The sequence below is a fragment of the Sinohyriopsis cumingii genome, chromosome 14, assembly GCF_028554795.1.
Source record: "Sinohyriopsis cumingii isolate HCF-2022 chromosome 14, ASM2855479v2, whole genome shotgun sequence".
Lineage (NCBI taxonomy): Eukaryota > Metazoa > Mollusca > Bivalvia > Unionida > Unionidae > Sinohyriopsis > Sinohyriopsis cumingii.
Genome location: NC_142974.1, coordinates 33,982,916 through 34,127,094, shown reverse-complemented (window position 1 = coordinate 34,127,094; position 144,179 = coordinate 33,982,916). Strand labels below are relative to the sequence as shown.

The 144,179-nt window shown below is 35.5% G+C and overlaps 2 protein-coding genes across 2 annotated transcripts; one reads left to right on the top strand and one right to left on the bottom strand.

Moving 5' to 3' along the window:
• Positions 1–27,168: 27,168 nt before the first annotated feature.
• Positions 27,169–130,579, bottom strand: LOC149783548 (uncharacterized). Its single transcript, XM_089931817.1, has 14 exons — positions 128,622–130,579; positions 106,631–107,096; positions 103,304–103,488; positions 91,304–91,385; positions 89,573–89,839; positions 81,067–81,585; positions 72,454–72,596; positions 71,465–71,713; positions 68,408–68,529; positions 53,024–53,187; positions 50,093–50,220; positions 34,148–34,711; positions 30,572–31,265; positions 27,169–29,219 (listed from the first exon to the last, which is right to left on the bottom strand). Exons 2-14 carry the CDS (start codon positions 106,917–106,919, stop codon positions 29,128–29,130), a joined length of 3,498 nt encoding a protein of 1,165 aa, XP_089787943.1. The 5' UTR covers positions 106,920–107,096; positions 128,622–130,579; the 3' UTR covers positions 27,169–29,127.
• On the top strand, positions 109,367–109,885 carry LOC149783549 (protein CFDP2-like). Its single transcript, XM_089932862.1, has one exon. The coding sequence runs from the start codon at positions 109,367–109,369 to the stop codon at positions 109,883–109,885; it is 519 nt and encodes a 172-aa protein (XP_089788988.1).
• Positions 130,580–144,179: the final 13,600 nt, after the last annotated feature.

Below are 144,179 nucleotides of genomic sequence, written 5' to 3'. Positions count from 1 at the left end.
TAAATCGAGAAAGTGTTTATTTATCCGACGGAACAAAATTGGGTACGATCGTTAGTTAGTTACATAAATGACGTCTCCCCACAGTATACTCATCTAAGATCTTCCATGCTGGCTTATGTTTCTATAAATTTATTATCGATGATTAATAGATTTCCTGAGACCGCAGTCAGAGTCGCAACAGATTCGTTTTATATTTCGAGTAAATATTTAGAATCTGTTATGAAATTTACAAGTAATGATGAACGATGGGGTTCGTGGAGGATAAAAAAATAAATATTACACAATTGCACAGAATCAGCAGATGTTCCAATGAGAGATTTTTATCGTAAGGGTAATAAAATATCAGAAATGTCGAAAGCACCATCGTTGAGTGATCCAATAACTAGATATAAGACAGTATATCTCAATGGACCTGGTGGATGCGGCAAAACGACTCGAGCAATTAATGTTTTTAGAAATTTAGATATGATCGTGCTGACACCCACACATAGACTTGCACGCGAGATGAAACAACGGCAAGTACAATCGTGCACGTATCATAGTTTCTTTCGATGGAGCGGGGATACATGGACTCCTGAACGAATGGGAGAAAAATACATACCTAAAATAATTATTTGGGACGAGATATGCACGGTGTCATTGGATACATTAAAAATGTTTCTTGATTGGTTGCTGACGAAAAATACCGCTATAATAATGTGTGGCGATCATGGTCAACCGCCGCCTTTTGTTGGACCATCTCCACATGATTTGGTTAAAAAATTTCGTCGATTATTACGAAGAAATAGATGATGATCATAGAGCTCTCGATGAAAATTTAAAGGAATTTAAAAAATTAATCAGATTACAATCAAACAAAATTCAGTGTGAAATAATACGCGGAGTAATCTCAGAGACCTCAATGAACGATTTTTTAAATTTATGGAGACCCAACGATTTGATAGTAGCAAGCAGAAAAATAATCAGAGACGCTTTACAACAGCAGTTATTTCAACTACATAAAGAAAAATATTCAGAATAATTCCTGAAATCGTTGATAAATTTAACATCATCGATGATGATATAATAAGAAAAAAATTAACCGGATACAAACAATCTGATAAAAAAAATAAACGTGACTTTGATCTTGATGTTGAATTTATTATTGAGTTAAAACAGCAGCAGAATAATCATTGCACAAGTTGCAATTGTATAATGATGTGGCTGTATTCGAATAATGATTCAAGACAATTTACCGTAGATAGAAAAGATAATAGTCGCGGTCATACACGAGAAAATACCATGTTGACCTGTCTTCAGTGTAATCGACGTAGAGGCGCCAGCGCCTTGGGTGCTAGTTAAGTGATCGCGGTGGTAGTTGTGTATCCTCGGGAATTATTTGTAGTTGTTCACGTGTAAATCCACGTTGAGGAGCAGCCGAATCTAATCTGTAGATTGCAAGTCTACCTGAGGATCTTGTCACGGTGGATATTTTGAGTGTCGTAACACTCCAAATAGGATCAGTCGCTCTTTTTTACCACCTTCAAGTTCACCCGGTTCATATAAATATCTGAATGCGTTTCGGTGGTGGTAGATAAATTTGCCATATTGCTTGTTTGGATAACCACGTTTTAGCAGTAGAATGTTTAACCGCTGCTGCATCAGCAAGTTTACCAATTTCTGCTTTGCGTCTCCAGTATCCTCTTGGTGAATAATAAATTAATTCCATTATATATTACCAGACCCTAATACGAGTTTACTTTTCATCGCGGATCATACCAACCAATTAGCTAATTTTTCTTTGATATTTTTATTTTTTATAGAATCTAGCGCATGAATTAATTTTACATCTGCAATATGTCTATCTTGTAGATTTTTACTTTTATAAGCTACATCATGAGCGTGACAAGCTCGATCAATAGCGTTTATTGGTTCCTCGCCTGGTTTTGGTTGATCTTGATTATCGAGCCTGATATCGAGTCTGGTACCAGGACCGCAATAATTATATCCTGGTAGATGTTTTTCTCCGCTGTATTGAGCCCATGGAGTACCTATAAACTTTGACATCAAATTAGCAATATCACCACCGCGCCTATTAGGTAAAAACGAAAATTTCTTCCTACCGCATACAGAACATTTTCCACCATACGCTATTTTTTATTTTTGTTGTAACCGTAGCTAAATCAGTAGTTGGAGTTTTAGATCTACAGCGTAAGCAATATAAATTCATGTTATAACATATATGGATATAATTGATTTCTCAGCGACAAGAAAATGAGAACCTGTTAAGCATCATCCTGCGCTACCGAATTCCATCAGAGTGATTATCATAGGACCATCTGGATCGGGTAAGACGCAGTTATTACTTAATCTGATAATGAGATAGTTAAAATGGGATAAACTATATTTAGTTGCACCATCCGCTGATGATCAACGATGTTATGATGTACTTAAAGATTTTAATGAAAATGCAAAATTACTGGACGAGGGTAACGATGTTATAGTTTATAACCGATATTGATGAAGCACCGTCCGTAGATGTTTTAGACGGATTTATTAATAATTTAGTTGTATACGACGATGTGATGCTAGATAAACAAACAAATCCAGCCAGAATATTTTCTCGCGGCAGACATAAAAATACAGATGTGATCTATGTTACTCAACGATATACACAAATACCGAAGGTGATTAGAGACAACTGCAATATTTTAGTTGTGTTTAATGGTGTAGACACACACACGCTGCGAAATATTCATCAAACTTGGTGCAGCGGTGACATGGATATAATTAAATTCAGAAATTTCTTCTCACGAGAGCAAGTTACTCCGCATGGATTTGTAACAATAAATTTACATGATCCTAGAACAAGATATCGTGTGGGTCTTGATAAAATCTTTTAACGTTTCTGATTTTTAAAATTAATTGCAGCAGAGAGGGCGCCTACCAGTGTTAGTCGTCCGTGGAAATTAAACAAAAAAATAAATAAACACGTAGAGTACTTTATTTTTCAGCTACCTTTTCGAACTAGGGTTTTATTGATGGGGTTGGTTTCAACAGAAATAAAAAACATCTCAAGGAAACGTTTTTTTGTAAAAATCTGGACCTTTCTACGAGATGATTTTATTTTGTTTGTTTTATTTGTTTGTCGGAATTTTATGGTCTGTTCGCCCTCTCTGCTGCTCCTGGCGAGGCAACAAATCCAGTTTTTATGCATATGAGACACATTGTTATTGTTGTTTATATTTTCAAAAGATTTTCTTCTCCAATATATTGAATACTCTTCACGAACATCGATGATTTTGTTGCACTATTGATGAGTAGTAAGCTCTATGGTGAACCTCAAGTGAAGTTAATACAAAGAAGCATCTGTCAGGTTTATATTTTTGATTGTGATTATACTATAATACTAGGTAAATATTCTTTTCTGTACAGCGAAATAGTACTGCGGGAATTGGATTATTGATCGCTAATATGCTATGTTTAAATTATTCTATTGATAATAGTTTCTCTTTGTGGCTATATTTTATTTTCTCCATGAAGCTATTTTCAATAATGACTGTGGTAGACATTGTGTGAAAACATTAAACTAACACCGTGGTATAATAGACGCTTTACACTTTGATGCGTGTAGTATTTGGAGAGAATGTATTTGTATATCCAATTCCGGAATCCATTCCCAAGAGCAAAGAAGTATTTCTAACCTTGCAAAAAAAGATTAAGTGCAACATACATATTCGTCACAGAGGCTCAAAAAATGTTGTATGATTAATCAAATATATATCGGGATCCTCTTAACTGATTAATAAAATTAGGACTTATTTTGAAACAGCAAAGATTTAGACTTGGCGAAGCTGGTGACAAAACGCATGAAAAGTCATTGTATGATATTGTGCTAGAGAAATTTCCGTAAAGAATTCCTTTAATGTAAATTACATAACCATAACTTCAATATTCATGGATGACAAGTAAATCCTAGAGAATTCAATTTTAAAGAAAAGTACACCAACACGTTTGAAATTCCGGGATGTGAAATTACAATGCATGATCTCTTAAGAGCAGATGTAATACACTATCGTGACTGTAAATGTGCAGTGACTGTATCAAATGTTGTATACCATCCAGTGCAATAAAGTACTGATCCGGGTCTATAAACTGAAAGGATAGATAAACAATATTTGACAATAAAGAATATAATCAGCTCGTGTAAAAAATATGGTATCAGCACGTCATAAATGCAAAGGGTTATACCTTCAAAAATGTGAAATATGCGACGTAACGTGCTATTACGAACATTGTAAATCACATTTATTTGCAGTAAGTGTCGGCACTCGGTCCCGACCATGTCTTGAATGTGGTAGTGGGGGTATAGTCGTGTGATCAGAATTGCAGGCCATTTGGATCCGTACACGACTATTATCGTGCAAGCAGGCGACGAATAGCTGACATTGTTTGGCCTAATATTTTAGAAACACACGACAATATGACTGTAGAAACAACTGCATGATTTGTAGAAACACCTGACAACACTAACGCTGTCGATCAAAAAAATATAGAAATCAATAAATTGATATACAGTATTGAAGCAGTAATACGAAATGTCTCAAACACCACGTGTTAAGGATATTTAATTCATGTTGTGTGCTTGGCATTTATGCATAATCGCGGGTAGAGTTCTGTTCTGTCGGATATATTTGTCATTATGTTTCAATGATGCTTAAAACGATCTGAGATAAAGGCCTACCTTTTTCATGAACTTAGAATGTTCAAGAAGAGAATTGTTTTAAACTTTTATTTTCCATCTGAACAATGACCAATATCCAGTGTATATTATGGCTTATGTCAAAATCTATTAGCATATATAGAATGACGTAAATACGGTTATTTATTCCTATTTTTGTTCAGTCTGTGGAATTATTTACTGTTTTGTTTAACATAATTTTAGAGCAATTATTTATTTAAACGATTAATTCGATTGCAAAGTGCTAACTGACCCTTTGGACGAAATCACCACTTTGTTAATATTGTGAATTCATTCAAAGCCATTCTGAATCATATCATTATGATACATCAAGAATATTGGTACATCAGCACGTTCAATATCTGAATTTATTCGTAACATTCCATACTTTTGGACTTGCGATAGAAAATTTTGGAGTATCTGCGATTGAATGCACAATACTGCAAGGTCCTTTTTAAGTACCACTATGTAACTTATTGGAATACACTATTTGTTAATTTTTATTAACTTATAAACTTGCTTGCTTGGCTTCTCTCTCTTACTTAGTTTAAGACCTAACATTTGTAATACAAGTCGTATGCCAAAAGCTGGCATACTTGATTTATCAAGCTTCAAAGATAATTAAGTACAAGCTTTTTCCAGGATATCCATAACACTACAACAACTAAACCCATCTGTACCCGAGCGTAACATAAAGATAGCAAGAGACTCAAGAATTGATGACATAATCTCGTTATTAGGACTCGTTGTCAAACCGCCTCAAACTGTGAGACAACATTTGTGAATCTGCAGTACAATTAGATATCAAAATTCCTACTCATGCCAAAGGAGCGGAATTTCTTCGTGTAGTTCATGACGAACAAAACCACCGACGTATCGCAACTGCTGTCGCCATTGACGTAGTCGAGTGCGTTAGCTAAAGAACATAAGTGTCTGAGTTTCAGTTACGAAAATAAATTCATCGCAGTGTTGAATCTTACAATGAGATTATTTCAAAATCGTATACACCGTGCAGAAACGCTAAACAACTTTTATCAAAGGTGCGTTTAGGAAACATGCCTGCGTTGCAACGCTGTAGAACCTCGTGAGATAAAACAAATATTGTTCTTAGTGCTAATTTGACTATGCCGATTAATCTTAAGTGATCAGACAAGGATGGCTTTTAAATTGCAAACCCGCGGATTTATAGCGGTGCTGATACAATGCTGAACGGCAGTGTAACCGACCTCAATAAAGGTATTGAAAATAGATTTTAAACATTGGAAAAATACAACAGATGCATTGAAAGTCAAATGTATCTCTTCACTCCAGCCGTTTCGCAGATCAAATTCCATCGCTTTGTTCCACCTCGGTCAGTGGAAAACGAGCTAAACAATGACATTGACCACTTAAAATGGAAGTGCTCGACAGTCCAAATCAGCCGCGATAATACGAGCAATACTTGGGTGAACTCAATTTTAGTGACTAGGAATTTCCGATACAAGTTACTAAGTCCGCAGTCATACAATTGAAGAACTTTTTATGCTCTTGGACTATCCTTATATGTACAAGACAAACATTCGCAATGGCGGACCGAGACTGATCTGCTGTTACTATGTTATACGACTGGTTCAGAGCCGCGGTATCGTTGCATATGGATACGAAATCTTTCGCTGATGCTTAATGGACGCAGTAAATAATATGGTATAAAAGTCATGCATACAATGCCTGCATTTATTTACCATGAACCATCTGCTTGTCGAGCGTAAATTTTACTGCAATGGAATCATTTGAAAACCTCTGCGCATAATCATGCGACTGCGTAAAATATTCATCGTGGCCAGGATTAAGATACAGTGTTTATTTAATCACCCAAGGTTACCACAAATTGGCTCTAACACGAGCTCTCCTCACCCCTCAGACATCATTTTTACTAACGTGTTACTTACATGTGTGCCCAGCCTCGATCAGGGGCAGAACTTTTCATTATTTGGCACATCCCGGGATGCGCTGCTATCAATGAACTCGAACTGCTCTCTGATATTGACCAGCATCTGTTTGCTGAGAGTGTAATCCGTTGTGGTAAACTAATGTAAGCCATCGATGTGCTCGTGCAAAAATACCAAACGTGGATGGATATGGCCCAGCTACCCCGTAAGTTACATAATGTATCCTGATACCAAAATTATTGATAGACGGACATTGATGCAGAACATGAATGTTGGTGGGTTTTAATGGTTTTGTTCTGAGAGAGTAAACGCAAAATATCATTGCACAAGTACGAAAGTAACAGAAATATTGGGTAATTAATGAAGTTGATTTGTAGTACCAAGACTAGTATTGGATAACACCTGACGTACTGTCGGTACAGAAAAAGTGATTGGCCCCATCTCAGTGCGAGATTATAGATAAAACTGGACACTGGACTTAGATATACTGAATATACAAAGATAGTAACAAACCTGAGAACTAAAACCAAATAAATAGTGCATATACAAAACCTGATGCTAGTCCACCGGGTGCTTCAGGTTCTTCATTGTGAATGAATAGCCCCGTATATACAAATTAAAACGGACCTGCGCACAACGACCATCAACGAGTTTGTGAAAACTTTCTTCAAAATCATTTTCTTTTCCCTTGACCGACAAATATCGCTGTTGTACACGTTCATCATCAAAAACCATTTCAGCAACATCTGGATTTTATTTTTTCATTTTCTTTATGAAAGTAAGGGTGTTGTGATCACTGAATACAATAATTGGAGAAAGAGCAGAATTAATATACACTTCAAAATGTCGAAAGTCAAAAGTAGACATAAACACTCCTTCTCGATAGTAGAATACTTTTTATAGTGCTTACTTAACTTTCTTGAGAAATAGCACACTGGATGATCTACATCATTTTTATCTTCCTGAATTAATAAACCACCATGCCCTACATCACTCGCATCAACATATACTTTAAATGGTTGATTGAAATCTGCAGCTGAAAGAACTGGTGCACTCTTTTGCATGGCCTTTAATTTATTTAACGCCTCCTGACAATTGCCAGACGAATCAACCTTGGTCTTCTTACTTAATAAATTAGTCAGCTCAGCAATTACGGAAAAAATTAAGCAACATTTACGATAACATTCAGCCATACCAAAACATCGCATCAGTTGCTTTTTTGCTGACTGGCACAAGGAATTCAGAGTTAGATTTTACTTAGATTCTACAGGCTTAACTGTTCCATGTCCCACGATATGTCCTAGAAAGTTTGACACAGGCTTGGCAAAATTCACTTGTACTTCGATTAACTATCAGATCAGCGTCACTCAAGTGAACGAAGAATATCCGGATAGTTTCCAGGGGATCCTTCCAAACATCGCTGTAAATAGTGACGTCATCAATGTATGTATCACAGCCATCTATACCAAGCGTTATCATGTTCATTAAACGCTGGAATGTAGATGGAAAATTCTTCACGACATCACTTTGTATCGATTGAGTCCATCTGGAGTTGCAAACGCGGAAATTTATTTTGCTGTATCCGTAAGTGGAATCATCCGGAATTATCTTAAGAGGTCACACTAGGTAACATATATTGCATTTCAAATGATGTCAGTACAGTCATCAATTCTTGGTATTGAAAATGAGTCTGATCTGGTGAAACTATTCACTTTTACGTAGTATGTGCACATACGGAAAGACTTATCTGCTTTCGGTACAAGAATACGCGCAAACTCCAGTTGCTATTGCTTAGTCCAATAAAGTCATTCTCCAACAAATTGTTATTTTCCTTCCTCAAACATTCCTTCGTAAGAGGATTTATCCTGTAAGGGTGTTGTTTTACAGGTTTTAAATCTACCATCTGCGCCAGTATTTCGCTTCTCTCTGGGTTCGATCATTCCACACCAAGTTAATTGATGTCCAGCTCAACACAACGATGCGCATAATCCCTGGAACACTACGTCCTACTTCTTTACCATTCCTGGAGGTACACAGCAACATTCCACCTCTACATCTGCGCCACCAGGAAGCAACCAAAAAAGGATTGGGTAAGGTCTATGCCAGTGAGAAACTTCAACATTACATGGACGTCACCTCACATCCATCAGTCCGCTTGCCGTCGAGACACACAATCTGGTTAGGATAGTTGCCGGAGGATATGACAGCTATTTCGCCATGGAGTGTCGAATGGCCTTCAACATATGTTGTAACCTACTTATCCGTAGCTGAGTCATCTATCGGCCCTCCTGACTTCAACCTTTCACGTCGTATGTGGATCACGCTGAACCGCTTTCGGACATGACAACGTCGTTGTGCAGTCAACCTTGTTTTATGAGGCCAGGCCGCTGACTCTTATTGTTGCTGTGTAGCTCTACAGACCATGAACAGCTGTCCACTGGTAGTGCTCCCCGGTGGAATACAGGCTCTTCATCTTGCTGATGACGCTGTTAAATGGCTGAGCACGCACTTCACACGATAATAATAATAATAATAATAATAATAATAATCTACAATTTCGACATCGTGGTAGACTTTGTTTGTTTGAGTCAGAACATCTGGGAACAAGTGCTCATATTATATATTAGATGCTTTAACTCATTCTTCTCTGGCTGTAGATGAGAAAGTTTATTGTCCAGGTTTTTTCAATATTTCTGAATTTCGAAGACAGGTTTAACCTGAGGCATTATATTCCAATTGTACGTCATCATTTAAGTTAAAAATTTGTATGGGACAGGAAGAACTAAATTTATTGAATGATTTACAAAGCTATCTCGATCAACATGCTCCTGAAAAGAAAAAAAAAACTATAGAACTGGTGGTTGAGTTATTTTTGTTTCTGCCTCACAGGAGTGTTTGGTATGATTTAAATTGCCTTCTTGTTAACGTTATAAGGACCATAATATCAAACTTCAAGTCGAGAGAGACATAACTTTATCCTCAGGTTCAAAAGTTCTTATCAGTATAGTATTGATATGCCTGAGTGTCAGTTCTGAGTAATGAACAGAATATTGTTTGATGCCTTTTCACAATCAAACACATAAACTAAGAGATTAATGTCGGAATCCTCTGGTAAAAGAAGGTTTTCTTTTAACAACTCCAATGGTCCATAGACAACATGCTCAAAAGATATTTTAAAAGAACTTAAGCTGGTCAATTTACAAAAAAAAAATGATCTACAATATTTGGAAACGTCACTTTTAATATCCGCTAAATAAACATGATGTAAGAGTTTGTGGTAAGTCTGACATATTCCGAATGACAAAGCAAATGGGTTTCATGGGCTATACTTTGAACTTTCTGTTTACATGACTTTGAAACCACTACTGAGCCAACGTCAATAATTGCCCCCTTCCCCGAAACAAACAGGAGATATCAGGACCATTTTCCTTGCAAATGGCTTGCTCGTTCGACGACAAATGTTTGTAATTTTCCACCCTGATTAAAAGAGAATGAGTAGTTACAAGAGGATCACAACAATCAATACTTGTTGATAGCTCAATAACAGAAGCAAAAGTGACCTCATCAAAAGTCTGACCAATACATGTGTCAGCCAAAGGAATAATAACTTCATTCTGAAGACCCATAGCTCGAGTAACTGCACAAGCGGCGTATAAATCTGGGATTTCGTCTTGAATAGGTTCAACCTATTGATCCAAACAAGGCTTTTCAGTTACAAGTGGGTTAACCGCAACCTTATATCCAGCTATAAGTCATTGCCTAGCAATAAATGAACAAACTTGATAGGTAAAGAATTAATAGCGCCAACAGTCACTGGTCCTGAAACTAGGTCTGTTGTTAAATTAAATTTAAGGATAGGAATTTGAATAAAACTGCACTCTACTCACTGAACAAGAATACTTTCAGAAGAAGAAGACTTTTCAGACAAAGGCAAAGTACCTGACAATAAAAGAGCATGAAAGCTATTTTAATAGGGATATAATATTTCGAATCACCGATAACTGATATAGAACCCTTTGACGTGAGTGGTTCATAATTCTCCATAGTAGAATCAGACTGAGATTGGGGTTTGTTTGACCCAACAAATTTATTGTTTCCAATACATGACCACGACCTTGAATTATGAAAAACAAGTGTTGTACGACAGCTCTGTCTTTATTCTGCTGTCTCTTTTTTCACTTAAAACAATCAGAAATAACGTGCCTCATTTTCGTGCAATAAGTACATGTAGGAAGATATAAGGATTTCTGATCAGTCTTACCAAACGTTAGATTCCGGTTAGTTGTACCAGATTGAAATTTGTAAGTACTCTATTGAGACTGACAGTCTTCTGTCAAAACCCTTCAATAGATTTTATCGTCTGATTTAATTACGAAATGTTTGATTGGCAGATTGAGGTCATGTTACCCACACATGAGATCGCACTGCGACCCGAGATTGCTTTATAGTGGTTGCAATTCGGGTCTGATAGACAGCACCGCAAGACCTCCTCAATGATTAATGCGAGTATCGATGTCCTATATTCGTTCTACAAGTGTACTATTAAATCGTTCCACAATGGCTTGATCGTAGTTTATATTAAATATGTAGAAATCAAGCCCACACCGAACCAGTGTCTTATGTTTCGTTACAAACGATGCGACAGCTCCGCGAAATTATTTGTCATGGGTCAACTTGCAACAATTGTGGCAATTTTAGTGGTCCGCGTGCATAAACGAGTCTAAGCTCATCTGAGATTCCTGCTGAATCCTTACTCGTCAAGACTAAAAAGATCTATTTGCGTCTGTTAGCATCATCTTCGATGGTTAACTTGTACTCGTATATATGTTCACGGACGCGATCATGTGCTAAAACCAATAAATCAGTCTGATTAACTTTCTTGGGTGCTTTTCCATCAAACGCTCTACGCAATATATTTATTGGCGAAGCTAAATAAATTTACCACAACGCTTGCTTAACAAATCACGTTCGAGCAAATTCATCGAATACATTTGCCGTTCTTACTAACTTTCAATGGCAGCTTCACCCTTCCAATAACCACGAAGACTATTAAATTTTGATAATGGCCGCTTGGAAGCGTTGCTCTTTTGTATTCATGGTTGTTTCATTTATTATTATATTGTACCTCCAATGAGTGAAACTGAGTGAATTTATAAACAGGTGACAGGAACTCGTAATGCAATCTTGTCTTTCATACCTTCTCTGAGTAGATATGAAAGACTAGATTTTTTCTCCGAGTGTATGACCGATTGCATTCGGGTCATGGATGAGAGCTACACAGCACGTTGCCTTTCACGGATATCATTTGATGATTGGTAGGAAAGACCATGTCCGTAACATGCAGCATCGACTCAGTTTACAGGTTCGTCTCCATGTTTTGTTGGAATGTTAGAATCAAGTCGTATATAGAATTGTGTCCTATTATAGCCAGATTGCCACAAAGATAATTGCTTTTTCTAGATATGTGTTTGCGTGCACCGGCGGGTATGGAAGGTTCCGCAAACGTGAACGTCTTTGCTGCTCATCGATCTATAGTTGCCTTTATTGCAGCTCGACCATTATGTCCTGGAACCCGCGTTGGATTTGCAGTAAGTGTTTTTAAGCGGCATTGCACACAATATGATGGCTTGCTTGATTTAAGCAAACAGTGATATTCCACAGGACAGCACGAAACGGGAATGTCAACGATGATTTCGCCATTATTGAATTATCTGCGCAGGCTTGAAGTAATCAGATACAACTTTAATATCCTGATGATATATGTGACATTGACACTGATGGTCTCGTAAGCAATCATTGGACTCGATGTGCCGTCAGCTCCTGTATGTCAAACTTCCCAGTTGATACACATACATTTTATCCTTGCGGACGAGGATGGGAACATGATAAGTCTCAGCGAGAAACATTTGAGAAAGACACGATATTTAATACAGTGACAGCTATACGTGGATACTTGCTACCAGTATTTGTTATTATTGTGAGAAAACCTGTTTATGCGGCTTGCCTTCGTGGTGTTGTCACGGGATTAGTGAACAAGGTGCAAAGCGAGTCGTTTGCAACATAAAAAGCGTTGCCTAGGATCAGTTGAAACATCTTGGACAGTGAGTGGTTCAATCAATTCCAGATAGGCTACGACAAATGATGACTCGATCTCCAAGAACCAACCAACCAAACGCGATTACATTACTATCGACATAATCAATGCCGGTCAGTAAAATTATCAAAATTGGAAGAAGCACATGACTCGGCGTTTAACATGGACGAGCCTTTGATGATAGATCGAAACATCTTAGGCTTTTCAAATTTATTCGTAATCCGCTAAGGAGCCTGATAAAAAGAAAAACCAAATTGAATTACAAGGGCATGACACGTTTCGGTACATCTTTCCGTGTGAGACCTTCGTAGAAAGCGATGAAACACATACAAGGCCCGACATTGCCGATGTTAGGTTTTTCATCAATGCCATCATTGCGTTGCTCAGAAAAGCGCGTTCATACACAAACGAAAATGAAATTGAATCATGTTTGTGTAATACTGACAATGCCATGACACTTCTCGAACTCACTAGAAAGAGCATTATGATTATGAAAGTTACGCTATCCCGTCAACAATACTTTACAAAGATGGATATTCGCATGCAGATCATTTCCAATATACCCTTGGAAACGTAATGAACGAAAGAGGAACTGCACCAAAGGCCGCTGTAACAGCTAAATATCCCACTTATACCATTGGATTTGCGCATCGTCATACAGGATTATTATTGTTATTGTGTGCGATTCCTCTCAGGAGCACCAATACTAGTGATTCAACATGTTTAAAGAGAATGCTTGGGTGCATGGCGGACAGCTATTTAATCAAAAATGATCTATAACCGTTTATGAGTTTCTGATATTTCACTGCTGCTAAACTGCCATCAGAAATCGTTCGAACAAATTGTGTTTGACCTCGAAAATAGCTATGTTGGACGTGAATACCATAAGCTGTTGTCGTTTATGGGTCGGGATCAAAACCTTGATACCGGTCTGAACCGGATTTATTATATTTTCGTTGAAACAAATGGACCTGTACATACAGCCTGTGGTCAATATCAATATGTATGCATGCGAACTTGTGTTCCAGTGAGCGATCCTACCACCGTTCCCAAGTTCATGGTGGATACTGTCATTATCTATGATTAGCTTTTGTTGTTGGAGAGCGAATGTGACCGGTTGAGAGTTATTGACCCACCAGTGGAAAACTAGGAATGTTTTCTCAGACTAGTAATTTAACCGGTAACCTTGTCAAATAATAACATCCTATCACTAAGATAAGAATAGCTATTTGAAAAATAGCTTTCAAAAATAGGAAGCGCAATAACATTTTATTGTGGATGAAACCGTTGCTTTCTAAGGCATAGCTACCTGAAAATGACTCCTGACCTAATTATAACACATTAATACAACAAACAGAATAACACGTTGGTGACATTAAAATTATCCAAGTCTGAGGTGATACAAGTAACAAAACCAGGTGGAATGTTTCCATTTATTTAGGCCATACCAGCGGATGGGTTTGGAAAAAGCTATTGGTTGAAACATCTAAGATTTTTTTGTGAGACCTTGTAACGTATCATTTTACTCATAAAAAGTGGAAAAAAGGCCTCTGTTACCCGAACCAACTCGCAAAATATCATCAAGTGGTCTTCGACTACCACGAATAAGTTGCAAAAGGCCATGCATCCAATAACAATCTTGATTTACTCGCTATCGGAAAGTCAGTCAAGCATTTCAAATCTGTCTAAATGCATAATGAATTGCATCGATGATTCGGTGATAGTGGAAAACTGACATCATTAACCTGGATTCATCAACCGTACATGAAACTCAGTGAGTCGCATGCGTAATAACACTTCGATATCTTTTGCGTTTAGACTTGCACCACCGTGAGAAGAAGTTAGTTATTGAGCCTGAGGTGGACAAAGTCGCCTACCATTGTGTTATTTAGTTCTGCTGTGCCAACTCAGCTGGTTGGCCTCATATGCCGACATTGTGTTGGTAAAGCGTTGTATGAACATGGGGGAAGCAGCCAAACCTTTAAGTGCTTGTTGAATTTACTTCATCACGCAGAACGTATACTTGATAATATATGAAATGCCTGTTATTAACATTTATGGACTTTACACAGCCCTACGAGGCGTGGTGTGGATCTGAGCTGGTTTTCCATCAAAGCGGACTTGGTTGAGATGCTGGTGTATTAGGTGCCTCTCTCAAAGAAAACGTTGATGTAAATGCAAAACTAAACGGGAAAAAGGATGGCGATTAGTTGACCCGAGAACATATCATGAAGGAAATCGAATTCAGCTGGTTCAATAGCCGATCGATGATGATGATGCTATATAATACGTGGATATAATGATCAGTGATAGCCTGTTCATCGCTGGAAACGCTAAATTATTAAATTAGTTTGATTCTAACTTCACGCGGCATCACAAAGTAGTCCCTGTACAATTAATGCATTCTACTCGATGACAACTGAGCATGAAATAGAAATAGCATGGCTGAGTTCGAAATTGTGCTGGAGAAAATGTACACCCGCTGACGTCTCCGTACACAGGTATGTGATCTAAACAAAAAAGAAAGTGGAGTTAAATCCAGTGATAATCGAGTAATCATCGACGTTTGTAAACCTAATCTAGCATGTTTGTGAAGATCATACCCTTTATAAATATAAGCGACCACATCAATGTACAAGGAATACACAGTAGCGGGATTGGCTGCCTCGCTATTGGCAGCGTTTTGACGGTGTCACCGTTTTTGTACTTACGATGTCCATAACAATGGCGTATTTAACTGGGAAGAAACATGATAAATATGGGTCATATTTAAAGGCACTTTTGCACAGAAGAACTTTATTACTAGGAACCGCATACATTTTAGGAAAGTACACTGATATATTAACTAAGTAGGACAATTATCATCTTGTTCATATCTAACCGAGTCACACATTTTCACGCGAAAGCTGAAAAGAACATGAATACGGTATTCGTCTTCTTGAAGCAAGAGGCGAAGAAGGTCTGGAATATCATTTGTGCAAAGGAAAAAGCAGTAGATGAAACATTGTCAATGCTGTACAACTCTCATTTTACTGTATCTATTATAAGGGTACGAGAAGATTTCAAAAATATAAAAATACCCCAACATACAACAAAAATTCACTTCGCCGTCAACGCTTAGAGTATTCACTATATCATTCACTGTGTTGTGTATGACTGTATTCTTTGTGATGAGAGGTCAGATCTGGAAAAATGATATATGTACGTATCACCATTTTATAAATGAATAAGAAACACTTAAGCCTCTTATTTGGAATAATTAGATTGCTTATATTTGGGGGCTTTGTTTTACGAATGAGATAAAATAACACTAAACATATTATAGTATAATACAAAATCCCTCTTGGAGCGTTTTGATTATAAATAAAACAAATCTCATCTTCGTTAGCCAAGTAGCCAATATGTTAACCTTATCTACATCTTGGCGTATCAAGCAGATATTTCTGTGTTTCCGGTCTGTAAATTTCATTAGATGCGGTGTCATCTCTCGTACGTAGTCATACTTTTTAATGTTAAACTTACAAAATATCCTATTGAAGTAAATTTTCCTCCACCATTTACGACCGATGTAGAATGCACCGGCGTTACACGCTATTTGTTAGTTGGCATTACATAATATAGTAGGCAAGTCATAAAATCCAACAAATGTCGCTAGAACAAAGCACTAAATTATCTGTTCGATCCGCCAATGTGTAGATAGGGTTAAAATATTGGAAACCTGACTAGCGAAGATGAAAAAACAAGGACTGGCCAACTTTAGAAGTGTTTTGAAATCATATAAATGTACTGACTAGTCTGAAAAGAGAATATTATTTCAATGTAAAATTTATCAGACGTTCCAAACCCTATCATTGATCTCAAATTAAGACATTGCTAAAGAAATTGAACAGTTTGGCAAATTGGTACTTTAAAAAGGAATTTAGCTAATTTACACATATTTAAATGAATTTACAAGATCGATCGCATATATAAACGTGTAGCCTTTTCACTCTGGTGAACAAAATTACACCAGTTTCACTTGGCTTCATATCAGAATCCTGCACAATTACAGATGAAAAAGAGTTACGTTTTTACCACGGTAAATTTCAGAAGGAAACGGGATATATCCGTTTCTTTTGGGCAAGACATTAAAGGCTGTACATATTTTACATTTAATTCCCGTTTTCAAACAAAGGTAGGTAGTAAGATGTTAAACAACGTATCCAAAGTGATCTTTAGACAGTATACCTATATTAAAAAGTATTGTTGTTTGCGGCAACAATCCGAATGAAACTAAAAACTTTTTAGAGATATCTTTAAATGACATTTACATTGTTGTTTTGTCATCGACACTGAAAATACGCACAATCAAGTACATTTGAGGCATGCAAATGTTTCTTATAAGTGGAGGCATGCAAATGTTTCTTATAAGTGGTACTGGATTTGCCGTTTGACTTTGACGTGCAATAGGTGCTTCGATATCGTCTGAGTGGTGTTTTGATTTCACTTGTTCAATTCGTTCTAGAAATTACATTAGTTTGTAAAGAGCAACAGAAAACTAATATAAACAATGTGCAAAACAAAAAATTATCATCGTTTTAATATCTTTAACATTACTCACTTAGCTTTCTCTGTTTGTTGTTATTTAATTTAATGCCATCTTCAATTTTGCTTTCTATATACTAATCATTAGCTCTAACCCCTTTTGCGCAGTCTGCCGTAAATGAAAAATCTGTTAAAATGGAGTCTATCTTCTACAGACTGCCTCTGTTGTTTTGTTTCTACCTTATCTTTCCAAGCGAACCTCCAGAATGTTATTAAAGCGATTATATAAGCTATAGACATCTTTTCTTCTGAGCACTTTCCTACCTTCACTCTGTTAAATTCGTCTATACCTCTAGGATATTTGCGTTTAAATTCTTGTTTTAAATATTCATTTACACATGATTTAGCTTGTTTCTTTTTTGTGTACTAAATATTGCTTTACTGATCACTTTGGAAAAAAGAGTTTCTTATAAACATTTTATTTGTCCAGTTCGATGCGGGATTTAAACTATGGGCGTTGATTACCCAAGACAACACTACGGAGTGCAACTGTTTTTTTCTCGTCTTTTTTTCTAACTTCAAACCAAATTGTATGCAGAGCTTTACATTTGAACAGAGAATGGCACCTGAGTCTTTGTGCTTCAATATACATAGCAGTTGTTATACAGTTATTTGCCCATTTAATTATCATTTTTTCTATAAGGGAAATGAACCTGATTTGTCTGAATTTATATATTATTGAGCTAATGAAAAATGTTTGAAAGATTGACGATATCTTCAAATCTACTTAAAAAGCGCAACCACTGTCATATTCGTCATAAATCTTGCATAATATAAATTTACATTCGTCAAACGTGTCACTTCATTTCATCCGCATGTATTGGATAATGATACACTGGTAGAGGTTAATAGAATCTAGGTACAAAAAGTGCGGCCTTGGCACTGGTCTTTCGAGCTCATGATTATTCTTATCTTGTTGTTTATTACTAATTAAAATGTCTAGGTTTGCCTTGGCTGATCATATGGCATCAGCACAGAGTGTTTCATGTTAAAACTCTCCACATATTGATGATCTTCTGTTGATATTGTGATGCATATTTAAATTGTACTGTTTGGCGGTCAATTGTCCATAATTAAGGGTAGCATTTTTGGCATACCTGCGGAATGTGTTTTGTGTTTCTATTTTTCTTTTGTAAATATACATATTACTTAACTAATTCTTGTCTGTGTTTTTAGATTATATTTTAAAATCATCATTGCTTGAAGGTGAACATATATACAGATCAAGGTCTACTTTTCTAGAAATTAAGAATGTTCTATGAGAAAGTTATTTACAAATTAGATGGGAAAAATACCCTTCATCCGTGTTCTCTTATTGTGTCTTAGCCTTTTATGAAAGTTTTTATTACCTCAGAATTATACAATACTAATCTTAACATAAGTCCAGATGAATTTGGAACTATGAATTCATTCAAGGACGTTTATAATTATATAATTATGATACATCAAGACAGTTGCCACAGTAATACAATTAAGGTTGTTATCACATCAGCACATGCAAATGTTTAATTCATTCAGAATACTCCATACGCTTGGGCCTGTGATAGAACGTTTAGGACTATCTGGGATTTAATTCACAATACTGTAAGTCAAGTTAAAGTTTTCACTTAACTATTCTATATAAATACATTAGATGTTGAACTTTACACAAAACTTGTTAATTTGTGCTCTATACGGGTACTTAGTTTAAGCAGGGCCGGCGCTACCATATAGGCAAACTAGGCAGCCGCCTAGGGCGCTAATTTCACGGGGGGTGGGCGCATTTTTTAATTTTTTGTATTGTTTATAAATTTTGAAATTTATATTTTCGGGGGGGGGGCGCCAGAATCTAACCTTGCAGGGTGTGGCGCCGGCCCTGAGTTTAAGACCTAAGAGACCTAACAGAAAATTGAGGGCTCGACCGAGATACGAATCTCTGAAAAATATCTAAGATAAATTACTACTGCTTTTGAAATTTATATTCATGTTGTTACAGAATATTCTTTGTCCCTTGCATGTTGATTTCGCACATTTTAGAAATATTTAGTGAAACCAAATATGAAAGGGAGAGAGAGAGAGTGCGTGAGTGTGATCTTGATTTTTAACGTAGCTTTAACAATATTCCAGTCATATCGCTACGATGTCTGGAGTGTGGCAGTTTAAGGTGATGTCTAGCTCTGGGGCATCATGCCGCAGACATGTGGCATTATGTCTCACCCAGTCACATTATCCTGACACCAGGACGACCAGCCCTAACACTAACCTCTTAATGCTGAGGGCCAAGCGATGCAGCTGTTATTACCATTTTTAGAAGTTTTTGTTATGACTCGGCCGGGGTTCGAACCCACGACCTTTTGCATCCGGGGCAGACGCTCTAACCACTAGGCAACCGGTGCAATCAAGGTAAAGAGAGAGAGAGAGATAATTAGAGAGACATATAGAAAGAAAGAAAAGAGATACAAATGTAGTTGCAGGGAATTGAACGGGTTAAACAGAAAGAGTGGAGAGGCAAATGCAAATAAAAATGAAAAATTCAGATATTGTTAAGGTTCAGTTTGATGTTGCAGGAATACATCATTGATATTATACACATCGGGGAAAAGGATAATCTGATTCTCGTGCATAGAAGCACTATCTTCCTATATATTTTTCATTATACTATCATATGTGCATAATTCAGGGTAGGAGTTTGGGCATACATGAATATTTTTGTTGCTGTAAACAACATATTACATAGCTAATTCTTCTTGTTATATTGTCCGTTTGTTTCAAGGAAAAGATTTCAATTTTTATATGATGGATTTACCTAAAATTTGCAGAAAATGAATTATAGAAATGCAGATGAACAGTTCATGTACCGAATGCTACAGGTGACATTTTTTCTTTTATTTTAAATAGCAACAGAACATTGAATATTGTCCATTATACATGTACTGAGAAATACGAACTGTTTTAAGTTTGCATTCGATCTCAGTGATTTCCTTTCTCCAAATTAAAATCTGTAAAGTAAATTCAACAATTTATTGTTATTTTGTTCTTTGCTATTAACAAAATTTATTGCGTGCCATTTTGATATGCATTACACCCCAGTTTCAAAAGGGGCAATATATTCCATACAATTCAAAACGGTTTGTACTGCTTTGTCATGCGATGATAGATGACATTCATGTTACAGTATAATTTCTTTTAAAAGGTAATCAAAAGTAATTTGGGTATACAAAATGTTTGACAGATGGTGCAATTATCTCTGCCGGAGACTGCTGATCTGCAGAAAAGTCAGTCTTATCATATATTTTATACCTTATTCACATGGTAGGTGATAATCGTCATACTATCTACATTAAATTGGTTTTCTAACCAAGCCAAAAATAGATACACAAATCAAAACGTTTTCATTTACCAAACCTCAGTGTCAAGAAATGAAGCTTTCACCATCAAGGTTCTTATTCAGACTATATTAGCACAAAACAAAACAAATGAACAGTCAACACAGTCTATTATATTGCTGCCGGACGTATGTGTTTACTCACGCAACATTTAATGTTCATGTTCAAAATGGCAAAATATGATGTTTGCAAATAACTAGAATGATGTATATAACAGAAGTGTGATAATCAAAGCAAATTGAAATGATAACAATATCAATAATGTGAAATAGCAGGTGACAATTGTTCGATTAACAGTGATTCACACAACATCTAGCTGAAATTATCCTAATTCCAAAACTAGTCTTGCACAGAAAAATTAGTTAATGGTTACCAATAATTGTTCATGTAACGTATCGAAGTGGCAGAGACTTTTCGAGTAAATCAATGTTAGGGCCCTGGTCTGTTTACATGGAATCCGCTATGTTCGTCCCGAGTTTAGGAAGACTCCATTTTCATACTGCAAAGGAAGCAAGGCGGTGGGGAAGCAACGGTATCATGCCAAATAAAGTTGAATATGAAGGCTCAAGAATTCTTAATAAACAAACCAGCTTCTCCACAAGTCATGGTCTTATAAAACAATTTGATGTATTAAGACCACCCTGTTTTAGCGTTCTTTAAATTCGAAGTGTTAAGCTCTATTTCAATTTGAACCGTGTTGAAATACTTCGTGCACAAATTGATTTACTTACTTTAAGCTACATTTAATGACGCTAACCTGAATATTAACTGAACTACAGACACGTATATCATTCGCAGTGTTTTCTGAAACGAACTGTATATAGTACTGTCAAACTTTAGTACTAATAATAGTATCTCTACTTCTGGACGGGGCACTAAAACGTGCCTGGATGTTATCAAAGGATATACACAAAGTGCTTTTTCAGCATATTGTCATAAAATGATGTTCCACACATATACCGAAATAAGTTAAACATGACTCTTATTTAATATCATAATTGTCGAATTTCATTGTATAAATGCATGTAAAATACTGCTAACCATCTTCATACGATATTTTATTTTTGGATCTTCAGCCATATTAGTTAATATAATTACTTCTGTTTTCAGTAAGTTTATTCGTGTTATTAAGGACATTGCATCCTTACTTGGAAGACGTAAACAGCTCGTAGTAAACGGTATTCATCGAATAACGTATCACTCAATATCCAAATATGCTATAGCAAATCTAATTAGAAAAACGAGTTACCGCGAGCATCTCGCATTATTTGTCAAAACGGACAAGGTGCGGTTTGTGTAAGTGACGCTTTACACAGTTTAATATTTTGCATAGGGTTAGATTTTTATAGAAAAATAAATTCCCAGGTTTTCTTCACTGGTCATACTGGCTATTTAAAAAAGACATTGTATTGTTAAAATAACTTTGAATTCCCTATCATTTGTTGTATGATGAATGTATGCAGTTTGGGATATAGAGTATACAGCTTGGCCTTACTTCAGATGAGTACCGTTCAAAAACCGGCTAACTTCGCTTGTTCATGTTCACTTTTTAGATTTCAGAGGTAAATTGTAAAAAAGGAGTCCATACATCTTTTAATTTTCATTCATGTTATCAAATCATTCCTTTCACTTTCAGAAGCTGGTATTGTCTAGTCTGGCAAGATCCGTATATTTTAATAACTGCGAAAGATAGTGTACTTTAAATTAATTCAGGCTCAGTTTTCGAGCACATGGAGTAGCCATTTTGCTTAGCTGTGTGCTTAGATCACGTACAATTTCCACAGGTACCACAAGCAAATAAATGTCATCCACAGTACAGGAAAGTAACATAGAGGTATGCTAGAATCTTCTTGAGTGTGCATGGTACAAATGTAAACCATTTCAACTTACACTCCCTCAGACGTACATAATATATGTAGAGTGGCCCCATAACCCTTCAATTATATTTTATCTTATATTGACTTAATAGCTTCATCATAAGTCCAGCTTCTTTCAAAATATAGCCATAATTAGGGAGAATATTTTTACCCAATTACTCTTTTATAACTTTAAGGATACTTTTATTTGCTCAATTATATAATATAGGATCCCTTCGTAGCGAGATTAGAATTACGAATTGCTATTTGAATCTAGACCTAGTACACTTTTAATAAGTCTATCTTGCTGTTATAATCGAATAAATGTAGCAGTCGAGATCGGATAGAGAGACTTTTATTTCTTTGTTTGGTCTTTAGACATTCACTGGAACCCAGCTGAACTACAACTACCAGAACGACGGATCTCGCCCGGATTGATAGGTATTAGGAACACACGCTGGAAAAATAACGATTCAGTTTTTACGAATAGTACCAAATATCGAAGAATTCGGAACAAAATATATACATGAACACTCTCTAGATAGAAGCCGAAACACCAGTAAACACTGTAGTAAAAGTGGCGCCCGATTTCAAATGGTATACATTTCACAATGAATGGCAAGCATAATAATAACTGAACATGAACGATATCATTACAAGGATGAAGAAAAATTATGAAAGTACACGAGTATTACCTTAACCCTGGAGACAAATGTATACAAATTGATTATTTATATACGCAAAGAGGAAGGTAAGACAGTTTACAATAATATCAAGAACAAAAATGGACATAAAAACATCCTTAGATGAAGAATATTTGAACAAATCATTCGTATATGGTGTACTCAAGCTAAAATCAAGAATTCTGGTAAGAGTTAATATCATTAGCACTTGAAACAAGGGTATAAGAATTCCAAAATATTAACTTAAAATGAGATTATTATCTCCAGTCATACTTATATATGCTAATGCAATTGAGAAAAAAAGCTGACAGTGCGTGAAGTTTGTTGCAATTCATCAACGTAACGTAGGCATTCCAGGCGTGTTGCTTATATAAGAGTTCAATACTTTCCTGATTATTTACCAATCATTTTCACATGAAGGTTCTCTGTTGCCTCACATGTGTTTACTTGGATTGAATCTGAAAGCTACTCCTCGTGTGTTGCCTGCAGTAAAACATGATACGTTCAATTCTGAATGTTGGTTATTGTTTGGTGAGACCGGGTAAAGGAACAATCTGCAGTCATAACTATCAGAGATGTGTTCATTGTGCGGAAGCATTATACAAAACCTCCACGCAAATAGATACACGGCAACAAATAATCTTAATTAAGTTTATATGTGTATCTGTACTGTATCGTATCATAGATTGTGTATTGCAATTTGTAAAGATGCTCGGCACGGGTGTTTCCTTTTGCCCCTATCCAAGAGCTGTTTATACATTTATTTAAATATTTATTTTCTAATTAGGATAAGACAAGAATTAAATATGCCTATTCCTCTTTTTAAGGCAGTCAGTGCCAATTACTTTTCACATTTTAAGCCAAATTCGAACTGTTTCTTTCTTATACAAAGCGAAAGGCATCCACAAAGTTTAACCCAGGGTCTGTGATGCAGACCGAATGCTTTTGTGCAAAGTTTTGCTCTTTCAGTCGGTAATCTAGACCTTTGTCCTCTTGACATTAGTGCAATAGACCTCTGTGTTATCCATTCCGGTATTAGTCTTAGGAAAGCTAGGAGAAAACTTTGCCTTCTTTGGTAACTTCTGAATTTATATAACATGAAAGTCTATTATTGATTGTAAGTTTCCACCTGGTCCTTACAAACTTAATCAGAAATTCATTCACCATACTAATATAACGGGGAGACAAACTATGAAGGTCATCACTCTTTTAATGCTTGGCACAAACATTGATGATGTGATACAACACCCATGTGACATTGTTTTCGTTTCATATGCAACGTAATAAATATAGATGTTCACACGCTATGTGACAAAGTCGTTTACAATTTTCAAGAACATATATTTACGAAGATAATACTTAATTTCACATATGTTAAATCGATACATACATATATATATATATATATATATATATATATATATATATATATATATATATATATATATATATATATATATATATAATTCCGTTCGGTACCATAAAAGATGTATATAAAGGAGTCACATGGCATCACTTTGTACCCTTATGACTATGAGTGTTACGTAAAATGCGAGAGTCTAACATTCCATGATATGACATATTCTTCCTGTAACAAAAGTTTCGGAACAAGATATATTTTTTCATTACACAAATCTAATCTAACATAATATGGGTGTCACCATCACCTAGCAATCCCAGTCCTGCAACGTTACATTTTAGCCACAAAAGCTTAAGTTGTCTGCCTTCATAGGTACGATTTATAAAGGGTGATCTTTCTTTCGATAGACAGAGGGAATAGCGTCAAATCGCTTCCATGTAGTTCTTACAGAATCATTTGATGCACCCTCTTCCAGTTGAATGCAACTATGGGAAGACTTGAAGAGTGTATCCATATTGTGATCAGAAACGTATTATTAAAGAAAGGTATTTTATTCTAAATAATGAATTCTTCTTCAAAACCATTCGATATTTATACTTTCGGAGAATATAAACAAGGATGACATCAAAGGCTGGAGCAGTGACTCAAAATGCTCAGACGTGGCCGACTGAGAAATATTCTTCATGTAAATCCAGCAAAATCCATGGGATGTATCGCTGAGAAGTTTCCAAGCAGCCTGGCAAGGTAGCCTTTGCTGATAGTTTATGTCGGAATATTTCAAACATGACCATATGGAATGAAAGATCTGTGAGGCGAAAGCTATTTACAGTCCGTCCTCTCTGTCCTTCATCCCATGGTCTTTATTATATTCATTAAATAACAGTTTTGATTCATGCCTATGCTCGAGGGGATTACTCTAACTTCAACAGCCGAAAAGCACAATAACTTCATTAAATGTTGTTTCAAATCGCTGTACTCAGAGCAAATAACTGACTGTATTCAGGTCAATCAAACCTGACCTGAGATATTCACATTAACGTCTTCAAAGTCTTAAATGAGATCTTTCTCTTTACATATGCTTAGTTTATTTCAGTCATCGCCGAATCCTCCTTATGGCCCTATATTAGTGTAATAACCAAACATATGTCACCACAAATAATTGATTGTCCATGAGTGGGAGTAAGCTCTTTTAAATAAAAAACAAAAACCATGATGAGTTAAATCACATCATCAGGACACAGTAGTATATATTTTGGATCTATTCGGCAATATTCTCGCTGATTCTGCCTGATGTAACTAGAAAACTGTTTTAATCAGTGGAAAGAGTTAATGATGATCTAGATAATGGTTAAGATGCAGCATTATTAATGCATATCATAATTATTATATCTGGCTCACCACTAATACCTTCAGACTTGCCAGGTCAATTCAATTATCACCAAAAGGTTGGAGAGGAGAGGTCTTTGTTTTTTCTCTAAACCCCATTCCACTATAGTGAATTATGGCTGAAATCGAGGATTGATAATCTTTTACAGAGATCTATGATTGCTTCTTCACCTAGACAAAGTTTATTACGGTAGCGATACTTTGGGCTTTCGTGATACTTCCACCACTTGTTTTGAAAAGGCATTTGACCCCCAGTACTTGCTTTATATATTCCGGATGTAAAGGTTCAGTTGATTTGGTTTTTCAAACATCTGCAGTTCCGATTGTGGTGGGAATAAAAAACACGATTTTCTTTCGAGTTTGCACTGTCAGGTTTAAAAAGTTCTGTACATATGAAGTTTGACACTGGGGGCAAGCATGATAAAACGACACTCCGACTCACCATTTTTGCAAGAGGTTTGGAATCCCGGATTCGTGAGAGATGTCCATTCCGTTACAATTTATTGAAAGAAGATCAGCTGTCTATGACTTTGGATCATGGACTGATGAGACAAAGGATGGGAAGCTTTGTCTTCCATCTAGTATTACGCTTCTATGATCTTAAAATAAGTAATAGAGAAGAGCGAACACCAACACGTTTTGTAAGTTCAAGAAGCACTTTATCTCCTGAGAAAACAAAGTGATAATGTAAGAATAACTTATGGTAATTGCGAATTAAAGTCGCAAACCGTAATCAATGAATTTCTGACACAAATCCGAATGAATAAAGTTCTGAATAAACTTTAGTTGTATTCCAAATAACTTCCAACTTTGACGGTATTGATGTGACGGTAGTGGCCAGTTGTCGTTAATGCACTAATGTACCAATTGCCTGTAAATGTACCGATGTACCAACAGTCTTTAGTTGAATCACAATAACATTATCCAAAGTTTGCTCGCTTAAATTCTCTATAAATCCAAGATAAAGACTCTTTCCAAAAATATAATACGAAAGCAATTTTGTATTTCCAGAAACGAATAGCTTAAATAATTTCTGCAGATAAATTCCAGCTCAAATGAAATACTGGACACAACAATAATACAACCGATTCTGCTCAGATCATACAGCACGAATAAATAATTTGTGCAGTAAATAAGATTTTACAGTCTTCTGCCAGAGCAAGTCACAATAAATATTTTCAAAAAAAAAGACTTTTAGCTAATGGAAAATTTTATTCTAGAAGGTGACAAATGTTTACAAGATAATTTCTTAATTATAATTAGAGGTCTGTTACTAGAATCATAATATAAAATATGGTACACATCAGATAGACAAGGCATTTCAATAGGGGAATTTCAAAACCAGGACAAATAATTACTTCTATTGATAATGATCCTAATGTTAAACCTACTGTCATTTAAAAAAATATAAGTTATGTTTCAATTGCTTACATAACAAGACAATAACGATATTGATCAGGTACCAACGAAGCTAATGTTGGACAAGGTCAGCTACAAGGTATAAGTTTATAGAACCCATAGCATATAATGAATAATAAACTCACAAACAATGCAGATCAAAATGACATATCACTAGTCAAAAATGATTCACAAGTAGACAACCCCAAAGCATATAATTTGCTTGATTCTGATAGATGAATCGAACCTGTGGTAGGGAATATCAGGTTTCATCATAGCGAGTCCTTTAAACAATTTAGCCTGCCTTGAATGTAACCGATTTGAATGTGGATTCGTAATTGATTATATCACCTGAGAAAATCACGCTAGTCTCGAAATTTGGAACCCCTGTGCCTTCTGAAAGAATATGTCGCAGTGAAATATTTGAACATAATGAATATTCCCTTTTTTATCGTGTCCTGTCACAAAAGACACGCATTCACTATGACCTTAAATTATGAAATTGATGTGCAAACGTTGGTCCTGAAGGGACATCAATCAAGTTGCTTCCTGAAATAATGTCAGCAATGTCAAATGGAGAATCAATGAGGCTTGAACTGCAAGGGAATACCTGCAATAAGAGAAATGAGAATCTATCTTTTGGTGAGCTGTGACCTCATTTAACTGGAAACCATGACAGCTTGTTTCAGTGTACAAAGTTTGAGACCATATAATCATTTGTATCGGTCTCATGAAAAAGCGAACATGGATTATGAAATCAACTGTTCCACTGAGGAGACCAACTACTGGAAAAAGTCTCAGGTGGACATTTGAATCTTTGAGTGGACTAATGACAGCAATGAGATGAGTTTCAAAGCATGTTTCTAAAAGATAAAGACCATGTTCACCTCAGGTTTGAACTCCATACTGAAATGTTGGTAAAGGTCAGTATTATATGTGTCATTGTCGACATGGAGTCTAAGTCAGGGTAGAAGTTAAACAAGGGAATTAATATACGAAATTTGTATGTGTACATTGTTGTAATTTATATTATCTCCCTTATTATAACCTATATTTCTTTCTTTATACGGTAAAGATTACACAAATTTACAAACTACTGAGAAACCTGAATTGAATGTCTCTGTGGGTTATAGAGTTTAAAAACGAATGTTCTTCATTAATGTCAGCATTATCCATCATGCATCAAAATCAAATATTTCACCTGAGATCCCTTTTAAAGTTGAGCAAATTTTGAGCTAGGTCAAGGCATCGATACCCACTCATGAACCCTTTAATTACAAAATATTCAGAATGCCATTTTGTTAATCATTAATGTCCGTGTTATCTATAATTGTAATCTTTTTGACTCGACTAAAGCAAGATCATACCACTTAATGATGCTAACAGAACTAAAGCTGTAATGACATATTGTGAAAAATAGTAATTGCCCCCAGAGAAGTAATTGTTAAACAAGCTGCGCTTCGCAAATATTTACATTTTTTAATCATCACTAATAACCTATAACTAACTTGGCAAAACACTACTGTCCCTTATCCATGTGAGAGGTGTAGCTACATACACAATATTTAATGATTCCTTTAAAAGTGTTTGGGGTTTTCTTTGACAGATGTCTGCAAAGGCAGGTAACACACAACTTATATGTATTCAAGCATTAGACGAATGTATTACGTGCGCATGTTCTCTGATGTCGACGATTTATTCGATATTTAGGTTTGCTCTTGTACACAAGAAGAACAAAACTGCTTGTCATTTATTACAGCTTTTGAATTACAGCCACTGCTGACCTAACTTTGTCCATTGCTGTCTGAACTGTCTGTACTGCTAACTGAATGTCACCTGCTGCATCTGAAAATAAAACGAAAATACCAATATATGATTCAGTGCACAGGATGATGGTCAAAAGGAAAATTTGTGTTTATTTTCAAGAATGGAAAGAAACACGTCAACACGAAACCTTGACAATTGTATATGTTTTATTGACAACTGTTAGATATAAGCAATAAAAAGTAGCAGCAACTATTCAACTCGATCATATAACATGAAATCATTTACTAGTAGTTGTACATTTATATTATGTGTACCGTTTAGTACATGATTATATTTATAATGAGTGCAACGTTTTGGAGATGTCATTAGAATGCATAAGAACTATAAAAAGGTGTTTACAGTTCTTAAAATTAATATTAATATAAACTTGTTTATGAATTTAGAGAAAATTCTGATTGGATCCTTGGTTAATGTGGTAGAATACTACTTCGTGGAGATGTGAGGATTGTTGCTTATAAAGGTGTGTGAGATGCCTCCAGTAGGGGAATTCTGAACTTTACTGCACCGTTAGATGTGCATCAGATAAAGAAGTGGACACTGAATTGTGTCCTATTATTCCTTTTTTTTTCCTATGTTCTAATTTTAACATCAGTCTGCAGAAGTGTTTAATGTTGTGTTTCGATATAACCTGTGAGCAAATATTTCTTTGGATTATTCATTGGATTTACATTGTGCTCATTTTACTCTGGAGAAAAAATATTTCAAAAGAGCTCAATACAATGACATCACGATACATCAGGACTGTTGGCAGACCAGCAAATTTGATGATCTGGAATTAATTCAGAACACTCTATTTGTGTTGAACATTTTATGATTATTTTGGATTTAATTCAAAATGTAAGCTCATTTTAATTTCAGATTTATATAGTTGATAATTGAATTATTTGTGACGTTTTCACGCAGCATGTTCATTTCTTTTCTTTCTGTTCTTAGTTTATGACCATAGATTGTCCAAAAAGCATATATTTGTGTTTCAGAATATTTGCAGAAAGAGTTCTTTGTTTCCTCAGAAACTGATGACGGAATATTGCAAAGTGTTACCATATCCTCTATAATATTTTTTTTACAAATTATTACTCATGAAAACAGTACAGAGCCATGAACACTATGAAAAATGCACAACATATATCACTGAATTTTGGCAGTCCTTTTATTTGGCGATGTTCAAGTTATCCCTCAAAACTTATCCAAATTGTCCTAATTCACTTTGATAACTCAATGGATATATTTTAGATCTTAAAATGTGAATTGACACTATATGACCAGAATTATGCTGAGATGCCATTAAGCCATGCACATACATTTATTCTACAGGAAGGTGATTTCTAATATTATTGCCGGAGAGAGAGCGTAAACTATAATATATTTACCATCTACTTGCTTCTTGTAGTCCTTGAATAGCTTCTGTAACTCACGGGCTTCATGTGGTGTGATGACCTGATTTTTAATCTTTTCTAACTCTTCCTTGAAGACATGGGAGCCAATTACATTTTCAATGTCACCAAGCACGTCATTAATCTTGTTCCAGTAGTGCTCAAACTCTTGTTGGCTGATCTTTCCATCTGCAGAATGTCCAGAGATGCTATTCCTGTACAAACGGATTCTCTCAACACTAGCACCCAGGCTTGTGTCCCTCGGCTGCTCTGTTGGAAGGTTTCCCCAGCGTGATGTTGGTGCTGGGACTGAGCTTACATTTCTGATTAATGTGTATAACAAAGAAACGTCAAACTCATCTATACTGCCTGTGAAACGGCCTTTTGGGTCTGGGAAGACAAGCTGACTTTGGTCCTTGTTAAGTAGAGGTTTACGCCCTTGATTTCTGCTGGTTAACATGGCTTTGTTGGCCATGATTGCTTGGTATATATTAGCGTTGGACACTGGAACTTGGATCAGAAGAACCTTTCTTAGAGCATTGGCACAAACACTTGTTAGTGCAATACAAAGGCGAGCATGGTTGATGTGTTCTTCTGTAATAGGTGCATCAGCATCATCTTCACCACCCTCCACAAAGCTAGATTGTTCTTGTTGCCCCACGGGATGCTGCTGCTGACTGCCTCCTTTGTTCTGAAGAAAATATGAATAACTTTAAATACAAAAAGCAAAATAACAGTTAATAACAGTTTGGAGGAAAGGAAATGACAACAAAGTTGCGCCCAAAAAGCACAAAGAAACCGCAAACACAATAGGACATATCTGTTCCACAGCATACTGAATTAAGACAAAATCAGGTGGCTGATTACTTGCTTAATGGCAGTCATTTAAGTTCCGATATTGCAAAACTAAAGTTTATATGAGTGTTTTAGAGAGTCCCAATTGATAAGCAAAGGAAGGTTATATATACAATAAAATATTCAATCACAGATGAAAGTGGTGAATGTTCATTACTACTTTCAACTTCCCACGTCTGTCTCCTTGTCCGAGTACTAAATTCACAAATATTGGAATTTTTCTCACACTGTTCAGCAAACTACCGGACCGAAAGCTTTACTTCTCCTACTCTCCAACTCTAATGTTAGAGGTCAACACAACCTACTTTAATTTCCTCTCCATTTGTATGACTTTTTCAAATGATAAACAATAAAACAAACAAAATAGATTAAATGCACGTTGTACTATTTGCAAAACAGTTTCTAATTTTTATCTTTGTGCACGGGTTATGGTCATGGTGGAAACAAACTTGCAAGAGAATCAAATAAATCCAGAAATTGTAGGGCTATTTTTCGGCGTGAATTTTATGCTGTATTGTTTACACGTTTTTCGCTGTGTACATTATGATAAAATGAAAAACGTTTTCAGGCTCGGTCTGTATGCATTTGGTGTATGGACATTATGATATTTTGAGCACTATGATAAGGATGACAATGGTGTACTCAAAATCGTTACCATATTTGCAAAAGATCTCTGACCACTTGGTTTAGATGAGGGAGCTTGAACCAAAATATTGTGAGCAGAAGGAAAAACAACTTTCAAGTATGCTTCTGTGTGGTATGACAAAATAAAGTATTTCCTGTTGTGTTAAACTAAGAAATAGAAAAGATTGTGAAACATCAAGCTTAGTGAAATTCAACAAATAATTTATTTCCCTAAAATATAAAGTGGAAGATGCAACAAGAAATTACTTTAATGCGAATTAAATCCCAAATAATCTTAGAATTACTGACACAAGTCATAAATATTAAATTACTGGATAAACTTCATGGTAATCCAAAATAATTCCAAAATTTGAAGTGTTGATGTGCCTGTGATGCCCGTGTCGTGGTGATATTTGCTTGAAAATGGTAAACACTTTGTCCGTGACACATGATATGGTATTGATTCTAATAATTGTCAACACTCATAGAGAAAATATTAACTATATGTTTGGTGTTTCCAGAATTTAGAAAAAATTAGTGATTCAAGTCAGGGAGAAATTGAATTTCATTTAGGGCAAGGTCAAGTGCAAAATACAATTATTCTTTGCATATGATGAAATAATCGTTTTTAATAAATAACTAACAAACAGTGCAAATTAAATATACATAAAAAAGTAAAACCTTAAAAGCAAACCGAGGACACAGACATGAGTATCTCTTACACGTCGTCACTAGATGAGTCTAGCAATAAAGAGTTAAAAAGCAGAGAACGTGAGCTTATTAAATGAAGGCTGTGTTGTTGCATAACATTTCTTATAACTATAATTAAGAATCATTAGTCGGAGTCGAATCCAGCTGCTTAGCAGGAGTGAGAAGCGGCCGACTAAACTGGTAAAAAGAAATGTTGGCACCATGTATTATTTTTCGCATAACTGAATTAATGTTACTGCTCTGAATATCTCCAACCTATTCATAAAGAGAAAGTCAAAAGCAATATCTGTAACTATTTGATGGTGACTAAATTAGCACATTTTTGCATCATGTGAGTCAGGTAAATTGTTGTCGGTTTCAACATTTATTTTATTCAACAGTGTAGTCATTTTATAATGTTTGGTCTACATGTACTACACGTACTTAAGGTCGTTTATATGCCATAGTACATTCACCTCAGCTGACAAGAGAATCTAAGCAAGATTCTAGTTTCAGTCTTTGACATTAACGTTATCTTTAGATTTATTAAATGAGTCAGTCAGTCGCCATATTATATGAGTAAGACAGTTCCTTAATCTTCTCGATTCATGAAGTCGCGAGTATTCTGTCAAACGTTTTGAGGTGAAGCTTTTCTTTTTTATTTTTGGACCCAATTTAGGAGCATTTACGTTTACACTATCAATAAAGTTTACATTTTGTAGAATTTAAGATAATACGTTTCCCTGTTTCCAGTTCTTAAAGTTTGTATAACTTATAGAGGAAAATGTAATAGGTATTGTTCGTGAGAATAAAAGCTTAAAGTACAACATAGAGCTTAAAATAATTTGTTAGGAATGACAGTAATTATATGAAATACCAGGGAGTATTGTCCAATATGTACATACATATATACAGAAGAAATTATTCGAGCACTTTGATATAACAATAATTGCAAGCATTGCATTTTCAAACTTAAGCAGATTCTCACGGAAATATTATGGCAGATTCTTTATTATCAGTAGAAACCGATAAATAAAAACATAGAGGATGTGCTGTATATGACTGCATACCATATGAAGAGATATTGGACATACAAATGTTAATAGTACGTTTTTAAGCTGACATTTTGCGTCTAGCTATACAGAATTGCATAAACTGGTGAAACCTAATATTAGAGTCCGATCATCATTTCAATGGTTAAGATAATATCATTATTACTTCTTGAAATAAACATCTAGAATGTATGAATATTTGTTAGAGATAATGCTGTATGACTCGCAGCAACAGACCTATGTTATTTTCGTTAGACAAGCACAGTCCTGCTTATCTATATCTGAAAGTGCAGGGTGTTTGCAACAATACGAAATAAGTCTGTTTTGTGCAGATATGTTTTCTTGTACTCACCACATCGTCAAACCAGAATTTTAGCAATGCATATGACTCAGTGATGCTGTCATGGAAATCACATTCCACTTCTGCATTCTCGTTGAGCTTGGGTACTGGAATCAAGCCGTTGACATTGTCACCATTGCATTCAGGACACTGAATAAAGTGTTCAAACTTTAGGTTCTGGCCCAGGTATCCAATGATCTCGATAAGCATGGCAGTGATGAACTCCCTCACCTCAGTGCACAGCTTTGAAGACGGAATCTTGTCAGATATCCCTTTTCTGTCAACTCTCAGAAATATGACGTACTCCCTAAAGTATAGGGTCAGTTTGTGATTCTCGCCCAGCTGAAAAATGCAGCATCCACAAAAGATCAGATTTTCTTTCTTCTTTTTGGCTATTGGCCAGTGTGCAACACAAGCTGCAAGAAGTCTATGAAATATCGGAGAAGGAAGGTATTTCTCTGTGAAGACGTAGCACAGAACCGAAGAACTCTCCATCTGAGGATGTGGTTCTGGGAAGATGATTTCTTTTGGTATTTCCTGGTGAAGTTTGCACGGCACAATGAAGTAATTCTCGTCCTAAAAAATAAATGGATTTTTTTGTGGAAATGTTTGTCAGAATTATACTTGTTTCATTTTCGATAATATATGCCAATGTAAGAAAATATACAACTTATCAATTAATATTTTTTAAACGATTGTAAGTAAACAATGCTTTGTCACAATAGTTGTTTCTTGATTTGTGTGAGAATCAACAATCTTACCTGAACATTGATTCTTGTTTGACTCTAATGACAAAGTATTTAGTGTGAGACAAACGTGTCGCTGCAACCTATATTTCTTGGAGAGGAAAACAATGGTTCAGAATGATGAACCAAATAACCTGGCTTTAGTCCAGTAACAAAACATCCAAATGGCTGAAATTATCCTGGGAAGATGATTAACCTTTTAGTAAGAAAGTATTTGCATTATAAAAGGAAAATAGGTTATTGCAGCATATTTATCCCGAGGTAGTTCCCAATGGCAAAATATCCCGACTCTGAAAAGTCTTTTCTTTCTGGATAATTTATGTACAAAATGGAATCATATTTCCAACATAGTGTGTCTGGAAATGAATAGCTCTTTAATCTGGTATAATCATCAATCTACATGTTTAGTGCTGGCTGGAAGTAACCTAGATAGCCTAGGTAGTTTTCTATCCTTTCTTCAGTGTTTTAGCCATGTTTGTGAAAAGGAACCGATGGAACCGTTTCTTTAAACAATTGGGCTAATAATGTGATGGCAGATTCATGGTAAAATGAGATATGCCTTTGCATAATCTATGTTATATATTTGTTTGCATGCAAAGCCAGTCAAATTACCACCCCTTCTTTATAATGCTCATAATTGATGCCCTGCGCCATAATCTAACGATACAATAGGTTAAACGCTGAACTTTTACGCCTTTGCAATATTACAGTCATGAGTCCATGAAAAGTTTCGGATTTCAAGACATTTGTCAGGTTGAGAGAATGCTTCATTTCTTCTGTTATTACGTTGTCAAACACTATTCGTTCACTTCGAAGTATTACTTTCTATTTGACTCCCATCATTGTCTTTATGGCGTTTACTAATCACATCTGAAATAATCTTATTTGCTTTAACAACTTGAGCGTGGTAATGGGATAACAAAATAATGTATCGCTCCTTTCATGTCTATCTATAAGCTCTAAACTTCACAGTAAGTACAGATAATAAATAGCACATGTACACCATCATATCATCTGACTGGGAGTGCTAGATTATGAGAATTGCAATGATTCCGAAATTTCCTTTCACTTATAAATGTTAATAAAACAGAAGTGGAATTGAACTGAATAGATTGCTTAAATGTTTCTCATTTTTCCATCGAGACTATTACAATTTGGTGATATTTACAGCGTCTTCGACAGCTAATTAAAATATGACTTAAAGAAAACTTGAGTTGACACAAATGCACCCAATGAATGCATATCCTTGCCTTGGTATTCCATTAAATAGGAACAGGCTCTAAAAGAAAGTATAATGCGAAAGCAGCTTTACAATATCATCCATACTGGAATGATAAAAAAGGCCTACAATTCTGCAGTGCCATTAATAAGGACTTTAATTCTCAATAGAATAATCTGATTCCATATTTTGTTCTGGCAATTTAAACTAAATCACATAGAATGGTAGCCAATGAGATAACAGAGGTACCATCAGAAAGATAATGAAATATTTCCTACCGAATCGTTACCATCCGATTAACCAGGAAGAGATACAAAGCCCTGACAGGGCACAACATCTGGCTATATTGATCATAAGAAGCACAAAACCAGTAGAGAACAGGGTATTGAATCAATAGCCAAACTTTAGTCAGAAATCCAGTTTTCAATAGTACAGATTAAATAATATACTTCATGACGTGAAGGCAACCATCTTCAACTAAAGGGGTATAAATCATGCTCCTACTTCCAGGCGATGTTAAAGATTTTAAAAATCGCCTCTTAATGGTATACACTAAACAATCCTTTTTTAAATGAAATCACATTTAATGAGGCAGAGTGAATAAATATCCTATGAACTGTGCCATTTACATAATACGTTTCACTTGGTTTCATTACCCTTGGAGGCATTTTGTCTCCAAACCTAAGGGCAACAAACCTGCTAGAAAACCGATATTTCTGGATAGATCATTTATTAGAACCCATCCGTACAGGTGGAGAATCAGTGGACTGCTGTCAAAGAGCGATCATCTGTGCTGTGACAGGAGAACACTCATCCTCTGTAACTTCCTGGGATTGTCCGACAACGTCTCAATGAGATCGATGAATCATGACAATAGTCATCACAGGTAGTTAACAAGATAAGTCGTGAATACTTGACCCTTGGATGGATCATTATGAATGTTGGTAAGGTGTGGACGGACAGTCGATCACACTTCAGACTGACACTTTGACTGCTAGAGCAATCTGATTTGGCAATGGGGAGGCATAAAAGTGTATTTTTGTTAAGCCTTATTACAAACAGGTTTGCTAACAGCATCTTCCACAGCTGAACATGGTTCTGCTACTGACAGACACCAAAAATACTGCTTCATTTTCGTCAACACGTTATCCGCTTGACTATTCCTCTTGAGAAATGTGGCGGACTCTGATTGTATTCTCATCTTTTTCTGTCCATTGAAGGAGCTTCCAGACTTTAAAGCAAAGAGAAAAATCACTTGTACCCCATTGTCATCTGACTTACACCATGTCTGACTAAGTGTCTGTGTCAATAATGACACAGTTGTGTCCAACCTGGTTGACGCAACGCGGCAGAACCATAAAAACATCCCACATTTCTAGATTGTTGATATGAATGGAAGAGTCAGGTCCTAGTCACGGTCACATTGCACTACTCCTTTGTGTCAAAATGGGCACCCCATCTTGAACTTTAGGCAGCTGTATAGAGGTATTGAGGTTCTAGGTTATGCATTGGAACTCCTGCCAGGAATCTCTTCTGATACCTTCACTAGCTGTGGTGGTAATGTAATTTAGATGTCAATGAAAACCGAGCTCAAATAAGGACTTCGTGAGGCTTTCAACGTGCTAGCAGAGTTTCAAGCAGAGAGAGGTATATGCAAGCGGACAATGAAACTCTTTGGAGCACCCTCTTTGTAAATCAGAGTGTCTGCTTGATCAGTCACTACCCATTTCCTTGACATACAATTAATTCCAACACTTATTAAGGCATGTTACAAAGAAGTAATCGGATCAAATTTCTGCAAATGTGAGACTAAACCTAGATTTATCACTGTCATCCAAAAGAGTCGTGGGTGTTGGAGTAGCATATGGTTGAAACAATAGGGATCAGCCAGTTGTCGAAAAATGGAAGATCTGGGAATATGATCCAATGCTGGCGTACTTGACCTCTTTTCAACTTATGGGGTTAGATTAGTCTCGTGAAATGACATAGTCGTTGTGATATTAGGACCCTTATAAAACTGGTTCCACTCATGATTATGGTCCTGCGAATGTTGTCGACCTCACAGCTTTGCTGACTGCCATTACCAATTTAAAAAGATCTTCCTGACTAATTCTAAACGTGAATATTTGGCCTTCTTACTGCTACACCATTCGTTAGAAGGGTCTCCACTTCCTCCCTTAATGATTTAGATTCGTCTGGTGAAGGAAACTGCACGTGAATATCTGAAATACTTGACACTGATTGTCTTGATATGTGACGTCTTACCGGACCAAAACCACGTCATGGATCAGGTGTTTCAAAAGTTAACAGTACTAAATTAACAAAACAATTTCTAAGTCAGATGTGATCAAAACGCAAATATTATTTTTTAAAAACAGATGAAAACAGATCTAGCATATTGTCTTCCTGTTATTAACTCTGGCAGTGCTGTGTTGTATTTGCATGACCATGGTACCGATGCTGCTTTCGTTCTAAATGCCCGATCACGGCATGCTAAATTGGTTCGAAACAATACAAATAATTTGAGCCAAATCCATTAAACACTTTCAAATCTAGTATTTAATTTCTGATTGGGGTGAAAATACACAAATTGATGCATATATACATACCGATGTCCGTCTCAAAATATGTCAGTTGTTATGTATATTTGATTTAATTATATCTGATTTAATATATATTTATTTTAATTTAATTGTTTAATGGATTTGGCGCAAATTATTTGTATTGTTTGGAAACAATGTAGTATGGTTTAAGAGTAAACCAATTTTTTTTTAATTTCATGATCACCTGACCCCCTATTCGATTTCAGGGAATTTTCGTAAACTGCATTTTAGAATACGCTATAACCTGTGTTTTAGAGAACTATTCTCAATTACTTGTGCTCTTACGCTGGAAAGTGTATGCTGTGCTCTTTGCAGTTATTTCAAATTACTTAGATTCAAAAGGTTTAATTATTTTTTTCCTGGAAAAATACATGTGCTCATATGAAACTACTGAACAAAGACAGCCCTTATAGGAATTTATTCGGATTTCTAAAACCCGAGTGATATTTCTTGTTTCTACGAGGAACTGTAGATTTGAACACACTACAGGTTACAGCATACGTCAGCGTCTTCTATCTTGGATTCTTCGTCGGGACTCGAACTTGAAATCATTAGAACATTTCTTTGTTAGGACTTCTAAAAGTTTATTCTTGGATTATTCTTGGATTATTTTTGGATTTGCTTCTTAAAACCGTAAGTTCATATATTTTTTCACTTTTACAGAATTTTGCCAGGGGAAATAAATTATTATATTTTTAAAGCTTGTTGTTTTCACTCTTTCTTGTGTTACTGTTTATTTGAGCATAAACACGTGATACAGTAAAACTGATGGGTGTTCATTATTACTATTGCAACCAAGTAGAGAAAGAAAAGAGTGGAAAGCTATTTTCTGACAAAAAAAACAAATATAATGCATAATTTCAACCAAAACGTTTATCAAAAATGTGTACATGACCAGTTAAATTTTTGCTTAATTTTCCCTGATATCCTCATTTCATAATTTTAGGCTATGGAAGCCAGTTAAAATTTTACTTTACATGAAAATCGAAATTTTTCAGTATGTGATAGTATTAAAATGACTCAATAATTCTTTACAGGATGTGTAATGCACTTAATAACAGCATTAAGTTTTCAAAGGACCCAGTGATATCAACCTGTGAAGGTAAAATACAAATTATACGTGTAGAACAATTATATCGGTTATGTTTTAGTTTAAAGAGAATACCTATTATGCAGTAAAGTCAAACCCAGCGAAAATAACAGAAAATTATACTTTTTATCTGAAAATTGCAAAAGGTGGACGTCTTACAGATTTTTATGCAGACACATTTTTACTCAAATACTGTACAAGTATTTCTATAGAATGTAATAACTAACACAAAATACATGGGCGATGTTATGACCAATTGCAGTACCCTCAATATTTTTATTACAATGAACAAAAGTAAATATTCCTTTCAAACATAATCAAATGTTCGAAACGTTAGTGTTTCAAACATGGATTTCTAGCTTTAGCGATCATTTTAGACTCGTAATAAATACAATTTTATTTTTTGCAGCTCCAGTGGGTAATTTTTTTCATTCTATACGTTATGTCGGTGATTTCTTAATAACTTACATAAGCATTTATAAATAATGCGTTCTTTAATATAAAACCAAATCATGGTTTCCTTACACAACAAGATGTTTTAAGATTTTATTTGTAATACATATTCTAATGTTAAGCTAGTTCGAGTAGAACTGTCAAAGTCTACCAAATCTACATATTTAGTCATACCATCTTCTACACAGCCTATATCTGAAAGTTTTTAATGCAATTTCATCAGGTACAAAGATATTATCACAGCCATTAGTTTTCTTGACATAATATACTGGTGTACTATTTTTCAGTTACATATGGAAATATCATCTGACAACTGCTAGTGTTTTACAACGCTAAAAGAGTTTTTCACCTTTTTCTCAAAGCGATGCTGAAACGCACTTTATTATGAACAAATGACATGTACGTATGCGACACTGGATGGAAGCTCTTATGTATACATTGACATCTGTCGTCCGGTATTCTTTTGAGTCGTACTTTAGATATAACGGGAAGCATGAAAGTCAATATTACCGAAAGTAATGATGTTTGCATAATTCTTTCTCAGTGATTATAAATCAAAGATTAAGAGTTGTGAGGTTCTTCCAGCCATTTCTCTAGGTACCTCGTACCGGTAATGATGGAAAGAGTTGGTACAAGACCATATTTCACCAGTGCAAATGCTAATTAAACAATCTCATCATTGCATGATTTATTACTTGCATAGAGTGGAGTAAACTTATATTGTAAACAATACTTTGCAGTAAGGAAATGAAGTGAATGAGTTACTAACATTCACAAGTTAAAGCCCCAATGCAGCCGTTTATCATACATAAATTCACTCTTTCTTCCAAAGTAACTAAGTTTTGGAAGGATGGAAATGACTTGGTAAAAAAGCTATCTAACATAAACCGTTCTTTGAATAATAAATATTTAAGCTTTAAATTACGTTCAATTAGTCAGTTTATAATTAAAAGGCGTCACCCCTTTATTCAGTCAAAGAAGTCGCATGCTTGTAATTCCATTCTTTTTCATGAGTGCTCCAAAAGTAGTTCTGTGATACATTCGTCAAATTCCATAAGTAGCTAATCCAATAATAACAAACTTCGTACATGATCACAGATTGATTCGAGAGGGAATGAAGAGACAGACAGGCTCGCCTTTTTAAGCGGATCTGAGCAGAAAAGTGTGCATTATATACAGATAAGACCCGGGTAAATATTGATAAAACGCTGGAGTGCTGAAATACAGTGAAGCGCCAGCTTGGACTGAAGACAATCTAACATATCGTGCTTTTGACTTCTTATGTTTACAATGCTGATGTAATGACATTTTATGATCCAGCTATCGACTGAAGTTGGTTGACCCAGGATGTCGCCGATTAATACCTAATTAGTTTGCACACGTGTGAAAAATGACCAGGTTTTTAGTTTGATGGAGACATTACACGGCTTAATGTGACGTAATCTGCCTTTAACGGACCAATATCTTTCAAGATTTGATATTATTCATGTGATTTGGAACACACGACGTTTTGCACATAACGACAACATTGGGGTTTAACACCACAACACTGTCGTTTGCTCTATGCAGCATGACTTGTATCCTCTCTGTAACTTAGTAAGCTTTATTGAGTTGCAGACAGGCTGAAATTCACGATACTGTGTGGAAACACTTATACTGGAAATCCATTTCAATATGCTACCGTCAGCCACAAGCTTAATCCACACACAATTAACTTTAGTTTAGACTTCAATTATAATGAAAATAGTTAAAGTTTGTCAGTGCACCGCATATAATGTTTACATTTATTGACTCGGTATGAGTGAAAACCTTCAACTACAGAATTGCTAGATCATATAACGTACTGTCATCTGTAAATAGAAACAGGAAAAATCTAAACCATGCCGAAACACAAGCAAATAAGCATGTAGTTGCAAACTTGTTTTGATAAAGAGCAAATAAAAGCACCACAGGTATACAAAAAAACTAAACTCGACGACAAACAAATATCTCCATACTCATACTTCTTCAACGCTAATGGAATGAAGCAGAAGGTGGCTGCTTGGATTAACGTCTATGAAACATACAAAGTAGAGCTTTAATTTTGCATTGTTTCACATTGAATTAAATGAACAATTAATTTGCATTGTTTCGCTTTGAATAAAATGAACAATCCTTACCACCGACCAACTTGGAAAGCCGACTCTAATTCTGGTACTGTGTTGTTGCCAAGAATCACTGATCAAGGTTGGCAGGGATGTGTGATTACCAATGTATGTAAATGATATGTCGGCTTCTCAAAGACATGTATATTGATACAGTTTGCTTTCAAGATTTAAAACATGTTGTACAATGTTTCAGTACATGAATACCAACCGCCTCATCTTATTCCTGTGAAGAGGCAAATTTTATCGGTAAAATCGGCATATACCGGTGTAAGGGACCCTCTTTTTACATGATGGGTATTACTTGCAACTTATAAACAATAATTGAAATAAACTTGATTTCTCAGAATCAATCTTAGCAGATTGTGCTCAGGTAAACCACAAAATTATTACTGTTAATGAAATACAACTGGTTGTCGTTGTGATTTTTGAAGTTATATATATATATATTATTTAAATGTATTAAGATAAAATTATAACTTAATGTTTTTAGGTGATAAGAGATGAAAACAAGAAAAGGCTAACTTTGATGTAAACCATACAGAATTGCACAAACTTTATATGCAAATCTTACTGAATTATAGGCAGCTATTTTTAAAGTATACAAATAAAATAGATTTGTGTGCACATCAATTTTAAAATAAAACATGTTATGAAACCTTTTCATTTAAATATCCCTCATCCAGAATAGCTGCAATTTATTTACAATGACAACTTATAACATTGCACGAGTATGAACTTTAAACAATGGTGATTTATTATTCTTAACAGTTCCAAGACTTAGCAGGTTTCCTTAAAACATTATGTAAAGGAGATCAGTACATTGTTTATTACTAAAGTGTTTCAAGCTGGGGTCTCAAACTAAAATCTCTACCCGGGTGACACAATAACTAGTGCAGTGTACCAAAGGACACACAACTAAAACCTTTTCAACTGTTTTATGACTTTACAAAGTATGGGTCTCATTGCAAGCCACAGAACTTCACTCCATGGGCTGCATGTTTGAGACCCCTAGTTTAAAGTATTATTCTCTGACATTAATTATAGGTATATTTTTGAAAAACAAATACTGAACTCTTGGGAACTGTAAATCGAGTAAATTCCAGGCAAGAAGTTTTAGTTTTAAACATAGTTTTTAATATTCATGTGTGTCTTGGATTCAAAATCTTATAATTTACAATTTTATTAGTGTAGTCTTAATACGTTTTAGTTTTTACTTTTGAAACATTTTAGGAAAATAAAAAGAAGAAAATATAGTAAGCTTTTTGTGTTCATTGGTCTACTTTTGAACCTAACAGTCTGTAAGTTCTATTTTAAAAAAATGAAAATGACGTAGAAGAATTTCTTCCATCAGGTCGAAATTTCAGCTATCGAATGAAGGTTTCGATTATTAGATTGCCGATGTACACACATTTCATGATGCTGTCATAATATTAATCTCTCCAGTTCATTTTTATTTTCAAAATGATTGTTAAGAGAGAGAGAGAGCGAAAAAGAGATAAAGAGCAACAGAGAGAGAGAGAGAGAAAGAGAGTATTATAATTTCTCCCTCTTGATGTTTGTTTTAAACCTCTCAGAGGCAATGAATAGAATCAAAATCATCATCATCAGTCTCTCGCCGAGGCGCTGTGCTGCTGAACATCTGACTAGTTCCCTCCACTTTTTTCGATCATGTGCAAAATGCCTGTGTCTCCGCAAAACATTCCCTGGTCCATTCTGTGATGTTGTCAGTCCATTTTGTATCTGTCTACCTCTCCTTCTTCCACCCTGAACGCTGTCTTGCAGGACTGTTGTGGATAGACTGTTGGCTCTAGTGACATGGCCATACCGTTTCGGCTTTCTCTTTTTGACGGTGGTGAGGAGGTCTTCATATTGACCTACTTTGCGCCTGATGGTGTTACGCACTTCTTCATTTGTGATGTGGTCCATATACGATGCCAAGGATGGTTCTGTAGCATCTCATTTCAAGTGCCTGGATTCTTCGTTGTAATTCTGCTGTCAGGCATCACTTGAATATAAAAAGATTGAGATGACTAGTGCTCGCAATAGTCTGAGTTTAGTTTTCACACAAATATTTTTGTCCCTACGGAGGAGTCTTAGCTTTGACATAGCTGATGTTGTTTGTGCTACTCTTGAAAACAATTCTGCTCTTGATCCCTCTTCAGTGATTATAGAACCAAGATATTTGAACTGGTTCACTGTTTCCAGTTCCTGTCCTCTGACTTAAATCTTGGCTGGGATTTGTTTGCCACTATTTGTCATCAGCTCTGTCTTCTCAGCGCTTAAATCCAGGTCAAATCTGGAAAGATGTTTCATCCAGGTTCTTCACTAAGGTGGCATGCTCGTCTTCACTGCCTGCCAGCCCATCAATATCGTCTGCAAAGCGGAGGTTGTTGATGTTACGCTCTCCAATGCTGACTGTTCCATATGATGCGCTCTAAGTAGATGTTGAAATGCGTGGGTGACAGGAGACAGCCTTGACGTACTCCGATGTTGTCTGGAACCAGTTCCCCACAGCACTTTGGGCAATTACTGCACCGGTAGCCTTGGCGAACATCTGCTTGATGGTATTGGTCAACTTTGGACCCATGTTGTACTTCTTCGCTGTGCCCCACAATGCCTCATGCCACACTCTGTCAAAGGCCTTTTTGAAATATATGAACACATAATAGATGTCTTGTTGATGTTGTGAGTATTTTTCACATAGAAACCTGAGACTGAATATTTGTTATGTTGTGCTTCTTCCACTCCGGAACCCAGCCTGTTCTTCAGCGATTTCTTCTCCTTGTGGTTTCAGTCTGTCCAATATGATCTCCAGCATGACCTTACTGGCATGCTGATCAAACTGATAGTTCTATAATTTTGGCCCAGCTGGAGATTGCCTTTTGGGGGGAATGTTATAATAGTGACTGGGTCCACTGTTTTGGCCATTCACCTGTTTGCCAGATCTTGTTGCAGATTTTTGTTAGTAGCTCTATCACTGATTCCCCCCATCCATTTTTGCTAACTTCAGCTGGGATGTTGTCTACTCCAGCTGCCTTCCCATTCTTCAGTGCTCTTATTGCTGATTCCACTTCTTTTTTGAGAATGGGGAAATCCTCATCATTTGAAGAGTTTGGAACTTCAAGCACCTCTGGGTCTCCTGTGGACGGATGATTGTAGAGTTCTTTGCAATACTCAGTCCATCTTTCTGCAATGTCACTCGCTTCTGTGAGGCATTTTCCATTTTTGTCTTGAATGGTACTGACTCATGGCTGCTTCTGTCTGGTGAGGTCGTTCACAATTTGGAATGCCTTTTTGCTGTTATTCTTTATCAGACTGCTCTCTATTTCAGGCACTTGTGTCCAATCCAACCTTCTTTTGCTTTCTTCAAGTTTTATTTCTGATATTCTTCTTTACTGCTCGGTACTCTATTGCCCCTGTTGTGTGTCTGGTGTTTCTGAGGTCTCTTCGGGCATCACACAACTTCAGAATCTCTTCTGTAACCCAGGGATTTTTCTTCGGGTGAAGGAGCCCAATAATTAGTTGAAAGTGTCTGTCATCACGTTAACATCACCATCCACCACAAGGAGTGGAGCACATTGTGGTTTGGAATGACTTGCAGATGTTAGGGTCCTTCAGTTGTTCAAGGTTGAATTTGAGTCTGATGTTCTTTGGCTTGTTAATTTTCTACAGCCTCTCTCAGAAGTTCATAATCACGAGGTCGGGATTACTCCCAACATCAGCACCTGGGAACATCCTTGTTTGTGCTCCATTGATGCCAGATCGGTAACGGTTGTGAACCAGTATGTAGTCGATCTGGTTATGATGGGTTCCATTTGGTGCGTGCCATGTCCAGCATCGTGAAGCTTTATGTTATCCCAGGGTGTTGGCTAGTACGAAGTTGTTTTAGCTTGCAAACTCGAGCAGCCGTCTCCCTGTTTCATTGGTAAGCTCATTGTAAGAAGGTCCACAATGATCTTCCCAGTCTTTTAGAGCATCTTTGCCAACTTTGACATTCCAATTCCAGTCTTCATGGATAATAAGGATGTCCTTTTTACTGACCATATTTAGAATACCTTTGAGTTTGCTGTAAAACTCCTCTATTTCTGTATCATCATGATCGGTAGTTGTAGCATAGAGATAGAAAATTGTGATGTTAAAGGGATATGCTTTCAGATAAATGTAAATGATTCTGCTAGATATATAGCAACATTCAAGCACATATGCCTTGATGGCTTTGTTTATAAGGAAGCCTACTCCATTTATGGACTTGTCAAACTCTCCACCATAGTAGAATATATGCCCATCTTCAGTTTGGTGTTCTCCACCATCTGACTTTCCATCATTCTCAATGGAATTCGACAGAGTAAATACCTGACACCCACACAAAATGATGCAAAGTTGTTATATATTTTGCCTACAAATTCCGCTATCTCCCTGATGTTATTAACACACGATTAATGGTTGGACAAGATTGGACATTCGTAGCCATCATTGTTCTTTGCCATAAAATGTGATATCTGTATAGAGACGGGGGTTTCGTGGGAACATAAAATGTGTGGTTCCCGGATATAAAACTGGGTGATATCATTCATAAATATATGTCTCTGGAACAATAGGGTTTATCCGCATACCAATTTATTTCACTATATAAAAATTCTTAATATTTTTAACTGTGTTATGGACTGAAAGAAAATATATACTTACTGTACAGCTCACATGATTTTTCATTTTTTTCTTTCTTCACCATCTCCTCAATTCATTTTGCATATTCATGAAAATCTCCATACAATTATGTAACTTTTTATGTATTTAAAATGTAGTCCATAGATATAAAAAAGTTGTTCAGACAAGAATTTGAGAAATGAAAATTAGTATGGATATCATGTTGAAAATTTCAGTATGAGAGTAACTTCATGTACGTCACGTGGAAGTAGACTTAGAAACAGCTTGTAAATGTCCAATCTAAACATTAAATCTGTGTTCTTTAACAAAACCAAATATTTACAATTTGGATTTAAAATAGGCAAAGTGCCATATCTCGTTGACCAGATGAACGCAAATGAAATTTAAATTAATGAAGGAAACTTGCATAAAATTATATTTCTCTCTTGACTTCGTGTCCTCGATATTTAACCAACTGTGAATGGCGGTTCTGTGAACGTGCATGGAGTGGAAATTTTGTCCAAAATGAAATAAGAACAAAGTTAAGAAATCTTATTTTGTCAAGGATTTGTGAATGCTTAAGTTTCAGTGCAAATTTCGTTGAACTTTGTGCATGCAGACACTGACTTCAAATGACTGCAAATCGAAATATGTTATGACAGAAATAAACATTAAATGTTTTTTTTTTTCAAATCGTTCCCTGTATGATCTATTTCAAATTCATCTTGTTACAACAGAAAATTGAGATGTGCATCAGACACAATTCTCAACTCACTACCTTCATTATTAGATGCTAATGGCAATGTCCGTAAATACTACTTTCTTGCTTACACTTTTCAAATTATCAGCATCATATGATATTATTATCATTACTGTCATTTAGCTTGTCTGATTTATTAATTCTTGATTTTGTTGTATATGTTGTATTCGTTATTTCCTCAGCCTAATTATATTGCTTTCTTCCAAATATGATTTCGCTCTGTCACAGTGTAAAATCGAATACGACCCCATTTGTTTTGGTTTTCCCTCCTAGTTTGAAATGGAGTTTTCAGTGATCGTTATTTGCTAATAAAGTTAAGATACTGTAGCAATTTTTATTTTCTTGGATCTCAACATTCGTTGTTTTGAGAAGAAGAAAGCATGTCCGTGTAAACTTAATGAAGTGGTTTTGCCTGTCAACGTTTTCATATAATTTAGTGGATTAACCTCATCAAAAAATACAAAAGAACATAAATATGAGGACAACGAGCATTCATTTGTTACAACTGCCCTAATACCCGTATCAGAACCAATACAAAATCCGTCAAGTCATACTCCTTACATTCAGCAAAAAAGGGAGACAACGCAGTCAAGAACACAAAACTATAATCTTCTACTAAAGTACACGTGTATATCTTCCTTTAAACACTCCACAAAGTTGCGCCTCTTTCTGGCAATCTAGGCAGTACCACGATGGCTTAAGAGTGGTCCACCTCAACTTAGCCCATCAGCTTGAATGACTACACATGACCAGCTGCCCATTGCTAGATGTAATTAGCAAGCAGTGGCAACATTTGATGTGTTCACAGCCCGTCACAGTACGAAGCTGCTAACTATATTTACAGATAACGGAATCACTCCATTGCTCTAGTCAGCCTGTACAAACCAACTTCTTCCGCCAGACATTACTTAAAACATCATCAGTTAAGCCAACTGATGCTCAATGGATCCAACTGTGAAACTTTGAAAAAGATAGTCTAATCATCCGTGGTGAACCTGAATAAAACAATAATTTCCTGATTATTTACTCAACCTGTGTATTAGCTGACTTGAGTGACATGATATTGAGTATGTAGTTTTGTTCGAAAATTTGAGAAATCTGACCTTCAGTACTTTGGCATAGTGTAACCAAAGTTGCATTTGTAATTGTACCACAAGTAATAGTATCCGTAATGTCCGGCCATGTTGTCCATTAGAACTGAGCATGCATGGATACAGTTCGCTGTGTTTTCTTGGGGATTTTAATTTTCTCGAAGAATAAATTTTAATGAGTATTAAATCTGATTTTCATTAATATAATTTCCTATTTGTTCCTTCACTTTCACTAACAAAAATCTGTAAACTTTATGCTTTGTCGTCTTGTTTCTCTCTATCCTCACTTATCTACTTATATATCGATTTAAGACAGTGTGTACAATTCATGCTACTTGATGTCATGTAGATAGTATGTCTACATTCAAACAATGCAAAGTTTTATCATTACTTTTGTAAAAGGGTGAGAAAAAAACAGACTTGGGTAAAAGTTAATTTTAACCAGATTAAAGAAATAATGTTGATATAGCAAATAACTCCCTTCATATATATGATAACAGAAAACATGCCTGTTTGTATCCAGTCATTCCGTTTAATTTTATAGCAATATTATACGAGTTTTCTATATCACATACCAAACCACCACCTATAGAAATGTTAGTGGGTGGAATGGCGACCATAGCTTGTACGTACCATTGGTGCCTACGTGAGTGAGGATGGCAAAGTGATAACATTAAAAAGTCAGAAACTTTGCCGTAATAGAAGGAAAGGACAGAAAAGTCCGAACTTAAATGATGAAGTATACTTCCCTTCGAAGAGAACACTCCTCCAACATGTTTTAATGTATAAAATGTATATTAGTGGACTACGTGGCCTCTCTGTAGAGAGCATGCAACTCAGTATGCATTGAATGGATGTAATACTCGAGTAATCACAATGTTTGGTATCAATCCCTGTTCTTAGGGGAGATCACTCTATCTAACTGCCACCTAAAAAGGCTGACAACTTTTGATGTGTTATCCTGACAGAGCAGGATTTACCAGGTAGTAGTATTTATCCTAAGATTGTACGATCAGGTACCGTATCTGAAGCAGAAAGTTTGAATCTTTCCTCTGGTTGTATAACGTTTATGGACTGACTGGACACACACTTCGAACATTTATAAAGCTGAATAGTAACCACATGCACCAACTCCTGCTAGAATATGTTTTGATGCATAAATAACACAGGAGGTACTGCTTATTAACACTTCCTATATACAGACCTCGACTTCCTTTCCATCATTGCTGCATGGTATTGGCCTGGCAATAATGCATAACTTCTCCATCAGGAGCAAAATATGCTCTTTGTTGTCATGGAAGTCTGGATGGTTCTCCCTTGTCCAGACGGCATCTAGAAATCAACAGCATGAGATCATAAAAAGGACAGTAGTATCAAAGGCGAGGAGATAAAGTTTTCTTCTTGCAAATTTTGTATTTAAAAAGAAACGTGTTATTTATTGCTCCTTGGGAATTGGATGAATACACATTTTCATACTAAGTATTGCAAGTATCAAGATATAGTGTTAGTAAGAAAAATAACTTACATAGGGTTTTATCTCAACCAAACAATAGTCACAACTGCTGATTTTATATCTTGTTGGAGATCTTATTAAGATTCACGTTCACCTCACATTAAATTCGAATCCATTGAGAAATCCTAAAGGCTCATCATCCTGTCCACTCTTTATCAAACAATATCATGTTACGTCTGACTAACTATATCTGCAGATCCTTTTCAACCATCTTAAATGTGTTCTTTTGGCTGGAAAATCTATAGACACATTCACACAAAATAACGTTTGACATTTTAATCGTTCTCACCATATTAAAAATATCCACATCTTAGCACCATCAGAATTCTAACGATCTCGCTATGTCTTATACATAAAGCAGCGCATGAAATGACCAAAACCTCTTCAATAAGGATATATATATATATATATATATATATATATATATATATATATATATATTTATATAGAGACCTCTGCCAATAGCTTGAAAACATATATTGCTCTGATTTATCATAAGTAACGCAATATCATATTTAATATAAAATTTAAAAAAATAATAATCGTGAGATTAAATAAAATGAAGCATGTAAGTTCAAAAGAAAATGGCAGCCCAAACCCAGAACATGAAATATTAGATGAATTTGTATAACTTAAACTCAAACATTTAACCTAACCTAAGCCAGTAAAACAGTCAAATGTTAAACGTGGGTAATTGCTATATTCTTTTGAAGTAAGGAAGTGGCACTGATTTAGGGTCATTCAATCATCTAGTTTCATAATTCAAACATGAATATAGCTTTAAAAATAAACTTCCAACACACAATTTACTACACTGACTGAGACATATATTCCAGTAAGCTAATTTTTGAATGAGTGTGTAATACATTTCCTGAACCAGTTTAAGATTCTAGGTGTAACTTTATATATATATATATATATATATATATATATATATATATATATATATATATATATATATATATATGATACTTAAATTTAGTTGTCTTGACCTAAATGCACGAACCTAAGTTATCCCACTTGTATGTGAAGTATAGTTTACAATAACATTATTTTGTGGTAAGTGTACAGTACTAACAGAGATGCATTCAATCATCTAGTTTCCTGATTTTAGCATGAAAAGAATTACACAAATTAACTTAAGGCACCAAATTCGAATAAGATTTGCGAGGAGGAAAATATCAGTTACAGTAACCTACAATTTTGATGAGATTTGCAACAAGCCCCAGGCTACTTTCCCATAGCAAATATTCACGCACTCACACACATATTATATATATCAATCCCTGACACACGTGATCCCTTGCTGGATTCAGTTCACATTAAAGGATTGTTATTGGCCATATGATTTTGTATTCTCTCTCTCTCTCTCTCTCTCTCTCTCTATATATATATATATATATATATATATATATATATATATATATATATATATATATATATATATATATATATATATATATAGATGGATGGATTACCATGAGCTAAATGCAAAACTTAACCTATTCCAGTATCATGTATAAGGTAGGCCACAGTGATCTTCCTCTGTAGTATAGCTGAGGTTGCAACAGAAATTCATGTAATCCACATACTAAAAGATTCAATAATGAACCCTGCGTGATAAATAACCTTGAACGAAAAGGTTTCACGAACGTCAGTGAAGCATGCAATACAGGTCACAGTTGACAACTTTTGTGAGGAAGTGTGTGACCAATATAAATCGATCACCTCAGTAACTTGAATGAATCTCTCTCTCTCTCTCTCTCTCTCTCTCTCTCTCTCTCTAATACAAGTAATAATATCGTACAGGTTAGAGAAGTTTTAATTCGTACTTTACAGAGATTCAAATCCATGTTCACGGGTAAATGGCACCCAACACCTTGCATGCATGCACCATTTCATATTCGATCGCGACTAAGCACACATCACCAGTGTTAAATGCGCGCATGCGTAGCAGGCACATTCGCATAGCGACCAAGCAAATAATTATCATCTATCTACTCAGTCATTCATGATTACTACGAAAGGAATCAAGGTATACAGAATTAATTATAGAAAATTATAAATATACGCGAAACAGAAAGAAAAGTACTATTCCTGGATCCTACAAGAGAATGCTTGATAATACTAGTAGTATTATTAAACATTCTCCTGTAGAATCCAGGGATAGTACTTTTCTTTCTGTTTTGTGTATATTTGTAGAGCTAAATGCAAAATGTAATGCTAAGCGAATGTACCTTTGTGGTAAATATAACGCAGCATTAGAGATCCATACACTCTTATAATCTGAATACATGATAAAAATGCTTGTGAAATAAACTGAAAAAGACAATTTAAACAATATCAGTAAAGTGTGAAAAATAAATTACAATGACTGTCATTTTAAATGAGGTTTTAATACTCATCAATATGCATTTCCTCACCAAATCTGAACTTTCAGGACATATATCTATCATGATTTAGAAAATAAACAGCATCATATTGACTAAACGACTTTCTTACAGGCAATATACAACTTGCTACGACTTGCACTGATTCTGAAATATATTTATCATCTGATGAAGCAATGTTTAGATCAATATCATGGGTACTTTTAATTAATGTAATCTATTAAGTACTAACCTATCAGTTCATGCGTGAGTTTTCCGCTGTCACTAAATTCAAACCACTTGCTCCTGATGGCTGGGTATTTGCTAAGAATGAACGTCTCAGCGGTGATGAGGGACTTTAGGGCATCAATCAACCACTGTGGGTCCAACACGACATTGTCCTTCAATCCGTCAGCACTGCAAATTATGCCAATATTTACTGCCCAGAAATTCTATGTGAATGAGCCTTTACTCAGCTTATAACCTGGACATCTTAAATGTGACTGTCATTTATTAATGGTGCAAAAAAAAAAGCCGAATGGACTGCTGATATCAAGATCTGATTATATGAGATATAAAAGTGCATAGCATTGTTTGAGAAATCGGTGTCATTTCAAAAGTAGTTCATATAGAATTAAGCACTATTGAACTTTTAAAAAGCATTGTACCAGAACATGAAATATGCGTCAAGGTGTTACGTATATTTGATTTAATTTATATTTCATTTACTTTTGTATTTGATTTGATTTGATTGTTTGTGGGTTTTGGAACATTTTGTTTTCTTTACAAGTCAATGTAATGAAATTTTTGAGTACGAGGAATGTGATATTTTCCCGAAAGTTCAGTTTGAACTGAATCTTTCCATAAATACCTAATAACAGAAAAAATGTTGCTATTTTTGACTTAGTTCCTGGCCATGATTGAGGGTCAAGTAGACAAGTTTTCTCGGAAAAAAATGGTTGGGTCTTATCAAGGACATACAAAGGCTACTTGATTTTGATATGTAAACATGGTCACTTGGTCCTCTATCTCGCAATTAGGCATTTCCAAAATTGCGAAATACTTAGAATTAATAGTGGTGTTTAGAGACAGAGAGAGAGAGAGAGAGATCTCAGAGGTTTTTTTTTTAGCTTTAAAACACTTGATATCAACACTTGTTTTCTTCCGTTCTGACTAGTATTGAGATTTAGAGTTTTTGAGTTTCATATTAATTTTTCGGATTCTAAAACATTAATTCGTTTCTCTGGAAATATTTTGTGCTCATGCGGAATTCTTGAACATAGACGTTTCTTTAAAAACATTTAATTGGATTTCCAAGACCGGAGATTTCAACACAGTACAAGTTACATCATACGTCATCGCCTTCCATCTTGGATTCTTCGTCGGGACTCGAACTTGAAATCATTAGAACATTTCAATATTAGAACTTTTAAAATTTCATTTATGGATTATGCTTGGATTTGATTTTGGAAAACCTAAGTTATTTTTTTTGGAATTTTTGTTTACAGTATTTTTCCAGAGAAATAAATTATTTATTATATTTTTCATAGCTTGGTTTTTTTTTTCACTCTTTCTTGTGTTACTATTTATTGGAACCTGAACACGTAACATAAGAAAGAAAAAGTATATGCTCCTGGCAACTGCAAACATTTAGTAAAACAAAAATCAGAACTTAACTCCTAAATCTAAAAAGAAGATTGAGTGTTATATATCTCATGGTTATTTCTACTAGGGTTGCGTGGTTGAGTTCACGTATATGAAGTTTGTATTCACAAAACATACAGAAAGGTGACAACTGTTGTGAGTTTTTCTACATAAAGTATGAATGGTGGATGGATGGATTGGGGAACATATTTGATGGAGAAACTAAAGTGAGAATAATAGGTGAATCGAGAAGCCAACATATTTTTTCAATTTGAGACTGAATAATTGCGAATTGCAAAAAGGCACACTTGAAACACTGGTCTAATATGTACCTTATTTACTGTATATATTGGGACACGATAAATATTTTTTTCCTGTTCCAGAACTTATTGTGAAACTTTTTTCATCTAGGTCATATGTCCCAAGACTTAAGAAACGAAATTAATTTGCAATGCATTTGTACTCCCCTCCATGCACGTTGCAATAAAATAGATGAACAAAACGTTTATTTGATAATAAATTGAAAGAAACTACTAACCTTGTATTGTTATCATTTATTCTATTTTATCAACATGGGCATTAAAGAAATAAATATATCCACGAAATCCGTAGGCTTCCATACTGTAGCATGTATCGCTTATGTCCGATATCACATGCCACGTTGTTCATTGACATGAACATTGAGAAAAAATTGTGTTTGGTTGTGATCAAAGGTTTGAATATGTTATCCGACTGAAAACTGGATCCAACAAAATCGCTTACAAGAGGGAAATAATCAATCGATATCTTGAAGACACCTGTTAGTCACGCAAGACACTGTATTAAGTGCAAAATAATCAATATTAAATTATATCCATGTCTATTGTATGATAGTATCTCGCAAATAAAAATCATGATTGGAAAACACATTCACTTGGATGTAAGTGATAATCTTTACGCCAGCACGGATTACAAACGTTTCATTAATATTTACCTGCAGACATCAATGCTCCTTTGTATTAATTATTACAACAGATGCCAAGCACACAGAAGCCCAGGCGGCGAATAAACACAACTGGCAGTGAGCCATAAACGCCTTCTTTGAACTTACCGACAGGACATCAAAGACAATATTTTTTTTACAAAGCAAGCCGACCTCAGAGGCGACTTTGGTTACTTTTTTAAAGGATATCAATACAAATGTTATTTTAGTTCAAAGCAAGCTGACCTCAGAAGCCGACTATGGATTATTTCAAGTGTGCCAATTTGTTTTAATATAGAAAGACGGCCGAGATAAGGAAGCTAATTTTGGTTCCTTTTCACCGGTATTCAAGGTAATTTTGGAACATAAATTGAAACAATGGGACACACTTTAAAGTGACACAATATAGTGCTTCGTGCTCGGACATCAATAGCCCGGCGTCGCCCAGAATATTTGAAGAAAAAAATCATGTGATTAATTTGTGCAGGCCAGAAGAGAAGAGGGTGATTTTGCAAAAGAGGGAAATTATCAACGGCTATCTTGAAGACAACTGCCATTCATGAATGACACGGTGTTAGGTGCAAAATAACAAAGACTGAAATATATCCAGGTCTATTTCATGATAGTATCTCGGAAATAAAAATCATTATTTGAAAACACGTTTCGCCAGCACGGGTTACAAAAGTATCATTATTTACCTGCATACATCAATGCTCCTTTGTATTAATTATATCTACAGATGCGAAGCACATAGAAGCCCGGATGGTGAATAAACACAACTGGCAGCGAGCAGTGAACTCCTTCTTTGAACTTACCGACAGGACGTGAAAGACATCGGTTATTTTTATTACAAAGCAAGCCGACCTCGGAAGCCGACTTTGGATACTCTGAAGCCGTTTGTTTCAAAGGATAGCAATACAAAGGTTATCATTGCAAAGCTAGCTGTCACCAGAAGCCGACTATGGATTCTTTTCAGAGTTCAGATCTTTATTTTTTTTTTATAGAAAGACGGCCGAGATATGGAAGCTAACTTTGGATCCTTTTCACAGGTATTCACAGTAATTTTGCAAACTAAATTGAAACAATGGAAAAATCTTTAAAGTGACACAATATAGTGATTCGTGCACGGATATGGATGTCCCAGTGTTGCCCAGAAGATTTAGAGAAAATAAACCCATGTGATGAATTCGTAAAGGCCAGAAGAGAAGTAAATGATTTCGATGACAATATATGATCATTAACATGGATTAAATTCTAGTGATCTTTGATCGCATTCCTGGACGGACTGACGATCGGATGGGGGTCAAAAGTGTGAGAATTAGACTGGTGCAGATTTGAAAAATCTTACTTTAGGCCTTGCAGTTTCCACTTCAGGTGATGTACCTCTAACAATTTTTCACGGTATGAGAAAGCTAATAAAAAATATTCATGCACCGAACGAATGCATAGTACGTGTGCAGGAGAAAGGGTTTTGTTGATAAGATGCTGCAGCAGTGGATTAAAGAATTTTATCTCAAGTACACATTTTTATATTTGTTTAAATAAAATTTCAGTTGGAGTGCATTTTCCGACGAGTAATTTTCGAATGATTAAAACGGTGTCCCACAACTTACGACTCGAAAAACATCAGAACATACAGTGCACAAAAAAAAAATTACTTTTGAAATTAATGTGTGGCGTCCTAATAAATACGGTGTCCCAACATATGCGGTAAATATGATATACACATTTTCCTAGAGATATATTGAACAATGTCTGTAGTCATGCCTTGGAAAGATAAGTAAACGATGGATCGATGAACAGGTGGATGAAATGTTTAAAAGTAATCAAATATTGTAAGTACAGAATTGTTAGTTGTAAAAGGCCCTTCTACACCAATGGTGTAACATGTATGCCAACATGTCATTTTAAATAATTATACTGCTTTGCTTTGAAAACGAACGTTTGGGTTATGGATTTATGGACAAGTGGAAAAACACATTAAACATACTGAAGCTGAAACTTTGGAATAGATAAATGTAAGTCTGGGCCACCAGTATTCTAATATGTGTATCAAGTTTCATATTGATATTTTGAACGGTTTCGAGAACTGATCCATAACTGAAACAACTAAATAAAGAATGACTATGGTCTTGTAAGGGATAAAACCTTGACAAAACCTTCAGTGAGATTTACGTAAATCATTTTTGTGACTTTGACTCCATACTCTGCATTTGTATGATATCTAACTCTCCAGCTGCCCAAAAAAATGGGATTCTTTCAGTATATATGTTTTCCATAACTGTTGAATACGTATGTTAGAAAACAATTATTTTCTTTTTCTCAGATTCATTTACACCTTTGCTAGAGGAGAAAGAGTAAATATAATTCTTATCAAATATGTCCTAAGAAACATTCCTACCAAGTTTGAATAAAACACTCTGGAGATGAGGCTACAACATATGTTTTCCATATTGTCGCTTTCGATGCCACAATATTATTATTGGGTTAAAGGCACACTAAATATTTTTTGAAATAAAACATCGACTGAAAATTTCTAATACATTTGCCTCTAATTGGTCTAGCACTTTTAAAAAGCAAACAATTTGTAAATGTGAATGAACTGACAGATAATTGACAAGGACTACAGTCCCATGTAATGAAATCACCGTACTCTCAACTATGTAAGATAATAACATTTTGTTTTTAATTCATCCCATTGATATATGTTCAAAACACAAACTATTTACTGCAAAGAGAGTAATTTTGTACTCATGAGTTTCGCAGCTATAACGTAATGTGAGCCAGTCCACCACAATCATAATTTGAAGGAAACACACAACCTGTTCTGATGTCTTGAACATTTGGACCATCTTCTCTAGCTTGGGAAAGTCTGACTAACAAATGTAAAAGTAAGTCAAGCAATTACGGTATTTGCTTCATTACTTTGAAATAGCCGCAATGGGCAGAACAATTTTGTGTCAGCAATTCAGCAAGACTGAATCGCATGTTATACAAATTTGTTGCTTGAGTTGTCATGGATCCTTTCCCAAGCGATCAGAGACAGATTCTGCGAATACATTTCCTATTGGTGGACTTATCTACATGCAGTTCTGACAAGATGGATCTGATGAAGCATCCTACTTTCGTTGCCAAGAACAGGCTACCATTCATGGGTAACGAGAATTGTGTAATAATTCCTGCTTAATATGGACACTTCATCTCAAGATCATGCAATGGACCAAGTGTGCGCTCTGAAGTGGAGGAAGATTACGCCTCATCCTAGTTTCAAAAGAGGGAAGGACGATATGTAAAAACAGACACTTTCGTCTTGAATAAAGTTGTGTATCTGTTTGGCATAACGGAATTACCCAACACCAATGAATTTGCTTCGCGTATAGGCTCATAAATTAAGGCAGTCGCCACAAACATTGCATACGAACGAAACTGTTCCCTAACAGTAATTAACCAAGGCTTGAAACGGAGATCATAATGCAATTCAGTTTGTATCAGAGATCTTTCGTCCTAAAAGGGCCTTAAATCGATCTGGAGGAATCTCTACCTATACTGCATAAGGTTACCTTTCCGGGTCGTTTGATGTCTTCGAATGATGCAGCTTTACAACTTCCTCTCGATTTGAAGGAAATAAAAACGTTACCTTTCGAAGTCGGTCTATTAAGGTTTTTGAATGGGTAACGTATTGGAAGAAGAAACATATTTTTGCTAGTAAAATATGATTCATCAATAATACTTACCCAGCCATAATTCACATCCACCACCACCCCCAGCCTCCTTGCAGTTTTGTCTATATAGAGAGCGTACATTTAGCTCCAGAAGTAACTGACAATAGCACAGGATTTGACGCTAATCTTTGTATCAAAAGGGCACCACTCTATCTAACTGACACGTAGGTGGGCAGATAACATTTAGCTTTTAAGGTAGGCATCAAAAGCACTTACGTTTGTTACGACGGGAAAGTGAAAACACTTAATGTAAGAAAACTTTGTCGTCGAAGACAGGAAGAGCAGAAAAGTTGGAAAGTTTTACTGTTATATGTATCGATTATACTTCCCTTCAAAAATGAAACTCTTCTAGCGTATTTTTAGGTAGAAATCTACCAAATTGCCTGAATCGATTTTGCGAGGTTTATCTGTCTTTAGAAAGCATGCTACTTGGTTCGAGTTGAAGTAGTAACTGACGTTTCCTCTAGATATGACTCTAATCTCATTATGAAGAGGAGGTCACTCTAACTATTAAATAGGTTGGCAGATAACTGTTTGCTTTTTAGCTAAAACATTTTAGACTGAAAGGGATGGATTTGCGAGGTAGCAGTAATTCTACTAAACTAGTATGATTGGGTAATTTATTTCAAGAAATGCTTGTTCAGGGAAAATGTTCTACATCGATCGTATTGTCAATGCATTATTGATTTGAGGTTTGATGTCGAACGCTTTCTGTCCAAGTAAAATAACAGTAGGAAACGTATTTAGATAGAAACTATTTTTTCTAGTAAAAGATGTTTCTTTGCGAATGCCTACCAGTCAGAATACATTATGAGAACTACTTCACAAATCCAGGTTAAAATATTTTAGCTAACAACCTAAACGTTATCTGCCCACGAAGGTGGCGGTCAGGTAGAGTGATATCCCCTTGGTATAGGGACTGGCACCAAATCCCATTAATATATCAGTTACTTCTGGAGCGGAAGGCAAACTCTCTTTATGGATGCAACTATGGAAAGGCTCCGAGGGTGTCTGTGTATTCGGATTGGGTAAGTATTCGCGAAGAAACATATTGTACTAGAAAAAACTAGTTTCATCTTTCAATAAGTTACCTAATTATAATACCTTAGGATAATAGGTAACAAGACGTGGGAGATACATCTCCTAACCCATGAGATGCCATATCCGATCCCCTAAGGTATGTGAGACAGCTTCTAGATAACCTTACTGGAGAGGTCTCCATCTGTCGGGAAGCGGTTGGAAAAGGGAACATTTTCCCTCCCTAAAATCCAGCGGAAGTCGGGAATCCGCGACATATAAACCTGCCGAATGACTTAGAAAGGTGACCTGTTGCGTCACGGCTATAGGTCCTACCATATCAGACTGAGCCCTTTGGGATAAAGATCTCTTAGATAAAAGCTCGAGGATGCCGACTCCGATCTCCACCCCAAAGCCTTGATAATGTTAGTTAGAGAACAGTTCTGGTTAAAGGCTATGCTTGTAGCAACTGCTCTAACCTCGTGAGCCGAAATGCATAACAAATTCATCGAGACCGGGGTTATTTCTCGATATGCTGAGCGAATGACCTACTTAATCCACGATTAAAGGGTATGTGCTGATATATATATATATATATATATATATATATATATATATATATATATATTCCTGTTCCTTTTTGATATATAAATATAAGCATGATTTTCCTTGACACAACGGCTCAGACATTTTAAGATACCACTTCAAAGCTCGTTCCAGATGCTGAAGGTCGTCCTAAGCTGATATTTCCAGAGTAAACAGTGATTTCATTACAAAAGTCTGGTTACCCATAGACAGGATCAGTTCTTGTCAATGAAAGAGGGTACTATCATTAGTGAAACTGACCCGTCTTGTCGGAACTGTATGTAATTCGGTTCCACTAATAAGGCATGTATTTCTCTGATTCCGCCTGCTAGCACTAACGCAAATGAGGAAGCAGTTCTTGTATAAAAGTTGACTCAAATCCCTATCCCGGGGAACACATTTTTCTTACTTGAACTTTGAGACCAGACCTAGTCGACCGAATCTTGAAAGGGTACGTGACCTAAGATGTTCTTGTTGACAAGGGATTGAGAATGAAAGGAGAGTAACATGTCAAATCATGTATTTCTCCAAACTATAACTAGTCTGTTATTTGTAACCTGTTGTAGGCGAATCACAGATCTTCTGAAAGCTGTTTGAGAGGGGCATGACACCAGGTCTCTTGCAAATCTACACTGATTGCGCAGTCTTCACAATTGACTACATTAAGACCCATCATTGTGTTCAATTGGACACCCACGTGAGTAACAAAGTTGGTTCAATGAGCTTTGATTGAGGATCAACTGGTTAAGTGCAGCGTTGTAACTGCAAGAACTGTGGCCAAAAGCTTAGTACGTACGCTGAACGTGATACCGAGTCCCCAAGAATTACTGTTGGATCCCCATGTCGTCATGGTAATTATTCCCCAATCAGGCACGAAAGATGTGTCTTCTTCCTACCAGATCTAAGTTGAGTTAAGGGTAGTATTTGGGTTCTGTATGTATGCCATCGAGATATGTATGGTCATGTGGTAACGCTAGTTGAAATAAAGGACCTCCCTCTGACTCTTCCACTTAGTTCAGGAGTTCTAGGACAGTTTTCCAGTGGTATGCACCGTAGGGAAGTCCCTGCTGGTTGCCTTGTTAATCCCTCCGCTATTGCTAAGATTGAGAGGGTGATGGTTTGTAGTGAATATTGTCAACCTGAACAATAAGGAGGATAGCAGATGATATAGGTTGCGAGCGTACCTCGGGCCAAGATAAGTCTGTATGGTGGGGGTAGATATCATTTAATGTCTTGCACCTGTTGTACGTTCATAGCTGATATTATGGCTACATTATTTTGTACCTCTAAGTTATGAACTGGATCCTCCTATGAATATGCACTTCCCTATTGCACTGAGGTTCGTGGTGGAAGGATATAAGATGTGGTCCTTATGTTGAGGATCATATATTGGATACAATGTTGACCCCGCAGACACGACGTTGCGAAACACCTTATGAGTATTCAGATGAAAAACGACATAATCCGTAGATGCTTGGAACTCGTAACTGATGACATGCTCAGTCCTAATATGTTATCAACTGATTGTGGAAGCAACAGAAAGCAGGATATTCCGTAGATAATTATCATCTGACGCTAGAACTGATGGCCGGCAGGTGATATAGAAACCGCGGACAGAATTCGTCCAAGTAAGATCAAATGATGAGGAAATTTCAATACCCGTTCCGTTGTCTATCGATTCCGATGGTAAAGTCGATGTTGCCTGCGGTACCTGTGAAGTAGTTGGAGAAGAAGATCGATTAAGGTGGCTCACTACATTTGCAGCACGTAAGGGTCAGATCCCTTTGATTCTAATGGGTTACTACTTCCCCTGGGTGGCAGAGGCTTGAGGGCAAGTGAAAAGACACCCCTTGAGAAACGGATAAGAATGGGTCATGAGAATGTCTGTATACACTTGGCATCATCCACAGGAAGTGCCTAGTAGCACTATGCGAGTTAGACTAATCCAGGTATTACTGGTTTCATGAAGTGGGTTTGCTAGTAAAAGGTGATTAAACTAGGCATCATTCTTGGTTAGAGTTTGTCAGCAACATGTGATTCATGGAACTGGACAAGTTTGTTTTCTGGTGACTGATACTGTATGATCGATTGTGGTTGTGACCCATAGCGATCAGATATATGGCCAACTGCGGCCGGGAAGGAACATGCCCATCGTGGCTGGCATAACGCAGTACATTTCTTGAGGTTGGGACACGGTACGAGATATTGATCTAAGTATCCGGTCCATACTAGTGATATGTGAGACTGTACTTGATGCTTGTTCTTGCACTCCTAATCAATGTCCAGGAATGATATTATGCGAACCCTTGCTATGACTTACTTTTGTCCATAATAGGCACGTCCGACACGTATTGCATGTATATCACTGGAACATCGATCAGGTAGAATGAATCACTGGAGCTTTGATCATCGTACTTACATGTACCAACTCGAAAGCAAAATATTCAGTTCTAGTAACAGCTTAACCTTAGAAAGCCCAATTATTTTAATGCCTATACAGATAAAAACAAAATCGCCCAAGCAATGCTTATAGCAACAATGCGTGATCTGGATGCGACGGTGTAAAACGTGTATAGAAAACTGACCTGTACTTATCCCACCAGAGAAGAAGCTATACTGTAATATTATCAAGTTTTCTATATTATGCACTCAAACATGCACATCGAAAACGAACTGAAGCGTCATACAACGTAAGTGCTGAATATCCATTATGAGATAATTTACCTGTTGTAATAGCCCCAATGATGTTCGATACATGTACAATTAATAATGAATCAGCAGACAGCGTAATGAAGGCAATGAACCGCCAATATCTACCATATTTATCGTAAATGTTGGGACAACATAAATTAAGATTTAAAGTAATTTTGTGTGCCCTATATGTTCTGCGACACACTGCTTTTTAGAGTCGTAAGTTATGGGACACCGTTTAAATCATTCGATAATTAAATCTTGGAAAACGCACTCCAACTGAAATTTTATTTTTAAAAAATTTAAAATTATGTACTTGAGATAAAACTCTTTAATCCACTGCAGAAGCATATCATCAACGCAACTTTTCTCCTGCACGTACGATCCATTCTTTCGGTGAATAAATATTATTTAACTCTCATACCGTGCAAATTGTTAGAAACAACACATCACCTGAAGCGGAAACTGAAAGGAATAAAGTCAGATTTTTTATTCAAATCTGCACCAGCCTAATTCTCATACTTTTGACCCACATCATATTGTCAGTACATCCTGGAATGCGATCAAAGTACACTGGAGTTTCAGCCATGTTAATGACCATATTTTTCGGTGAAATCATCTGCTTATCTTCTAGTCTTCGTGAATACATCATATGCTTTTATTTTCTCCAAATTTCCTGCGTGACGATGTGTCGTCGATGTCCAAGAAGGAAACACTCTACTGTGTCACTTTAAAAATTGTTACATTGTTTCAATTTATTTTCCAAGCTACCATGAACACCGGTGAAACGGATCCAAAATTAGCTTCCATATCTCGGCCGGCTTTGCATATTTAAAAACAAACAAAACAACAACAAAACACCGCACACTTAAAAGAATCCTCAGTCGGCTTCTGAGGTCAGCTGGCTTTCAATAAAATAACCTTTGTATTGATATCCTCTTAAAAACATAGCTTCAGAGTATCCAAAGTCGGCTTCTGAGGTCGGCTTGCTTTGTAATAAAAATAACCGCTGTATGTGTTGTCCTGCTCGCTACCAGTTGTGTTGATTCACCACTAGAGCTTCTATGTGCTTGGCATCTGTATTTATAATTAATACTAAAAGAGCATTGATCACTGTGGGTAAATAGTAATGATACTTTTGTAACCCGTGATGGCGAAAATATTGTCACTTGCACTCAAGTGAATGTGTTTTCAAACAAACAATGATTTTAATTAGCGAAACACTGCCATAGAGTAGACCTGGATATAATTCAATCTCGATTATTTTGCACCTGAACCCATGTCATGTACGAATCGCAGTTATATTCAATATATCGGTTGATTATTTCCTTCACGTTAGCGAAATAATTTTCTTCTCTTCTGGCCTGCACGAATTAATCACATTATTTTACTTTCTCCAAATATTCTGCGCGATTCTTGGTAATGGACGTATGTACATCAAGCACTATATTGTTTACTTAAAAATTTGTTCCATTGTATCTATTTATTTTCAAAACTCCTGTGAATACCGGTGAAAAGGAACCATAGTTAGTTTCCAGATCTTTTCCGTCTTTGTATACTCAAGGAAGAAACAAATCGGCACGCCTAAAGGAATCTATCGCCTGCTTCCGATGTCAGTTTGCTTTGCACTACAATAACCATTGTATTGTATCCTTTGCATTTTTTTTACAAAATAACCAAAAAGTCGGCTTCTATGGTCGGCTTGCTTTCTAATAAAAAGAACCTTTGTCTTTGATTTCCTGCTAGTAAGTTCAAAAAAGGGTTTAATGCTCGCTGCCAGTTGTGTTGATTCACCACCAGGGCTTCTAAGTGTTTGGCATCTGAGTAATAATTAATACAAAGGAGTAATGATGTCTACGGATAAATAGTAATGATAATTTTGTACCCCGTGCTGGCGAAAAGATTGTCAATGGCGCTCAAGCGAATGTGTTTTCAAATAATGATCTTTATTTGCGAGACACTGTCATACAGAAGACCTGGATATAATTGAATCTTGATTTTTTTACAACTTACACCGTGTCATGCGCGAATGACAGATGTCTTATATATATATATATATATATATATATATATATATATATATATATATATATATATATATATATATATATATATATACCTCTTGTTTGCGATTTTGTCGGATCCAGTTTCGGTTGGGCAACATATTCAAACCTTTGATCACAACCAAATACAATTTGTTTCTCAACGTCCATGTCAAACGAACAACGTGGCATGTGTTATCGGATATAAGTGATACACGGTGCAGTATGGAAACCTATGCTATATATACTGATTTCGTGGATATATTTTATTCTTCAATGCCATGTTGAAGAAAAGGAATAAATGATACAATACAAGGTTAGTTTCTTTTTATTATCAAATTTATTTCTTTTTGTAAGTCTTGGGACATATGACGTACATGAAAAATAGTTTCACCATATGTTCTGGGAGAGAAAAAAAAATAATTATTTGATCGTGTCTCAATATATACGGTATATTAATTTACAATACTACCTGTAGGAAGGCTCTTAATGAAAGCATATGGAGGAAACGTCACTGAAGCTTGACACCCATACCCTAAATGCATTGGTATAGAAAACTTACTTGTATGTATTCGGTCATAGCGGAAATTATACACACGTTACAAGTTTTCTATAGCCCACAACAGATGTAAATATAAATGAAAACTATAACCAGAAGCTTCCAGAAGCTTGGTAGAGGACTTTTGCGTGGTCGCCCTTGAAAGGAGCGTATCACTTGGTACGAGCATTAGTAGTAACTGACATGTTCATGAGATTTGTTGACAATATCTTTCTATACCAAGAAGATATCACTCTGCCCAGCTACCACCTAGGTAGGCAGATATCTAATAGCATTTTAGCTAAATGTTTTTAACCTCGGAGGGCTGGATTTACGAGGTAGTATTAGTTCTCCTATGGTATTATGATTGGATAACGTAATCAAAGAAGAAACAGGACAATAACCAAGTCAGAACTGCTGTGTATCAAAACAATACTGTTACGAAATTGCTGATATGGATAATGTACTGAATTGTTTTCAAAATCGCTGAGAAACCGTTCATTGATTGAAGGAGTTTATCGTTATCAACTCGGTAGTATAACGGCAAAATTATACCAATTATCATACAAGAGTGTCAAAACGATTGGTGCTCTAAAGGCTGAAAACTCTGGCAATATGTATTGATACCATTTCTTCATTTTAACCGTATCTGATGTTCTAAAGCAAAAACAAAATTGTCATCCTGTCCGTCAAGATGACCATACTGAGGGTCAAATTGGCAACATTTTCAACTAAGACCAAAGTGAAGTATGTTATAAACATTCAAAACGGCTGTTAGGATGGCCATATAAAACATTGGATCGGCGTTATCTTCAATGACTAAATATCATGAGAAGTCATCCAGCGAATCCCCATTTTGATTTGACTTTGCGATCATGAGGAATGATGTAAACATCATTTCAAATTGCTGCTTTGGCGAATATATTTAGGAAACCTCCACTTGTAAAATAAACAGGTTATTCATGAGGAGCAATGGAGTACATGTGCCAAGATGGCCCCTGTAACAGCAGCATTATATGTCAAATTGCCTTTTCATATAGGACCAAACAGATGTTGTATGTAGTCTTGTGATGTAAATACATATATAAAATATCACTTTCCGTCCAGGTAGTGTGCTCAAAACAAAGTTTCACGACAGCCAACATTGCAGCCATATTGGATTTCAAGGGTCAACATTTTTATTAAAGACTAAGTAGACATCATAAAAAAGATCTTGTAGTAGCATGATATTCAAGATGGTAGCCATACTAAATGTTAAATCTTCATCATTATTTTACGACCAACTAGATATATGTAAAAACTCTTAATGAGATCTGCTTGTAAACAGAACTTTCCACTCAGGAAGAGTAACTATGAAACTATTTTCAAAATGGCTAACGTGGCAGCCAAATAAGATGTTCTACTGCTACAATTTTACTTTGGAAATATTGCAGGAAACATTTAATCCCACTATGATTTTCTGTTTGTTTTGCAGAGTAGAAATAACACAATTTCCACGATGGTAGCTGTGGTGGAAACATTGTATATCTGAGCAGCACTATTTTAATTTAGGATCATCTACACCATCGGATGAGTGTGTGTGTGTGTGCGTAGAGAGACAGAGATGTGCCAACGGATGGATTATGGACATCCAACAACTGGCCATCTCATACTCATTTGGTTTAAGACCCGAGGAGCTATTAATATCACATATTTAGATTATAAATTAAGTCTGAATTCACTTCTAACTTTATATGTATGCTCATTCAATGTTTAGTGTGGGGATATTTGATATTTGCCAAGGTGAAATATTCTGCAAAGCTTTATGACAAAGTACTTTGGTGAAAGAAACACTGTGTAATAATATTCGTATTTGACAGTGCATTTAACTTTTCAATTACATACACAAAAAATAGAGAGAGCTAACTTGAAGCTTTCGTCATTACTTTAATGACTACATAAGCAATTAAATAAAGTGTCAAATACTTTATGACAAATTGCATGTTTACATATTTCCTAAAAGCAAAATTAACAAAAAAGTTATTTCCACCAAGAATCAAACATTTCATCCCCGAAATCAAAGGTTTATACTTGCAAATTAAGTTAGAACATTTTTTTAAAGTAAATAATATTCGTAAGCTGCGCATTCAAACAATTGAAAGTACAGGTTACATGTGGGTACAAAAATGCCTAATGCATAATGCATTTGATAATGATAGCATAATGTTTATAAATGGCATACAACATTTACTAAAAAGAAAGTTAAGTAAATTTCCAAAAACATATACATGTATACCAAATTCATAAACAATGTGTATTTTAAATATATTGTGATATGTACTTTGATACCACAACCATTCTCAAATCATGATAAATCAAGGTACAAATATTTAAGGTAATACGCAATACTGGTGCAGCAGTTAGTGAACCACAAGTGAAAGAGACCTTTCTTGTTTACCTGAAGTAGAGAATGTTCCCTATCTCATTCTGGAACTTGAGGAACAAATCCAGCTCTTCTGCAGTTTTAACTGGAATTGATGCCGTCTGATTTATTGTCACAACTTGACTAAGTGGAATGATCTATCAGAAGAAATAAATAATGAATGATGATGGTTTTGTCTGGAACTAAATTTCGGAGCTAGCAAACCTCATGGTGTAATTTGCAGAGGTCATTTTACAATGGATTTACATGTTTATAAGCGTCAGCATAACCAAAGTAAACTGAATGGAAAATTTAACTTGCCTTTTGGAAATATGGACTTTCCCCAAACATATTATTCCAACATCAGTAAACAAGATTCCATAGAATGGCCTCATGTTTTGCTAGGTTAAAGTAATATACTGGAATTAAAGAAAAGACCATTTCTTCCTTTCAATCGTTAAGTTTTGGATCCATCGCTGGAATTCTTCGACGATAAAAATATTATCGAATTATCTTCCGCCGTATACATATTTGATATCAGATTGGCACCATATTCATTCAAGATAAAGCAGACCTAACTAGAAGCCTGATGGTGAAAATCTTATCTCATTATGAATATCAGTTCATGGGAATAGTGTTAACATTTTAGGCAGACATGGTGACAATTATACTGGATGTACGACTGGCACCCCTTTCATTTAGGACCTGACGAAAACCTCTGTCGTAATAATCATTCATTTAGGAAGATTAGTGACAACACGATTTTAAAACAGTCATCGTCTCAGCCATATTTATCGTCGCCATTATCATTTAGAACCAACTAAATGTTATAAGAAGTATATTAGTTACCAAGATCGGTGCCATTTTCATTAAGAACTAAATAGACCATATTGAACATATGTGTAGAGTGTCACGAAATTCCTCCAAGTAGTACAAGGAGTAGCGAAGTAAACTTCTGCTAATACACGGATGGACAACCAAAAATGCTAAAGGCTCTTCTGGTCTATGTATGGCCAGTAGAGTTTAACATATAAGATAAAATAGAATATATAACCTTTAAAGGAATTCGCATTATATATATATATATATATATATATATATATATATATATATATATATATATATATATATATATATATATATATATATACATACATACATACATACATATATAATTTTGTCTTCTTTATAGACTGCTCCGTTGGCCTAGTGTTTTGAGAGTCCACTTTGAATGCATGAGGTCACGGGTTCGAATCCAGGCAGAATTATACCAAAGACTTATATGAATGGTACTGACAACTGCCCCGCTAGGTGTTCATCACTAAGAGGTTAGTGTTAGGACTGGTCGGTCTGATGTCAGGATAATGTGACTGAGTGGGTCATCATGCTACATGTCTGCGGCATGTGGCCCCAGTGCTAGACATCACTATGAACTTCCACACTGCAGACATCGTAGCGATATGACTGAAAAAGTGTTACAGCTGCATTAAAAATCCAAAGAACATAAACACATATGTAGTGTCTTCTTTTTATCGTTTTGGCACATTTAATCCATATAAAGATAATTACAATTATCAGTGAAAACCCAACCTTGATATAGCCATCTATTCAGAAGAATTGTAAATAATACGATATTCAAGATGGCCATTGTGGCATCCATACCGGTTGTCTGAGCAACACCATTTATATTTAGGGCCAACTAGACTAAAGGGAGGGCCACAGGTGACCCAATGGTCTGAAGTGCTAGCCGTTACTGATCATCTCACTCTCTCGTTACCATCTCACTTCTGTCCATGTGGGCTTGAGTCTTGGGGTCGGCCAATGTGAGAAAGCTTGCCAGTAGCTTCACGAAGGTCAGTGTTTCCGGCAAGGTTTCTCTAGGGTTTTTCCTTCACCAGTTACAATTACCCCTTTTAAAGCATATCGTGTTTTAAATATGGAGTTAAGCCCACAATAAAATGACAACGACATGATCAGGAGATGAATTGCTGTGTAAAGTTTCATGTCAATGCTCTGCGAAGTAATTATACCAATATTGCACTTGCAGATGGACAGATGATTACCAACGGACAATCCCATAACTTAATCTGGTTTATCATCAGTGTTGGTAATACCATGAACCAGTTGACCCAATAATAATAATAATAATAATAATAATAACGATAATGATACTTTTCCATTGAGGCTCTCGATGATGAAGACGAATGAGTGGCATCAATCTAATAGCCAAAAGCATAAGCGAAAGGTAAGAAATCTGTTTCAGTAGGAATCAACGTCTCCATAATTAGGTCAAAACGTTGTTAGCTGGTTGCGATTTACTGTAAAATAATCTCCCCTTAGTATTTTCAACCGTACCTGATGGCAGATCAACATAATTCACGTTGATTTCATGGTTTTCAATCCAGAATGATTCATGTCAAATTTGGGCAAAATGTTTTGAGAATTGTTTAAAGATTGTCCATTTTTGATAATAATAATTTAAATAGCAGTCCTGCCTAACGTACATACATTTACTATTTTAATACCATTATGCACTGTGCCAAATTTGATTGAAAATGGTCTAGTGGGTTTTGAAATTAACAATAGACTTGTGTGTCCAAAACTTGCTGTTGTTCTATCTATGATTCCCAAGAAAGGTTTAAAATAAATTATTATGATGAAATGCAAATATCTACCGATAATTCATATATGCATACAACCATGTTTTTAAAATTTCAGCTTAGGTGGTTTTGTTAAATCAGGCTAACAGAGTTTTTGCTGAATTTGTTTTAACTGATGAAGAAAATTAATGTCCTTAAATCGAATCAAGTCATTATTACAGAGTGATCATTTGGCTACACTAACTGGCATTTTTGTTTTGTGGGACACATAGATGTGCTTACCCATGGGCATATACAGTATAACAATATAAGTGAAAACATACATGACCAAATAAGTTTATCCCTCTGCTTGGAGTGGGGACATAATGTTGAGGGAAGATGTAGGATGATTTACTAATCATGGAAACAGGATCAGTCATGCACTCATTCTGCCTATTTTCTTTTCTTGGTTTTTTTCTATTTTTTTTTTTTTTTTTTTTTTTTTTGTTTCTACCTTTATACCAGCAGCTTTAAGCTTCATAAGTGCTTCTTCCAAGGGGAGCCAACTGGCGGGCACTTCCTCGCCCCAATATGGTTGCTCTGAAGCCAACTGGAAAATCCTGTCTTTCAAGGTCTTTATTTGATGGTCAACTTTGGTGTTATCAATGGCAACAAACTGCACCAAGTGGCGTAAGGCTGGCTTATCATTCAAAATGCGGCAAATCTGGGGAAAATACATACTGATGACTTCTTGACGCTTATCCTAAAACAAAAAGACATATTCTTAGCAAGGGATTAGCTGCAATTGCATTTAAAATCCAATTTATCCAAGACTTTAACAAACAGTACAGATGATGGACAATGGTGTAATATATTAAAGCACCCAAAATGATGTTTGAGAGATTATTTAGTAATTTAATATCGAAGTCCTATTCATTTTTATTAGTCTTACAATGTGTTATAACCGATAAGACTTGGCCGTGAAAGATAAGATGGTTGTACCTTGACCCCAAAGGTGTGGGATATAAGGTGGTAACCCAAGAAAACCTTTCCATAACTAATTCCTTGAAAATGGTAGGGTTACAGACATAACAGACGATGAGACAGAAGAATGTAATAATAAATGAAACATTGCTGATGCGAGAACCAAACGGGGTTGAAACCCGAAGCAAGATTAAAACGACATAACCATGAACCATGAACAAAATGCATCCTTGAAAAAGATGACTATTTCTGTGCAGGCACGGCAGACGAACGAGTACACTAGTGTTTACTGACAATTCTATATCTTGTGGGTGAAGGGAATGTTAATATGGAACGGATGAGCCTTTTTCATACGAAGAGAGTAATAAGTTACGTAACAACGAAGGGTAACATACTGCTGTTATTACAATGCAGATAACCCGTTTGGTTGCATGGAGGTGGAAGAACACAATAATGATTTTTACATGCTGACAAAGTAAACTTAAGAATCACAGCCTTTAACATTGCACTTCAATATACCTCAGGTATTTTGTCCACATGTGTACCAACAAGAATCACTGGTGGAGTCACTGCAATGCCAGTTGCAGGCGATGTAACCACGGTGTCATCTGCCAGAGATTGTTCACAGCAATGTATTGAATTGAGCCAAACTTCAACCAGTTCTGGAAACAAATTCAGGGATTGATAATAATTGGAAATACTTTTGTACTGCATAATATGTTAATTTATTTGCTAGAGAAGAAAGAAAGAATTACAAAAATGACCAATATTATATTCAGTCTTCACAGGACGTTTTTGGTCAAATGTGGTACAATCTTTCTAACGGCTTTCAGTTAAAAATTCTAAATATCATGTGAATTTGTGTGTGGTTTAATATATTTTTATGATTTTTCTTGGGTCTAATGCACACAGAAGTGTTGAAGAATTCAATGACATTATGGTTACTCCCTAACCTGTAAAATTACATTTTAAAGTTTGTGTTTTTTAATGTCAGCAAAAGTACATATTTCAAATGGCAAATTCGCATCGTTTATACAAACCTGAAGAACTTAGTGCCAGATTTACTAACATCCAACCCCGGTATATAATTGTGAATGAACGTTTCAAATATTTTCGTGGATTTGTAAGTGTGTTCAATGAGTATGTTTTTAAATATACTTACATTCTCTGTATCTTACTTTTCTCATCGCCGCATAATCGGAGAGGAAGTAAACTCATAACTGCACACTAAAGCAAGTGACGCTATTCCATCTAGTAACAACCAATATCATATTTATTTAAATCCGCCAAGTTTAATCCCAATTTACTTATTTCTTATTTCGTGAACACACATGAATAAATATATCTGATCCTAAATATTGTATTATGTTGAACCATTCAATAATTCTTTGAATTTAAGGAGTTGTCAGCAAATTTAAAGAATTATCAAAGGTATTATTAACAATTGAAATTTAGCAAGTTTTCAAGGTAACCCATTACATTCAAAATTTCTTCAAGGTTATTTAAACCATGGTTTAATGTTGGATCTTTTATACACAATGGTACAATTCAAATTCATCCTATAAGGATTGACCGAAACTGTTCATGTGATGTTTTAGATGCTTAAAGAATAGAAATATTTACATATGGAAGAATTACCCTGGAATCATTATATAATACACCGAATCTATAGTTCGTATTTTTGCATGTAGGACCTAGCAAGGCATGGTGGGTTTTCTGTGCGGTTTATAGTGGCACTCTGCACACATGATTCACTATATCATGACCAGGTAATGGGTACCCCTTTCTTTCAACTAGCTTGTTACGCATCATTTAATAACATTTATCTGCACATTATCCATAGTCCACGCTCACTAACATTGATTCATGACCTCTGCTGTCATTATAATAGTTCATTCTGAAATAAGAGCAAGCCATCTGAACAGTTTTTACGTGGTTTCGAGCTTGAGTTTTTTCTGTAGAAACCACTATTATATTTTTCAGTCATTTTGACATTAGACTCTGATCTCAAGCATACACTTCTCAAAAATATTCCTTAACCCAAACACAAGGGAACTACCTATGTTATTAAGGTACACATAACATTTATCTAGAAATAAAGTTAAGATGATGAAATCAGCAAACGTCCCTTAACAAGACTAACACTGTAATGGCAAAAAGTTTTTCATGACTCTGGTACTATCTCGGCCACGCTAGCTCTAAGATTGGCATCATTTTCAGTTTTGACCAATAAGACATCATAAGAGGTCTTTGTAATGCAAATCCAGTGTTAACATGAACGTCCAGCTACAAGTAATATAAAAGAAGAGTCTGAAGCTGACCCAATCAAGGTATGACCATCAACATTTCCTTTTACGACCAGCAAGATATCATAATAATATCTATTATATTAAGTGTCTCTAATTGGTCAAACCTCCATGTCATTAGGACCATCCATTCAAAAGAAGAGTAACTATGACATTATTTTCAAAATGGCCATAATGGAAGTTCGATTCTATTCATTTTTAATCACGACATACTAGGCATCATCAGAAGACTATTAGTTGAGATCCCACACTGATTTGACCAAATGTTATTGAGAAAAAGCGATAACAAAATTTCTAAGCAGACCACCAAGGCAGACATAGTAGATATCAGATTAGCACCCTTTATTTAGCACTAACTCAGACACCATAAAAGATTTTATTGTAAACCACCACAGGACATTATAAGCACCCATTTTAGGAAAAAGAGTGAAACAAATATGGCCATATTAGTTGTATATACGCCCTCAATTTATCATTTTCATGTTCGACATGATATGAATCAGTCTCTTAAGATTAACAGTAAACTACGAGGTTGTTCATGAAGAGAATAAATAAAAAATTGTGCTGTCAGAACAGAATGCCAAGTTAAAAGGCCATTCCATAAGATCTTATGGTATATGATCCGTAGAGCCAAAAATCAATAGACACAAGGACGGACAAAGCACACAGCAACATAATATATCGTTCAGTTAACTATCATATAAACAATCGAGTAAATAATGTTGAATTGTAACATTGAAATAAACGTCCACAGTTATGATGATGATTTATCGTCCAACAAACAGGTCTGGAAAATTCCACTTGTCTGAAACCCAGAAAATTTCAATATCATCCCATGCATGTGCGCATTTGGAAAGTATTTACCTGTGTGGTTAATGTGAAAACAAAATGAGATAGACTGAGAGACAGAGAGAACGATATTCAATTTGTAATGATTTCTATTCAGCAACTTTTGTACTCTGCAAAGTACTTGAATAACATGTATCCAAACATTATTTAATACTTACCGGTACAAGACGCTTCTGTCGCATAAATACCCACAGGTTTGTTCATATATCAATGTATTGTTTCACAATACCTTGTTGAAGTCCGTCATTTCTATCTTGAAATCAATGTGAAGGTTATGTTAAGAAGGTATGATAACGTATATCCAGACTATTTGATGACATTCTTCCAAATAAGGGGTACGTGTTTATATTTTAACTTTTCAGTTACAATTTAATCGTAATATTTGTAAATATATGGTATTTTACTAGCTTCAGATACACAGCAAACAGGCAGTGAGTGAATACTTTCATTCTAAAGGTAACTGCATAGACAACTTTTTGGTTCAATTAAATATGTTGCCAATTCTTAAATCATTATCATCATTTTGTGTGATCAGCTTGTATCCGTTATTGTAGATTGTAGTTTAAGCTAATGTTTATTTGTAATATTTAGACAGCTAACGTTTGTCCATGGTTGTGGATTGATAACATTTGTAAACATGTTTTAGCATTGCCTTTTGACCTTAGAATGTTCTGGTTGTGAACTTATGATCAAGATCCTGACCATTTTATTGTGTCTTTGATTTTTAATATAAGGTAACTGTCAATACAATTATCTATTCCTATCTTAATGCCAGACTTTGAGGAATCTAAGATCAGACTTTTTAGCTGTATTCAGGTATAATCTGAGATAAATTATTTATCTAAATTATTCATTGGAATTAGAAAGTGCTCATTAACTTTCCGAATATACCGCCATTTTGAGATTATTGAGGGCTCATTAAAAATAATATTCTGGACTATATTGAAATACATCAACGCTATTTGTACGTCGGCACAATCAAGACTGCTAGTACATCAGCACATTCAAGATTTGAATTCATTCGGAACACCACTGGAATTCATTTAGAATGCTCTATACTTTGTACTTATGACAGAGCTGTTAGGATTATTTGTGATTTAATTCAAAGTACTGTAATTGTTTCTTTTGCATTTTTACTTTTCTTGAATGATATGACTTGTTTTTGCTTTTTCTGTTTCTAAGTTTAAGACCAATGAGTCTTAACACATACATGCCTATCAAATAGTGTTTTCATGCATGACACCAGTTTCAAAGTAACTGGGCAGTAATCGTTAATGACATAATTGGAAAGATACCTACTACATGTGTGCTTAAATAAAAACATATGTGTCTCTAATGATACGTTATGTGGATTTATCTGAAACCACAATCAAACATTTAAACATTTATATGTTTAGTATCTTTACATACTACGAATTTTACTTCTAATTGGCACCTATAAGCCTCTATTTTGCTGAGGTCCTACTCGACGCCGCTAAGAATATAATATATTGTTACCTATAAATTACAAGAGACTATATCATCAATCTCTGGCAAATAATTACATGAATAAAAATGCAGTTGGGGTAAGGTAAAACAAATAATATGTACCAGCTATTATTGCACTGCTTATCTCTACCTGGCGCTAATCCCCATCCCTGGGACATTATAATCTCAGCAAATTATTGATTGCGGATCTAAAGAAACATAATCCAAGGCTGATAGTTTAGTCCACATCCGACGATTTGGCTATCATCATTCTTTAATGTGGATTGAGACTGTAGGAGATCATAATGGTCGAGTTATCCAAATGTGAAATTATTCCGAGCCCTAACACCCACTCTTTTTGCAGTTTAATAACAGTAATACAATAAATGTTATTACTGCACTTTTGAATTGTCAGCAAAGCGGTAGGCTGTTGGTTTAAGATAAGCTGTCGTGTGAACTTCGGTGTTGGACTTGACTCTCATTTGTGTATCAGAGACTACAGATTTTTAAACTGACCTCCAGTTATGACCACACAATTTTGTTCCTACTGAATCTGACCCTGATTTATGACACCAAGGGTAATGTTTCTTTAAATACTACACCCCTAGGGGATACACTGGAATTTACCATTGTCTTCATCATCATCTTGAACGTTGGAGTGGCTGGAGGATGAGTTGACAACGTTCTGGGCTGATATAGCTAAACCCAAAGCTAAAATTATAAGAAAGTGGAACGAGATCGCCAAAAGGCGACTTGTCATGATCCAAAGATGAATGATTCAAGAAGATTCAAGATGCTACACAAACTTTGACTTAAGGAGCTTTAATTTTTATTGTCCTGAAAGTGAGCGATCGATACGATCATCTAATACGTAGAACAATCGACGATGAGAATGTGGCTCAGTCAATATCAGATGTGCATTTTTAAAAGAGGAAGATGGTTACAGACCTTTCTATTTTCGTTTGATTCAGATAGGTAGAACTGTAAAACCTATGCTGAGCAAAAGTGTTGGTCTTGATCAATTCATGTTTAATACAACTCTAATTCTTGGCCAGAAACCTTGCTGGCAATGGAGAGAGACAAACTCAGGGCTACCATTGGAAAAAGAACAAACCCATTTCACTTTTAAGAAAGCATAAATATCTCCCACCCTACTTGTCCATGCTAGGGGAAAGAAGAAAACCGTTCGAAGTGTAAGGCTTTCGAAGGAAGTCTCATTAATGGATTCATAAGGAGGTTCATATTACTAAAAGAACACAAGAAGTGCGACCGCGGTATTGCCGCGTGAGAAACTGGTTTATGACGCTCCAAGTACTTGATCAGATTTGAATGCGAAAACTGAAAAATGTGGATTTAATCTTATAGTGGAATCAAAAGAAATTGTAATGATGGACACTGAGTAATCTGGAGCTGCTTTTAAAGGCGGGCATATATGATCAATATAGTTCCTATTGCGTCAATCACACGAAATTTTATATGTGGCATTGTAAACTTTGAATGTTGTTTCGACGTAGTAGTGCATTTGCCAACCTCGCTGAAAATACTGGTCTTGGCGGATAGATTGTTATATCCGAGTCAGGCAAGAAGGATGAGGATTTAAGGGGTGCTTCTCAAAGGCAATTTCCTGTAATCAATCAGAGAACAAATTCCGATCACTGAATTACAATCACTCAGGCTGCATGTCAGTAATCAGGATGAGCAATCACTTAAAATTTCTGACTACGTGAAGAAGCTGGGATATATTTATCAAATGTGGGAAGGCATCGGTGTACAGTGGATAACACATCGGGGTAAATAAATACACTTTCTATGCTCCAAGAGCTGACATCGGAGAGACATTAAGAGTGGACTTGTTGATCAAGTTTGTTATGAATAAGTGTGTAATTAACAGTGGTAGAAGCATTAAAGGAAGGAAACTCCCAAGATCCTTCAATAAGTCACGAATACAGCCTCCACCCTTGTCTAAGATAGGCGAGCAAATCTAGGCCAAAATGAAGAGACTGAAATGACAACATTTCCCGTGGGCAGAGAAGACGAGGACAAGACAAAAACATCGTATAACCAATGGAGACCGACCAGCCGTTCAGCTTGATGCGTTTGTGACTGCGGTAGTTATCTGCATATTCAACTGTTGTTCCAGAAGGAATTTGTTAAACAAAACGACCAATGATGAAATTAAACTTTCCCTGTCTCTTTGCAAATAACAAAGTCCTGGAATGAAATTCCAGAAGACATATGTTCCTTATTTTGTTGATATTCACTGAAATCTTGTGAGGTCACTGTATGGATTAACCCTCCAAATAGAACCGTGGATCAAAACTGATAACCCCAAAAGACTTCTCAGAAATAGAGCAAAACCTTATATCTTACCTAGGGCGCGAACAATCTTGCCACGCAGCTGGAGGCAAAGATTCATCTGTCAACATATTTAACGAATATAGCTGCAGAAAAATAGACATGTAAGACTGTGGTAAATTCAAAATGCACTTTTGGCTTCAAAGATTCGAGATTCTTGACGGGGAGACAGTCCCAAGTTTCTGCCAAATTACGCACATGGGCCTCACCCAAGTGCATTGTAGAAGTCTTAAGGATGCATGCTGAAGAATGGATCATGTAGTTATTGACTGAAATTAGAGTTTCAAGAGCTGAAGAAGTAAGAGACTACACCTACTCATGTCTGTCGCCATGTTTACCATTAGATAAGTTCTCAGCCAACCCCATCGCCATCACCGATCCAGAGAGCAAAAGCAGATCAGACTTGTGTTGTACCCTGGACAATCACTTCATCCTCCAAAGATTTTAGTCTTATGAGACACAGATCTGGGAGAAGTATGCAACAAATCTTATTTACCACAAGGTCGAAGGTATTGACAATGTCCATTAAATGCTAGATGTAGCTAATGGCGGCCTTGCGCTTCATCGCTCATTAGAAAGGCCAAACGATTTAGATCAAAACTACTTGTGACTAACTTGCCAATCCACAGAGGCACTGTAAAATCATCCATAGTGGCACGGTCTGGAAAGGAGAGAGGTTCATCTTACCACCGGGTGGTAAGAGACTCCACGTTCAGTAGGGCAACTTGTTTATTGTTAAGGGAACACTATTCACCGAACCCGTTTTACCAAGTTTGAATCTTAAAATTATAAACACTTTCCTCACAGTGTGTGAATGTAAACCTAGACCAAAGGGTGTTATTGGACCAATCCCATTCCCTAAACCTCTCTGACCGGTGGTCACAAGTCTGTTTCTGATCTAATGACCAGTGGCGGATGCCCGAATTATGCTGATTAATACTTAGTGCCTTACACTAGACTAGTGTCTAGCACTTAATGTTCTGTGATATATGACCTAAGACAAAACATAAAAGATTGACACCATACAGTATACAGATAATCTGTGTCAGGTGCTCGTTGCCAAGCACTTGCTGTCATATGGTCTTGTACGCAGTTTCTTGTTGCCAGGTTACCAGTGACGGCCCTTCTATGACTTTCTTGAGACACATTACCCACTTGCAGCGCCAAGAAGATAGTACAGGTAAGCCGATGAAAGGTCTTGGCTCCCTGTCAAACACTCAAAGCGAGTACCTTCAGAACTTTGGACAAATCACCTTTTGAAATATAGAACATTTCTACATTCATAAGTGATGCAGCCCTATCCTAGCAATGGGTTCGGACCTTCAAGGAAGATAAAAATACAAGACATCCTTTCTGGTTCTAAAGCCTCGTTTAATGTCCTCCAAAGAAGAAGAGAAAATGAGGTGACATTTATTCCTGACTCCAAACGATTAGCAGCTTTCTGCCATGATCCAAATCTCATCACGCAACAATCAACAAATAGAATAACCATCTGTGTGTACGCACTCTATTCACACAAAGCAGGTGGTATGAGTGTCCAACACTGCTCTTGTATGTTTATATTTAGCTGAATTTTGAGCGTCAGCGAAGGCGGAAAAAAGTATAGAAATAAAACAATGACATAATATAAAAAAAATGGATAGGATTTACTTACCCTGTCACCAGTTAATACTAAAAGACCGAAACAACACAAATAGACTGGGTCACTAAAGATGATCTCAAAACTTTCAAAATCAATGCAAAATAACGCTGAAACAGAAAACTAAATCAATGACTTGGGAGACAAAATACAATACAAAAACGATACAACTGTCTGAGATGAAATAATTGACGTAGTGTTGAGCACCGAAGAAATATGTAGATATGTACGAAGTGGACAAAGGGATCGGAGTGAGATCATGTTGCCTGTTTTCTTTTTGCATTTTTTAATCACGTTCTCGTAGTTTGGGCAAGCTCACGCCACCTTACGGGGACACTAAGAAGTCTTACTTTTACACAATTTATCTAGACTTGAACACTCTTTCTCAGGTAATATTTGTGAAATCGCAGAGAAATTATCATTATTAAGTACAATGCATACTTAAACAGATTTTCCTGCACAAAATAATGAAACTATAGCCTTACTTGTACTTTATTAGGAATGTATTAGCATTACCTTGAACTTTACACAATTTTGTTCCCTTCGCATCAAAAGAGAATTCATCATCTATAACAAGCTCTGTCAATTGTTGACACATATCGGTAACCAAGAGGTAAATAGCACGATATGTTAGAAATGTCTGGTGTGTGGTGTAAAAAGCACTTTGGCCTGCAAAGTCCCACATGGACAATGGTGCATAATCCAATATACTCTTCTTTAATTCCTGTGCTTTCTCATTCACCAAATTTAGGATTTCCATTGTTGCATCCCCTTTACGGAACTCATGGCTTTCACCTTCTTTGTGAGTGTATCCTTCATTGATCTCATGACCTTTAACGTTTTGGCGACTGTCTGACTCTGACCTGGTGCATATATTGCGGAGCATGCCAATGAAATTGTTGCAACAGAAGACATTCGTGCTTGTTGGTATATCGTCGTTACGATGTTCTTCATGTACACCACTGACCTCAGACGTCTCATCTTGATTATTCAGTAGTTTCGTTAGACGCTGAAGTCGGGCCAGCTGATCAGAATCTTATAACAGAACAGAAAAAATAATTATTGCATATTGAACTATGGTGGCAAATTATTACACTGAATATTTTTCCCTTATTCTGTCAATGCATAACATACAACTCTAAAACATATATGGCATACAACACTAAACATTATTGTATATTACTTCTAACATTAAATACTTCCATAAAATACTATAATCATGGCAACACCATTGCTCGTTTTTTTTCACTTAGGTTGTTAAACAATGTTTGTTATCTCTTTATGATAAAAACGTTTCACTCAAAAATAAACCAATAAAAACAAAATTATTTTCCCAATATATGTTATTTAATTACTGAATGCACGTGTGTATGCGTAATAATATTTATCATAATGTTAAAATTTATGTATCACATGCGAAATTGGATGTTCAGCATGGAGAAAGAAGAAAACGTTAAAGAAGAAGAAAACGAGGAGGAAAAACGAGGAAACCTTATGTTGTATGGACTTTGCGGATTTTTCAAACTCTACCTTCTTTCATTTCTCCCTCTCTCTCTCTCTCTCTCTCTCTCTCATATTTACACTTAAATATACATGTATACACTTCTCCCCTTGTTGTATATACTAAATTTTTAATGTTTATTGACCACTCTCTATGATTATGGTATGTATATCTAAGCTGTGTTATTGACCATGTTTAGTAACTGTGTTTAGGGCCTACATGACTAATGTCTAGGTATTATGCAAATGACATATTACATAGTTAATGTTTCTCTTGATTATATATTAAAGACAACGCTTTGTGGGAAACCAATGATCCTGCTTTCAATTCAACACTAAATTATAACGTATTGTTTAAACATTTTCTGGACATAAATACTTCATGTATCATGAAACTAAGAGCATGGAATTAGGAGTTTACATGGCTTTTGCAAACACAGTAAAATACGGTGTTATAATACTGCTCCCGTTATCTCTTTTTCCTCACACACACACACATACATACACGCGCGTACGCGTGTTTATGTAATATGTTTACTTAATTCCAGTGAGTGAAACTAGCCACAAACATCTTCCAAGCCCACAGAAACAGTAAGCTGAAGATGCTACTTGTCATCTGGCACTACATGTTATCAAACAAGAAGACTAAATATAATAAATTGTAAATTCAGGTATACATGCATGTAAACCCTTAGTTGTTGTTGTTCTAGGGTTTAACGCCATTTTTCAGCACACGATAGGCTATACACGGCGGCCAGTATTAATGGTGGAGGAAGAACCCGGGAAAACACCGGAAAGAACCACCGATCCACGAGAAGCTACTGGAAAGCTTTCTCACATACCAGCATTGGCTGAATCCTAGACTCGAACCGCCGCAAACAAAGGTGAGATGGCAGTGATCCGTAACGAAGAGCGATTTAGACCACTCGGCCACTGGGGGCCCGTAAACCCTTAGTAAGATTAGTGATATACTGAAATATTGAACATAAGGAAAAACATATAAAAATGTTAGAACATTTACATCGGACACCAGAATTATTAATTGTTATTAAATTTGGCACAAAATGGACACTTTTTATTGACCAGAACATTGATGCGTACTTTCCATCTAATCCAGATTAATACAAAACTCATCTAGTGGATGTGCATCGAAATCTATACATTGATGACCAGTCTTATTTATGGTCTGATTAAACGTGAGTCTGGTATCCAACGCATATACGCACATGAAATTAGGTCTGCGGAAGGAAGTTTCAGCAGTGGATTGCTGGAACTGTAACTGGATCAAATGAGTAAATATGAGCATACGGCAGCTTATCAGTTATTGTTCGTTCCGCTAAGCATCGTGAATGATATATGCATCTATAGCTCAGTGAATTGCAGACAAATTTACCTCGTTTAAATATCATCTTTTTGGTTTAGTTTTCTTTAAACTAATTTACATTTTGTACTCAATGTACCGGTATGTTTGTTACATAATTTATCTAATGAGTAGACCATGTTTGTAAACGCGATGAATCCCTTGACAGTTTAGAATTGTATAAATATCAACTTTTCCATTGCGTCAGGGCCAACATTGCCATATCATTTACACATACCACCTTTTCCAGAATATATTCAACAAGTAGTGCTGCTCTGTTTGTTGAAACCATTCGTGCCCGAAACAAATTCCGCAACTTAGTTACATTAGAGGGTCACGTGAAATTCAATGAGCTACAATCTCGGATACCAGTCGCTATGCTTAGCTGAAAGAACTATAACGGCATTATTATGATTTTAACACGCCTCCTGTTTCCATATTTCAATCGAAGTCTTTAACCCAACTATCATTTCATTTCATAGTGTCGTATTCCTTTGAATAGTACTTTTTTTCTTGACTGTGATGTTATTTTGAGACGTGCAGACATCGCAGTTTATTTATCAATCTTTAACCTTTATCATTAGCTAGTCGGTTTGTTGTTTTAGTTTTGTTTGTCTGTTTGTTTGTTTTGTTATTCTAATGGTTTCGTGTTATATACTTTACGTTTATATTAAAACTAATGAATACTTACATTTATCTGTCACCAAGTGTCCTGCAATGCATGTTTTGGTGACGGCTATCAATGTCTCTCTCTCTCTCTCTCTCTCTCTCTCGTTCACATGTACAATTAAAAAATTAAAACATTCACCTACAACGATACTTATTAGACACTAAACTATACATGTGTAATTCTCGATTAGAATATTCCTACATGTAACTGCATTCAACTTTAACTATGATTATGCGTGTAAAGATTTTATAAATTCTCTTTTATTTGAACTATTATAACAGTCAACGAATTTATTTTAAACTTCTGTATTTTCGCATTAAAGAAAATTGCTATTATTTCATATTTGAACAGGAATGTTATCACCAATTTTATATAATTCACTTTTATGATGCTTTTACGAGTCTCCAGAAAGAATTGTAAACAATAATTATCATTATTGCTTTATTCTATTCTTCCATGAAGCTTAATAACTGTATGCACTAGATAACTCAAGTTCATGTGCGGGAAAGAAATTTTCACATTAACCTCTGTTGATTCCAAACTGGATGTATGATTAGGGCAATCCAAACATAATTAGTGGAAAATGGTTGAAAACTCAATCTCAAAATGACAAGTGGTGATAAGAACATTTTAAAATGGCTGCCATGCCGGCCATACTGGGTATCGGCTGTACACTTTACGTATGTATCATAAGAAGTCTTCTAGTGAAAAGTCAATGTCGACATGACTTTCCATCCTGAAGAGATAGCGATAAATATATTTAAAGTTGTCGTATAAGATACCCGATCAGCAATATTTTCATTTAAGACAAATCAATCAAACTTGGTAGCAGAGTAAGAGAAGCTAGCAAATGACAGCTGAGAGAGAAGACCAGATTAGTGCTGGTAGCACTATTATTTGAGCAGCTTTAGAAAACTGGGAAAAACGTGCCACCAACTAGCTGAAGTTAAAAGCAGCCAGCTGCATAGGTGCGATTTGATACAAAAGAAAAAAAGTAAATTTACATCAAACGAGCCAAGAATCTTACATGTTTTGCAGTCAGATACCTTGTGCTGATTAAATTCTTGTTTAATCAGAAGCTAAAACAATTCAATTCAATTACTGCATTACAAATTTCAATACATTTTGGAATACGGCAGTGGGCTCCTTATCCCTTAATGTGTCTCTCTTCTGAATAGCACAGCTCATGTTACCGAACCAGTAAACATTTCGCAAAATCAATTTTTATTGTTCTTGTCTCAAGTAGATTAATTGGGCTGGAATTATGTCAACAATTTTCTTTAATCCAGTGATTATTTTCTAAGGAAATACAGAGTACTCTTTACAAAATAATATTATTGGACAAAGGCATTCACTAGGAGTTGTAGTGAATTTGAACCTGAAATTATATTAATGTGCTTCAACAAAAGCCTCTTGGTACAACAACACAGTACAGGTCGCCACAGTCACACCATCACCTTCGCTGTTGAACTTAATTTGGATTCCTTCAAGAGTTTCAACAGAACATTAAATCATTAGGACCTGTGTAATTCTAGGATATTTTGGGATTTAGATCGCAATACCGTAAGTTCTTGTTTTCATTTTCACCTCGTGTTCAGGGGAAATAAATTATTTGCTGAATTTTACAAAGCTTCTTGCATTGCACTCCCTTATGTTACTTATTTTTAGGGAATAGACTCGAAACACTGTACTTCAGTCAGATTTGATAACAAAATATCTTTATGACCTAATCTGCATCATACCCTCACTGGTTAATATAGCTTTCAAGAGTTTGAATGCATCCAGGCTGTACTTGACGAAAGAGGTATTTATAATTATAGGTTACTGCATTTGAACTTGTGAGTGCAGTATATCCTTCCGACAGAACGAGTTCATATTTTCCCATACAAATGCAGTAACCTTTTTATTATATGCTCATTTATGTTTTTTTTCTACCTAAGATTTAATTATATAAACAAAATGCACTACAAGAAACAACGTAAATGAATGAATGCCGTATTCCCAAGGAAATACACAAGAGCAGATTTGTCGTTACACAATGACATCATTATTAATGCGCACATGACTCCGCCCAGATAAATTTGAACTTAGTCGCGCGCTCGACATACCTTTCGAAAGAAAATGGCGTGTCTAGTTAAAATTGAAATTTGCAGTCATATTGTGAATGAATATGCATTGCAACAACTGTTCCATTTGATCTGGAATGAATATATTTTCGTATTTGGTTTCGATTCGACGAAAGTTTGTGATTTTGGACTGGATTCATCTGAGCAAATTATACATGAAATACATCGGATTGAAGTGGCGCGGAAGAAGCATGTTTACGTCTGCAAATGTGTTTCTGTTTCAGTTATTGAATGTTTGAAATCACAATGTGGGGAAAATATGAAGTCTTTCAATTGCAATTATCAAAAAGACGCAATGGAATTAAATGCTTATTTCATTTTGAGTGCAGCAAGGAGGGTGCAATTGCACTTATCATCAAAATTACAGCACAATTTCGAAATATGTAATCCAGATATAAAACCGATGACATGGCTCATGTAATTCGGATTTGCAGAATTAACAAAATACATTTTTAGGAAATTCAGAATGTAAAACTGTAAGTATATTTTATTTTGCCATTCTTATCACCAGCTAAAGAAAACAGTATATGCCTTGTCACTTGTATCTTATTGGTAAGGACCTAATATTCCGTCTTTTATATAATGTAGCTAGCCTAAATCCGTAACATTGTGTCAATGCGGAATGTGCCAAAACAGCTAGGGTTTTTTGCAGTCCACGAAACATGTTTTAGTTCATTCAGACACAAATTTAAACAACCACAATGTAAAGGGTCTCTTACGCGAGTGTTTATGATTTGTTTACAAATCAAAAGTGCTGGCGGCTGCCACATTGTTTGTTTACAATAGAAAGTAGTTCCTTTATTCACGTGAATGCTATATGTGTATTGTCACGCACGTTCAGTATCGGGGAATATTAAACAATTCTGACAATGTAAAGTTAACGGGGGAAAAAATGAGCATATAATAATAATATATACAACCACAATGGGTTGCGATGCATGCCTCAGCTATAATAGTTCATTCTGACAATCAAAGGAGCATGCCACAAGCTATCGTTGAAATCTTCACATTCAATCTCACTGTCTTGGGACAAATAATACCAAGCAAATCCCATACATGGAACTGTAACATATTCATACAATCTTTTTTCTAAACAATGAATAAGAATTTCAAGCATTTTCAATATTTTGCCTTGATAACACTAGTATATACCTTATGAAATACATTCAAGTACATCAAATGTCCTGCAATTGTTTTTTTAATGATTACACGGGTTAGGTTATGACCTCTGCTTAACAAGAGGCCCATAAATGGTATGCTGCACTGCTATCCGTAAAAAATTTGCAGGAAATCTCTCTCTTTTAAATGCTAAAGGCTAAAACCATTTTTTGTATTTGTAAGTGATAAGTGTTTAAATTACATTAATGCGGCAGCCAAGTTCGACGCGAGATAGACACAATTTTCATACAGTACAAACCAGGCACCATTGGAAAACGGCTCGTGAAAATAACATGTGGATATGAAAATTCATTCAGCAGAATTGTTCATTGTGGTGACTATATTTGAGGTCAGCTCGGCATGTTTTATTTTTTATCTAAAACATTTTGTTTAAAGAGTATCAATAGGAAGTTGTTCAAAATGGATGCCATACTGGATGTCAGATCGGCACCTTTCTAATGTTTAACCAACAAAAACTCATACAACGTCTTTTGCTAAAAACACAATTGTGCTAATATTTTTACTTCAAAGGTAATCAGTTTTCTATGAAGGTTCAGCAAAACTATTGTATTGGTATATGTATAAAAAAAAACAAGGATTAGCCATTCAACTAATTGTATCTGTTCTATTCGCGTCTTCAGAAGTCGGTCAGTTGTAAGTATAGTTCGGTAGCACGATTGACTGTATCACAGCATACGGTACTCAGCCTAGTCCTACATGTAAGACAGAGCACATTTTGATTTTGTTTAGGTGCTATGTCTTACTATCCAAATAACGGCCTTGTATAGTGTATTCCGATGTCGTTGACATCGGAATGAGTAATCAAAGTTTCAGGAACATCTCACACACTTGGCAGCCTATATCGACATTGTCCCACTAATTTATGTGTAATTAATATACTTACTGTGCTATCTTTATCCTGCTGGAATGAAAATATGACACTAGCAAATGGATGCATTTTCACGTTCCGTTGATATACATTTCAATTTGTTGCAATGCGACGGTAATCGAGGTATGTCGAAGTAAGTTCAAGTAGGTTCATGTTTCTTGAACGAAACGAACTGTTGCTTACAGTTCCAATAGGCATAATATATTTTTTATTCGTTTTGTTAAAAAATAATATTTCAACTTAACCCAATTTCGGTATTCTTGGCTTTCATCGCTTTCCAGCCAACTGAAATGTTGGCCAAAGAAACTTGAAAACGGGTCCATTTCTTTTGTGAAAATTTGAATTTATTAGAGAAAAGGCATCAGAGTAAGTAAAGTCTGACTAAAACATTATAACTTTACTTTGTAGAAAAGCGTCGTTATTTTAGTTGTCACTTGTGTGAAATATTCCTGAAAATTTAACTTTTGTAATGATGTTAGTCGACATCGAAACACACTACACAGCGCCGTTAGTTAGGCTGTAAGACCCTGACGCCCACAACATAAATATCAGCGTCAGGTCTTACAAGTAGGACTATACTCAGCCCAGATGTCAGCATAAGCAGATTATGATGTAACAATGCACTCTAAAGATGGGGTTGTCAATACAAACAAAGGATCGTTTGTGTAACAGATTGATTCCAATGCATTACTTGCTCAAGTTTGAGGCTTCCTTTCGTTCTCCCTTTTAATTTATCCAATCGAAATCCATGTTTGTATGTACAAATTAAATAACCAAAAAGTCTGTCACCAAAAAAATCGCCAGATGGAATATTTTTGTCGCCAATAAGGAAAAAACATCGCAATTTGCGACATTGGCGAAGCCCAGGACGATGCCTGATTTTATATATAGAAAGAGGATACTAAATTTAGAACCAACAATACTTTGAAATGAATGTACATGTGTGTTTTTGCGTATGTATGTGTAACATTTAGTGGCTGTTCTGCGAGACGATTCATAGGGGTAGAGATAACTTGATTGTGCTGCTAGACAGACAGACATCGGAGGTCAATTGGCGGATGACAGACAACATGCCATCCCCTACACTCTTCTGTTCCATGAACAGGAGGGATAAACCCTTTTTTCGTTTATAGTAGTATACGCTTGACTGCTTCCATGTGAACTGGTCAACGCTTCAAAACTCGTGAATGTTTCAGTTTTGACTCAAAGGTTTAAAATCACTAAATGATCACTCGAGGAGAAATTATGCAAGATTATACACGTACGTTTTGAGAGGAAGAGATGAGAAGTCCTCGACTTCGGAGATAATGGTAACGTACCTTCATGCTGTACTATCCATTCCCCAGAGTCCAGAGCGATTTTGCAACAATGTTTATAAACATCAATTCCCTCGGTACTTTCTTTCTTAGATATGTCGACCTCATGCCCAAGGAGGCGCTTTATTAGCGTTGTTTTTCCAACCCCACCGTGCCCGACGACCATCACTCTGATGTTGTAAACTTTCTCCCTTCCATTTCGCAAAGCATCTTTGTATAACTGAAGCGATTTACCATCCATACGAAGAATTTCCATAGGAATTGCAGGGCCTGAAATTATACAGTTGCAACAAGATGCGAAAGACAATTTTTTAGCTGTACTCAACAAAGGACAACGGTTTGATATTTTAATAGGAAATGGTATATAAATACATGTTAATCTCTTTGAAACCTTTTAGAATGAAACAAAAGGCTGGCTTAAATGCTGGTGCATAGTTAGACTTTTCACACAATTCAGTGCAACAGGTTGAACTGAACCTTTACGCGGGATTAGCTTAACAGTTTTGCTTTAGTGTTCATGGTGACCAAGTTTTATATGAGCTCAAAGGTAACAGGAATGGTAGACATGTAATCGCTTCCACGTAAACCAAATCTGATTAATTAACCTTTGAAAATTGTGATGCACCTTGAACTATTTATGAGATAGAGTGATGTTTAATGGTGAATATCAGGTGGTGGTTTTCATAACAATAGGCTAATCGTCTAGAGAACACGCAAAGAAAGTTACATATCTCAATTTCTCCTAAGATGCAGTGTATATAGATAACTAAATAAAACGCATGGGGTAGTATTGGTTTGCTAGACGTCATACACAATAGGACCATTGGTGAAAATTGATGACAGTTTTGAACAGTTATATATCACTGATAAATAATAAATATGCTTATTATCTGGACAGTCTATTCTAAAACTTGAAACACTTTTCCAACTAGCGTTCGTTATATGTATTTCTGGAAGAGAACAACTCAAATGTGCTTCGGTGATTGTTCAGCGTACTAACAATTACTGTTATCGCTGAGTTCATATAAAATCATCTTAAATGTCTAGTGGACATTCAAAATCCAACTTCAGAGATACTGATGAGATTAGATCTGAGCAGACTTCACTTGGCAGTCAACATATCTTAGCAACACGAGAAGCTTATATCAATCTATTACAATGCAAATGTGTCAAGTGATTTATTCTAATAGTCTTGAAGGAAATTACAATGAGAACTTGAGTAAAATCCTACATTCAGTATTTTATTGCTTGAATACAATTACAGACATCCATTTCAGACACAACATAGGACTGCAACACTGTTGTCATATATATATATATATATATATATATATATATATATATATATATATATATATATATATATATATATATATATTATGAGTGGCCATCCATAAGATCGGGATGCAATATTGGAAAGAGCCATCCATATATTTATCCAAACATTTTTAAATTCCAAAATAAATATTTTATCTTAAAAATGATTGTCATTGATATCTCACCTTCTTAGCATTGCATTTGTATTATCTGCATGTTAACATAAAATAATCTTTTTTGAATATCATTCAGTGTTATTCATCCAATTTTGATATAAATTAAAACAATTAAAATCTAGGTATTTCAGCTACGACATAATAGCCCCACCGCACGCTTTCGCGAGCTTCATGTGACTCTCAGGCGGTACTAATTATATGGGGTCTCCCAGTAGTAACATAGTATTTCAATTACCATTACCTTGTTCCTCAACTTCAGATTTTTCAGGGACCTGTGCAGGCTCGGAAATTTCTGTATTTACTCTTGACTGCGATTCATCTACCTTGATGACAAATATAAAAACTATTGGTAAACTATAGTAAAACTTAATGTACATAAAAACAATACTGGAGCATATAATCATTGAATCAGCATCAACAATTGGTTATGTTTTGCTCATCAAAATGACTTGGATCACGTGCACCGATAGGGGAGAACAAATTACATTATTGTACTATAATTGACAAAACCTATTTCAGGATATTTACTTCTGCGTGTTCCAAGACTGGATCAAGTATAGTTAACTCATCTGCGTATTCAAATTAACACAGTTATGGTATTGATAGTATCACAAAGGTCGTTTATGGTGTGCTGGTGGGAATTTAACATGAAGGCTACTCTTAGTGTGTGTTTAGTCATTCTCAAGTTGGTAGTTTCAATTCTGCACGTGTGCTTCATTCATAGACTCTATCTACTTTCTAACAGAGCAGAACACAAACCCACATAAATGTTAGCAATAATGACATGTTCTTCACAAATTGTAAATATAAATGCAAGATAGGTGTCCGTATCATATTTGCATGCTGCTCTAAATACTGTAGAGTTTCGTCTTATAATTGTGGTACCTCAGGCCATTTGGTTAAAGGGATTGAAACCTGATTATCAACATTGTTACATATCTGTCCATCGAGTGTCCCCTGTGATTTACACTTTCGTGATTTTCTAACATACGCATACATCTGTTCAAGTTCAGAGACCTCATATATGAAGGCAACGTCTTCCTCACTTGGAATATAGGAGGCTGGGAAAAGCAAATAAAGTCTGATATTTAATTAATCTCATTGTATAAGTGCAGTCAAGTGTAAATATCAGTGTCACTTGCGTATTGTGTACAGATGTCACAGAAAGCAGCATAAATGTATCACGATGTAGTTCTGACAATGAATGAAATGGATCGTAAAATACTACCAATTAATTTCTCAGAATTTTCAGAGCACAATTCCTAAGGTTGTTAGGCCACCGGAATCTTGATTTTGTATGAGCAATATCAATAATGATGATGAGTGATGATTTCAAGTGTCCTTATTATTATTATTATTATTATTATTATTATTTTGTTACAGTAGTAGTGGTAGTATTTGTTCCATTCATTGTTCTGAGATGTCCTCGAACGTATATATAAATCTTGTAACAAAAGTACATGACATGTTTACGATAACATGGTTTTCAAATTAGTCGCTGTGGAAGCTATTATGTAGTAGGATCATCACCATTCAGGATCAACTCGACATCATTATAAGTATTTTCCTGCAAACCTCATTTCAATTTAACCATCTGTTGAAAAAGAATAGAAATGACAAGATTATGCGATTTTCAAAATGGCTACCATGACAGCCATATTGGAGGATGATTGGCTCTATTCTAATTTATAAATAAGCAGATATCATAAGGTGTCTTCTGGTGATGACCAATTCTTGACATGACTTTCTGTTGAGGAATAGCGATAACAAGATTGTCAACCTAGCAGCCGTGGTGACCATTGTATATATTTTAGCTGGAGGATTCTCATTTGTTTTCAGCTTGGTATCAAGAGAAGTCTATTGAAACCATATGTAGATTTAGCCATCCATCTAAGGGATGTAGCAATATAAATATTACACTATATTTACTGTGGGGATATATTTGCATCATTTTATTTTATAACCACCCAGGTTTCTTCCTTTGAAAATATAGTTTGGATCGGTTGCGATATTTAAGATTTTCAAGCATGTTAGACGACAGACCCCCTCAATTTGTAACTATGACCAACTAGAGACACCAAAAGATTTGCTGGTTAAAACCTCATTGTGATATGAACATCGATATTGTTAGAGTAGTAATATAAATATTGTCAGGAAAGGCAGTGTGCTTGCCATGTTGGGTGTTAGAGCAGCAATATTTGCATAAACGTCCAACATAACGTTTTTACAGTTTCTTGGTAAAAGCTCCACGTTTATACAACTCTCTATTCAATACTAGTAATGTTAACAAGATTTTTAATATGTTTGTAAAAATACATGAATGATCAGTGCCATTCTCAGCATTAAAAAAATCTAGTGATTATATGAAGTCTTCTGATGATATGACTTTCCGTCCTGTAGAAGCAGTAAGAATAATAATTTCAAGATGAAAGCTGTGGTCACCATACTGGATGGCCAAGAAGCAACATTTTTATATAGGACTAACTACATGCAGCTCATAGGATGAATGTGTGTGTAAAAGTTCATGGCAATCCTCCAAGTAGTAGTAGTAGAATACACAACAACGAAAGCAACAATAATAATATTACTTTTAATACGTTATTTCATATAGTTAAATACAGATTATCTCACTTGAGGCCTCCACGATAAAAGAACGAATCAAAAAGTATGAGCAGCTGTAAAAAGGCTAAGTGTTTTCATGCATGTTTTCTCCCACTTGGAAAACATATACACAAGTAAATGCTTCAACATTAATAAATTATAAATCAAACTATGAAAAGAAAAGAATTTAACTGCACCTATATTGTATTGTTTCATTTCTCTGTGTTTTCAAATGTCTTTAAGCAAGATCTTCATGTACACAAGGGTAATCAATTATCACTTCTTCTTAGATCTACCAGTAAGATATACTGCAATAAGGTAGCCCACTTTGTATATGTTTCATATTTGTCATCAAACATTATGTACATCAAATATCCAGAGATTTTTAAACCTAGTTTCACTGACGCAACATTACATGCATACACATACATACACGCAATTTAGTGAGAACAGGTACAAAATAGCACAATGACATCTGAATGTGACGTGCTAGAACAGAAGAAGGCTCTAAGCATTTCAGGTCTGCAAACGTTATCATTAACAAGATGACAGTTTTGAAATACATTTCATCATTTTCCTTTCTTTTTACGAAATATAAAACTATGTAATAGATATACACCAAAGTAGTACGAATAGTTAATGTAACATTGTTTACATGTGGCAAAGGTATAGATAACAGAGTATTACAGTACATGATATTGCGTCGTGTTTGTCCATTCTTTGTTTTCTCATTGTTTCAAAATTGGTGTATTTGAAATATTATCATCCTAGTATGAATTGCTGACAGAGGAAATTTGAAAATATTTTATGTAACCCCAGTAACGTATTTAAAAGAATCTGATATCACGCACTCTTTCGTGCATTCTATAATTCGTCGGAATCATTAGGTGAATAACAATCTACTCATTACGGTATGTTGCAGTTGGATGGGAAATAATTCTACTGTTGATTTTATCTTCTATCAAAACCCATTTTTCCAAGTTCGTATGTCTTCATTGAAAAATAAAAGAAAAACTGTCAGACCCTTGTGGAAAGGATTTTGATCATATATTTACTATCCAGATGATTATGAAAAACTCATTACAGATACGATAATTGATGAAGTCTACTAGCAAAAATTAAAATGATAAGTGATTTCAAACTCACTAACATCTGTCTATTGTTGTAGTGGATGAAATATAAAAAAATGAACTTCAGTTAGAATTAGTGGACAATGATTACATTACCAGGAAGTAGGCGAATGATGAATAAATGATTATAAACGTAACTGTCAGGCTATGCTGCTATAAAAGTGACTCAATAGCTTTACACCAAGCGACAGTAACGTTCTCAAATATTTTAGAACCACAAAAAGGAAACAAACAGATGTAACCATGTAGTAAACTTACATCACATGTTAACACATATGCAACCTTTAGCACCTATAATCCAATACTGGCAAACAATACAAAGTCCTAAGGACGGCACATGCAAATAATCAACAGACATAAAACCTTTGACCAGCAGGTAAAATAACAGATGATAACCACGTAATAATTCAAAGTGGTGCACTTCACCTGCAGCGTGTTATCACGAAGTTATCTAGACCTAGCAACAGTAGTAAAGTTTAAAATAGAACCTAAATTAACGTTCAAAATAATTCTAGCAGTATGCTACTAGGCGACAACATTAAAAGGAAATCACTTCCACACTGAGGTGAAATCAGTTTCATAAAAAGAGCACGGACTCTACGTTTTGCACAACTCTAAAGAACCTGCCTGTTTCCACAGTTTATCATTCATGACGACGCACTTAGTACCGCAAGAGATACAACATTGATATTGCAAGATGCAAGGAAGCAACGTCTGCATTTACAGTTTTAGTGCATATGAATTTTTTGTTTGTTTCTGTATGATTTATTTGCATTTTTTGGACAAGGACATTTCTTTAATGGTAACATTTATTCTGCCCAACCCATGTTAGATAGTCAGAATAACTTTATCAGTAGGTGTCTTATATTCCTCAGGCATAACCACACAACATTTTGTGGTCAAGCTATTTTTGTCTATAATGAAATTAGTAAGCCAAAGGAATTTTTCTTTGTTCAATTCATATTACGTTCACGCTAAACCCTTTCAGAACAAAAGTCAAAAGGTCCCTTTCTTACTCACAATGCTTGTCCGCCATACATTTTGATGAAGGTATGTAGCATAGAACCGAAATGGCTGTTCAGAAATTATTTTCTCTGCTTCGATCATCTTGGCCTTGACCTGTTGTCTCTAGGGTAACAAATTTTATTTTGTTTTTTAAATGGGGGGGGGGTCCTACTCTGAGCATAATGTACAATTAAGGCTTCTTTGCAAAAATAAAGACATTATTTCGACCACGAGTGCATGCTATCCGCAAAGTTCTGGTCCTAAGTCACATGAATAGGTCAAATCGACTCCAAAATTATAGTTTATTCTGTCAAGTGCGGTCAATTGCGAGTAAAGAAAGAATTGATCAATAAGGTTTATTTCCAGTTTGGAGGCATTCAAGTAAATCTGTAGACCTGTTTTATGTTATACTTTGATATTATTCGAGAAGAAAAACATTTGTTTGGACTGGCCAGTGGAAAAAGGAAGTGCTCATTATTTAGACCATAATATTATTTTAGAACTGTTATAAATTACTAGAAGGAATCCTGGCAACGTCATCTTGAGAAAGTCACTGTAATTGGAGGACCAATACATTTCCGGTTTTGAAATTAATACGGATTTTTTTATTCATTTAGGACTTTTGTAAACTTTTATTTGTCATCATTAACTTTGATAATTAAATTGTTACGTTTTACAAAGCTTGTTAGTTTTGCTTTCTCCTGTTCCTTAGTTTACGACCATAGAGTAGAAACAAAAATTTTGGGACTCGTCCTGGATACGAATTTCAGAGAAATTTAAATTGTTTTAATATTCAAATTCATTTGGTTTCGAAATTTTCTTGTCTTTCATCTTTTAATTTTATATAGTGCAACCAACAAACCTCTATAATGTCAACTAAAGTGCAAAACGTTATTTTAAATCGTAGCCTGGAACGTTTAGTGTCCTCTAAAATTAAACAATTGTTTCTAACTTGCCAGATAATACGATCTTAATGAGGCAAAGTCATCTTTCTTAAAACAATAAATAAAAATATTTAGATTCAATATTTGATAGAAAAGAACATTTTGGATACAAGTGCTTTGTGTTTAATTATTAAGTCTGAATCTGGCTCTAACCTGCAGTTTAAAATAGAAAAATGAAATGAATTTAAGAAAGCTTGAGTTTGAAAAAGAGGAAACAGAGAGACAAATTCTAACATAAGAAGAAATAGATGGAGATGGCATTATACATGCAAATGCAGAACATATAAAGAGAGATGCTAGGAAATTACAAATGCAAAATAAAGGGGAAAAGGGAATTTCAAATGATATTAAAATAATTGGAACTGGCAAGCAAAAAGCACTCCTCTCATAAAAGTTCAGTTTTTGATTCGCAAAAAATATACGATTAGTACCTCCTTTTAAACATAGGATATAGATCAATAGTTTTCACATTTTGAAAAAAATGGCCGAGAATTTAAAATGGCCAAGAGAGCACTGGATTCTGCTATTATAGCGTGTACATAATGGCAAAGCTCGTGAAGGTTATGCTTTACTGTCAGTTGAAGCAAATTCTGATTATGGTTTGGTGAAGGAATGTACCTTAAAGGGTAATGAGCTGGTACTTGAGACACGTCGTCAGAAGTTTCGAAAATATGTAATAGCAAAGGACGAAACCTAAGTCCAATTTACATAGAACAAAGCACGACAATTTGATAGGTGGTAAGCTTCTAAAAGGATTGACACAAATTATAACAACTTAGACAACTCGTACTAAACAAAACGTTCAAGAGCTGCGTCTATAGTGATGTCAAATATTACTTGGATTAATACAAGATAGATACTTTTTAAAACGTTGCTCTTACAGCTGATGAATAGTCCTTGGCTCACAAAGATTCATTTGTCAATACGTTTTCCTCTCTGAATATGGCTAGTAAAAATCCAAATACGTCTCAAGCAAGTATTTAACAATTTAAACCTGGTACAACTAATAAGAATCCAACGTCTGATAATATTCAGAAAAACTAATCTCTAACTACTTGCACTTACTGCAGGAAAGTGTGGCAGTGGCACGTTACTTCTAATTGCTCTAAGCTATAAAAAAATGAGGAACATAATAATGACAAAACAGTTCCTAAATGCTCTTTTTTCTGTTTGACTAAGTTCTTAATTGTGAATTATTAATATATCATCTTCTGTCTACTCGCTCATAAATGCAATTAAAGCAGGATTTAGTAACGTCCATGCCAATACTTCAAATTCTCATCAGGTTAGATAGTATATTCCTTATAAAGTTGTAAAGAAAAGTAATTTAAATTATCAATCATGGGATGCGGAAACATAAATAACACCTTCGCCAGTTATGTGAATATACTGAAGAAGGATTTTGATCGAGACAGCCTTGTAAATCATTCAATAAATTTAGTTGTTCTAGTTCCACACAGAGACGACTTAAATGATGACATACAACCGGGATGCAATGACGTTGGTTCAACCAGTCTTCAAAATGCTGAAGTATTAAAAAATATGGACAATAAGCGTTCGCATCTACAGCAACAGTAAAAGAATGAGTTAAAGTAGCTACTATGTGAATATGAGTACTTCTTCCCAGATGTTCTAACTCGCACAAACATAATTTACCATGATGTTGAAATTGTGCATCTAAACTGTAAAACTGTAACCTTACAGAATGGACCCTCTCAAGCAGCAATGTTCGAACAAAGAAGCCGAATATTTGTTGAAGAATGACTTTTATTGAACCAAACAAACGTAACTGGAATTTGCCGAAACCAAATAATTCTTTCCGTATGTGCCCAGACTACAGGAAATGTGAACAACTTCACCAAAACAGACACATTTCCAATGCCAAAAATCGATGACTGTATTGACAGAATTGGAAATGCAAAATATGTCACCATGGTTGACCTGTTAAACGGATTCTGGCAGATACCACTAACGGATATCACAAAAGACATTTCGGCTTTTGCAAGTTCACATTGGCTCTAACAATACAAAATTATGTCATCTGTATGAAAACTTCTTCCTCTACATTTAAGCCATTAATGAACATGGTAACATCATGTGTAATTGGCGTGATGCATACGTTGACGAGTTTATTAATTACAGACATTCCTCGAAGGATCACTTTAAAACTATCCAAAACTCGTCGTTTGCTTGAGTGACGCAAATCAAATAATTAATCGAAGTAAAAGTGAATTTTGTCAAGCTTGTGTCATATCTTAAGGACATGTTGTGATACATGTAGAAGCTTAAAGCTATCCAGGAATTCCCTGTGCCTATCATTAAAAAGCGACTGGTGCAATTTTGAGGTATGCTTGGATATTATCGGAAATTTTGCTCAACTTTTTCCATAATGGCTGAGCCACTGACCAATTTATTAGGTTAGAAGATCAAATTTACTGGTCTGACAAATGACATGAGGAGCTCGATAAATGAAAGGCCATTCCTAATAGTGCACCAGTTCGTTCAGCTCCAGATTTCAATCAAATATTTAAAATGTCGGTTGATGCAAGTCATGTAGGGGTTGGTGTCGTATCAATTCAGGATCATCCAGTATGCTATTTCTCGAAAACGTTAAAGAAGAACCAAATAAATTATTCCATTATTGAGAAACAGCGATTAGCTTTAATTTTGGCTTTGCGACACATTGAAGAGCATATTAATTCTGGTCCTTCTCCGTCCAATGTATTAAATGATAAAAAAAACTCCTTACATTCATCAACAAAATTGAAAATAAAAATCAGAGGTGGTTGTGTTAGAGTTTGATGTTGCAAGAATACAACATCGATACTCTGCACAACAAGGGCAAAGAACATTTGATGGCAGATGCACTTTCGCGTGTATAAGAGCTTTATATTGCTCTATTTTGTATACATTTTATGCATTTATTATGCCTCTTCTTTTAAAGTTGTATCGTTTGTATATGTTTTTAATATGGAAAAATAAAGTTTTCTTTTCCTTATAGGGGAGATGTTATGTATACTCTGTAACTCCTGGTACATGATTTTATCAAATTTTTATAATTTGTAGGTATGCTAGCAACGTATACATAATATCGTTAGTTAAATGTTGTTTACGTGACATGAGTATCCTAAAAGCGATGTAGTTACATAGGATCTATAAATAGATACCTACGTATGGGTTCACCAGTATGAATAATAATCTTAAGAATAAGACTTAAATGGCACTTATGGCTTAAGTTCTCAATGGATGATGGGATTTCGACATTTCTAGAATTATCCTGTAACGTTCCATTGGTTGGGTTAGGTCACATGAATAGGACAAATAGATGCAAAATGTTTGGTTTATTCTGTCACTTTGGGTATATTGAGAAATACAGTCGCAATATACAGTGTAGATAAGAAAAGAATTAAACAATCTATTTCATTCCTAATTTGGGTCTTTCACACTGATTGTGTTCCTGTTGTCGTATGTTATATTTTGCTTTGGTATTATTCGAGAGGAAAAACATTTGTTTGAACCGTTCAGTGAAAATAATAAGTGCTCATTATTTGGACTATAATATTATTCTGGAACTGTCATAATTTATTCAAAGGAATCATATTGACAACGTCACTGTTCTTGGAGGACAAGTACATTTAATGCTTTGAAATTTATATGGAACGTATAATTCATTTAGGACTTTCCTAGATATTCATAAGACTTAGTTTGGATTTACATCATAATACTGTAAGTTCCTCTCATGTTTTCGTTTATAACATTGATAATTAACTTGTTTGTTAAGTTTTACAAAACGTGTTTGTTTTGCTTTTTCTGTTTCTTACTTTATGACAATATGATCGTAACAATAAAGAATCACAACAATATATAGATCTATTACATTTCTATATCAGACATGAGCACCGTAACAAACGGGGGTTTTATTGTCGCTTTTTTTGGATTTAAGTGAGACTGAAATAAAATTAGCAGACGAGTTTGCATAATCAGTCATAATAAAATCTATCTTTCCTAAATGTTTTTGTAATACTTCTATTTTCTGCAGATTATCTTTGTATAATGATTCATGATTTATTGCACTAATTATATACCCAAGATATTAATAAGTGTGAATTTGAATAAATCGTATAATTTCAGTTGCAATTGGATACTTAAGTTGAAATTATGTTTGTTTAATATAGTGTGTGTGCGTCTTTCTACGCAAAAACAAAAGACACATGACCTAAAGAGATAAATTAGGTCATGTTTGTTTCTAAAAATATGTTGACATAGACAAATTATATTAAATATGGCTAATTCTATGTCTGTACACGGGTAGATTGTTATGCCATTAAGTGTCTTTTTTTCCATAAAGCTCTTTTTTGAATCCTTATATATATATATATATATATATATATATATATATATATATATATATATATATATATATATATATATATATATATATAAGAGAGAGAGAGAGAGAGAGAGAGATTGCATATACACAAAACATTTTGAGAGCACAAAAAATATCAAGGGCAAAATGGTCGATAAAATGTTGTTTGATGCAAGCATAATGAAATACATATATCATAATTTTTTCCACGAACTCTTAACACTGCGTATGAGTGGAATGCATAGTAACTCTGCAACTGTAATATGTGCAATACAGCTAATCCGTTTCGTCTTTTGGAGGGAGTGGATATTTTCTGATACCACGCACCTCTCCATCTGTATGTGGTTTATAATATTTTTCCTTTTATAAATTTACTTTTTAAAGTACAAAATTTAAGTGACACCAATAATCGAATCACTTACCTAGACAAGTCGTTAAGCTTATATGGTACGTTTATGCACATGTCCATATGTAGAAGACCTGATTGCTGTAAGAGGCCTCATAAGCAAGTTTAGTATCATGAACACTTTTGGAAAAAATTATTATAATGCCAAAATGGAGCAAATCACAAAAGTTAAAAAAATGGGGATATTCATTTTGTTATATCGTTCGTCAGATATGTACATGCAGTCAAGAAATTACAATGTTTTGCGAAGTTATATCAGAATGAATAACTAAACTTATAGATAATGCAATATGTACATATCAAACGGAAACACCCACTTGTATCATTTTAATATCACTTTGTAATATAATATCGATACTAAAACATTAATTCTTTTTGATCAGCTGTCAATGTCATAACTTGTGAAAATATCCCATAAATATATTGCATTTTCTGATTATATTTAGGAGTAAAACTGTGCACCTCTACAGGCGTGTATGTAAATGAGGTATTCATGTGAAGGTGTTATAGTATTTTAACAGCAGGATGTGTGCATAGTGGCCACCAGGGTATATGCAAGTACTATTCATTCCAGGTGTTTCAGCCTTTGAACACCTTCTATAAGTGTCAGACAGTAATTTACACAATCATGCAATATCAACAATGTGCCCTATGTCGGTGAATTGGTGCAATAGCTAGGGCTAGAGCTACAATCCAGTGGACAGCTAACAGTGAGTGAATGTTAAATACATCTTATCAATCAGTTGCTAAGTAACGCAGTAACACCTGTGTGAAAGGTTCTCCAACGTGCTTCTTTGTGAACAATTAGAACATAGAATACAACATTTGGGACAGCATCTCTAGACATTAGAAACGTAGTCAAACTTTACATGTGTATTTCTAGTCATGGGATAAAAATCGTATTGAAAATCTAAGGGAGGGCATTTGTTCAAATGACAGAAAGATAGATATATGATTGTCTGGCTGATAGATAGAGAAAAAAACTGACAAATCGCCAAACTCCAAATATATAAAACCAGCTGAATGCCGATCAGTGTATAATCAACATATTAAGCTGGAATCTGTTCGATTTAATAATTAAGAACGTCCGGGGCGCTAAACCTGTCTCGCTATAACTTGCTATGTTTAATGACGATCTGTCACCATGACCAAATTTAATATATAATATGTACAAATTCAGACACCTATAACTTGCCCATCTTTAGCCCAATGTGAAATATTTACTCAAAACCAGAAATCTGTATCACGTGAAAAACTTAAATAATACAATGTTTCATTTTAAGTAAATTGTTTGTGTAAGTAGTACGTAGAGTTACCTCTGAATTTGAAATCCGACAAGCGGAGATTACCTTGTAAAAGATTCCACAATAGTGCAGCACTTTATGTCATTATTTGTTGTATTGAAATTATCATAAATTAACTAAGATACGTTGCCTCTTGTAAGAGTTATACGTTGTCACGGTTTGATTTATAAATACGTATTACCACTTTATTTTTGTCACAAGAACAAACTTTCAGTATTCTACATATTTGCGATTCGTAATATAAATATATAATGTGTTTCTCAAATTCATGTAGGTGTCTCAAAAATCGAGATATATATGTGAGTGAACGTGCGTGCGTGTATGTGTGTGTATGTGTTTAACAAATGCAAATATATGGACTTAATTTCTGTTATGGTGAGTCAAGTTTAGCAGAGAAAAAAGAAGAAAGAACAGCTAAGCATCATATGTGCTAAGGTCATAAATGTGCATTCCATAGGTGTTTAGTTTGAATGCAAACTCACCTTTCCATAAAAATGAGATATTTCTCTAAGTAAATTTTTAAACTGCGATTCAAATGGATGTTTTCCGCTGAAGTCGTAATATATCTTGCCTGCTATTAATATGCCAAGCCATCCTTCTGGTTGGTAGTTTTCTTCCATCAGTAGAGGAATTATAACCTTGTGAAGCTGAAATGCATATTCAGCCTCTGCAATTGAGGAAACCAAAATCAGAATTAAGTGAATATCCTTGCAGTAAATAAAGATGGATTACTCGTTCATAAATAAGTATATCCAAACTTTTAAATAACAGTAATGTCTTGTATCAATTGCTTCTTAAAGAAAACATACATTTTATACTGAAAATAACATTACATGATTCAACAATTTTAATATTTTTGTAGCACAATGGTTAATATTGTATACTTATACTGTTTTCGATTGTGTATTTACATGGTATAAGTCTTCATGTACCACTAATATCAGATGTAATTTGTGTTACTATAGTACCTTGCAATTATGAACTGGATATTGGAGGTGACAGAGAACATTTTAATGTATGAATTTTATGTATGAAGTAACTAAAAAATTACTTAAATTTTGGTCAGACTCTACATATCAATATGATGTATCTTCTTCCAATTCACTAATGATTATATCTTGGGTCTAAAGTTTTGTTTCTTCATGGTGACTTGCTATTGCTATTTATATCCTACACGCTTGTATCCATTTAAAAGTGTAAATGCAGAGCTCGCCTATCTTTAGGTAAACACTTTCTGTATTATTGCTGTATTGCAATGAATTGGAAACAGATTTACCTTGACCAAGTATGTCAAATCTATATGATAACACCTACCTGTATTACGATACATTAATATTAATATATGATGACATCACCAAATTACATAGGGACACTATATGCCTTGTTTGTAGCATTTCCAACTTTACATGTCATCACATTTTGCTACTGTTATAAGTTATAAATATTTTTCTAAAACTGCAGGAATTGGGATCGTAAATTACTCTTTTGTTTTCGCAAGTGTCCATTATTTTGTAATTATCTGTATGAAGAAAGAAAAAAGACGTTTTAATACTATATCTACTGAAACAAAATGGAAGTAAATAATACCAATTAATGTAGTGAATGTAGGTTGTATCTACATTCCCAACATCAACATCTTGAACACCTGCTATGCACTTGATTAAATGCTATCATGGCGTTCGATTCAAGCCTTTATATGAAACAATTATAGCTAATGAAATCATGCTGAATCACTTAAAAACATTTTAGTCAATACCAGAGGAACATGGGAATCTGTTTTGAATGTTTTGCGACTATGTACTTTCTTTATGTTCTGTTTAAACCTAGTCCCGTTTAATAAAATGAAATTGCTAATGATATTTATATTTTCCCACCTCATCTTAGACTTTGTGTATAAAATTATACATGTGATCGTCAATTGTAAGGATAACTTCAAAACAATATTTTCCGTAGAACACTTGTCCATGATTCGAGATTACACATTAGTGTAAACATGTTTACATGGATTTGAGTTTTGTTCCCTTAACAAAACCATGGTCTATGTAATATGTTCAGGCTGCTAGTTAAATTGTAAGAAAACAAATCTCGCCTTGCTTACAAAGATGATGGAAAAGTAATCTAACTTCAGTCCACCTTGCTGCATGATCTGTCAGGCGGCAGTCTGTATATAAGCTTGAATTGAACAAACTTATTTCATTCCTACTTTATGTTCAATTTTAAAATCAGTATTAGTTGTATTCAGATATAATTTGAGAGGAATCATTTATTCAAAAACTATTTATTATAAAATGAGTGTTTACTGATATTTGGGACTAATTCACTATTATGTGATTATTGTGAACTTATTCAAGGACATTATGGAGTATATCATTGGGATGAATCAAGACTGTTGATACATCAGATCCTTCAATGCTATTGTCACATCAACACATTCAATGCTGTAAGTCATTTAGAACACTCTTTCCTTTTGGACTTGTGGTAGTATTTTCAGATTATTGGGGACATAATTCACAATGCAGAATGTTTCTTTTAAATTTTCACTTTGAACTCAAGAGTAATATATTATTTTTTACTGTTACTTACTTTTAGACCATTACATCAAATATATTACTCTTTAAAATCAGTCCAGAAAAATCATACTTATATCTAATGACTTCTTTTGTCTTTTTACGAAGATATTAATTTAATACATAGTTTTCATTGAAACCACTTGCAAGCTATATTGGACTCCGGATAATTTAATTATAAAATTACAGAAAATCAGTTCATTCAAAATAATATTTATATTGCTATGGCTGAGTTAACATTATAAATGTAAAGGTTCACGACGTACTAATATTCTTACCCAAAACATATTGATAGAAATGGTTCATTGGACGTCAGTATTGCTGATTACAACAAGAAAAAAATTATTAGTTATATTAATTATACTCTAAATATCTAAGATCTTGTCAGGTTAAAGGTTTATTGATGCCTTCACAGCTTCATGAATTGGTGCTTCAGAAACCGGATGTCACCTCTATTTCCGTGGCGTTAAGCAGATAGAATTTCATCAACTATCTATAGCTGGACAACAATCCAGCTGAGGTACACTGATGCTAGTATTATTTGCAAAATATGGAGTGATTTAAAATATCAGTGCAATCAGTAAAATAATACAATGGAGACAAATAGTCATACATACAATCATATTTTATAAAGGCTATACAACATATAAATTTTTAAACAAATAATATTTTATGCAGTTTTATATATGCATTGATATTAAATAAATATTTCAGTGCAACATAATAAGGGAAGCATAATTTACATTTTTTTATAAATATCTTCAATTTTTATATGAAATTATCTTTGTACAGTGCATACGTCAACACCATTTGTCTTCCTAATAATGTGATACTTTTTAACGTAAAATGTTCACCGAACAGTTAATGTATTGCCTCATATCAGAGTAATGGTGGAAAACTTTAGGATCTTAGAGTTGTAAAATAGAGATTTATGAACTGCCATTCACATGATCTCTGTACATGAAGTGATACAAGTTCTAATTTGAGTAGTCTTTATGCCCATGTCTAATACTGCGTTTAAAGAACTATCCATGAAGGCACCATAATATATCAAAGTAATTTTAATGCGCAAAAATCCAACCGGTCAACGTTACTGATAATATACACCGAATGTCTGATTACTTTTATGTCGTAAAATTATGCAATTGTTTTATGATTGGTCGTTCAAAGGAGTATTTACTGCATTTATTTGCACAATAACATAATTTTGTTTGCACTCAGCAAATAGATTTGATAACGTACCCATCCGGCAGTTTACACTCTTTGCGTACTTTTGAGACATACACACAAGAACAACATTCGCTTGTTCTACAGCCTCAGCCACGCTCTGCATTAGACTTCCCTGTATACTGTCCACGTCGATCCACACGCGGTAGCCATGTGACTTCAAATTATTGCTTATCCGACGTATCTCTTTCTCATTGTTCCACTGATAGCTGATCATAATGTGGCCCATCTTGCCCTTGATGTTTGAGTTGTCCGCTCTGACTTTTAATGTTGTTGCAGTTCCAAGCCAATTTCCATCATCCATTCTTAGGTAGTGTTGCAGAGACTAACTCGATATCCAGAGCTCACTATTAAGCTCTGCTTTTATTTGTTTTTGTTTTTGTTTTTTTCCCCGCTGTAAGTGTCTTTGGAACTAATACACGATGCAAGAGTTCCATAGTTAAATTTGTATGTCAAGTGCAGTCTTCTCTCATGTTCGATCCTGTAAAAGAAACAAATTGTATAGATTGAGCGTTATATATTTTCACAAAATTTCATATTCTTTGATCTCCTATAGTAAATTTATTGAAGACGTTAATGACACAATCTCTTTTACCATAAGCTGTGGATTAAATTTTTAAATATCTGTTAATTTCACATGCGACTGTAATTTCATTGTGATCGCTTAGAACATCGCAGACAAAGACAATTTCATAGGTAAATTGTTCTACTTTAAGGATCCAAGACAGGTGGATGATACTAAAAGAAAACAAATGTCAAGACATAACGCGATTTTTCTTTAATAAGTGCCTTAGGTTTACAGCGGGGATAACCTGATAATATATATAGATAACAGATATTTAAGGGACTGATTAAGAAACAAGCACGCACAATGCACAAATAGGAGCGCTGGTTACAGTGATGTCTCTACAATGTGGCCTTTGGTGCGTTCTGAATGGTCTGTTACAAGACAAACAACTAAAATATATCTGTATCAGAGTAAAAACCGTCTTCACTCTAAAAATCAAACAACCATAGATACAACCGAACTATATAAGGACATAAGTGCAAAATGTGCCAACACATGATGAAAACGAAGTACATTTTAACAGTTAAGGACGTAAAACTGAATATTCATAGCCCTAATTTTATATGCAAAAGAGGAATTGTGATCAATCTCATCACATACAGTGTATATGCACTCGAGTTTGTTGCCAAGATGAAGATGATGATGATGATGATGATGTGTGTGTGTGTGTGTGTGTGTGTGTTGTTTCAGTCGTATCGCTATGATGTCTGCAGTGTGGCAGTTTATTGTGATGTCAAGCAATTGGGTATCATGACGCAGAAATGTAGCATGATGTTCCACCCGGTCACATTACCTTGGCACCATGCCGCTTAGTCCAAACGCTAACCTCTTAATGCTGAGTGCCTAGCGAGGTAGCTGTTGGTGCCATTTTTTTATAAGTCTTTTGTATGACTCGGTAGGGGTTCGAACCGCTACCTACCGCATCCAAGGCGAACGCTCTAACAACTAGACCATCGCAGAGGTGTTGCCATGACGGAGAAACTTGATAAAAAACATGACCTCCACCAAACAGAATGGATGACAGAAACATTTGAAAAAATCCTTGAAAAGTTGAACATTTCGTATCCACTAATCAAATCATCAGTTAAATTATCTTGACTAATATGGTCCACAACAATAATAATAGTCCAGACTTGGAAAGGATAAAGAAACTTAATGGACCTGCAGACTAAGACCGCTGAACTTCAATGACTTGAGACCGGAATAATCAGGACAGCCATCTTCACATAATAAGTAAATAAATAATGGTTTAACTGTCGTCATCATTATTGTTATTATCATCATTATTATTATTGTTAGTAGTAGTAGTAGTAGTAGAAGTGAGTTCCAAGGGTTATTGTCGCCGGGGGCGGATGTGGGAGACAAGCCCCCACTTCCCTTGTAAATCCACCAATGCCTTGCGTCTGATAGAGCCTCTGACAACCAATTCCAGCTCCAGACCTTTACGAGCGGTTTAACTACTAAACCCGGAGGAACCTGTTTTAACTAACTGGAGAAGGGATGACAGGCGACTTTCTGGCACCTCAAAACCTGATGCTTCGGGCAGAAGGGGCTGGTTATCCATCGGTGGTCGACCATCTAAGAGAAGGTAAACTCCTACTTCAAACCGTCGATGCCTTGTGACTATAACCTCTCATGGGAAAGGCTAAGGGAGTAAACCCCAACAGAAAATCCGGAGACGGAGTCCCTAAGGCGACTTGGCATTGCTCTCAGTGTCATCTCGGTAACTCCTGCGACGCTGTTGTTTACATGACTTATCAGTTTGTCCTTTCCCTTGGATCCATCAGCTGCGTGGAGAGGGAGAATCAGCTGCATTGGCAACAGCTGTCTCTCCATATCACACTGCCAAGGCTTGCGCCCTTGACTCCTGCATAGCCTCACAGAGTCGAAACAACAAGGAAAGCAACATTTTACCGTTTATAAGTCACCGCTCCATTAGCGTAGAGTCAGACGCCAAGGGATGCTTCCGATGATGAGAGAGACCAACAGGTCTTACTGGACAGCTACCTCCTGCCTCAAGCTGGGCGGCCCCCGCCACATTTCGCCTGCCTTGCTGTGTACGTAGAGCTTAAAGTACGCGAGTATCTGACAAACCGAATGCGACTACTGCACCAAAAAACAACAAATGTAACCCAACAAGCAAATCTACAATCCTTAAGCTAGGTACTTGGAATGTCCAGACCATGCTGACTGGGCTCTCAGATGACCTCCAGGTAATCACCCATGTTCGAAAGGCTTCATACATCAACGATGAACTTAAAAGACTCCGGGTCGACATCACCTCACTAAAGAAGATACGGCGACCAGATTCTGGATACCTCAGAAAAATGAACTACACGTTCTTCTGGCAAAGAAAATGCACCGACGAAGCCAGGGAGTTGGGTTTTGGATTCGCCGTTAGGAATTCTCTGCTGTGGATGATGGAACCCTGCCAACAAGGAAACGGAAGACTGTTATCCCTCCGCTTCCACACCACAACTAGGCTTGTCAGCCTGATCAGCGTTTACGCTCCAACACTAAGTGCCACCGCAGATACCAAGGATGAGTTCTACGATGAGTTAGACTCGCTCATCGACAAATTTCCAAAGGAAGAGAACTTGATATTACTGAGCGACTTCAATCCTATGGTGGATGCCGACCATGACTCTTGGCCTTCCTGTCTTGGCAAGTTTGGCATTGAAAAGACGAATGAGAACGGGTAGCGACTCCTAGAGATGTGCTCGTACAACGACCTCAGCATCATTATTTCATTCTTTCAGAAAAAGCCACAGAACAAAGTGTCTTTGAGGCATTTCCAGTCCAAACAGCGGCACCAGATGAACTTGATCATTACGAAACGGTCTGCCATGAAGGATTTGCTTCTTACCCATATCATCCAAAAACGTTGACTGCGACACCGATAACTCGCTGGTGAGCTGCAAAATGAAGTTTCAGCCGAAGATCCACCGCTCTAGGCAAGAGGGTAAACCACGCATTAATGTGAGCAAGATGTCATATCCAGACAAGGCTGAGGAATTCACTTATGCCCTCTCTAAGTCGTTTGATTCAGAACTTCCCAACGGCAGTGCCAAAGAGAGATGGTATCATATCAGAGATCATGTGTAAAACACAGCCAAACGGATTTTTGGTAAGAATCTGTCAAAGAACAACGACTGGTTTGAGGAAAACCCCGTCACACTCATGCCAGATATAGAAGTGCGTCGCAGTGCTCACCTGGAGGACAAACGATCTCACTGCCTGAGGACACTATAGGCATACAAGTCAACCAGAAGCAAAGTGCAGAGTTTAGCAGGGCAGTGTGCCAATGAATACAGGCTTCAGATATGAAAGAGCATCCATTCATCAGCAGATATCGGTAACATCAGAGGCATGTACGATGGTATACATAAAGCAATGGGCCCAACGAAGAAAGTGACAGCACCACAGAAGTCTACCGCAGGCGATACCATCCAAGACAAAGGCAAGCCAATGAAGCTTTGGGTGGAGTACTACTCTGAGCTGCACTCTGGAGAGAGCCACGTGACCAACGATGCCCTCAACGCCATTGAAAACTTCCATCTCATGGCCGATCTGGACTAGAAACCTACTGTGCAAGAACTAAAGAAGGCCTTGGAGAAACTGTCCCTAATTAAAGACCCAGCAAGTGTTGCATCTCAGCAGACGTAATCAAGTGCGGCTGCAGCGTGCTGCTTACATACCTGCACGATCTCCTCTGACATTGCTGGGCTGAAGATGCAGTGCCTCAGGACATGAGAGTGGCCAACATCGTAACCCTGTACAAGAACAAGAGCGACAGAAGCGACTGCAAAAACTACACAGCTACAGCATCGTTGGTAAAGTCTTCTGAACAGGCTTAAGACGCTTGCTGACAGTATATCAAGAGTCGCAGTGCGGGTTCCGCGCAGAGAGGTCCTCAATCGACAGGATCTTCTCCATCAAGCACTGCAGGAGAATTTCAGACAACAACATATACGCATCTTCCTGGTCTATATAGACCTCATCAAGCCGTTCGACCTGGTCAGCAGAGACGAACTCGTCACAGCCCTGGCGAAGATTGGATGCCCTCCAAAGCTGCTAAGCATGATCCAGTACCTCCACGATATTAAAGGCACATTGCAGTACGCTGACGCAACGTCCGACCACTTCGACATCCGCAGCGGAGTGAAGCAGGGTTGCATCCTTGCCCCCAAGCTCTTCTGCATCGTTTTCGCTGTCCTGCTGAAGCACACCGTTGGGACGTTAACAGAAGGGATCTACCTGCACACGCGATCAGATGATAGACTGTTCAACCTAGCACTACTGAAGGCAAAGAGCAAAGTGCGAGAAGTAACCATCAGGGACATGCTCTTCGAATTCGAAGTAGCTCTAGCCACTCATACAGAAGCTGAGTTACATCGCCTGACGGACGGCTTTGCTAAAGCAAGCGATTAGTTTGGGTTGACCATCAGCCTAAAGAAAACCAGCGTGATGGCTCAGGACGCGGACCCTAAGCATCATCATCAACAACTAGGAACTAGTCAGTCAGTTCGTGTACCTCGGCTCAACGATCACCAACAACCTATCGCTCGATGCTGAGATCAGTAAGCGGTTTGAAAAGTCATCAACAGCTGTCACCAAGTTGTCGCAGAGAGTGTGGAACAACAGCATGCTGATCCTGAGCACTAAGATCTCCGTGTACCATGTCTGTGTGCTAAGCGCTTTCCTGTACACCAGTGAAACCTGGACCCTGTACTCCTCACCAAAAAAAAGACTAAGCACCTTTCACATTTCACAACCTCCGATACATACTCGGGATCACTTCGAGCGATCGAGTAACAAACAACGAAGTGCTTGAACGTGCCAAGATACTCAGCACGGTCACACTCCTCTGCAAACGTCACATCAGATGGCTGGGCCATGTAAGTCGGATGGATGACGGACGGATCCCCAAAGACCAACTTGATTCGAAACTTGCCTCTAACAAAAGGTCGATCGGACGGCCACATCTCCGCTTCAAGGATGTCTGCAAACACGAAATGAAAGTCCCTGAAATCGATGTCAACATTTAGGAAGAGATTGCTCTAGACAGGTCCAGCTGGCGACATGCTCTGATCACTGGTCTGAAAGCAGGCGAGGACAAGATACGCTTGTTGGCTGATGAAAAGCGATCTCAGATGAAGACGAAGCAGCTCCTTCCACACAAGACTTAACCTTCAAGTACAGCAAGTGCAGCAAGGACAGCCATTCCCGTGTTGGCCTCCATAGCCACAGAAGATGCTGCACAACCAGCAACTGGGACATCTCTCATGGGCCCACTTCCATCGTCTCGAGAGACTAACGGATGCCAACACAGTAGTAGTAGTAGTCGTTGTTATTGTTGTCGTTTTAGTAGTAGTGATAGTAGTAGTAGTGGTAACTACTACTGATACTACGGTTTCTTCTGTGTGTACAAATATGATTACATAGGGAAATTACCAATATAATCATAACATACAACCTTCACTGGTATAGTCATCCTTACCTAAAATGTCGCAACAACTTGACACTATGCTTGAAATGCATTCTTTTTTATAAGTAATTCATTACAGTTCGATCAATAAATCAAGACATCTCGAATGTTTCACAGGCAAACAAATACAATGTTTCCATATATATATATAGGAATTTATTGTTGTATATTTAAGCAAAACAAAGAAACTTGTAGAATTTCGTATTTTAAATCCTTTTTCTGTGTTTTATAATCAATAGCGAAGGCTAGTTTGCAATAGCTATTTTTCACATATACACACGCATATATATATATATATATATATATATATATATATATATATATATATATATATATATATATATATATATATATATATATATACATATATATATACATATATATATATATATATATATATATATATATATATATATATATATACATATATATATATATATATATATATATATATATATATATATATATACATATATATATATATATATATATATATATATATATATATATATATATATATATATATATATATATATATATATATATATATATATACATACATACATATATACATATATATATATACATATATATATATATATATATATATATATATATATATATATATATATATATATATATATATATATATATAGAGAGAGAGAGAGAGAGAGAGAGAGAGAGAGAGAGAGTAATACAAATATAAAACAGAACAGAAAGTGATATACCTGGATTCTACAAGAGAATGCTTGATAATGCTAACAGAAGTTGTATAACAACAACACAGATAGCATTATCATGGAGCCTAGATAATTATATTTCGTACTCTGTGGGTATTTGAACCATGGTCCACAGGTAAACGGCATTCAAAACCTTGCCTGTAAGCATCAACTCCGGTATCACCTGGGCTAAGACACATGACCTAAAAGCGATACCACTGTATCGGTGGTATAGGCGTTCGTGTATAGCAGACACACCCACATATCGACCTTGTAATTAATTCGCATCTGTACACACAGTTATTCTGGATTGCTAAGACGTAAATCAAAGTATATAGAAATAATTATAGAGTAATACAAATATGCACCAACAGAAAAGAAGTAATATATATAGTCTCGTTGATGTACCACGAGATGGAGAAGTTTTCCATTACAGAAGAAATGAGTGTTGCATCAAATATACAGCGCATGTATTACACGTACAATTTTTTATAACATATGCATATACACATACTTAGATTTCCATTGGTAATAGGATTGACTACAAGAAGTTTTCTGTTAAAAGAGGAGTTAAATCAATACATTCCTGCACATTATGTCCACTATAAAATGTAATTCTGGAACTACAATGACTGGTGAACTCAACATGAACCTATTATTAATGAGTGATAAATTAACTACATTGCTATCTGAGTATCATGTTCATGTAGGCGCGTTTACGAATGTTTTCAGAAACACTCTGAGATTTAATAAAGTCGCTGTAGATTTCTTTGGAACTCTAGTGGTCGATAACTTTAAGCACGCTGACAGCGACGAGAAGAACTGAAACGATTGGCGCGAATGTTTTTCATACGGCTCGGTTCTTCAACACGATATACATGGTGGGATCTGGATCAACATGGTCAAAACAAAATAAGGCAATCCAACATACCGCTGAGGTCACAGGATTGTACCGGATCTCCGTGCTTAGTTATGCGAAATTTAGGGATATTTACAAAGTATCCATGGCGTCATTCAACTAATAGATTTTCTGGAATTGTGTCAGTCGTGTTAAATCAAAATACCGAGGAAACACTCATATTGGATCCAGAAGGCAAACAATTAACCGCAACGATGTATTGGCGGTGTCTGGAATTCGTCGCGCAATCACCTCAATTGCTTACTTAATACCAGATATAGCGACAATGAATCTCACACAATACCGCAAAAAATACCGCAAAAATATACCGCAGACGAATTATCGTCATCATAATGTTGTATATGCGGTGTCTCCGCGGGTCGCTGAAATAACGACGCTAATCGTTACATTTTCAGCTACGCACATGATACTGAGAGTGATAGGAATCAGTGTCGGTGTTTTTGTCGACGTTGCTGATATTCTTAATATTATCGCGAAGCGACTATCGACGTGTGCTGTTGAGACATTACACGAACACACAGAGCTACCGTGGGCGGCGAGCATGCGTGTATAAATATAGCATCGATACCGTCAGCGACGTTTAATGACGGTGTAATATAAGATGGAGAATTTATTGGAAATAGTGAAATTTATTATTGGTATCAAAAAGAACTAAACCATCCTAGCGCCAAAGCAACGTTTTCAACGTCATATTTAGAATCCGTATAAATATAATAATGACCGCAGAAATAACTATCCGCCTGAAACAGATTATCGAAAACATAACGCCGCCGACGAACACAATGATATTAACGACGTCAATAATAATAATAATAATAATACTGACAACTTTGTATAGCGCCTAATCATTAGAAGCTCTAAGAGCTTTACAACATTAGACAACACATATAAAATTTTAAAAAAAAAAACATATATAATAACATTACAAAAAACAAACAACATGACATTAGAAAACATAAAAAACATGCTGTAAATATTTAAGGTAGGGAACATTATTAGGTCTTTAAGTTTGTTCTTGCAGTCTAAATAAGTGAGTTGTAAGAGCACTCTTGAATGGGATCACTGTGCTCGGCCCTGGTATGCAAAAGAACGTTGTCCATATGACTTCGTTTTCGTAGTGGGAATAATGAGTATACGATTGTCAGAAGAGGAGCGTAAGTATCTTGCTGGTGTGTACACCTGGGTGAGATCGGATAGGCATGTTGGACTGGAGTCCGTCAGTGAAACGTAGCACAGAGAACAAATTTTGTGTTTGAATCTGGATCGAATGGATAGCCAGTGTAGGGTACAGAAAAGCGAGGAGGTGTGCTCTCACCGTGGTACTCTACGTATGATCCAAGCAGCTGTGTTTTGAACTTTTTGAAGTTTCTGAAGTAGATATTGAGATGAAACAGACAGAATTGAGTTACAATGGTCCAGTCTTGAAAGTACTAATGAACATACAAGTGTTTTAGTGGCATCAACTGAAAGATATTTGCGAATGGAGCTAATGCGTATCCGCTCAAGATATGCAGCTTTGCGTATGTTAATGACATGGTGGTGCGACGTGAGATTACTGTCCAGAGTAACACCTAGGTTTCGTACTGACTGTGTGAACTTAATGTTGGTGTTACTGATATTTATTGTTTGAGGTAAAGAATGTGAATGAGAAAGTCTTTGTGTTGTGATCAGAATATCCTCAGTTTTATCATCATTCATCTGCAGCTTGTTACATGTCATCCATTATTTCACATCAGAAATGCACCTCTCTACACCTTGGATAGTAGCATCAACTTCAGTTGGGTGGCTAGATTTGTATATCAGCGTACAATGGGTGAGACACTGGATGATATATGACACTTGAGAGCGGCTGAGTGTATAGAATGAAGAGAACAGGTCCATGAACAGACCACTGTAGAACACTACAATATATAGTAACTGGGTTGGAGTTATTCCATTTGCAGACACAATTTGTGTCCTGTTGACCAAGTAAGACTTGAACCACAGTAAGGCTGTATCATGAGAGCCAAATACATGCTGGAGACGGTGAAGTAATATATAATGGTCTATTGTTTCAAATGCTGCAGACAAATCAAGGAGGGTGAGGACTGTAATCTTTTCCGCTATCCAAAGCAGAGATAATGTCATTAACTACTTTAGCAGAGTAGTTTCAGTACTGTGGCAAGGGCGATATGCACATTGTAATTGCTAAAAAAAAAGACTTTGAATTCAGATGAGATACAAGCTGGGAAAAAACAACCTTTTCTAAGAGTTTTGATATGAATGGGAGATTGTAAACTGTGCGGTAGTTCTTTAAATCGTTATGGTCGAGTGTTGGATTCTTCAGCAGAGGCTTTACAATGGCAGTTTTGAATAATGATGGGAATTCCCCGGATGAGAGAGAGGTCCACGTTGAACATTGTGTATTATCATGTTATATTGTTATTGCCGACCTAATTGATCAGCCACTGTAGTAATCGTCGGAAATTTCATCGATTAGTGCCCGATAAACGCTTCTGTCCATGATGCCACAGGTAAATAATCGCTGACAGATAGATGCTACCTCACTGATGAATTCGGGGGAAATATTGCCGACTCGTCTTCCACCAATCGAAATTTCCAGTCGATCAACATCAGCGAGGACGTTAGTGGGACAAAGCTGTAAATCGCCGACGAGGCTTGTTTTATATGACCAAGATTGCGAGTGGCAAGGCCGGTTCCGGTTGCCCTTTTAGGTGCTTATTCGTCATGTGGCTTCACAGTGCTGAGGGTTTCACCTAACTCAGCTTTTGCCATTTGTTCTTTGTTTCAGATCTAGCTGTTACGCCTGATTTTCTCACGTTCTGTTTCTTCAACTTTACGCCTCATTCCTTTATGTTTTTCTACCATCCCATCTTATCATTGCAGAATGTTCATTTACTGTCTGGAGTCGTTGTAGTGGCTGTTTGACAGAATCTAGTTGTTGTCGGGCTATCTTAGATGTGCGAGATTACACAGTTAGCGTATAATTATTATTAATATTACAACGATTTAATTGCACATCCCTGGTCAGCAGATATACTAAAATGCACATCAAACTCAGTAAACGCAGCTACATAAAAAAAAAAAAAAATATTGCCCCACGAGACCGCAACTGGGCCTTCTCGTGCTTCAGTAAAGGATTTCATCTTGCCATCCAGGCTTATATACAAGGCATGAATTGGCTTTTAGCAACAAAGAAATCAACACCAGACGGACGGGGAATGGTGGGGTCTGGTCACCATAAAAGGCTCTGGTTGGCTTTTGGCAATTAAAAAATCAACATTTTCCAAGATCCGGACGGGATTTGGCGGGGGTGGGGGCAAAAAGGTCGGATTATCCTCCCTGTTGCTTTAGTTCAAATTATACCGATTTGGTCCAAATAGCTTACCACTGAGCCACTGCGGCTCCTAAAATCCAATCGGTACAAGCATTTTTCACAAAATACCATACTTATCTACCAGTGAAGAACGCATCATATGTGACAGTACACAAAGGCCTCTATTAAAATGCACGTGTAAAATGATATTTCTACTATTTCGCTTGCAATAGCTTTTCAAGCATCGACAAATAAAAACTGCTCTTACTAATAGTCCATATTTATAATATTCATCTTTATTCACACAAGTATGATTCAACTGTCGAATATATACGTGCTGTGACTTAAATCAGCTGATCGGAGGATAAGTGAACAGTTTTCCTTTCAATTCATTTTCCTTACTTCGCTTAGTGATGCAAAAGGTTTATACAGTGAAAGAATATAAGTTAATCTTCTCAGAGATTATGATACAGTATAACGCTTATTTGCCATTAAGGAACGGACAGAAAGAATACGTTGATTATTCTCACTTGTTGTGCATATTATGTCCGCATAACATTTTCTTCACAAATTGTTTTCCATTGATAAGTGTTTTATAAATAATAGTTATAATCCAAAACAACGATGCCATATGGGTGAAGCAAGAAACAATTTTCTAAGATCGATCCTTGTGTAACTTGAAGTGCATGTATTGATTTTTACACCTACGAACTGGAGACATTTGTTTAATGTCAATACCTTCAACTTTAATCTTCAGCTGTATTGTATGCCGTTTAGTTGAGACAAAAAATATACAAGGATTGTTTCTGCTGTAACTCCTACATGACTAACACTGGAAAGGCCAAGTTGTATGTGATCAACAACGTCTGGACAACTGAATCTTAAAATGCAATACAACATGATAGGCATTACTAAATTTTAATTTTGCGTTCATAATGAAGTTTTGTAGAAAGAAAAGCCACACTTTGTTTTAAAAATCATAAGATTATCCTTTTAAAATTTCATTTTTTCTTAACAGAGTTTTAATATTATTTTGGTAATTAAGCATTAAAAGCGTCGTATTTTAATACACAAAGTTTTGTTATGATATGCTCATTTTTTCTCCGTTAACATTTCATTGTCAGAACCGTTCAGTATTTTACGATATTGCACACCTTCATTTCGCGCACACGTGCAGGATTCGTGTGCCCAATAGTGTATTAAGAACTACTTTGTAAACAAATCATGTACACTCGTGTAGCAGACGCAATACGTTTTGGCTGATTAAATTTGTTCCTGAATGAACTAACGCAGATGTTACGTGAACTGCCAAATACCAGCTGCTCTGCTGCATTCTGCGTTAACGTTTTTGATATAATGTTTCGGATTTTGGCGATAGACGCCAGATTTCATAAAATTGCTGGGTGCTAACAAATAACATGCAAGTTGCAAGGCATAAACTGTCTCCTTTAGCTGGTAATAAGAATGGCAAAATATATACTTAGTTTTACATCCTGAATTTCCTCAAAATGTACTTTCTTCGTTCTGCAAATCCGAATTACATGAGCCATGTCATGGATTCTCAAGTTTGATTACACATTTCGAAATTGTACTGTAATTTCGACTATATTCCAAATGCAATTGCATCCTCCTTATTACACTCTAAATAAAGTAAGCATTAACTTCCATAGCTTCTTTTTCATAATAGCAATATAAAGACTTCATATTTCCCCCACATTATGATTTCAAACATTCAATGACAGAAACAGAAACACATCTGCAGATGTCAACACGCTTCTCCAACCCTATGTATTTCATGCGGAATTGTCACATAAATCCAGACCATAATCACGAAATTTCGTAAAATCGACAAAAATACCAAAATCAATTCATTCCAGTTCAAATGGAAAAGTAGCTGCAATGCACATTCATTCAAAATATGACTCCAAATTTAAATTTTAACTAGACACTCCATTTTCTTTCGAAAGTTATGTCTAGTGCACGCCAAAGTTCAAATTTATCTTGGCAGAGTTATGTGCGCATTAATGATGTTGTTTAATGATGAATCTGTGCTTGTGTATTTAGTTTGGAATACGGCATACATTCAGTTATATTTTTCCTTGTAGTGTATTTTTGTTTATATAATTAAGCCTTAGGTAGAATAAGAAAATGAGCATATAATTAAAGGTTACTGCATTTATATGTGAAAATATGAACTCGTTTTGCCGGATGGATATACTGCACTTCCAAGGTCGTGCAGTATTTCCATCCGAAAAACTAGTTCACATTTTCCCACACAAATGCAGTAACCTATAAATATTGGTCTGAAGAATTTGTGTAATCAATGTAAGTTTGTTCATGACACAGAAGTGTTTATTTGCTATTCCACTTGTTTAATACTCCCAGCATTAAACAATGCTGATAAAGTGGAAGAACCAAGCATATAAGAATGGTGATTTTAATGGTAATCTAACATATCCAGACAAGTCAGGAGGGCATTGATATAGCGATTCCATGGTTACCCACTGATTAGATGGGGTAGTATCCCACGTGTGCAGTTACCAAAAGAAAAAATATAGGTCAAGTTAGCAGGCTTTCCTGCAATTTATGGAGCCTACTGTTTTAAATCTTACCGCGATATCAACGTAACACCACTTGCATAACCTGGTATCTACGTGGCGTCTGTTTATCGATCTTTCTCCACAATATTGGTATACAAATTGGAAAATAAATGCATTTTAATAAAGAGCTAAACAACAAATAGACATGTAATATATTGAAAGGAAGAGTCTTTACATGTTCGCTGATCGAAAAATTTAAGATTCGCGACAACATAGCGCTGCGAGCTATTTATAAAACATTGTTATTTCATAGAACAGTTTTGTTTTTGACACTGCTATAAGTTTTTATTGTGTTTTAATGCAAAATGATGATAACGTCACATTCAACGTAAAACATCAATGACGCATATCAACGTCCTAATATTTGACTGAAGGTTTCCTGTTTGTGTATTGCAGTGAATATGTATACGTGCTACAGGAAGACGTTAATGTTCTCTTTTGCTTTTAGATTTCTCTTTTGCTTTTAGATTTATCAAAATTGATATGTTTATTGTTGGTCAAATTATTCCAAACGTTTACTTAATATGGCGAATATTTTTTTATTCAGCCAAAACCTTTTGCATCAGACTTCGTTGGTTCTCCGTTGTATTGTTTGGGGTTGTTTTCCTAGTGAAATTAATTTTTACCAACAATGTATTTGAGTAAAGTAGTATATTTAGTTTTTCTCTTCTTAGAATAGTTAAGGATATAGAAGTTACTGTACAGAAAAATAAGTCCTGTTTCTTCACCTTCATAAAAGACTTCAAAGCATATTGTCTAATTCACTTGATTATAATTTTCATTTTAAGGTGATTGCATACCTGGAAATTATGGGTCAATACGTATATGTATTTCAAGTTACATAACAGTGTGTATGCGTGCATGTTGTTATGTATATTTAATTTGAATTGTATGTTAGTTATTTCGTTGTTATTTTCTATATGCTATTCGTAATGGATAATTTTCGATTTGACATTGTCAAAAAATTAAGTTGACTTTGTTCTTGAAATGATTCATTGATTTTATTTTCTGTAAATAACTAATATATAGCAAATAGTTTCCTATGAGTATAGGTTAACTATTAGGACTGTTATCATGACCCGAGTCAAAGACGTTGTGTTTAGTCCATTTTATATTCTAACTAAGAGTTTATACCTTCTATAATGTTTTTCTCCTATTGGTAATAGTTTGTTTTAGAAAATGCTGATTGTGACCTGATGTCACGCAGAGGACTATAATTTTGCTTCCTAAAAATTAATTATAAATGCTTTACGATAGAAGCAGAATGGCTGGATTATTGTTCTGTCAAATGTTTCAGATAATTTGTTAACTTAAAATACGAAATGCTCATTAAAACAACATTCTTGGAAATAGAGACTTGGATTTATAGTGCAATTTTAAATAAGGATATACTTTTGGATAGTATTTTTATGTGAGACTCAACAAAAGAATGTTGGCCCCATCGCCAATACACGGAGCTCCATAGACACATCAGCACTTCCAGTGTGGGATTTAATTTGGATTTCCACTAGCGTTTATTCAAAACTTTAATCATTAGGACTGATGTCTGTAATTCTATGATTCTTTGGGATTTAATTCGCAATACCGTAAGTTCCTTTTCTTATATGTTTACGTTGTATTATAAGGGAATAAATTTTTTGTTGAATTTAACAAAGCTTATTTCTTCTCTTTTCTATTCATTATTTTAAGACCATGGAGTCATATTAATGTGTGTGTATGTGAGAGAGACAACAGAGAGAAAGAGAGAGAGAAGATAAGTGTATTTAGCATAAATTTATATTAACGTCCTTGCCCCGTTTGGAATATTGCACATTACTGTGGCTCAATAGATAGGGCATGCGCAGCTTCTCGGTCAATGCTACAGATCATTCTTCGAATGTATGCGGATAACTGCCATTCTGACCAGCTCTGTTATTTACTAAGCAAGCATTGACCGAGGAGATGCAAATGCATTGAACTATGTTTCATTCGCAACTTTTGTCAGTCCTGCGGTCAATCCAATGGTACAAATACAGATTGGATCTCAACAAAATGTGGTTTCTTGTTCTTTTCGGAAAATATTTCGTGCGAACAAAATGTATCATTTTTCTGCAAATTGATATGCCGACATAAATCCGAGTTATATACCTTGTCTCACAAAATTATCCGAGATTCTCATTAAGACTAGAGTAGGATGATTAGAATTGGTATATATTTCTCTGGGACACCTACTAAAAAAGCACACTTTTAAACACAGACAGACACACACACATATACACTGGCAAATTTGCTGCTTCATGAAGATAATATTGCACTACTATAATTTTGCGTCTTTTCACCTGCGCTGCATTTTTTAAATCGCGAACATGATTAGCTATTTCTTAGTTGCTCAACAAATAGGGAACCAATCGAAACAATATTAAGAAAGTGTTTTAAATATTGCTATTCGAATTTCGTGCATTCACAGTTATTTCCAAATATGCTGTTGTATATATGTACAGTTCATGTATTGTTGGTAAGCAGATATGCATATGATATAAGAATAATAATTCATTTTCACCATTGCTTCCTGTCTTAATTTCATCCATCTGAATCAAAGTTTATCAAGTTTCCTTTAAAGTGCAAACCGAGAGAACATATATCAAAATAAAACAAACTTTCATGATGTATTACGTTTTTAATAGATCTTTTATTTCAAAAAGAAAGTATTGAAGAAGACACAAATATTCACCTTTTTAAGGAGACCACAACACGTTTGTTTAGATTGGCAGACAAACAGCAATAGATGGATAAAAATAGAACGAACGAGCTAACGAACGTACAGATGAAAAGACAAACGGACGAATCAGCAAAGAGAGAATAGACAACTGGACAGTTGGCAAAGGGATTGCTGAGGAACGAATGGACAGAATAACTTCGAGACGAATAAAAGGAGGGGATGACATGCAGACAGATGAGTGAACAAATAGACGGGCAGGCCCATACATAAACATACAGATGATCATAATGAGACGGGAAATGGTCAAAACCGCACAAACGTGAGTTTGGATAGAACATAACGTTGTCAAAAGAATAATTGGACAGAAGCAGAATTTCCAACAATGATACTGGTTATCGTTCGGAAAAAGGAGAAACCAATTAAAACGTCTATCAGACAACAAATTCTCGAATAAATGAACAGGGTGGTCTAATTCTGCGTCCATTCCTTCGATCGTTTCGGGATAGTGGAAACCTGATATGGCCGCACAAAAGAAAGCTTTAAGAAATCGGTTTATGAACACATTATATAAAGAACGACGTCCCAGGTCTCAATTGATGCAATATTTCCAGCTTTCACCAAGACAGATATTCTGGTATTTTGGACATTAACAATACGATAATTGACATCTTTTTATCTTCGCAGAATTATTAAAGTTTATGAAAGGACTTATGAGACCCGCGTTGATATTGTATCAAATACTGCAAGCACGAGACTTTAAATCAATAAACGTTTTGTTCAACGTCTCATTCTTTCAAATATTTTCCGTTTATACTGCAGTTCATTGAGCGCTTTCAGATTTTCATTGCCACTTAATTGTTACTTTGATGGAACATGTTGAATGGTAACAATACGTTCTGAAAGGATGTTTGTACTGATACGATAATTTATACTGTTTGGTGAGTTGTCACGAAAGTTTTGATTATTATTCATACGCAAATTCAAACACATTTCCGAATAAACCCTAGCCTCTTTGAGTCCAGATCAAATGATTGAATATCATCTGTCAACGAACATGCACAATGGATGCATATACTTAATGAACCTTGTTTCCCTTCAGCGAAGTTTAAAAAGTGTATCGACTCTTTGAATCTGGCAAAGATCAACCTGAAGCAATCGTGGCCAAGTTAAACCACCACGTTTCCAAATTCGTGAAAATGCACCTGCGACTTATGTTGCTCCTTTTGCCGATAGCGGCGTTACTTCTTTGTATCTTTTGGCAACATTAACGACTGTAAACCTGCATTTGTATGCGTATATACGGTTTTTCGTCTGCGTATTGTGTAGTGAGGCAAAAAATAACATATCTGGCTGATGAGCTTCTTTGGGAAATTTAATATCAAACCATCCATGATGATTTGTTTTCGTAAATTATTTTGGCATCGGTAGGTAATTTTCCATATTGCCTGTCTGACCAACATCGCCTCTGCAGTTCGCTTATCAGCGTGTACTGCTTTTGCTAATTTACCAATCGCTGAGTTTCCATTCCAATATCGACTTGGACTGAAACAAATGGATTCCATTATCAATTACCATGTAACAAGAATTGGCATTTAATCTTGATGTTAGCAGCCACCGCGAAAAGGATTCTCTTAAATTCACATTTTTTACCAATTTTAACGTGCGATTCAGCTTTAAGTCAGCGATTTGACGTTGTTGCAAATCCGTATTGTTTTAGGCACCCTCGTAATGAAAGCACAAATTATGAGTTTGAGTAACTGGAATTTCACCAGGTTGTGTGCGATTTTGCTGACCAAGTTGGATATCTAATAATGTTTCTTTGCTGAAATAATCAGGTCCTGGAGATGATCTTCACCAGAATATTTCGCCCATGATTTCTCTGGCAATTTACCAAGACAGGCAGCAATACCGCAAGCTGATAAAAGAGTAATTTTCTCGGCACACGTGTACCTGTGATTGCGTGTCTATGATTGTGCGTCACTATCGTTACGGAATTGTCTCGGTAATAGTTTTATGTCGAAAACATTATGAACTCAAATTGTTATATTACAATGTCTATATCCAAGATGGGACAATTCAGCAACTCGAGAGCTACCCACAGTTTAACATCATCATGTTCCGCCAAATTCTAACTAAGGCCCGTATTACTGGGCCGCGCCATCGTCTGATAAACCTCAGTTGTAACTAAACCTGATAATCAGATGGTTGAAATGGGATTGCTTTATTTAATTGCCATCTTTCGCAGACGAACAGCGATTCTAAGATGTTGTTAAAGGATTTTAATCAAATGATAAAGGAAAACAACGATAATACTGCTTACAAGAATTTATTACAGATATCATTGAAGCTCCGTCGGTTGATGAATTTGAGAGGAATCTCAATTTACGATTCACGACGACATGATGGATCGCCCGACAAAACCAGCAAGAATGTTTTCATGAGGCAGGCATAAAAACACCGATATTATCTATATGACTCAATGATACACTCAACCGTTTAAAGTGATTAGCGACAATTGTAATTTTTGGTGGTTGGAGTTGATACCCACACGCTGCGAAGTATTCATTTGACATGGTACACCGGCCATATGGAACGAACTCAAATACCCTTATGTTTTCGTGATGAACAAGTCTCAGATCACTTTGTAGCTTCATCCCATCACATTGATTTTAATATAAAATATTATTCATTATGCAAGCCAACGTCAATGTACAAAAATGCTTATTTTAACAACACCTAGAATTACATCTTTTATACGTAAACAAATGGACTTGCCATTGAGGTTTTCAAGCGCAATGGTGATTTAAGTCGTAAGGATCCAGAAACAACTGCAATCATCAAACACATACCACTTTCGTATACCTCTTGTATATTTTACTGTGATAGCCACATGCTTCTACAACCCGAGTATATTATTAAAATAAACATTGAATATTATTGCACATATAGAACTGTTTATATATTTAAATGCAAAATAATAATAATAATAATAATAATAATAATAATAATAATAATAATTGAGTAGTGCGATAGAAGACAGGTTTGGAGTATTTCAACATATGTCAAGCGGGGATGAATTGCACCTACTTGTTAAGTTTATGTTTTTCCTTCTTTCTGTTACTTAGTTTAAGACCATAGAGTCGAAACATATGCCTGACGAATCGTTTGATAAAGTACAGATTATATTCACTGATACGGCTCGTAAGGCAGTATTATTACAAAGATTTAATTATTAAATCTACTCCTTTCCAGACAAGGTTCTCAGAAAGTTTTTTTGAGAAATTAATATCATCTATATTGAACTATTAATGTGAAGTATTTGGTTGTATGTCATGTAATAATATTGAAATGGTACACTTACTATGAAGATTATTAAGAGCATTACCAAATTTCAACCGAACGAAATCAATATTGAATAAATAAAATCTAATTTTCATTCCTCTGAGTGGATTGAATTTGAAAGAGAAATACGACTTGAAAGTATAAGACCTATAGTCGAAGTAAATATTCTATCGCACAGCAATTTAACAAGTATCAAGAAATTTGCACAACAAAGGGAATAAATCAGAAACAAAAAATCAAGCACGCATAGTAAAGAATCAAATTTTTTTTTTGGTTTAATTAGAGAATGTCTTGAAGGACTATGCATTTTCAATCTGGATGTAACATAATATGCATACATTTGAAATTTCTAAAACAACCAATATTTTCCTCACACTACAACACTCTTTTCTAATGGAGAACCCACATGCTTTAAGAAGAATATTTCACCCATTAAATAGCAATGACACAAAGCTGTGAAATCTAACAGTTCAACATCAAATTCAATATAAAAAAATAACGAGACATAAGAAAAGAAGAAAGACAAAGACTAAATACAATATATATATATATATATATATATATATATATATATATATATATAAACAGTACAACTAAACTATATGAATGTATGAACAAACTATAACCGGTCAATTCATCTACCTATCTACACACGTAATTTGATTTGTTCATTGTTCGACAAATGACGAAAGAGAAAGATCTTCAAATCATTGGTTTTGATAAAAACTAAAGTAAGAGTTTATCTAAAAAATACACCTACATTGGGGAGAAGTAAATGTATACTACTTTATATCATCGATACTTAAAGTATAATAATGTAGTATTAAATAAAAAATGGCAGTATTATTCATTATGTCACCTACTACTTTTACTACTGCTATTCAGTCCTACCACTACCTCTCTAACATACCCGTAGTTTATAATAATAATAATAATAATAATAATAATAATGATAATAATAATAATAATAATAATAATAAATACAGACGTGACAATATAAGACAAAATTATCTTTAAAAAAGTTTCAAAATATCAGTATATTTGGTCAATTATTAAGATGCAAAATCCACTATTTCCATTTAAAGAATTGTTGTACTTGGGTGTAAAATTCAAATAAGGTCAAAACAAGATCGCGCGGCTAATACAGAGGGGTAAAAGAAAATAGACACTCTCCGATTCAAAAGGTAAAATGCAATTTTATTATAATCCAAGTATATGAAAATATCTTAATATTTTACGTAATATGTTGTCAGCCTGTTGTCAGAATAATGTCACTGGGTGGTCACATCATGCTAGATGTCTGCGGCATGATGTCCTAGTGCTAGATATCACTATAAACTGCTACACTGCAGACATCGTAGTTATGTGATTGAAAAATTGTTAAAACTACGTTAAAAATCCAACTCACACTCACGCACGTAAATATGTTATTGCGTGGTCTATTGTCAGTTAACATTATCCCTCAAATGAACAACAAAAATTTTAAATGTACAATCTTGATTCGTCAAGTATTCTGAAAGATTTGTTACTCTTTGGCCAAGGGCGGTAACTAACCACTGGGCCACTAGTTGGAAACAATCGTCTACATGGCAAAGAATGGTAGTTCAAGTATGCTATATGTGTTAGTCATCAGCAAATTAGTGTATGTCAAGTTCATGAGCTAATACATTCCTTACATGGTAGGTTACTGAGTGCACAGAATACGACCTTTCATAATCCATCCTATGCACCATATAAAGTTCAAAACGGTTATAATATACTGTACAATCATGTAAATTAACATGCAAGTAATATGATCCACTTTACAATAAGGTTCCCTCAGTTGAAACCATCTTACTATTTGACTATAAAATGACAAGCTTAAATGTATCCAGCTGGCCATAACATGGCGGCTCATTTACAAATATTATCAACGACACGTCTAGCTACATAAACCATGGGCATGCATTTACTACAGTTATCCATGTCATGTCCAGCTGGTTTTATTACATATGTGCATCTGCGAATGTTATTCATAACATGTCTAGCTGGTTTTCCCTGCTTGTGTTATCTATGATACGTCCAGCTGCTTATGCCATGGCTGGTCATTTACGAATTTTATCAATGAAATGTACAGCTAAATTATGTACAACTAGTTATACAATGGCTGTGTATTGACAAAAGGTTTTGAACATGCAACATCGTGTGCAGTGTTATATCAATATAAACGGTTGTTACAAGTTGACATACTGCTCTGTTAAAAAGAATATAAGTTTCTATCTCGCTCGCATCATCCGTATCTCTCACAACCCCACAAACACACACACATATGCACACAGGCCTACATTCCATCATACTTTGAAATTATTAAACGTACCTTGTACAGAACTGTAACCTTCTCAGCTTATCCTGCGACTATTACCACGACATAGCACGAAAGCGCATGTCCATGCTCTAGATTTGTAACAAAAGAGGCGAACCTTATTGCTAAAAAGTACTTTGAATAGGGAAACATATCGTAGCTATAGGTTTACAAGTCGATATGACAAAAACTAGTCTGCACAAACGCACTACCCGCCTCCACCCCTTATCGATCCCCTCACCCCACTTCACCACTCTAGGATATTGTTAGATTCTCTTGTTCATCAGACTAACAAGTGATTCATAACTGACAACTTAGATGATGTATCCACACGATAGGTAAGTATAAATCGTCGTGTCGAAATGGGATATACGCCTGACAGGCGTGCACATACAACGTCAGTTACTAGGGACGCTTAAGCACTGTATGAATCAAATGTGTGGAACTCATTTAATCGCTATTGTTCGTGGTGAAAAAGACCCTGTCCATGCTCGGTATATTTATAACAGAAGAGTCGAATTAAAAATACTTTGAATAGGAAAACACGTATCGTATCTATACGTGTACAAGTCGATATGACGAGAACTATTCTTCACATAGGCACTACTCTGCTCTGTCATTATCCATCCCCACAAAGGACTTCGCAGTCAGCTATTGGAAGATTCTCTTGTTCAGACTTAACAAGCGATTCATAACTGACAACATTTGGTAAGTATAAATCGTGTCGAAAATGGGTTACATGCCTGACAGGCGTGCACATCCAACGTCAGTTACTAGGGACGCTACGCACTGTGTGAAATGAAATGGGGTTGGGGGGAAGTCATTAAACCGCACAAGCGAATGGAAATACGATAGGGACAAAGGGACTTCTATGTTAAATTTGGGTGTTTGTACTATAGGGACAAGATTCATAGGGGCAACGGGAATTAGCATTACAGTCAGGGTCTTTGTACTATAGGGCAAAAAGGTATAAAAGGAGTGGGACTGTATAGAGAGAAGGAGGAATTGAACATAGGAATGTATAGCGACAATGTATTGGGACATAGTGACAATATGAATTGAACAGAGGAGACATCACGGTACTGGGCACTGGCAACAATGTTGGAATTGGCTGACCTCAGTCAGGCGGAGCAGTGTGGCACGGGATTGACCTGAATACACGTTGCTCTAGGGACAAACAGACAGACATAGACACGTGGTTAGAGACAGGGTTAGAGACATATATAGAGACAGACATATCACACAAACATAAATTTATGAACATATTTCTATCACACACAAATTCGACTAAAATATGTTCTAGGCAAGGGGAAATTTGTATCTTTTCGAGGCAATAGAGGGCATCGCACGGATCTTCTCTTTCCCAAACTTCGTCTGACCCCTGGACCGTAGATTAAGACACGTTCAGAAAACCTTGTCTCTCCACGTAGATATTTCGTCTCCAAAGGACTGCCCTTGTGTTTTTGGTAATTTCCCATGATGATTTGACATACATGCGATAGGCCGGGTTGATCAGCATCGAAGATAGGAGGGTAGATAATACGTTAGTCCACATCTTGTGACGCGAATAGTTTAATGGAATGTATATATATACTTGGATTAAAGTCGCGTTCACCATTTGGTATGTGCGACTGGTTAGTTTGTACACGTTTGTGTACTTTTTGATTTGTGCAATTAACCGCTATTAAGACAGTTATTAAAACAATGCCTCAAAAACAAGCAATCGAAAGCAAGGCACCAACAGGACTCCTTCCGCTACCGAGGCTGCAACGTTATATATGTCAATTTTATTAAATCCGTGCCAAGTTACCTATCTATCGGGCAGTCCCTACCATAATGCCAAACATGTGAAAGTCACATCCGAATTAAATATTCCTGAGTTGTGAATTTACCTATTGCTCAGTGTAACGTAATCGAGCTGACCCTTTGAGACCGGGCAGGGTTTTAAAGAAACACGTTCGTGGATGACAAATGACAATATATTAAACACTGGTACTAATGATATGAAAATAACACAGAAAAGCATATACAATGAATATAAAACATAAAACACATATGAAACATACTTTGACTACTATGTCACATTCAAGTAGTCAAAAAGTTCTAGAAACTCCATGTTAACTTCATATATACAAATATCTCTAGCAAACTTTCATATAAACAAATGCTTGTTGCAAACCCATATAATCAACTACTGGTTGCAAGCATTTATGTAGTCAGACACTACTGTCATAATTCACATGTAGTCAAACCACTACATGTTATTGTTCTTTACTTGTAGTCAATACACTACTTGTTATTGTCCTTTACTTGTAGTCAAAACACTACTTGTTATTGTGCTTTACTTGTAGTCAAAACACTACTTGTTATTGTGCCTTACTTGTAGTCAAAACACTACTTGATTGGAAAATACACGTTGACACGGCCTACTCTCTGGCACGGTCACTTTCCCCTCCGCACTTGTACCCGTACGTTGGCACTGAATTGGTGGGTTATACTAGTAATGGTACACCAGACGTCATGGTATTCACAAGCCCATCCGGCAGCTCATAACCGGCGAGCTGAATATGGAAAATAAACACCTTTCCAATAGTCTAATTTAATTGGAATGGGTTTTGTTGCAACTACTTTAAAAATATACGATAGGTACGAAGTATGACATAGGAATGCTATGCAATAAAAACAAATATACGTAATGCTATGACATTAATACATACATAATATGTTTTCGAAATTAGTCGTGATAGCGACTAGACGAAATTAACTCGCTACCACATTGCCTAGGTTATATCTTAATAAACTGAATTGCAAATACGATAAACGATGTGACCACATAATAAAACAATGAACGTGCTTTTACGAAACTGAATAATTATTGTAAATAATAAAGAGTTGACTAAAAAAACATTCGACTCACCCAACTGTTTGGCTCTAACTAAATTACAATGGCACCTGCCCGACAGCTGAATATGTTTAAGAGCTTCCCTCTATATTGGCTGTGCCCTTCAATATCTCTACCCGATATATATATATAGTAGTGCGCAATAATACATTATTTCGCACGTGCCGCGCGAGCAATAAAAGCGTCACGCGATACGACGAAAAATTACATTTACAGAAATATTACGGTGCGTGAAACAAGACAACCTGATTAAATGAAAAGTATGGAAGACTAAATGAGCCATATCGGACATTTTGTAACACTCAGTTATATAATTTTCATGTACTATGCGTACCTGTATTTTCCAAAAACATTTAACCAATCGATTTGGCTTATAGTAGCCATAAACAATTTGTGATCTCCTTTAGTATCATATTTCATAAGTTATTTCGCAGCATGCCAATCTGTTTCTTTTCAGGGCCAGACTTTTCGTCTGAAAGGCTTTCGGTGGTCAAAATGAAAGCCAATTATTTAGGCAATCGTAGCAGTCTTGCATCCCTCATCTTTTCATAAGACTTTTATGGTTGTGCTGCAGGCATCAACCGGAATTTGGTTAGCTGTACGGTATAGAAGGTTGTTACATACGTTTCTCTGGTGTCCACTGGGTTTGCGTATTCGTTTCTTGAAACACTCCCAGTTAGACTTCCCATTAAGCTCCTGTAAATCCGCTCTTTCATCGTTCAGCTAATATTTTCTTCACCGTTTCGCTGACATGGTTTGGGTGGTGCGTTTCTCACTGTGTTAGGCCGCCACGTGTAGAGCTGCTACCTTCCTTCCCTCTCTGTCGGTCTTGGTGAAATTCAAATCAGCAACGTTGTATTTAGTGAAGGTCTAGGGTACAGCAGTGTAGAGTATTTTACTCTGCTAATTTCAGTGTTATGGCCACATTGTTTGTTCAGTGATCCTACTGCACGTGTTTCTTGCTCTTCCCGCCTTTCACCGCTCCTGATTCGCCGGTCCTGCTTGTTACCTGAAAAAAGGAGAAAGAAAAGCTTAATGGAATGAGATGAACCGCGGTTATTTATAATGAAAGAGCCGATCTAAACAGATCGAGTTATTTCACCAATCCTAACACGCGTTACAAAATTCATTCACAGTGCCGAGTTTGTCTTCCAATCCGAAAAGAGCTCCTTGTGACGTCATATTCCCTATATAGGTACGCTAGCGGCTGTGCGCAGTGAATCAGTGCGACGGAGTTAGAACATGACGGAAACTATGAGGACGATGAATTTGGGTGCACCGGCTGTGGAGGAAAGGAGTGATGGCATAGCAGCGGTTAGAAAACTACCACAATCTTACTTCCAGAAGAGAACGATTTTAATTGGGATTTAGTTGATTTTCTCTCTTCACAAGAATTTGTTACGGTATCATGACTTTCTCCGTTGTCTCCTCCTTACCGTAGGCCGAGGATTTTAAAAAGAGATATAAAGAAGAATTGGTGACATTTTTGCAACAGCACAAAGAAGCAGAACAAGCCTTTCTCATTCAACAGCATTAGCGAGAAGAAGAGGTAAGAAGAAAAAGACAGGAAGAAGAAGAAGAAGCAGAGAAGAAACTCCTGAGATTGTGTCCTACTTGTGGGCAAGGCATACGTACCGAAGGTAAGAAAAGATGAAAGACAAAAATTAAATACAATATATAAATGTATAAAAATAGATAACCGGTCCAAACAGTGTAGGTAATATATATGAATGAATAAACAAAAGATAACCGGTCAATTCATCTACCTATCTACACTCTTATTGATTTGTTCACTGTTCTATAAATGAAGACAAAAAAAGATCTTCAAAGCATTGGTTTTTATACGAACTGCAGTAAGAGGGTTTTTTATATATAAAAAATACACCTACACTGGGGAGATGGAAAGGTATACTACTTCATATCAGCAACACCTTTTCATCAGGTACAATTTACATACAAATGGAAGCATTATTCATGATACGTCGTCTACTGCTTTTACTACTGCTATTCAGCCCTACTACTACCTCTCTAACTTGCCCACAGTTTGTAATAATAATAATAATAAATAGAAACGTGACAATAAAAGAAAGAATTATTTTTTTTAAAGTTTCAAAATAGCAGTATATTTGGTCAATTATTAAGATACAATATCCAGCATTTCCATTCAAAGAGTTTTTGCAAGCGGGTGAAAAACACAAGGTCAAAACAAGATCATGCGCCTGATACAAAGGATAAGAGAAAACAGCAGACACTCCGATTAAAAAGATAAAATGCATGCTTGTTATAATCCAAACATATGAAATTATTTTAACGTTTTACATAAATATGTACCACTCAGGTGGCCTAGTGGTTAGAGTGTTCGCCTCCGATTCGAGAGGTCGAGGGTTCCATCTCCGGCTGAGTTATACCAAAGACATAAAAATGGTACTAACAACTGCCTCGCTTGGCTCTCAGCATTAAGAAGTTAGTGCTAGGACTGGATAGGACTTGTCAGCCTGGTATCAGGATAATGTGCCTGGGTGGTCACATCATGCTACATGTCTGTGGCATCACTATAAAATGCTACAGTGAAGACATCGTAGCGATATGACTGAAAAATTGTTAAAGCTACGTTAAAAATCCAACTCACACTCAAACACGTAAATAAGATATTGCGTGAATTAGTGTAAGTTAACATTATCCCTCAAAAGAACGGTTCTTGATTCGTCAAATATTCTGAAAGATTTACTTGTTATTAGTTTGGCCAAGGACTATAACTGCAACCACTTGACCACTAATTGGAAACAATCGTCTGCTTGGCAAATAACGGAAGTTCAGCTATGCATTATGTGTTAGTTGATCAACAAAAAAAGGTTTGTCAGGTTCATGAGCTAATAAATTCCTTACATGGTAGGTTACTGGGTGCATAGAAGATGAAATCGTCTTGCTATTTGAGTATAAAATGATTGAAGCTTAAATGTCTTTCCTTAACCGTGCACAAATGTTATCCACGATATTTCAAACTGGTCATAATATGGCTGCTCATTTACAGCGGGAGGGGGAGGAGAGAACCGACTATTTGCTGGAAAGTCCACTTACGAAAAATAAAGCTTCTTACGAAATGAAAATATAAGGTCAATAACGCCAAACCGAAGCCTCTAATCAAAACCTAGAGTTTCTCTAACTGGGTTAGCTTATTTTGTTACTCTGTCTTTGTCGTTCGTGTTTTTCGCAGTTTGTATGTTTTGTTTACCTTTCGGACACTCGTTTTCATTTGTGGTAGCACCCTCCCTGTTACTGTGTGGGTGTGGAGTAACTAAATCATTATTATATTAATAATAGAATCTTGCACAGCTAGATTAGCTCGACAGCGACAAAAGCAAATAAGGAAATATATCCCTGTTCGTGATGATGTCAAGCAGCAACTACAAGCGCGTCAGGAGTCTCAGGTGGAATTTGCAGAAGGTTCAGAACTGTTATTTAAAGCAATTTCGAACAAACAAAGAAAACTGCGGCAACACAAAGGGCTTTTGAGACATTACCTCTTGATATTGTTGGCCGTCTTCAAGCAGCTCAACCAACACCACAGCAACCTCCTCAACCACAACCTCCGCCAAGAGTCAGAATCAATATAATTGATAAATTCACGCCTGAATGTATTACCGCTATCAGAGACCCAAACAAAATACTTGATATTGCCGCGCATAGATATCGTGAAAGAGAAAAATATGTAAAACCCGAATATGTTAAAACTCTAAAAGTTGCCAATAGGATTAATGATGTATATCGCAAAGCTAATGATATTTCGCAAATCAGATCTTTGGAAGATCCTTATAATTTTGATATCTTTAGCAAAAGGTAAATGAGCATATTAGACAAACAATGCAGGAAAGGAGACAAAGATACGAAGAAATGCAGCAGCAACTTGAAAAAGCAAAAGCAGAAAGGAATCAAAAAGAAATGAAGTCAAAATTTAAAAAGGTTGGACGAACAAGGAAACAAAAAAAAAAGATTTGCAATTTGAAGAAATTAGACGAAGGGGGGAATTACGTTCACCAAGTAAGAAAGAAGCAGAAGAAACACCGGAAGCGGTCTTGTTACTCCATATCCCAGCAACGTCTTTGCCGGTGTTGAACGACTAGAACTTCTGATTAACGGAAAACGAGCCGGTAATAATTCCCCAGAAATCATTAATGAAGTAGATGATATTTGTCAGAGAGTATTTACATGTGGTATCATGGACTTTAATGTTTATCGGTCTCTCATCGATGAAATTGTTAATGATTATCACAGTGACTGAGGGTATGTAATTAGATCAGTGACAATAAAATAAGATGATCGTACATAATGCTCAACGTCGACCGATCATGGTCAGGGTGATAAATTCACGATTACCAACGTAAAAGCGATCTACGGTGATGGACTGAGTGATGTTTTTCAGGGTCTATTTAGAAGGATAGCCCCAAGAACACTACCGATTGCAAAATAATTATCAATGAAAGCTATTGACGTTGTTCGTGATAAAGGTATTGATGTTGTTGGTGATGTTGTTAGTAAAGCATTCTCGACAATCAAGGTCAGACTAGCACGATTAATATGAAGAAAACCTCAGCCAGTAAAGATGCCTAGCACTGACGTTATGCCAGCAAATGTTAGTAAAATAATAAATCAAGCTGCAGATAAAAAAACTAACAGAGTTGGCTGGTGTACCCATGTCAGAAAAAGATGAAGAAAAAAATATAACTGCAAGTTTAATAGCAGGAAGTGATCTTCGTGTTAGACGATAGCTATTATAATAATATGCTCAAACGTGTATCTAATCCAGCATTTGACATGGATGCGCCAGTTCTCAAAGATGAATCTGTACGCAATTATCAGTATTATTCTTATGACGCACGAAAGCCAAATCAGCGTGGGCGAAATGAGCTGCAAGTTCAGGATATATTTCTTACCCGTTCAAACAATTTATTGAAGTAGAAGGCAGACCTTTACAAGCAGACGGTACATGAATCAAAATTGGTGATCGATCTGGTTTTGTTAACAATGGTATTATGACGTATTTAAAAGTGCCATATACGTGATTGAAGGAAGACCCATTGAATATACGTAAAAACGTTGACATTGTTACGGCGATACTTGGCCTTGCAAGATTCGGCGATGATTACTCGAGATCAGCTGGTCCGTCAATGATGTTTGCAAAGGATACAACTGATCATCCAGAAGGCAGAAACGTAAATGTAGGTGATGTAAGCAACGCTGAAGGGGATGGGTGTTGTTAATGCAGTGTTATCAAAGAACGATGAATTCAACTCAGGATTTGCGGCACGTAGATTAATATTAAACGATGAAAAAGAATTTTCATGTGTGATTCCACTATCACATATATTAGGATTTTGTAGACATGTCAGAAAGGTTATTTTCCAGGCCACGCATATAGTTGTGCTTGTTAGAAAAGAGAAAAAACAACGTCAATGGTGCAATCTTTCGTTGTGGATGCCAGTAATGACTCCATCGATCGACAAATAACAACGGTTACTCTCTTTTATGAGTCAAGGTGGTAAATCAACTTTGTCATGGTTGATGATGACAACAGACAGTATTTCAAGTGAAGTTGCTGTTTTATCTACATGGCAGATAGCATCACAACAGGGTGTTTCTGCACCGCGGCATATATTCATTGCATTTCAGGAATATGCACGAGAAAACACACACACGAAATCCAATTGTATTTGACACGGTAGGAGTTAGTGAAGTTCATTTAAAGATAAATGGGCATCAGAAACCATCCGAAGAAGTATTACTGAGTTTTGATCACAATTATGTAGCACGTGCTTATCGGTTGATGACATTTATGGGGGTGATCAGAATGTTGATTCTGATTTATAGATATATCAGCGTGATTTTACAATGCTGTATCCAATCTATCACTTCGCTGGAACATGTAGACTTACTCAGGCAATCTGTTGTTGATATACACTTCCAATCTCGTGTAGCACGATCATCACCAAGAATACATGGTCCACCAGCTATTCACGTTTGTTACAGAACAATCGCTGTTATACTCTTAGACAAAACAATGTTACTTGAAGTTGTTTGTGGACGAATGAGAGTTATTGATGCCCCAGCAAAAAACTTGTAATGTTTTCCAAATATATAATTAAATCGTTCATGATATTATAATCTCATATCATCATGTTAGTGTCAGTCTGACTCCTGGTAACATTAAAAAGCTTCAATCAAAATCAGCAAATAACAGTGGAATAAAAATATCACTAAAAAAGATCAGATCACACATGGTCAAAATAAATCAGGCATTTCAATGACGCCAAAGACTCAAAAACCGGTGTTAGACATGATCTTTCTGCGGGTGCCATTAAAGATGCAATCAAAACAGGTGGTATAATTCCATTTATTGCAGCTATATCAGCGCTAATAGTCGCTGCAGCTCCAGTTGTTGCAAAAGCAGCTGCGTTTGCTACAGTTGGAACTGCTGCTGGAATGGCATTAACGAAAGCAACAGAAAAAGGAATAAAAGCTTCTTAAACAAAAGGGAAAGGGTCTAAGATTACTAGAAACCCCTCATTGGTACTGAAAGGGTCTGAGACTTCCAGGAACACTTCGCTGATTCTTCCAATGGCTAACTTTGATTTACTTGATGCTGCTAAAAAATTAAATATCAAAACTTTCAGAGGGTTTGTAAAAGAGAACGCCAAGCGGAAGAGCTTGTGCTCAACAACAATTATAGCAGTAATGTTAACTGTCGAAACAGGGCCAGATCCGGCATAACGGCGTTTTGGTTATGAAAGCAGAGATTCCCAATTTTAGTTCCTCTGTCTCTGTGAGCAAATCAAGAAACTACCGGATAAAAATTCCAGGGTAATAAGTTGAAACAATTTTTTTTAAATGTTCAAACCACTGAGATCCAGTAACTTTAGAACTGCTTCTCATAACGTTATTACACGCACATGTTTTGATATTTTTGCAAAATATTGTAGGGGTGTGGCATGGCTGGAAAAGTTGTTCTCGCTGCTTTTTAAATAAATCTTTCTTCGGCGTAACCATGATGTTACGTGTTAAAACTGATTGCATTTACTGTTTTATATATATATATATCAACAAATAGAGATAAACAGTTTTAGTAATATTAGTATTATGTATAATACATGCTTATTAGAAGAAAAGAAAACAAATTACACAAAAAAAAAATAATTACAAAGATAAATGTAATCAACATATACACTAGTATAATCTTGATAGCTGTTCAAGTGGTTATCAGAACTCAATTTATTTAATAAAAATATAATAAAAATATGGTGTGCATTACGGTTACTATCAAGTATTTTATAAATAATTAATCATATTATATTGATAATTAATTACAAATTCAAATTCGTTTTTAAAGAATTAGTAAACTTATTTTTATGTTATTAGATTATACTTTTACCAATAAAGATTTTCTGCAAAGTAAAATAATATGAAATATTCATATCTAATTGTAAACAGGGGACATAATTCAGAAAAAAAAAAAAAAAAAAAAAAAAAAATTAAAAATTAATAAAAAATTACTAAATGTCATATAGTGTTTTTGAATTTAGACCATTTGGATATACCGTATTAAGACGGTGAATCCAATAGGTTTCCTTTAGTAGACGTTCCATTTCAGAATCAGCTTTAACAATAGGTTGGAAGGAGAAATCTTGCAATGTATGGGAATTTGTGTTAAAATGTGCGGCAACATGAGATGAAAATGATTGATCGATATCATTTTTTATATCTGATCTATGTTGGTTCATACGTTTAGATATTTGTTGACTGGTTTGTCCAACATATTGGATGCCACATTTTTTGCACGTTATCAAATAAATAACATTGGATGTTGCACAATTAATGTCACAACGCATATTAAAAATTTCTTTCGTATTATTACTATTAAAAGAAGTATTTTCATTAATAAATGAACAGTGTGAACATCTAGGTCTATTACATTTAGTTGATGATCCTATTTTATATGATGGTTTTTCTAATTTGGAATTAGTTAGGAAATCTTTCAGATTTTTAGTCCTTTTATAAGCAAGTGTGGGTTTGCTTTCGTGTAGCGATTTAACACTTGTTTTACATGATAAGTTTAATAAATCCCAATATTTATTGATAATCTTACCTATATTAGGCAAACTTGGATTATATTCAATAACAAAAGGAATGATATGTTCATTTCTATTTTTGATTTTATATTGTAAAGATTCAAGCTGTGTAAGAGAAGATACCTTTTGGAAAGCAGTATTAATGATGTCAAAAGGGTAATTTCTATTTAAAAAATGCTGACCTAGCTCTGTCAAAGATGATTTAAAAACAGCATCATCCGAAATAATTCTTCTGTATCTTTTTGCTTGACTATATGGTATCCCATTTTTACATGATTTAGGATGGCATGAAGAATATTCAACATATTGATGAATATTCGTGTTTTTAACATGAACCATGGTAGTAATTTCATTATTTTCATTTTTCATGACATCAACGTCCAAGAATGAAACTTTAGTTTTAGAGACATTGAATGTAAATTTTATTGTTGGATGTAATTTGTTTAAACTGTCTATAAAGTAATAAAGGTCTTCTAATGAATAACTCCAAATCATAAAAATATATATTTATATATATATATATATATATATATATATATATATATATATATATATATATATATATATATATATATATATATATATATATATATATATATATATATATATATATATATATATATATATATATTTATGATTTGGAGTTATTCATTAGAAGACCTTTATTACTTTATAGACAGTTTAAACAAATTACATCCAACAATAAAATTTACATTCAATGTCTCTAAAACTAAAGTTTCATTCTTGGACGTTGATGTCATGAAAAATGAAAATAATGAAATTACTACCATGGTTCATGTTAAAAACACGAATATTCATCAATATGTTGAATATTCTTCATGCCATCCTAAATCATGTAAAAATGGGATACCATATAGTCAAGCAAAAAGATACAGAAGAATTATTTCGGATGATGCTGTTTTTAAATCATCTTTGACAGAGCTAGGTCAGCATTTTTTAAATAGAAATTACCCTTTTGACATCATTAATACTGCTTTCCAAAAGGTATCTTCTCTTACACAGCTTGAATCTTTACAATATAAAATCAAAAATAGAAATGAACATATCATTCCTTTTGTTATTGAATATAATCCAAGTTTGCCTAATATAGGTAAGATTATCAATAAATATTGGGATTTATTAAACTTATCATGTAAAGCAAGTGTTAAATCGCTACACGAAAGCAAACCCACACTTGCTTATAAAAGGACTAAAAATCTGAAAGATTTCCTAACTAATTCCAAATTAGAAAAACCATCATATAAAATAGGATCATCAACTAAATGTAATAGACCTAGATGTTCACACTGTTCATTTATTAATGAAAATACTTCTTTTAATAGTAATAATACGAAAGAAATTTTTAATATGCGTTGTGACATTAATTGTGCAACATCCAATGTTATTTATTTGATAACGTGCAAAAAATGTGGCATCCAATATGTTGGACAAACCAGTCAACAAATATCTAAACGTATGAACCAACATAGATCAGATATAAAAAATGATATCGATCAATCATTTTCATCTCATGTTGCCGCACATTTTAACAAAAATTCCCATACATTGCAAGATTTCTCCTTCCAACCTATTGTTAAAGCTGATTCTGAAATGGAACGTCTACTAAAGGAAACCTATTGGATTCACCGTCTTAATACGGTATATCCAAATGGTCTAAATTCAAAAACACTATATGACATTTAGTAATTTTTTATTAATTTTTAATTTTTTTTTTTTTTTTTTTTTTTTTCTGAATTATGTCCCCTGTTTACAATTAGATATGAATATTTCATATTATTTTACTTTGCAGAAAATCTTTATTGGTAAAAGTATAATCTAATAACATAAAAATAAGTTTACTAATTCTTTAAAAACGAATTTGAATTTGTAATTAATTATCAATATAATATGATTAATTATTTATAAAATACTTGATAGTAACCGTAATGCACACCATATTTTTATTATATTTTTATTAAATAAATTGAGTTCTGATAACCACTTGAACAGCTATCAAGATTATACTAGTGTATATGTTGATTACATTTATCTTTGTAATTATTTTTTTTTTTTGTGTAATTTGTTTTCTTTTCTTCTAATAAGCATGTATTATACATAATACTAATATTACTAAAACTGTTTATCTCTATTTGTTGATAAATCGTATATATAGTTTTAAGTAGAGATATATGTATCTTTAAGATCCAGTTTTATATATATATATTTATGTATTAAGATATCATTAATCTTTGCTGTATATGCACATCTCCATGTAAATTATTCGTAAAGTATTAGATAATTACGTTAAAAATGTAAGCTATGACGTCATCTTGTTTATATCATTGTTTATTTCATTGATCACTTAGAAACAACATGTTTAATGACGTAAGCAATGATATTGAATTCAGTTTGAATTCAGTCTGATGAAGCATTAAAGCGAAACCGGTCACACATTCTACGTGTTGGTGTTGTTTATTTTATAATTTATATATATATATATATATATAATTTTATTCGGGGCCCCGAGTGGCCGAGTGGTCTAAAGCGCTCATCGTTGCGGATCACTGCCATCTCACCTCTGTCTGCATGGGTTCGGGCCCAAGTCTCGGCTAGCGTGGGTACGTGGGAAAGCCTGCCAGTAGCTTCTAGTGGGTCGGTGGTTCTTCCCTGGGTTTTCCAAGGTTCTTCCTCCACCAGTTATACTGGCCGCCATGTATAGCCAATCTTGTGTTGGAAGATGGCGTTAAACCCTACAACAACAACAAAATTTTATTCATGAATGTCAATTGTAATGATTATCTATACCTACAGTTGTGTATACGGGTATAAGTTCTATTTTGAGATATTAAGATTGAAAGATCTATAAATAAGTGCTATTAATAATATTAATAATAAAACCTGTGTGTGAGTTTGGGGTTGATTCCCAGTAGAAACGTTGTTCAGGTGGGTACTTAAAAGATTTAAGTTATTTTCCATTGGATGGGTTAGGTGAAGTGGGTTCTGTTACGATGTGAGAAATTTGCAATATATTATATAACAGTAGTAGCAAATCTACCTCTTACTCTTTTATATAAATGCTGGAGATGAACAATTATTTCATTCTTATTTCGTGTGTTCTTGTTGTATCATCAAGTCTGCAAACGTATTTTATTTTGTGTTAAATATTATTTTGAGAGGAAATATTTGTTGAACTATTCAGTTTTTACGAAGCTGTCTTCTCAATCCATGTAACAGAAGGCAAAAAACAAAGCAACAAGTTTTTTAAAACTTAGCAAACAATTTAATTATCTGTTATCAACGAAATGTGTGACAAATATTTACAATATTATGAAGTGAATCCAAAATAAATCTTTATAAAGATCTATGAAAGTCCTCACTTATGAAATGTTCCTTAAACCTTTGAGAACCTGAAATGTACTGGTCCTCCAAGAACCACGACGTCCTCAAAATGGCATTGCCCAGGATGCCTGCGAACAAATTATAACAGTTCCAGAATAATAGTATAGTCCAAATAATTAGCCCTCTCTATTTCCGCAGAACAGTCCAAACAAATGTTTTTCTTCTTGAATAATATCTAAGTACAACATTAAACACATTTGCAGACTTACAACAGGAACACAAGAAATGAGAATGACTCCAAAATCGGAATGAAACCGATTGTGTAATTCTGTTCTTATATACACCGTCTATTGCGACTGCACTTCGAAATAGACCGGATGTGAATGAGTACACTACTCATTTTCGCAAGATTAGCCTATTCATGTAACATAGCCCAACCAATGGGAATTTACAGAATTATTCTAGAAACGTCGAAGCCCCATCATCCACTGCGAAATTAAGTCATAGGCATCGTTAAGTCTTACTGTTAAGATTATTTTTAACAAGTGTCGACACATACGTAAGCATCTGATTATAGACCATTTGCAAGAATATGATTCGAACTGATTCATGTCACGTAGGCAAAACTAAAGGTATTCTATATAGTTAATAACCATGAATAAAAACTATAAAAATTACACAAAATCGTGTACCAGGAGTTACCAAAAAGTGAATATATACACATAACACAGTGGAAATAGAAAGTACGCATTCGACTACAATATGATTCTGGGACTATTGTGAATTATTCAAAAGAGTTCCAGGCAATGCCATTTTGGCACACCAGAACTGTTGGAAACATTCCAAGATTTGAAGTTTGTTCGGAACATTTGATTCTTTTGGATTTTAATGGAACTTCTGTAATGATTATTTGGGATTCAATTCATAATACTCTAAGTTTCTCTTAAAATTTAACTTTATTACTTTTTGATAATCAAACTGTTTATTGTCTTTTGCAATATGTGTTGGTTTTGCTTAATTTTGTTTGTATATGACCAATATCATCATGTATAACGAAAAACGCAGGTACTAATTTACCGAAGCATGGATTCTATAGAAATGGTTCGTCACGAGTAACCAGGTCGTATTTAGTTGAGGAGTTTCAACAATAAGTTAAAGTGCAGACGCGCCGTTTGACCAAAACATTGAGACAAGGTGAACTACGGACAATTA

What these genes read in the sequence shown, in the direction of transcription:
- LOC149783548 (XM_089931817.1), bottom strand. Translation starts at nt 106,919, where the DNA reads ATGGATGATGGAAATTGGCTTGGAACTGCAACAACATTAAAAGTCAGA. An exon ending in ATGTGGACAAAATACCTGAG is followed by an intron (nt 71,714 to 72,453) that starts GTATATTGAAGT and finishes TTTTTGTTTTAG; the next exon opens with GATAAGCGTCAAGAAGTCAT. An exon ending in ACTCACGCATGAACTGATAG is followed by an intron (nt 50,221 to 53,023) that starts GTTAGTACTTAA and finishes GTTGATTTCTAG; the next exon opens with ATGCCGTCTGGACAAGGGAG.
- LOC149783549 (XM_089932862.1), top strand. Translation starts at nt 109,367, where the DNA reads ATGCTGACTGGGCTCTCAGATGACCTCCAGGTAATCACCCATGTTCGA.